Source organism: Mastigoproctus giganteus, chromosome 13, assembly GCF_048544385.1.
Source record: "Mastigoproctus giganteus isolate SK-2022 chromosome 13, ASM4854438v1, whole genome shotgun sequence".
In the NCBI taxonomy this organism is placed as follows: domain Eukaryota; kingdom Metazoa; phylum Arthropoda; class Arachnida; order Uropygi; family Thelyphonidae; genus Mastigoproctus; species Mastigoproctus giganteus.
In genome coordinates, this window is record NC_143587.1 from 78,301,979 (window position 1) to 78,446,157 (window position 144,179).

General features: G+C 37.1%; 1 protein-coding gene across 2 annotated transcripts; it reads left to right on the forward strand.

The window, feature by feature from the left end:
• Window positions 1–15,934: 15,934 nt before the first annotated feature.
• LOC150076202 (uncharacterized) lies at window positions 15,935–120,597 on the forward strand. Of its 2 annotated transcripts, none has more exons than XM_090388109.1 (9): window positions 15,935–16,256; window positions 40,010–40,247; window positions 59,040–59,203; window positions 68,734–68,931; window positions 78,145–78,335; window positions 83,430–83,582; window positions 89,810–89,897; window positions 109,778–109,924; window positions 120,391–120,597. In XM_090388109.1, the coding sequence occupies exons 2-9, from the start codon at window positions 40,031–40,033 to the stop codon at window positions 120,550–120,552; spliced, it is 1,320 nt and encodes a 439-aa protein (XP_090244235.1). In that variant the 5' UTR covers window positions 15,935–16,256; window positions 40,010–40,030; the 3' UTR covers window positions 120,553–120,597. The 2 variants fall into 2 exon arrangements, with proteins under 2 accessions (XP_090244235.1, XP_090244234.1); XM_090388108.1 differs by having other exon boundaries at window positions 15,936–16,042.
• Window positions 120,598–144,179: the final 23,582 nt, after the last annotated feature.

Consider the following 144,179-nt stretch of genomic DNA (forward strand, 5'->3'; position numbering starts at 1 on the left):
ATGAACAACAAATTTAATATATTAAACTAACTCCCAGGCTTATGAGAAAAATTACTTCTTGAGTATACAATTTAGTTACTAAAAATGAAATAAATAATTGGTTATTTCTTTAGGTATGTACTTATATGTGTTTTGCGTGTTTTCACTACTTCTTCAATTGTCGCAGAATTTTTAAGGAAGGGATGAAGAGAACATTGTATTCAAGAAAAATTCTGGCTGGTTTCTCCCTCCAACTCCCTCGTAGTTTAAAAAAATTGCGATATTTCGGAATAACAATAACATAAACCGTAACAAAACAGACAATATAACATTTATTCTCACAATATATTCTCTATAATTTGATCATAAACAAAATAAACGTACATTATAACAAAATGTTTGATTGTTTTCATTACACAAAGAATAACTACGTATAGGTTAACGCCGTAATATACATAGTAATGATCTAGAATTGTTTTATTTTTTCGCCTGAGACCATTGGTTGTTTTGGACATAACCATGAGGCTGAAGTCTATCTAGAGGTTCTGGATTATAATGCAACACCTACATGGTGGCAAGGCCATACCTGTATGAGTACAACCCTCTATGTACTGTAGGTTTTTTTGTACCTTCCTTTACCATGGAAATCCGATTTAGATTTTTAGGTGCCCTCACACCCCCAAGGCCCACTTTTTGCCACTTGACTGCTCTACACTTTATATCTCACTGAAGATTCTCGGGATCATGAGGGTAATTTCTTCACTTTCCCCTTAATCAGTTTCCAGGATTCTCTCACCAAACTGTGGGAGAGCAAATTTTAACTAGCCATCAAGGCGTGTGCTACTCAGAATAACAAAACTCGAAGCGGAAATAAAACATACATGAAATTTATTAAATACATACATACGGTATATACACAACATAATATACAACTGAACTAGATAGCATACAACCTTGACACACAAAATTAAATCAGAGATACTTTGCATATATTAGTCTTATTACAGTTACCGTTCACTGGTTAATCTGATTAGACATTTATATAAAAAACATGATTCATTCAACATGATTTTCTTTAATCCCGGATACAATACTGTTTCACACAGTAATATTCAAAATGCTACATTCATTATTCAACTCTTTATTCTCACTACCCTGTTACAATATACTTGTAGGCAAATCTTCAGTATCCTAACTTCCCTTCTTGTTACTAATCATTCAAATAAACTACTTTTACACAAATTTTCATCAATTAAAACACCATATTCAGATTTGTTCATATACCTTAATAACATAAACTATCATTTTAAAGTATATTCAGAACCTTTCTTTAAACATTTTACTTCTCTTCTAACATATTATACACTCACAACTCTCTCAATATTCCCCTATGCACAATGTTTCTATCACTTGCCCACTAATACATTTCTTAACCTAGTACCTATTCTATTCTCCGTCTCTTTAATCTTTTTTTTTTTTTTATCTGGACCATTTCTCTCTATTATTCATTCCTTCGTTTCCCTTACATTATACACTAATCTGTTTCTAACATAATAAACTCCGTTAGTATATCTACCTCAGAGATAATTTTTCTTTCACTTTACTTTCTAGTGCTACCCTTTTTCATTAATTTTCCTACTATTTTACTAAGAGTCCTTCTTGTTAACTTAGAATATACTTAATATTTTTCTCACTTACTTCTATATTCTTCTCTTCTTCTCCAGGGAGGTTTCAGGCTTTCATTTTAGGCTTTTCAGGCTATCAGCTAGGGCTTTCCTTTTTGGTTTCCTTCATTTGCTTTCTCCTGACTGCTTCAGATAATTTTCCGTAACTCTTGCTTAGCTGCTTAGGTCTGGCATTCTTGATCTCATGGACTTCCTGCTTTGGCACAACTCATCCTTTACTACGGATCCCTTAGATGTATTTTTCTCAAAGAGGTCGTTATCTTTCCAGGTTTACTTAGCCATCTTTCATAACCTTTTGCTTCTGATACTTTGCCTTCCCTTTTATTTGCTACTCTTAACTATTTTCCCCCTTACTGTCTCGGACCCTTTTGCACTCCTTGCATTTCTGCACTTTCTGACTTACTTTTCCACTCTGTCCCCACGATTCTTTTTCAGCCACCTCTTCCTTCCATTCCACACTGACAACCCCAGCTTTTTGTCCTGTGGGAGGAGGTTCAAACGTCGTTTGAAACTCCTCCCACAGGACTCTATACTAATCCAAAGAATTCACCTAACCATCCCCTCTTTTCTATTTGTTAAAAAATATTACCATAACTTTTTCCTCCAGTGTGCAAACCAAGCCTTTTTCCTGTAATTTTCTTGTTTATTTCCCAGGGCAGCATATCTGCCGATCGCCTCCAAAGATAGCCATTTTCGTGTCTTCACCTTTGCGAAATACAATGTATCAACTTACTAAAACGTTCGTCACAGTGGCGTGGTCTTTTTCGACACAAACGCCAGCCCTTTGGGACTTATGTCCAGATGCCGCATACATCAATACGCTTCTTAATCACCTGCATTTCACTCTCCCATTGTTTTGCTTCTAGTAAACCTTTCTCACCCATTCGCAAATGACCACTCCTTCCCTAGTACGGGCCACTGTCTTTGTTTACTCTCAATTCACCCCTTTAACACACATCTGCATTTACAGTATTTGTTACTTCTGTTCCATTTGACTTCTATTCAATTTACACATCTATAACCTCTTATTTCTAAATCCAGTATTCTTGCCATATAATGCATCTCTTAAATGTCAAAAATTCCCTTACCATATCAAAAAATAATATATTCCCTAATCTCAAAAATCTTCCCATAAATTCTAACTCCCCTATATTTGTAAGATTTTTATCTTACAGTACATTGAAAGAACAGAATTCATGGGTTACCTGGTTACTGGGCAACGCGACACTGTCGCCCCTCTCGCTAGTGGCCGAACCCACCGCTTGGTAGGTATATAGATACATTGGATCACTTGCATTCACGTAGATAGCAATTCGATGTCATTATGAATAAACGTTGTGAGGTAACCGACTTTGAAAGAGGGATGATAGTCGGTGCACGACGCATTGATCACTATATCGCGGAGGTGGTACAAAAATTGCACTATCCTCTTTAGATAGTATCAAGAGTGTATCGGGAATACGCCATTTCTGGATTAACATCTCATCGTGGACAGTGCTGTGGAGAAAGGTGCTGGATGAACATGGCCATCGACGGCTGTCTCGCATTGTTTTAGCCAACCGGAGAGCGACAGTGGCACAAATCACTGCCGACTTCGACGAGGTACGTTCCAGAGAAGTTTCCACCAAGACCATCAGGCGATCATTAGCCCCAATAGGTTATGGGAGCCGCGGACCCACCAGAGTCCTATTGCTAACACCACGACCTCTGTGCCTTAACTGGGCAAAAAAGAACATCGGCACTGGATCTTGGATGATTGGAGACGGGTCTCCTGGTCCGACGAGTCCTGTTTCCAGTTATTTTGAGCGGAAAGGAGGGTGCATATTTAGCGTAAATCGCACGAAGCTATGCATCCATCATGTCAACAAGGATCTGTTCAGACAGGTGGACGGTCGGTAGTGGTCTGGGGCGTGTTCAACTGACACACGTTGGGACCTCTGGTACGTCTAGACACATCTCTGAATTGCCCAGGTTACGTGTTCATGCTTGCAGACATTGCATCTCTTCATGGTCATTGTGAACTCACAGGGCAATGGACTCTTCCAGCTGGACATTGCGCCTTCCCACAGAGCCGTGGTGACTATAACATTGTTCAAACACATTCTGCAAATTTTACCATCATGGAATGGCTTCCCTGTTCATCGGAACCTTGTGGAGCATCTTTAGGATGGTGTGGAAGGGTCCGTTCAAGCTTTGGATTCTCCACCCAGGGAAAGTGATGGAATTATGGACAGCAGTGCAGCCAGCATGGTTAGAAATACATGTGGAACGCTTTCGTGAACTAATGGACTCAATGCCTCACCGTTTGATTGTCCTTATCAGGGTCCAAGGGTGGTCTACCCGTTGCTAGGTAGGTATCCCATGATTTCTGACGACTCAGTGTAGTCTCCACATAACTCTCATAGCAGTTAAGGCAAGCCAAGACAGATTACGAGAATGCTCTTGCGAAGAATGCAAAGAAAAGCAGCCAATACTTATTTAATTATGTAAACACTAGAGAGGAAGAGAATAAATAATTTTGAAAAGTTATAATAAATGTTGTGTTCACGATGCTAACAAACTGAATGGTTGTTGTATATATCTGCATTCACACATGAGGGAATTTCTAGGGATAGGAATGCCAGAATTGTATCAAATAGTAACAGAGGAGCAGAATGATTTCGTGGTAACTGAGAGGAAAGTGGAAGAGAAAATTGTTGAAGCTAAACGTAAAAAAAGGCACCTGGAGTTGATAGGACTATCCAATTGTATTTTTAAATGAAGCGGCAAGAGAGATAAGCAAAATGTAGCCATGAATATGAGAGTATCCTTGCATTCAGTAGAGGTCCCTGTGGAATGAAGCAGTGAAACGTATCAATTCACATGGGAGAATCAAAGAGTGACACCAGTAGGGTAGCTGCACTGAATTCCATAGAGATTTCTCTGATCACTTAATTCTGTTACTGCTAGTGAAATAACAGATTTCATTCAGCAGTCCATAATATGAAATACCCTATATTTGCCTTGTTGAAACGTGGTTACGCAATAACAGACAACTAAACATTCTCGCTAATCCGCTTGGATACAAATGTGTTGGCAATGGAAGAACTGAAAAACGGGGTGGAGGAACCTGTATAAAGATGAATATCAGTCTACAAAGGAACACGTCTCCAAATCAGATAATTTTGAAGCCACCTGTGCTACTTTTTTCAATGGGAAAATAAAATTACAAATCTGTCTTATATACCTGCCTCCTGAGCACACCAGAGATTCAAGAAATGAACTCCTTGCATGGCTTACCGTAAACCTCAATCCAGCTGTAGATACGATCCTGTTATATGTTAACATGCCGATTCCAAAACATACCGACGCCAAAAGAAATCTTGACTCTATTCTTGCACAACTAAATCTGAAACAGCAACTAGATGGAATCAACGGTTAGATGTTGTCTATTACAATACACTTAGCATTAGATTAGCAGACAACTTGTTTCGCTTTAAGTCAGACCACAATCCCATAGCTGTAGAGACCACACTCAATGTTGCTGGAACCAAACAGAGGAACGGCGGAAATTTTAATGGCATGCACATTCCTCCTGGTGCACTTCGTACCTGTATCCCAGAGTCAAGGGTGGCTCCTAGGCAAAAGCCCATCTCCACCTAGTTCATCTGTTTCGGCATAGAACTTCAACAAAAAATAGCCTAAAAACATGTGCGAGGTATTTTACCACCGCCAATATAAGACAGCTGTTGCCCGGAGTCCTTCTCTAGGCCCGGGTTTACGTTATGTATTTGTGCCGAATGCACAAGTCCCGCACCCACCGGATGTAGTGCAATACCAGTGGGTGTCAGAACGACCTTTTCTTTAAAATATATCAAGCCAAACATCATCCTCAAAGAACTTCGAGAATACAAATGGCAAGCACTAAACACGAAGCCGGCAGATGAAGCTCTCCGGTTACTGGCCTTAAAGCTCACAAAAATTGCCTGTGAAGGAGCATCGAGGGTCATAAGGATAACCGGGAAATCCAAAAGCTGGTTTAATCCACAGACAAAATATGTCTTTCGTAAAAAGCAAAGACTTTACAGGAAGTAGCTGAAGACGGGATATCCTAATGAGTACATTCTGTACAAAAAAGAGAGTGCTCACTTAATAAAGCTGAAAAGACAAGCACATTACGCAGCTGTATTATCAAAGCTCAAACAAGGAAAAAGGATCGTTGCTGATAACAGATAAAAGGGTCTCATAACTACCGAGGTCTTTACCGAATGGCCCAAGAAGAGATTTGGACAACCTCCCGCGCCCAGCCAATTAGCAACCGAAGAAAACAGGAAGAGAATAACTGACCTCCTTCACCGAATCGCAAAAAAAGAAGAATCCGTTTCAAACTTACGAAGAAAGACACCTCTAATAATCATCACAATTACCAAAGAAAACCTCATGAAAGCCATAAATGAACTTCCTAATAAAGCAACTGTTGGTCCTGATAACTTCCCTCTTTTCATGGCAAAAATCAGCGGCCCTTACATTATTGAGGTGTTGCATCACACTTTCAATGAAATCATTCAAGAGGATACTCTTCCCTGTGTATGGAAGAGCTATATAGTCAGGCCCAAAATAAAGAAACCAAAAAAAAAAAAATAAATAACTGCCAAAGACTATCTTGAAAATTTTTGAGAAGAGCCTTCTCTCAGCCAACACTGCTTCGGGCATTGTCCTCTGCACCTACACTCCATCTCATCTGGAAGATCAACCGTTACAAATATACTTGAGACCCTTTTCCGGATGCAGAACGCTCTCAACAATAAGGAACAGCTCGATATTATTTTCCTAGACATATCCGCAGCTTTTGACAATATCTCGATAACGGCTCTGGAACAAATTTTATTTTTCTACTTCAAAATACAAGGCAGACTGAAGGTTCTGAAAGTTCTGAAGATTTTATGTAACATTCTGAAGGAAAGATACCTCATAATCTGTAATGACGAATTTATTACTCCCCATTACTCCATTTCTCAGGGAGTGCCACAGGGAGGCGTTCTCTCCTCATTGTTATTTGCTGCAGTTCTGGAACCATTTTTTGCATCCCATAAAGACAACTTTATTACATATGCTGATGACATGAAATTGCTTGTCAAATCTAAAGATCTACAACAAGGTGAGCAAACAAATCAACAAGCCAATAACACAATAAATGAACTGGAGCATTACCTCCACTGTATTGGACTACGTTTAAACCCAAGCAAATCTGCCCAGATGACAATTACAAAGAAAAAGAGCAGGAACAATGTGTCTCTATGCTGGTAAGCGGATGCGAAGTTACAAAGGTTAAATCGCACGTAGACCTTGGCCTAAAATGGGATGAAGGACTATCATTCTCTGAGCACTTTGATTACATCAAAGCAAAAACATATGCAGCACTCTGGGCTGCCAAACAGGAGTTAATTGGCATTAGAAACCCAGATCTTGTTAAAAAGTATTTCTTGAAATGTATACTCCCCATCCCACTGTATGCTTCACAGATCTGGCTCTCCAACCGAGCAACCTGAAAGCTTTCCTAAGTATTGAATACTGGCTCTTGAGATGGCTGAACAGAATCTCGAATCACCCATTTACTATCTCTAGAGCCATCCTACTTTCCAATCTCAGCATTCTTCCCTGGAAACAGACAATTAACACAAGAAAGATTTTCACATTAGCCCAACTGCTAACAGGAAGATTAGACGCTCCCAGTATTGACGGCTTGTTTCACTGTCGTCGAGAAGCCACTAGGAATGCTGAAACAAGACATCCTCTTCAAAGCAACTTAAAAAACCTGGACAGCCTAAGTCGTTTTTTTCCCCAGCAAACACAATAGAACTCTTCAATCAACTAAGAATTGAACCGGAAAAGCTCTGTAAAGAAAAAGCCTACAGATTGCAAGTCTTTACCGTTTCGTGAAACTGTAGTGTACAGCCACTCGGATCAAAATCTACATTTAATTTCGATCCCTTTTAACTATATATTCTCTGTATTCTATATGTCAAGATAAGATGTGAAAAATTTAAATATTCTATGATGTTCAAAGATGCCAAAATTTTAAATATTCTATTATAAAATCATTATTACTCATATACTCCAAAAATCTGTATTCAATCTTTCAGGGTGATTGTCCCACGAAGTTAGTAACCTTTTGCTCATGGGTCCGCGTCACACCTTAGAATGTAACTCTCACCTTTCTAGCCAATGGCTGTCCCAGGGGTGGCTCTTCAACAGAGAAATAAATTAATAATAATAATAAAAAAAAACATCGCGAAAGTTACCCCATTCGACTTACCTTCCCAAGGTCAGAGTGACGGCTGAGGCAGGTAGTGGCACCATCTGGTGTCACTTGCGAGAACTAACTAAATAAATAAACCACTGGCCATAAGCTGAAGCTAAAACAAGTCCATCTCCATAGATGAATGATGTCGCAGATAAATATTATTGCGCCTCCGTAGCCAGGTGGGAAGGAGCAGCAGTGCGCAGCACACGCTTCTTGATTAGACCGGGGTTCGAGCCCGTCACCACCAAATACGGAGGATGCGGAAAGGTCAAGGAATAACCACCGCATATCCCGGAGCAATATGGCCTTAGTTGCTAATGCTCCTAAAAACCAACACACACACATAAATATTATTCGTGCTGCATCGAGTATGGCGCAGGATAAAGTCACTCGCGTTCAGGCCTTAGGCAGAGGGGTCGGTTCGAAAAGTTGGAGACAGTCGCCCGAGCAAGACAGTGGAGCAAGTGGCACTGCCCCCGTAAGGCTACCACAAGAGAAGGGCAAGACCATCCAGCCCCACCAACTGGTAGTGTTTCCTGCACAACTGCGCTAGTGACCACTCAGGAAGGAAGCAAACGCCAACGCATGAAGTGGTGCATTGAAATGAATAAATACATCAGCATACTATGAAATAACCAGGCCAGAGACCGATATGACAATGTATAAATCGCGACTACATACCAAGATTAAGATTGAAGATTAAAATACTATGCTGGCATCATCATGGTTGGCACTCCTTGGAAAGCTGACTCACAGAGAGTGCTTGGCCTTTGGCACTTGCACAGTGGCACCTGCCCCTGTGACTTTTGTCCCTCTCTCCATCCCCTATTTCTCCCTACTCGGGTGGACTGCCTTCTCTATCTGTCCACTTTAGTTTTTTCCTCACATTCAGACCCCCCCTCTTCTTGTTCCCCAGGCCTTCTCTTCTCTTCCTTTTTTTTTTTTTTTTTTTTTAACTTGATCTTCGTCCAGGACGCTCAGTCGACCCTGGCGGAGACCAGCCAGAGAATAAAGGGCAGCCTGGCTACCTCCTAGTGGTGTGTGCGGGCAACGTGAGGTCCCACCAGGGGCCCTGCGGTTAAATGCCAGGACACCCAACAGAACCTAACGCAATATCTCATATACAACAGACAACACTTTTCTGGCATTTACAGTAGTTCTGTATTTCTTCACAGCGTACATATGGCGCAGATGGTAGAAATCACAGGTGGCACCTGACCCCAACACTATGCACATACCAAGTGGTTGGCTATCCACACAGCCGTATTCTGTGCTGTCATAGCAGCCACTAGGATTAATGGAAAAGAAACGAGAGACCAGCAGCAGAAGAACCAAAAACAGAAGGAACCGCCATCTTGGGAAAGAAGACTTCGGTGGAAGATAGAAGAATTAAGAGTCAAGATAGGTCAGTTGACCCAGTACCAACAGGGTAATAGAAGTAAGAAATTGATTGGAAAGGTGAAGAGCATCCTCAAGAGAGACAGTGTCCACAGCAAACATGAGACTAGAAATCAGAGAATAGGAAAATACTTGGACACAATGAAGCAGAACCTCCTCGCACTCAGCAAGAGACTACACCGATACAAAGAGAGTTCCCAGAGGAAAATAAACAACCGAATCTTCGATAAGGACCAAAGAACCTTCTACAGGAAACTGGGTGAACATGAGAAAGCAGGAAACGGACCACCTGAGAAGAAGACGATCGAAGAGTTCTGGGGAAATATCTGGAGCAGTGAAGTAAGACATAACAGCAGAGCGCCCTAGATAGAAGTAGAACGGAAGAAAACGAAGGACTTACAAGAGATAAGAGAGTGGGTGATTCGAGAAGAAGTTAAACAGTCGATAAGGAACACCCACAACTGGCAAACCCTGGGAATTGATAACATCCACAACTACTGGTACAAGAAGCTCACTTTCACACACATAAACACCTAGCAGAGCAGTTCACTCGAATGATAAGCAATCCGGAGACAATCCCGAAGTTTCTCACTGAAGGAGTCACATATCTGACGCCTAAAGATGAAGATACAAGAAACCCGACGAAATACAAGCCAATCACATGAGGACGGAATTTTCAAGGTTATAAATGATACTAGAACTAGGGGACATAAATTCAAGTTATGGGGGGAAATGTTTAGATTGAAAGGCAGGAAGTTTTAGCCAACGAGTTATAAATTACTGTAATAAGTTGCCTACATGGGTGGTAGAGGCTGACAGTTTGGGGAAATTCAAAGGTCATCTGGATAATACCTTCGGGTCAGGGAAGCGCTTAGGATGATAGGTTAATTCTCTTTTCTTCTACTAATTATTATTATTTATTTATCTTATTTTATTTATTTATTATTTTTTTTTATCATTGTTTTATTCCTTTTTTTTTTTCTTTTGTCCGGTGCAGCATAATAAGCCATAGGCTTTCTTGCACCATGCGGCCATTACTAATACTACTACTAAATATTCCGAACGATGTACAAGATCCTGACTAGCTGCATAACTAAGAAGATATCAGACCACTTACAGAGTCAGAACATAATGGTGGAACAGCAGAAAGGATGCAAGCAGAGAAGCAAAGGATGCAAGGAGCAATTAACCATAGATGCCGCAGTTATGGAGCAAGAAGCACCGCAATCTATACACGGCCTGCATCGATTACCGCAAAGCCTTCGACGCGTACCTAATAGAGACTCTGAAGATCTACAAGGTCAATGAGATAGTGACAAACTTCCTATGATCAACAATGGGGAAATGGAGTACCACCATTAAATGCGAGAACATCACAACCCGGCCAATCCTTGTTAGAATAGGAATCTTTCAGGGAGATGCTCTGAGCCCACTGTAGTTCTGTTTAGCAGTCAACCCGCTATCCACGACGCTTAACGGCAGCAAGTATGGATATAACCTCAAAGAAGAAAGAAAGAACCTGTACACCCTCACCCACCTGATGTACATGGATGACATCAAGCTCTACGCGGCAACCGAGAAGCAACTCCCGCAACTACTCCGGATCACCGAAGGATTCAGCAAGGACATCAGTATGGAATTTGGTCTAGAAAAATGCAAGACCCACACACTGCACCAGGGAAAATTAGTTAGGCAAAACTACCAGCTGCTGGCTGGTAAAGAGATCGAAGCTATGACAGAAGGAGAGACCTACAAATACCTAGGGATGATGCAGGCTGAGCAGTTAGAGCAAATGGAAATCAAGAAGTGCCTGACCGAAAAATATCATCAGAGATTCAGAAGCCTGCTGAAAGCAAAATTGAACGGAGGGAACACAGTTAAAGCCATAAACACATATGCAGCTCCAGTACTAACATACACATTCGGGTCATAGATTGGACTAACACCGAGCTAGAAGATATCATGCGAAAGACAAGGACAATGATGACCAAGAGTCGCTAACACTACCCAAAATCAGCAGTGGAGAGAATAACAATACCTCGGAAAGAGGGAGGAAGGGGCCTGATAGAACAACAGAAAACAGCGACAGTTAACCTGAAGGATTACTTCGAGGACAACACAGCACCACTCCACCAGGCCATAAGGAAGATAGATAAGTGGTATACCCCACTCAACCTAAATGAAGAACCCCCATGCCACCCAGACGGTAGAAGAAACGAAATTAGAAAGATGGGCAAAGAAGACACTCCACGGCAGACACTACAATGACCTCCATCAAGATCACATCCACACCATTACTCCCAATGCATGGCTCACAAGCGGGATATTCTTCCCCTAGACTAAAGATTCATGCTGGCCATCCAAAACCAGGTAATTAACACCAGAAACTGTAGAAAATACATCGCAAAGGAGCCCGCAATGTCAGATGACACATGTCGACGATGCCACCTGGTCTCAGAAACGATCCAAAACATCACCGCGGGGTGCAACGTGATCACCCAGACTGAGTACATTCATAGACATGACCAGGTAGCCAAGATAATACATCAGAAGCTAGCGAGGAAATACCAGTTGACCAAAGAAAGTGTACTATACTACACAAAGAAAGTGTACTATACTACACAAAGAAAGTGTACTATACTACACAAAGAAAGTGTACTATACTACAAGCACGAACTGCAGGCAGTACTAGAGACCCGAATCCACAAGCTGTACTGGGATTGCGCCATAATAACGGATAAGACCATCCTGCACAACCGACCGGACGTCTCTAGTACTGCCTAGTACTTACTGTTGGTCGAGAAAATCTTTGATTATCCTACAGTTGTTCAGGATTGCGACTTTCTGTAGTTCCTTGTAGATGTTCTCTGGGAGACCTATTGCTGCTAGGCTGCTATGTAGGGTCTTTGGCACACACCGGTGGTTGAGACCATGATCGGGATGGTCGTTACTTCTTGCATATGCTACATCTCCTTGACCTCATGTCTCCGGTTCGTGCACTTCCTAATTTTTTCCTCATCGGTTTTCTGGACATTGCTAGTGTTGGGCATCGCTATATCAATGATATCCTCTAGCTCGGTGTAAGTCCAATCTATGACCCCAAAGGAGTATGTTATTACTGGAGCTGCATAGATATTTAAATCTTTAACTGGGTTCCCTCCATTCAAATTTTCTTTCAGCAGGCTTCTGCGTCTTCTATGAAATTTTTTTTTCAGAACTTCTTGATTTCAATGTGCTGTAACTGCTGAGCCTGCATCATCCCCACGTATTTAAAGGCCTCTCCCTCTGACATTCCCGGCTACTTTGCGATGTATTTTCTATAGTTTCTGATGTTGATTACCTGGTCTTGAATGGCCAGCATGAACCCTTCAGCTCGGTGAAGAGCGTCCCGCTTGTGAGCCACGCATTGGAAGCAATGTTATCTTGTGATGTGATCTTGATGGAGGTCATTGTAGTGTCTGCCATGGAGTGTCTTCTTTGCCCATCTTTCTAACTTCATTTCTTCTACCGTCTGGGTGGCATGGGTGTTCTTCACTAACGTTGAGTGGAGTATACCACTTATCTATCTTCCTTATGGCCTGGTGGAGTGGTGCTTGGTTGTTCTTGAAGTAACCCTTCAGGTTAACTACTGCTGTTTTCTGTTGCTCTATGGTTAAGGGGTCTATCAGGCCCCTTCCTCCCTCTTTCCGAGGTATTGTTAGTCTCCCCATTGTTGACTAAAAAGCCTAAAGCTTCCTTCCACCATATTGGTGCACCAGCCAAAAAAAAATTTTTTTTCAGTTACCCTGAGAGGGGATTGCTCTTTTGTCCTATTGCTCTTTTTCCATGAAACATGCGTTTTAACCCAAGCAAGTCGCTGCTTCCTCATTTGTTGGGTCAACAAAGGCTTCTTCTTAGGCCTGTAGGCATGGAGACCACATTCTGAAAGTCGTATGTGGATAGTTCGTGCACTTGTTTCAACGCCAGAGGCCATCTCAAAGTCCAATTTTAGATCAGGAGCACTAGCATGGCGATTACGGAGGCATAATCGTGCAAGTGCTCCTGAAATTAAAGGTGCTGAAATTAAAGGTTTCACGCTTTAATTTCAGCACCTGGGATACTGTTAACTGGCTGCCTATTTTATCAGCGATGCATACATAGAAAGCGTTTCCTGGGACAGAGCAACAGCTACACTTTTTTTCCTTGGTGTCAATTGAACATATGGAGCCATGCTTACACCTTCCCAACACAGGATACTAATGAGTGTGAATACTCTTCCAACGCTGTATTTATAGAAACGGATGATGCAATACCTTGCAATTACTGTCTGATGCAATAGAAGCGTTATCTGAAGCACTACATTTTCTTTGCGACAAACAAAATGACTGTAATCGAACAATATCTTATACATTTCACTACATATGTTAATTTTTTTAAGGATATGCAATGTTTTTGGCCATCACTGTAAGAATATTGTTAATAATTGTATACTGTACTGTACTATACCATGTTTATATACATGGTGGATTTGCCAGATTTTTTTGGCGAGGGGCTGCTTTACTCAATAAATGAAAATGAAAATGCCTAACCCTCTGTATAACCGGATGAATAAGGTTGGCTGTAACATTAAGGTGAGCTGCTCAGTGTTTGATGAATTTTGCAATTTAATTCCTTCTAGGGCAGTACCCTTTTTTTCAGGCTCTTAACTTCCTCTTGAAGTTTTTGCTCTTTCCGCACCTAGCATACAAAAGCTAAAAGCATAACTCCTCTCTGCCTCATTTACCTGACAATAATCACCATGGATAACTCTCGTCTGTGGGGCCAGCGCATCTCTGCTCATGGTGATCCCTCAGTACAACCAGGTATGAATGAGGTTGGGCTCTAAAGTTAAGGAAAGCTGCTGAGTGCTTGATGACCCTTTACTTCAGACACTCAGATTCATTCGAACCTCCCAACGTCTACTTAATTTTCCCACTCTCTGTCTCTCGCTCACTCACTCACACACGCACGCATGCACAGCCTATAAAAATCATCTCCTGTGGCATTGTATCCAGCTGCAAGGAGTTCTGCATACCTACTACACATAGTACATGCAATAAGACTATGTGTAATTCGTAGAAGAACCTCCATTAGCATTTTTATACTCCTGGGTCAATGCCTCCCCACTGTTCTGGGTCATAATTTCAGTTAAAAAAAAACAAACAAAAAAAAAAAAAAACAGGGAAACGGTAAACTGGAATACCTAATTATAAACACAGTAACACTACGTGATACGGTTGTACAATAGTAATAACACTGCACAGCAGCTACTTATAGCAATATATTCCCTCGTGGGTAGCATAGTTGATATGATCGCCGCCCTCCCCATACCGGGCGTAAAAGATCTGAGTTCGATTCTGGTCGACGACAGGAGCAATTTTTATGGCCTTTTTCGCAACGGATTTTGTTAGTTGGTCTCAGGCGATGAGAGCTTGATTTTTCCTCCCAGAAACTCACTCGGGTCTGTCGTCAAGCAAACAGCAAATCGACCTCGGAACATACACAATTTATTATTATTATTAGCATGTGGTGTAAGGAAGCTTGAGGCTTATGCTACACCAGCTAAAATTTTTTTTTTTTTCTGAATTACCCTGAGAGAGAGAGAGAGAGAGAGAGAGAGAGGGAGAGAGGAATCACTAAGAAAGAGAAGAATGGCTATATCCAGCTCAGGACCAATATACGCGTTCTTAGTTGCTAATGTTCCTAAAACATTGTAACCAGTGCCGGCGCGAGGCGGGTTCAGTGCGTTCCCCGGAACCGGGCCTCGCGATTTAGACGGCCCCGAGCTTTCTAAGACGTCGCGTTACAACTTACAAATACGCGTGCTTTTTCTGCTGCGGTACTTCCCCGATGTTTACGTGTCACTTAACTATTGGCAAAGCGAACCCCTACCATTCAACCTACTAGAAAATCACTTCGCAACAGTATGTCGTTACGTACGACGAGACGAACAAAATACTGTATTTTGTTCGTTATGTATTTAAAATGCATGACGTCATCACGACGCCATGTATTTAAAATTATAATAATATATTTTTTAGTTAATTATAATAAATAATTTATTTAGGTGTAATTTTTTTGGCCCCGCGCAAATTTTGAACCTGGTTCCGCAAAAGTTCACGCCGGTCCTGCCTGTAACAACAACAATGGCTATGTATGTATTATGCAAAGTTTTTAAAACACTGCGATATTAATTATATGCCCTAAAAAGTCGCAAAATATTAAAGAACTGAATTATAGTTAACCTCCAGTTCTGTTTACAAACTTATATCTACAAGTAGTTTCATTATGGTAAAGTTGGACGGAAAACTTTACTTTTATGTAAACTTAAAAATAAGCAAATTTGTGTATAATTAAGGCCATGTAAACTTAAAGATAAGCAAATTTGTGTAATTAAATTTGTGTGTTAAAAACTATCCATTTAGTATCAATTTCAGCGTTTGTTTAGCAAAAAAAAAAAAAAAAAAAAGCTTTTCAAATTTCACAAAAAATGCTTCAATGATTTTAGCAGCTTTTTAGGAAATTTTGTGAACTGGCCTAGCGGTTGTTCTTTTCAAAACGAAACTAAATGTTTCATCACTGTTTTTGATTGTTGATCATGCAGGTGTTTTGTATGTGCATGCGGATATGAATTTCTTTAGTTACAAAGTTCATACTGAGATAAATCTCAGTATGAATGGTATGTTTCGGGAATGATACTGTTTACATATTTTAAGTTGACCAATGCTTTGTAATTATTTTGTATTTACGGGTTTAGTATTCAGTTAGTTGGAGTTTCCAATTGACATAAAGACCAAAGGAATGCTATTGTAATGTTCTGCCTTTGATTTACCTTCTTTTAGGAGATATATATATATATATACACACACAACACTTTTTTTTCTTCTGAAAAGGTAAGTTTCTCTTAAAACTCTATGACGGTATAGAATTGTCCATGAATTTATATCATACTTGTGACTTGTTTACCAAAGTAGTAAACCCCTCTTCCTCCACCAAGAATACTGTAGTCTCACGGATAAGGAGGAGGTTGTCACCCACGATTTGGGGGGGGGATAAAGGTATTAAGCCGCCCCCTATGTTTTAAATATATTATTTGACCATATGTTTACTTCTCCCAATGACTAATAATAATTATGGAAAAAAAAAAAAATGCAAGTTCATCATTTATGACGCAATCGGATGGTCAGTAGTATGGTCTGAAGCGCGTTATTTTTTTGTGACAGCGGTGTTATTTTACAAGAAATAAAGCCAGGAGGACCAGAATTAAAAAAAAAAAAAAAAAATTACAAAAAACTGAATACTGGTTAATTATTTTTAATCAAGTGTGCATGACATTATAGGAGGGCTGTTCAGTAAAGAATGAACATAAAAAAAAAAAAAAAAAAACAAAAAACTGAATACTGGTTAATTATTTTTAATCAAGTGTGCATGACATTATACAAGGGCTGTTCAGTAAAGAATGAACATAAAAAAAAAAAAAAAAAATGCTGTATATTTGTGTTATTAAATACATTCACTGGGTTATACTGTATTTCTTTCTTGAATGAACATATATATATATATATTTTTTTTTTTTTTTTTTTCTTCCCAACATACCTTTATTATTATCGGAACTGGTTTCCATCTGTTGTGGAAGTAGATGGGTTGAATAAATTCAAGAGAGAACTAAACAGATTCTTGGATAGGTGAACTGTGTTTTTTTTTTTTTTTTTTTTAATCTGATGCTATATAAGTTGACTTTATTGCCTAATTTGCCTGCTACTGTTAATCATCCATATTTTGATGGTCCTTTTCAAAGTAGTCACCATTTGATGGACTGCACTTAATCCAATGTTTCTGCTATTCTTAAAAAACATGGTGGAAGCCATATTTTGACGTACATTGAGACTTGCCCACAGTGTCTCTACAACTTCTTCTGATGACTGGAAACGTTTTTCTCACAGCTCCTTTAAATAAATAAAAAAACAAATTGCAGTGTGCAAGGTCAGGGCTGTAGGGCAGATGGGGTACACATTTGACATTAATACTGGCTAAATACTCGATGACATTATGAGCAATGTGAAGCCTCGTATTGTCGTGATGCAGCATCCACCCATCTGCATGCAGGCGTGGCTATTTGTGATAAATGTGATCCCACAAAGTATGCAGTACAGTTCTATAGTAAAGTCCCTTAACAGTTGTATGACAGCACAACATGATGGCAAACTATTTCTTAAATGTCAAAAAGATGACCATAACCTTTCCTGCAAAAGCCACAACTATTTATTTTTTTCAGTGTTGGTGATAATATAGCCTTCCAAAGAGAGCTTTGTTGCTTACCCTCTGGGTTGAAATGTTGAAGCCATGCCTCACTGCCATTATCACCTTGTGCAGAACCCTCTCCATCTTCAGTAACCATTCATTGCAGCCCCTGACAAACCTTCATGCGAGCTTAGTTTTGCTCTGGTGTGAATAGTCTTGGAACTCAGTGTGCACAAACTTGTCACATGCAAATGGTCATGGAGAATACTCTGTGTGCTTTCTAATGATATTCTGGACATCTCTGCCAGTTGCCTTACTGTTATGTGACAATCTTTTTCTCACAATTATAGAAGCAGTGTTTATGGTTTTTCTGGTGACAGCACTTGTTGGAGCTCCATGACGACCGTTTTTGTGATTCATATGTTCATCTTTAAACATTCTAAACCACCTGTGAGATGTGCTATATGGTAGCATGGATTCACCACAAGCCTCTTTTAACATTTCATATGCTTCAGCTGATTTTTTTTTTGAGACAGAAATAAAATTTGAGAGCAGTATACTGTCATGTCCATTGTTATGCAGGCAAAACTGAACTAATGTAAACTTGACTGACCCCCAAGGTCACACCATGTGCATGACTTGCTATGTGCTTGCAGCTTGTTTGGTCTTAAATTCTGCAGCTCCGCTAGAAATAGCAAGCACTACTTCATGAAAAATTATAAGCATTCATAATTTTTCATAATTGTGAAATAATAATTCATAATTATGTTGTTCATGAAAAATTATGAGCAACCTTTATTGACAGCCCTTGTACATGCATATGACAAACCAGAATAACATTCCGGTATGCAGTTTATTCCAGTTCTTCAGTACAATGTTTATTAGTGCAGTCTATAATCCCCCCCCCCCCCAATGTGATGATGAACATATTTATAAATATAAAAAGTTTAGCAAAAGATCTGTGTAACACTCAAAATAGTGAATGCATGTCTGTATGAGCAAGTGGATTCTGCATGGCTTAAATTAAATTGCATATTACAAATCAGGTTGCATATTAGTATTAGTAATGGCCATATGGTGCAATTAAGCCTAAGGCTTATGCTGCACCAGCTAAAAATAAATAATAATAATAATGGAATTAAATAAAATAAATAATAATAAGAGAAAAGGAAATAGACAACCTGTCTGAATCTGGGAAAGCTTTCATCGTCCTCAGGCTGCTTTTAATAAGAAGCATGACCGCACCACCCCTTCTGTCTGCCCTATTCATAAATACATTGTACGTACCATACTGAAACTCATCATCCCCTATATCCGGTGGCACAACTTTTCCATAAGCCCTCTTATGTCAGTGTTACTTGTCCTAACCAGCAGTTCGAATTCATTTATTTTATTGATGACATTTCTGACATTACTGTATAAACAGTTAAGACTTGATGTTCTTGTATAGTTAACTACCCTGACACACCCCTTTAAGTTATTTAATTGCTTGCTCCCCCTGTTAGTTGTTACCCGCTCATTTGAAATGTTTTTGCCCTCAGAACATCATGCTAATATGATCTGTTGCAGTAAGAAACAAGACCTCTTGAGGTATGTGCAAGTGTTACTTTGACCAATATTATCAGATCAACACATATTTATATTAATTACCCTTGTCCCCCTAAACTAGCAGTTTTCCTGAACCTTTAAGATATCTCAATAATACTGGCAAAAACCCTTGCACCACCTTTGTTTAAATGTATCTTGTCTCCACAAAACAGGTTCCCTCTACCTATGAGTGCTGGCCAAGCTGATAAATATTTGTTCCAAAAGCCTTGCAGAGTCCTTCAAGTCTTGAGTTAATTCACAAGGCTTTCAGCATATAATCCCTCCTATTGTGTGTGTGGGCAAAATTGTAGACACATGGACATTCTGACTTACTCGCTGCATTTCTTCAGCATGGTCCTATATTTGTCCTATATTACTTGGATAACACTATGTATACACATGTACCTTTTGAAATTTACAGGTATAAATCTTCCATGAGTAGCTGAATGTTATTAATAGTGGAAAATGATGCAGGACAGCAAGGTTATGCAGTATGCTAAAATAAAATAAACTACTTCACATATCACCTGTACATCCCTTCCAATAGTTTGTCTAGTTTTTTCTTGAATTTATTCAAACTACCTACTTCCTCAGCAAGAGATGGAAGTTATTTGGACAATCAATTACCCCTGTCTGAAGGTAAATTTTGATGTATCTTGTCTATAATTCCTTCAGTTTGAATTTCTGCTCACTCATGTGTAATCTGAGCAAGAGGAAGACTCCTATCAGCATTGAGCTTACTCAATCCATTCAAAGCCTAAGCTCCTCAGTCAGATCTTGCAAGGTGCCTAGTTTCCACATGCTGCAGTTTGCAGAACAAAATTATTAAGTGGCACAACACCCACTGTGTTGTGCCACTTAATAATTTTGTTGCCCTTCTTTGCATCCAATCCAACAGATCTACATACTTCTTGAAATGAGGCCTCCAGACCTGTATGCAGTTCTCATGATGTGGCCTAACCATTGTTTAATGCAGTGGAATAATTATCTTCTTATCCCTGTTTGAAAAATTCCTGTACATTATTGACAGAATCCCATGAGCTGTCATGTCAGCCTGGCTGCACATCTCAGACTTCCCATTTAGAATTTGTACACAGTTTTCAAAATATTGACTATTTCAAAGTAATTGTCAAGCCACCTTTTTTAACCTCATTTTGTAAAGTGCCTTGATTGCATTTGTCACTGTTGCTTCCATGGAAAATCATCCCCTTTAATTAGTTCTTTGTTTTGGTGTGAAAATTAAAGCATGTGCAAGGCCAGATGAATATAGACAGTTACAGAGTGCCGAAGGTAGCAGAAATTATCATATTAGCAGGAACATTGTCTTCATGTAAAATTCAATTTTTATTTTCTTACAGATCAGATCTTTTCTTTTTGATTGAACCTTTCAAGTGTTTAATGATTCCCAAGTACATCATCTTATTAACTCTATAAATTTATAAGGAATTATCCCATTTTGGTCAAAAAATGATACAAGCATACTAGACTGTCTGTGTGTACAGAATTTTTTTCTACCTGGGAAACTTCAAATCAGGCCCTTCGATATTTTTACAAGTAATTACTCGTAAAAACTTGAAAAGCAAAATAATCACAGGTTAAAGCAGCAATACAGGATCATCTAGACAAGACTGCAGTTTTAGTTTAGACACAGCATGGGTTGTTAAGGGGAAATCTTGCCTTGCCAATTTAGCATTAGTAGAGGCATTTGATGCAAGAAAGCAAGCTTATGCAGCATCAGCCAAAAAAAAAAAAAAAAAATAAATAAATAAAAAATAACCACTTCCACTTTACCCCTCTGTTCGTTCGAAATACCTGTCCAGCTGAGCCTTAAACTTATTCAGGCTATTAACCTCCACGACAAGGGATGGAAGTCTTCCATCAACCAACCACCTGCTGGCTAAAGGCAAATTTCCTCACGTCTATCCTATATCTGTCTTTCCTCAATTTAAATTTATGCCCTCTCAGGTGATTATTCTGAGCAAGAGGAAGAATCCCATCAGCATTGAGCATGCTCAAACCATTCAAGGCGTTATACACCTCTATCAGATCACCTCGCTGGTGCCTAGTCTCCAGACACTGTAATTTGAAAAAACTTAAGCCTTTCTTCGTAAGAGCACCCCTTTGTTCCATTCACCAATCTTGTTGCCCTTCTCCGTACTCGTTCCAGCATCTCTACCTCCTTGAAATGAGGCCTCCAGACCAGTATACAGTACTCTAGGTGTGGCCTGATCGTTGCCTTATACAAGGGAATAATCACCTCCTTATCCCTGCTTGAAAAATTCCTATATATCATCGACAATACACCATGAGCTACTCTTGCAGCCCGTCTGAACTGCTCAGAAAACTTCATATCTGCCTGCACAACCACCCCCAGGTCCCTTTCATTCTCTACCACTGTCAGTGTAGTACCACAGAGTTGATACGTTGCTCTGGGGTTGCTGTTTCCCATATGTAGTACTTTACATTTGTCAATGTTAAACTTCATTTGCCACCTCTCAGCCCATCTGCTCAACCTTTCCAGATCCTGTTGCAGAAGCATAGTGTCAGTCGTGTCCTTGACAACCCTGCCAACCTTTGTATCGTCTGCAAACTTGGACAAATAAGCTATACCATCATCAATATCATTTATAAATACAGAAAACAATAATGGACCCAATACTGAACCCTGAGGGACTCCACTAATAACATTAGTCCACGATGAGCAGTGTCCGTTGATTACCACTCTCTTCTTCTCACCCTCAACCACCCCTTTATCCATAGCAGCAATTTGCCTCCAATGCCACACTGCTCCAATTTGTGCAGCAGTCTTCCATGTGCAACAGTATAAAAAGCCTTTCTAAGATCCAAGTATATAATATCAAAGTTATTCCCTGCATCCAGTTATTTTGTGACTGCATCATAGTATCCAATCAAATTGGTCAGGCAAGACTTCCCCTTAACAAAATCATGCTGTGTCTGAGCTATAACTGAAGTCTTGTCTAGATGATCCTGCAGTGCTTCTTTAACCAGTGCTTCCATTAATTTTCCTGAACAGAAGTTAAACTAGCAGGTCTATAATTACTTGTGTCACCCTTTGATCCTCCTTTGTGAATTGGGGTCACATTTGCACATCTCCAGTCCATGGGTACTTCCCCTGAGTCCAAGGAAGCTCTCATAATTATGGCTAAGGGTTTGCTTACTTCCTTTGCTGCCTCCTTTAATATAACTGGATAGATCCCATCCACCCCAGGTTCCTTTCTTGTATTTATCTTCAACAATTTCTCCTCCACTTTATTCTCAGTTATTACAAGATTCTCTAGCTTACTGCCAGAGTTGAATACACCTGTAGCATTCCCCTCGCTGAATAACTCCTCATGTGTGAATGTCGATGCAAAATATTCATTTAGTTTGTTAGCTATCTGAGCAGGATCATCAACAGTTGACCCATCGATATCAAGTGGACCAATCTGATTCATCCCCTTCCTTCAAGAGTTTACATAAGTAAAGAATTCTTTGCTGTTTTTCTTTGCATCCCTTGCCAAAGATTTCTCGTAATCTGCCTTTGCCTGCCTAACCTCCTTTGTAACTTGGTTACAGATCAACTTGTATCTATCATAGGCTTCTGTGTCACATGTTAATTTGTATGTATCCCATGCATTTTTCTTCTCTGCCATATGTCTCATTAGTTCATCTGACATCCACTTAGGCCTAAACCTTGAACAATATTTCTTAGTTGGTATGTAAATCCTAGTAGCTTCCAAGATAAGTTCTTTGAATGCTTCCCATTTTGAATTTGCTGTTGGTAACATCATCAGTTGGTCCAATTGTATAGAATTTAAATACTGTCTTAGACCACCGTAGTCACTTTTACGAAAGCAAAAACCCTTCCCTTTACCACTGATAGTAGTTACCTCTTTGAGTAAATTCCACTTCAGCACACTGTGATCACTGCCACCTAGTGGTTCATTTACCTGCAGATTCTTAATGCACGAAGAATCACTACTGATAATCAAATCAAGAGTATTACTCCCTCTAGTTGCCTCCCGAACATGCTGATGTAGAAAACAATCATCCAATAAATCCACAAAAGCCATGCTAGTGTGTGAGCGACCAGCCCCCAAATTCCAGTCAATATCTGGGAAATTAAAATCCCCCATTATAAGACTCTCTGATATACTGGCCCACTCTATTTCCCTGTACAATTTCTTATTATACTCATCAGAGTCATTAGGCCTATAGCATACTCCTACTCTCAATTTTGATCTCCCAATGGTTATGTCACACCAAACTGATTCGACACTGCACTGTCCAGCAATGTCCACTGGCTTCACTTCCTTGGATTTTATGTATTTCTTAACTAATAGCATAACCCATCCTCCCTTCCTATCCTGTCTATCTCTTCTGTAGACATTGTACTCCCCAAATTCCAGTTCTGCATTCCTTATATCTGTGTGACACCATGTCTCTGAAATCCCCACAATATCTGCCTTTGATGTTTTGAGCAATACCTCAAATTCATCAAATTTATTTACTAAACTCCTAGCATTGGTGTACACGCAAGTATATATGCACCTGTTCCTTTTCTTAGCTAACCTAACACAACCCATGTGTTTACTTGTACCCCAATGATTCCCAGCAGTCTCTGAAATATCCTACATCTTATTTTCATATTAATTTGATTGGATACTATGGTGTAGGCACAAGGGAGCTGGATGCAAAAAATTATTTTGATATCATATACTTGGATTTCAGGAAAGCTTTTGATACTGTTGCACATGGAAGACTACTGTACAAATGGAGCAGCATGGTATTAAGGGAAAGTTGCTGCTATGGATATAAGGATGGTTAAGTGGGAGAAGAGCAGAGATTGGTAGTAGTAGTAGTAGTGGCATGTGATGCAAGAAAGCATGTGTATGAGCTTATGCAGCATCAGTCAAAAAAAAAATCACACCATTCCCTCCAAATGCCTGATTCGCTCCAAATGCCTGTCCAGTTCCTCCTTAAATTTATTCAACCTATCAAATTCCACGACAGATGGAAGTTTGTTCCAGCAATTAACCACCCGCTGGCTAAAGGCAAATCATGGTAATCGATGGACACTGCTCATTGTGTACTGTTATTAATGGAGTCTCTCACGGTTTGATGTTGGGACCATTGTTGTTTTTTATATTTATCAATGATATTGGTGAAAGTCCAAGGCTTAATGTCCAAGTTTGCAGGTGACACAGAGGTTGGCAGGATTCTTAACGACAGTAACAATGATATGCTTATGCAGTAGGATCTAGAAAAGTTCGGTTGTATATTGACAAAAGCAAAGTACTGCATATGGATAGCAGTAACCTCACTATAGCATACAAACTGTGCAGTACTTCACTCAGGTTAGCAGAGAATGAAAAAGGACTGGGGGTATTAAGATTACTACTATATTTAATACCACTCTTACACCACGTGAAATTAATAATAATACACTCAGGTTAAAGGAGAATAGAAAAGACCTGGGGATATTAAGATTACTACTATATTTAATACCACTTATATCAAGTGATACTAATAATATAATTTATTAAGCTATTTGCCTGAACTGCTATACATTAAGTAAATCTTATGTAAATACAAAGAGGTTAAATTCTTACCTCTTGCTGATGCTCCCAGAAACCTGATGTGTGTTCAGGCAAGGTATGCTGCTGGCAGTTAATTTATAGGTGAGGGATTAATTCTAATAGCCAATAGAATTGGCTATTAAATTGTGCATTTGCTCTCATACCCTGCACATCAGGGTTGGTGTGCATGCTGGTTCTGGTGGTCTGAAAGGGATTGTACGTGGGCTACTTCTCCGGACAACTGGCCTATTTTCTTTCCTGGTTTTTTTCATTTCTTTTTCTATTTTCTTATCAAAAAGATGACAATATTTCTGGTTGCACTCAACCGGTGAAATACCACCGCTTTGCTTATTGGAGGCTTGAAGTGGTGAAACCCATGTTTAGTCTCTAGAGCAAAGTTTCCGGCATCCCCCTCTTCCCATACTTCTCCTTCAACCCATGCACGCTACTAAGTACTATAGGAGGTGCCTCCGTAGCCATGTGGGAAGGAGCAGCAGCAGTGCGTAGCACACTCTTCTTGATTAGACCGGGGTTCGAGCCCGTCACCACCAAATACGGAGGATGCGGAAAAGTCAGGGAATGACTACCGCATATCCTGGAGCAATATGGCCTTAGTTGCTAATGATCCTAAAAACCAAATAACAAACAAGTACTATTGGTTTCGATACCTTTCGTGTTTGGGGTTTTCATAAAAAAAAAAAAAAAAAAAAAAAATTCCCTGTCTTCTATTGATTGCTGAGGCTCCAAACATTTTTATATAAAAGGCTTCTTTGAATTTCCTTCTGTTCTAATGTCTGTCTGTAGAAAGGATTCTAGTGTTGTTGAAATCCCAAGCGTCACCACATGAAAAGCTTGGAGGGCTGTGTCGGACTTTAGAACTTTTCCATGTTATACGTCTTTTTTGTGCTCTTTGATTGTGCAGTGTTTTGTTTGTTTTGTTGTTTGGTTTTTAGGAGCATTAGCAACTAAGCCCATATTGCTCGGGAGATATGCGGTGGTCATTCCATGACCTTTCCACATCCTCCGTATTTGGTGGGCACAGGCTCGAACCCCGGTCTAATCAAGAAGGTGCTGCTGCTCCTGGCTACGGAGGTGCCGATTGTGCTGTGTAGGCACCTGTATGGCTCTCCTATATATATAGCCCCATACCTACAATGTATTTTATAGATAGGACCTCTAGCAGTGGCAGATTCAGAGTAGGGGTACCATGGCACATGCTCCCCCTGATATTTTTCAGAGAATATGCACCAATTGTTTAAATTCCCTTTAGCTACAAAAATTTTTTTTTTTTCATTTTTAACATAGGATTTTATCTATTTTTGCATTGTGGCTTGGCTATTTTCAACTGACTACAGTTGGCAATACTAATGCTGATGTGATCGCCATTCTAGTTCAAGGCATCACACAGTTTGGTCGTGCATAATGTTTACGTCTTTTTTGTGCTCTTTGATTCTGCAGTGTAGGCACCTTTATGGCTCTCCTAACCCACTTAACATCCTTCCCTAACTATATTAGATCTAGGTACGGACAAACCACAGTCCATTTCATCTCTGAATTTGAAATCTGAGCATTAAAATGTTGGCATAAATTTCTCGTTACATGTAGAAATGAAAAAATTACTCTAGCCAGCCATTAAAAATAACTTTTTGGAAAAAATTATTAATATCACATGTTTAAAATTGACAAATCAGACTAGACCTAGCTAAATTTACAGATACTTACAATAAAAACTTTGCAGTGTTAAAGACAAACCTTAATGAAAACAGTTTTTCAAACGATATCAAACAGAGATGCTATCCCTGTAAAGCACCGTACCTCCTGCAGTGTCTGGAGCAGTCCTGTTAGCCCTTGAAAGCCCGAGGGGGTGAGAGTGATTTTCGTGCCGGACTGTACCCATAACCGCAGCAGGTCTCCAATGTGAACAGCCTCTAGTCGATAGAATAATGCAGGTAAGGTAATTGGGTGTGAAAATTAAAGCATGTTGTGAAGGCCAGATGAATATAGAGTGCCGAAGGTAGCCAGAAATTATCATATGAGCAGGAGCATTGTCTTCATGTAAAATTCAATTTTAATCTCCATTTGATCCACCAAAACACATATAGATTTATCCAAGCATCTCAACTTAAAATTCTCTAGGCTTAAAACTCAAAATTTACTGCATAACAAACAATAATCATTTCTTCCCAAATAAATCTAACCTCATGAACGTGCACAATAGAATGATATCTCTTAACTACCCAGCCATATTGTCAGCCTAAGCTCGAAAACCCTGACTACGAGAAGTTAACATGCTGAACAAAGGCCTAAATTTTAAACCCGCATCTAGCCATATCTCCACTCTAGACTTCCTAGCCCACCTCCACAACGGTTTAAGGAACGTTCAGGACTATCAAGCCAAGGTTGCCATCAATATAACAGCCATGCAGTTACTACACAACACAGATTACAAGAGGATCTACAAGGAGAATAACAGTCTAACCACCTGTGAAAGAAAAGCCTTAAAAAACCTGAAGGAAGACAGAAATATCCATATGCTAAAAGCAGACAAAGGAAACACAATAGTCATAATCAACAAGAAAGATTACATGAAAAAAGTCCAAGAGCAAAAGTGGTTGACCGTAAACACATAGAAGAACTCCACAAAAAATTGAATAAAAGCACATAAACCAGGATTTCCCGCCAGGTCTATTATTAGTGGTAGACATCACCCCGACCAGAAGATATCCAAATGGTTGACTGAACTCCTCTCCCAGATAGTTACAATTAACCAGATATCATTGAAAAACAGCTAGGATTTAATCTCCATGCTTAAGAATGGGGAGAGCAATAATGACAATATCCAGGTGTTGTTCGATGTGGACTCCATGTAGTAGTAATAGTGGCATGTGATACAAGAAAGCAAGCATATGAGCTTATGCAGCATTAGCCAAAAAAAAAAAAAATTACACAACCATTCCCTCTAAAATGTTTGTCCAGTTCCTCCTTAAATTTATTTAACCTAACAACTTCCACAATGACAGGTGGAAGTTTGTTCTAGCAATTTAAACAAATTTTCTGTTTATACTCCGGCACGACAACCAAGTCAGTAGAGTTTACAATAAATCGGCAATACAAATATTTATCGTATTTAGTAGTCACGGGCTTGAACCTCGGTTCACTCAAGGAACACGTGCTATGCACTCTCGCTCCTGACCACTCGGCTACGTCAGGCCTTTTAACCACCTGCTGGCTAAAGGCAAATTTCCACACATCAATTCTACATCTGTCTTTCCTCAATTTGAATTTATGTCCCCTTAGGTTCGTATCTGAACAAGTGGAAGAATCCCATCAGAATTCATCGTGCTCAACCCATTCAAGGCCTTATACACCTCAATTAGGTCACCTCGTAGGTACCCACTCTCCAGCCGCTTCAATTTGCAGAACTTAAGCCTTTCTTGGTAAGAGGATCCTTTCATCTCCCTCACCAATCTTGTTGCCCTTCTCTGTACACGCTCAAGCAAATCTACATCCTTCCTAAAATGAGGCCTCCAGACCTGTACACAGTACTCAAGGCATGGCCTGACCATTACCTTATACAGAGGGACAATCACCTCCTTTTCTTTCCATGGGTATGTTCAACACCATACTCTTGGAAGAAGCCAAAACATGCCTCCTTCAAGCAATAGACAGCCATATCTTTCTGGGATACCCAAGACCTCTGCTTACTTTGGAAATAATAGACCTCATAGATATTTCTATAGGAAAGCCGTACTTCACATTTAATGAGAAATTCTATATGCAGATTTCTGGCCTCAGTATGGGAAATGCACTCTCTCCTCTCATAGCAGAGATATTTATGGCAAAATTTGAAGATTTCTTGGAAACCAACTGAATAAACCTAAATTCTGGAGCAGGTTTGCTGATGACATTATAGCTATCTGAAACCATGGTACAGAAAACATATGTATTCTTTGAGGTTCTCAACAGCTACCACCAAAAAATGAAATTCAAAATGATGAATTTCATTCAATAGAAAACGATGACAGCCTTCCTTTCTTGGACATCCTGTTCACAAGGAAACCCTCAGAGTTACATATGGAAGTTTACAAGAAGCCCATTGATACTGGAATCATATTAAACTACAAATTCTGCCATCCTTTCTCAACAAATATCGGCATTCTAAAGTCCTTCATCCTTAGAGTTTACAGAGTTTTTAAAAAAGATAATCTACAACAGCAACTAAAAACAATAATCAAGCTGGCCATGAAGAATGGATATCCTCTACACATTATCAACAGTCATAAAAGACACCTCCAGAACCCTAACCCCAGTAGGGACAGAAGAACCTCCATATGTATACTGTACATACCATCTGTCAGCAATAAATTAGCTCAAGAGCCAGGAAATTTTGTATCTTCACCTTTTTCAAAAGTTCAGCCTCCATCAAGCAGATTGGAAAAAAGAGAACCCCAACAATCCTAGAGGTCACTGGCAGATCCAGAAAAAAGTGACAGGGGGGACACCATCTTGTGCCTTGTTTGTGCACAAACATAATGTGACTAGCAGACCCAGGCACCCAGCTAAAATCTGAATTACTTTGAAGTAAACATTATGCATGACCAAACTGCGTGATGCCTTGAACTAGAATGGCAGTCACATCAGCATTAGTGTTGCCAACTGTAGTCAGTTGAAAATAGCTGAGCCACAATGCAAAAATAGATAAAATCCTATGTTAACAATGAAAAAAAAAATTTTTTTTTGTAGCTAAAGGGAATTTAAACAATTGGTGAATATTCTCTGAAAAATAACAGGGGGCACATGCCCTGCTACCCCTACCCTGAATCCACCACTGCTAGAGTTCCTATCTATAAAATAGACCCAGCCCTCCATGCTTTTCATGCGGTGACACTTGGGGTTTCAACAATACTAGAATAACATTAGAACAGGAGGAAATTGAAAGAAGCCTTTTATATAAAAATGTTCAGAGCCTCAGCAATCAATAGACGACAGGGAATCGAGTTCAACCCGCAATATTGTCATCTTTTTGATAAGAAAATAGGCCAGTTGTCCAGAGGAGTAGCCCGCATACAACCCCTTCCAGACCACCAGAACCAGCATGCACACCAACCATGATGTGCAGGGTATGAGAGCAAAGGTCACCTCAAACTTCCACTTCATAATAACCCTGGATCCAGGATAGATAATCTGCACAATTCTATTGGCTATTAGAATTAATCCCCCACCTATAAATTAACTGTTGGCAGCCTGTATGCAAATCAGGTTTCTGGGAGTGTCGGCAAGAGGAGTCTGTCAGCAGGCAAAAATTTACTAATCCACAGTTTTTTTTTTTACTATCCTTTCTGTACACACTGTTGTACATGCATATTCAAATTCTGTATCTCTTATATGTGTGACCATGTTTCTAATATCCCAACAATGTTCATTTGATGTATTGACCAGCACTTCAGATTCATCAAATTTATTTACTATGCTCCCAGCCCATAATAACCCCTAACGCAGCCCATGTATTTTATTTTTTCACAATCGCTCCCAGCAGTTCTTGAAATCTTCAGCACCTTCCTTTCAAGGCTGCTGCTCATTCCAAAGAAGCAGTGCAAGAATCACTTTTGCCTCTGCTATTATTAATCTATGCAACCACCCAAACTTGCAGTTTTCCAACCCACCTAGCACTGCCTTCATAGCATCAGTATTTAAATTTAAGTGTATCCCATCCATGTAGAACTGTCCTCCTGTTAACAAGCACAAACCATGCTGAGAAAAATTCTACCCCATGAGCCTTGCACAGTCTCAACAGAGCTGAATTGATTGACAAGGATCTCATCATATACAGGCAGTTCTCGCTTTACGAGTTCCCGGGTTTACAAGTTTTTTTTCAAAGTATCAAGCATCAACAAAATCGAAAATATGAACATTAATTGCAAAAAATGAATGATAAACATTCATAAATACCGCATTTCAAGCCACGAGCATATACAATACAGTGTACCCAGCTTTACGATATTAATCTGTTCCAGAGACACCATCCTATCATGAAAATATCGTAATGTGAACACAGTAACACATTGTTTTTTGGTAATTCATTCCAAACTTTGGAAGTTGAAATTTTTGCTATATAACTCTCAAAAAGGTCGTTTTTATAGTGAAAATTGTATTGGTTACCAATTCAAATCACTAAAATGCACCATGTTTCATCGTTTCATCAGGCTACGTTTCATCGTTATCATATGTTCTGTTATAAGAACCAATTTTGAATGGCTTTGTGACATTTTTCTAAGGCACATTTCTGGAGGTCATGACCATAAAACAATAAAAACAATTTGCATTTTCTGGTTTATTGGGCTTTTCTGTTACTGCAAGCAATTATAAACAGGTAGTAAACTCGATGTTATTGCATTTGCAAAAATACCGATAGCTGGAATTGTGTGGTTTTTTTGTGTTTTATTATTAATAGCCATATGGTGCAAGGAAGCTTGAGGCTTATGCTGCACCAGGAAAAAAAAAAAAAAAATTCCCGAGTTATCTGGAGAGAGAGAGAGAGAGAGAGAGAGAGAGAGTCAAAAGTAGAAAGGATCACCAAGAAAGCTGAAGAATGATGATATCCAGCTCAGGACCCTGGGTGTGCCAAGCCCATTGTAAGGACCCGTCCTTACATTAATTAATAAAAATGGTTAAATATTATGAGAATTTAACTGTAATACGAATAGTGGTTTTCTGGTAAAAACAACATAAGTTAAGTAGCACTGGAATTCAAAAAATACTTCCAGTCACTCCTTGTGTAGTTGTAGCTTGTTTGTATGGAAGTTCTTTGACGAGTCAGTGAAAGTAATATACCATGACAAATCCCCCATTAAGACAGAAGCAGATGCACCATAGTAAGGGCCAAGAGTGCTTAAGCTGACCCTCTTAAAGATTTCACGGTGAGACGCTATTAGAGGTGGGCGACGTCACCAGGTGTGCGCACGTGAGGTCACGGGAGGAGCTGTGACGCTTCTCAGTTGACCTGAACTTCCGCTTCTCTTTCTGGATTGTTCTGGTATGTTCGAGGTCCACGGAAGTTGGGGCAAAAAAAAAAAAAAAATAAAGAAGACCCGCCCACGGAAGAGGAGAGGAGACAAATGAGAACACAGGAAAAAGGATGGGCAGATCTCCTATTGGCCAGGAAGAAAGTGGTGGGAATTTTGAGAGGGAGATTCTGAAAAGGTTTTCGTGGGATTCTGGAAAAGTTTTCGTGAGATTCGGAAGAAGTTTTCGGAGCGGTCTGGAGGATGATTTGAATGAGTTGGAGAACGATACAAAGCAGAGCGGTAGTCTAATTTGGGTGATAGCTGCAGCCCTGAGGTAGATGGAAGCAGTGATAGAAATTCTGCGTATCCCGACAGCCCGTAGGAATGTTCACCTGTAAACATGGAAGCCGTAGTGAGGAAGAAGGAAGAATCACACCCTGAGAATTATATAGGCAAAGTCAGTCGAATGAGTGGTCGAACCATTGACCTACTCGAAAACCCCTCTATCCACGGAAGAAGAAATGCTGACCGGTAAAGAGTATGCGACACTGATTGATTCCAGCCGTGCAGTACCCGGTAGGGAAGCACCATAATCACCGAGGTCCCCAAATGAGCGCCCCCGCATTCCAGTACCTGAATAACCGATATGAAAGGAAGCCGAGCAGAGAGGGAAGTTCCAGGCCTAACACGTAAGTGCTAGAGAGTTTACCAACATAGGTGTACTTAATTTATTAAGGAGAGGACTTTAAGATAACTAGACATATATGGTTAAGGAGGGAGGTTTAAGTAATGAATATATGAATAAAAGTGTAATGTATTTAAGACGGACGTAGCCTATAATCTGAAGTGAAGCTCCTCATATTAATGCTTGCTGGAAGGAGAGGGTATAATAGATAACTAAGAATTGTTTAAAGTTGGGAAAGGTTTTTATAATATGTATGAAATTGAAGGTTGAAATTTCAATTTATTATGAGTTGATTTGTGGAGAGTATTTCTGATTTTGAGTAGGGGCTAATTAATAAGTGATATATATATAAAGGTATAGAGGGTTAACTGTTCAGAAGGGTAATGTTAAATTGAATTGATTAAAAATTCCTGTGGACCTGATTGCAGAAAGGGTGTCTGATTGAATAAATGCAATTTTCTTACAAATTGAGACACGAACTCTGAAAGTTTTTGTGAGCCAGTTCATTGGCTGGTAGTTGGTTTATTATACAGACTGTTCAGAAGAAGAGTGGGAAGAATCTATGTAAAGTGTATGACACGACCTATTGAAGTCCCTGTAAAGAACATGAAGAGACACCATGTCATAATGAATAATAATGTGTATTAGAATAGGATATCAGATGATGAAACAATTGAGTTTGAACAAGATATTTACACATATAAAGGTTAATGAATTAACAAGTCACCAGCCAAATATAGTTTGACCAAATACTATTGCTAATTTCTGTATGATATGTTAATAAACATTGTTTTATTTTACATTCATGTGTTGGAGTCTGTCATTCCGAAACTCAGCCAATCCTGTGGAGAAATACTTAAAATAATTAGGGTCCCCTACGAGTCAGGTAATCTTCTGAGAACAAACAAGTCAGATGCTAAAGTGGGAGGATTGGACTACGGGGATATACTTAAAAAAAAAAAAAAGGGGATAAATTATAATAATTAAAATATAAAGAAATTTAGGGCAACCAAGAAAAACAATAATACCCAAAACCCCCCACAATAAATACCCACCCCCCCACAATAAACAACACACCCCAACCCCCACAATTGGCGAGCGTAAGCCAGGATAATTCTGCACAACGGAAGGCTGAGTTCAGAACGACAGGAAAATATATTTACATGTATATATACATGCAATCCAGTTGCTGAAACTGATAGAAAAAATTCAGCTGGCGAGCCAGAAAGCGTAAGTTAGAATTATATATGTATTACTGAGTTGATTATTGTTGAATGAATTTTAGATGGAACAGGTAAATAACGGTGGATTTTAGAGACAAGTACTGATTTAGCGTTGAACTGGAAATTATTATTTATGTACAATTGAATTAATTAGTGAGACCGGACAGGGAAACCTCAAGGATAGATAGGTAAAAAAATTAATAAGTTTTATAATTATTGGGTGTTGAAATTTTACTAATTGATTATTGATCAAGCAGGTAAATGTTAATGGTAAATTGAATTAGATTATCTAATATAGTTAAAGAATTGTGGAAAGATTAATCGGCAGACATATTAATTAGTTAAAGTTGATAGCTAGAGATTAATAGATATAAAATAAAAATGCCAAGAAAGGGTAGGAAACGCGGCGAGGACTGCGAAAATTTTGGGGGCCACAGTGACGAACATGAAGGCCAAGAAAAACCAGAGGTGAGAATGATAAGCGGGGTAGCAAAGGGGTCAGGACAAATCAAATACAGCAAGTATTTGAAACCATTCAAGGGGGAATCAGGTGAAAGAGTGGAAAAATTTATTAATAAGTTAAAGCTAATTAAGGATAAGGAAGAGTTAAGCGATATGGATGTCATAACTATAGGGGAATTTAAACTAGAAGGACAGGCATTAGAAAAATACAGGCAGGCTACAGTGGCAGAAGAAATAGTAACGCTCCACAGATTCACTGAGACATTAAGAAAATTATTTGGGAAAAAGAATGACTTGCTAACAAGCGTAGGAAAATTGGGGGGATACACGCAAACCACTCGCGAAACAGTAAGCGAATTCCACCAGCGCCTCCTAAATTTAAAACTAAACACAGAAACATCGGAATCGGAGAAACAGGCATTCGAAAAAATACTAACTGGACAGTTCATCACAGGGCTCAGGCACAATTTTAAAAAAGAAGTACTAAGAAAAAATCCAGAAACATTAACAGACGCGTACACCCACTCATTAGAGGAAGAAAGGCTTGAGAACTTTAGCGAAAATACGGGGGCAAGGGAAATAAACGCAATGACCGACAGAAAGCAGCCTGAAACAGGAAAGGAATCGAGGGAATGGGGAAGCGAAATCGAAGGGTTAGCTAAACATTTAAATAGCATCGAAAGAAAGATGGAGTGGATGATGGAAAGGCTCTCTTTAAGCAATGATGCTAGAGAAAATCAGCAACAAACGGAAGTGAAACAAAGATTGGGCACAGTTTCACGAACATACGAGGGGGGAGACAAGGACGGCGGTCGAAAATGGTGTTATAAGTGCCAGAACTCAGACCATTGGACCCGCTACTGCAAAGTGAAACAGGGTGCTAAAGAAAGCTGGGAAAGGGAAGAGTATTGGGAACGAGACAGGTACCCACACGTAAAAAACCCCAGAAACATGGACAAGCACAGAGAGGAAAGGCATTGCGCAAAACAAGGGGGGTATCGGAATGAACGAGAGTGCATTAACAATGCCGTAGTCAAGAGACATGGATCTTTTAGACATGCCCGCTGCGGGAGGCCTTCATCACACTTAAAAACCGCCAAAGGAAAGGCCATATCTTCAGGTGCGGTAAGTGATTATAGCAGTAGAAACAACCTATTATATGTGAGAGGCAGCTTAGGAGGGGTACCAGGTAAGTTTCTGGTGGACACAGGAGCCTCGAGGTCTATTTTAATGTGGGACTACCTCATTAGATACTGCAAAAGGCCGAATAAGGGAGATATAAGATGTTGCCGCGATTTTCTTGTGGAGGGGGTAGGTGCTGAAGAAATTCACACCGATTATATTGTCAGAGACAAGGTAAGAATACAGGGGTGTGATAACTTGGTGGCCCATTCATATTTTGTGGCAAACAGAATAAACAGTCGTCGACACGGCGCAATACTAGCCACGGACCTCCTAAGGAAATTAAGAGCCAAGATAGATGTGAGAAATGGCCGCATTACCTTCGGCAGTAATACCCAGGCGAGTCCAAAGGTAGACAGGAGGCGAAAGGCAAGCGGCAGAGCCCAGTATGAGCCAGAGAAAGGGGAAACTCCAAAGGAAGCTAGTGGGAAAGAATTAGAAGGGTGTAAGGCAAGCACAGATAATAAAGTTCTGGTTACACAAAAGAAATGGGAATTAAATAAGAACACCAAAACAAATAGGAATAATGAGGGAAGGTGCCAAGAGAAGGGGAGGGTGTTACACGTAGGAATTTTGGAAACGAGAGAAAGGGTCGGTTTACATTCGGGAGAGAAAACACAGGAAGGGGGAGAGAATGGCTGTGATGAGAAGGATCGCAAATTAAATGGAGCAACAGAAACTGAAGGAATCGAAGGATTGGGAAATTACACAACTGAAGTTTCCAGTGAGGAGAAGGCACACAAACTGAAGGAAATAAACAGGATGCAGCAAATGTATCTAGGAGCAGTATTCGACGAAAATATGGGATGGGAGTAGTTAATGAAGCTTAATATAAGTTTAAGTAATGTCTGGTATATAAGTGTAATTAGAAAATATAGAAGGGCAATTAGAGGAGATGGGCTGTCGATAAAGTGGATCTGGGATAAGGTCATATCCGTCTGAGGACAGAAAAGAAAAAAAAAATTATATATGGAATATAAATTTTTTTAGGGGAAGAGGAATGCTATGTAAGGACCCGTCCTTACATTAATTAATAAAAATGGTTAAATATTATGAGAATTTAACTGTAATACGAATAGTGGTTTTCTGGTAAAAACAACATAAGTTAAGTAGCACTGGAATTCAAAAAATACTTCCAGTCACTCCTTGTGTAGTTGTAGCTTGTTTGTATGGAAGTTCTTTGACGAGTCAGTGAAAGTAATATACCATGACAAATCCCCCATTAAGACAGAAGCAGATGCACCATAGTAAGGGCCAAGAGTGCTTAAGCTGACCCTCTTAAAGATTTCACGGTGAGACGCTATTAGAGGTGGGCGACGTCACCAGGTGTGCGCACGTGAGGTCACGGGAGGAGCTGTGACGCTTCTCAGTTGACCTGAACTTCCGCCTCTCTTTCTGGATTGTTCTGGTATGTTCGAGGTCCACGGAAGTTGGGGCAAAAAAAAAAAAAAAAATAAAGAAGACCCGCCCACGGAAGAGGAGAGGAGACAAATGAGAACACAGGAAAAAGGATGGGCAGATCTCCTATTGGCCAGGAAGAAAGTGGAGGGAATTTTGAGAGGGAGATTCTGAAAAGGTTTTCGTGGGATTCTGGAAAAGTTTTCGTGAGATTCGGAAGAAGTTTTCGGAGCGGTCTGGAGGATGATTTGAATGAGTTGGAGAACGATACAAAGCAGAGCGGTAGTCTAATTTGGGTGATAGCTGCAGCCCTGAGGTAGATGGAAGCAGTGATAGAAATTCTGCGTATCCCGACAGCCCGTAGGAATGTTCACCTGTAAACATGGAAGCCGTAGTGAGGAAGAAGGAAGAATCACACCCTGAGAATTATATAGGCAAAGTCAGTCGAATGAGTGGTCGAACCATTGACCTACTCGAAAACCCCTCTATCCACGGAAGAAGAAATGCTGACCGGTAAAGAGTATGCGACACTGATTGATTCCAGCCGTGCAGTACCCGGTAGGGAAGCACCATAATCACCGAGGTCCCCAAATGAGCGCCCCCGCATTCCAGTACCTGAATAACCGATATGAAAGGAAGCCGAGCAGAGAGGGAAGTTCCAGGCCTAACACGTAAGTGCTAGAGAGTTTACCAACATAGGTGTACTTAATTTATTAAGGAGAGGACTTTAAGATAACTAGACATATATGGTTAAGGAGGGAGGTTTAAGTAATGAATATATGAATAAAAGTGTAATGTATTTAAGACGGACGTAGCCTATAATCTGAAGTGAAGCTCCTCATATTAATGCTTGCTGGAAGGAGAGGGTATAATAGATAACTAAGAATTGTTTAAAGTTGGGAAAGGTTTTTATAATATGTATGAAATTGAAGGTTGAAATTTCAATTTATTATGAGTTGATTTGTGGAGAGTATTTCTGATTTTGAGTAGGGGCTAATTAATAAGTGATATATATATAAAGATATAGAGGGTTAACTGTTCAGAAGGGTAATGTTAAATTGAATTGATTAAAAATTCCTGTGGACCTGATTGCAGAAAGGGTGTCTGATTGAATAAATGCAATTTTCTTACAAATTGAGACACGAACTCTGAAAGTTTTTGTGAGCCAGTTCATTGGCTGGTAGTTGGTTTATTATACAGACTGTTCAGAAGAAGAGTGGGAAGAATCTATGTAAAGTGTATGACACGACCTATTGAAGTCCCTGTAAAGAACATGAAGAGACACCATGTCATAATGAATAATAATGTGTATTAGAATAGGATATCAGATGATGAAACAATTGAGTTTGAACAAGATATTTACACATATAAAGGTTAATGAATTAACAAGTCACCAGCCAAATATAGTTTGACCAAATACTATTGCTAATTTCTGTATGATATGTTAATAAACATTGTTTTATTTTACATTCATGTGTTGGAGTCTGTCATTCCGAAACTCAGCCAATCCTGTGGAGAAATACTTAAAATAATTAGGGTCCCCTACGAGTCAGGTAATCTTCTGAGAACAAACAAGTCAGATGCTAAAGTGGGAGGATTGGACTACGGGGATATACTTAAAAAAAAAAAAAAGGGGATAAATTATAATAATTAAAATATAAAGAAATTTAGGGCAACCAAGAAAAACAATAATACCCAAAACCCCCCACAATAAATACCCACCCCCCCACAATAAACAACACACCCCAACCCCCACACCATACTCACCAGATATGAGCCCATGAAATGTGTTTCCCCTTTACTGAAATGTCCAATCATATTTTGACACTCCAACTAACTGAAATATTTCTGAAATGTTTTCTTTGTAAAATTGTTTTATTTTCACATATTATTCTTGTCCAGAGAAATAGGTATTTGTAAGACTTTGTAAGAAAATATACTGTATGTTCAAACCCTTTGCAATAAAGTTACAAGTCATTTATTATTATTACGGAAATCAAAGAATTATGCATATCGCAGATTCAATTTATAGCTGAAAATATTGGCTCGTTCACATGGAATTCAAAATGTGACCTTCGGTGACTAAAAAAACATGTTTAAACTGACAAAAAAAATTTGGAGCCATGCTTGCATCGCATTCTAATGAATTGTGTTTTAACAGATTTTAGCTGTATTGGACTGAAAAACCAATCACAACGTAACCAATGGTGAGAAACAAAAATAAGTAGAATATGCCGATCATTGTACCCATCTCAGAAGGTCACGTCCAACGATGGTTAGGGAGCTGCTGCATTTTGAACATTAAACAGATATCACCAACTTGTCAGATACATTAATCAACCCATCACTGCATTAGATTTCAAGTGGCCCTTATGCATTGAAAAATTATACTATAACAGATTAAAGCACTTTCAAGCCAAAACCAAACTACCTACTGACACAAAATAATTAGTATTAATGGTGGCAAATGACATAGGTACCTAGTCTCCAGATGCTGCAACTTGCAGAACTAAAGCAATCTTTCTTGGTAAGAACACCCCTTTGTTGTCTTCTCCAATCTTCTTGTGTTTCTCTGTACCCATTCCAACAGCTCTAAATCCTTCCTAAAATGAGCCCTCCAAATGTATATGCAGTATTCAAGATGTGGCCTGACTGTTGCCTTTATACAATGGAATAATCATCTTCTTATCCCTGCTAGCAAAATTCCTGTAAATTATTGACAAACCTCCTGAGCTGGCCTGGCCGCCTGTTTGCACTTCTCAGTGGACTTCATATCAGACTGCACAATTACCCCAATCCTTTTATTTTGCACAGTTGATAGATTACTGAGGGATTACTGCTAACCATATGCAATACATTGCATTTGTCAATGTAATGGACAATAATAATTTGTCAATAATGGTTAAATAAGAGCACATTTAAAAGAAATTGAACTGTAGGTGTCAGTTTAGTTTGAGATGTTCATTCGCACCTCAACTTAATACTAGGTGTATAACATTAAAATAAACTTCAACGAAATACATATAAAGAAAGAAAGAAAATTACTGATTTCTACCTTTTTCTGTTTTTCTTTTCTTTATTATTTATTTAGTTAAGTTTACACACACACACACACACACACACACACACACACACACACACATACATACTATTTTATTACTAAAAATATATTTCAGAATTTCACTTTATGCATCATTATTAACCAGAATGAAAAATTTATGTAAGATTTATTTCTTTGTATAGTTTAATTTTTATTTATTTAAAATTGTGCATTTGGTTTTTCAGTTTGCAAACAAATGTTGCTCCATGGCTTCTTTTAGTGATAGTACTGATAATGCTAAAAATGGTGATGAAGATGAAAGTTCTTTTGTTGTCCTTCCCCGGCCAGAGCTATCACCATTTCCCAGTAGTAGTATATTAGATGATATTCATATACCTGATATAGCTGATGGAAGTGGTTTGTCGTATAGTGAAGCATTAACATATATTCAGGACTTAGTTTATGGATATAAGAAAATAAAAGGTACTTGTTCTTTGAATGAATATTATTTTATTGCACTACCATAATAAAAGTATTATACATAGAAATTTCACTTCTACTTATAATTACAGTGTGAAAATTTGATTTGATCACAAATGCAGGGTATAGCTATTGTTCCTTAAGATATAAGAGAAATATAGTTATAAGCAAAACAAGTAGAAGTTAAAATCAGACTTTGAGATTTAAAACACATTTTTTTTAAAGGATGTGTTCAACTAATTATGCTCAATTTTGAAAAATATGCTTTAGTGTTATAGGTTTCTGTAGATTTCTGAGAGATAGAAATGAGTCTCAGTTTATGTTGATAATAAGAATATGACTATTTAGTACATTGTTGGAAATTTCACTAGTGAGACATAAAAAGATGAGTTGTGTCTATCATTTCTGTCAGTTTGAAATTATTGGTTGTTGCACTGCTTGATTCTTGCATTCATTCTACTACTCCAGAAGGATATCTTAGCATGTGGTTTACTCAATCCATTTAAAGCCTTAAATGCTTCAGCCAAGTCTCCTTGCAGATGCCCTTTTTTAAAAGTGTTGCAATTTGTAGATTTGACATCTTTCATGCTAAGAATACCCTTTTGTGTTCATGACTAGTAATAGCAATAATAATAGCATTTGCCATATAGCAAGAAAGCCACAGGCTTTTGCTGCGTGTAGATAAGAACATACAGATTATGCACTTCCATCCTCATACAGGTAACTATCCAGTTGACCTTTGAATTTATTCAAACTGTCAGCCTCAATTATCTGCAAGGACAACTTGTTCCAGCAATCAGCGACTTACTGGCTAAAAGAAAACTTCCTAAAGTCTTGTCTAAACCTCAACCCCTGTAATTTGAATTTATGGTCCCTAGTTCTGAAATTCTTTATAACAGTGAAAATTCTACTTTCATTCATTTTACTAATTTCTTTCAGTGCTTTATAAACCTCAATCAGGTCATCTCTGAGATGCCTGGTTGCCAAGCTCTGTAGCCCAAATAATCAAGTTTTCCATGTATGGTCATCCTTTTGCTAATCTTACCATTTGAGCTGCTTGTCATTGGACTTATTCAAGGAGTTCAGTGTCGTTTTCCAGATATCTCCATACTTGAACACAGTATTCCAAATGTAGTCTTACAGTTGCTTTATACAGTGGGATTATGACTTCCTATCTCTACAGGATAATGTTCGATAAATCATCAATAGGACACTATGGGCTTTCCTGGTTTCCTGTTTACACTGTTCAGAAAACATCATATCTGCCTGTATCGTAACTCCCAGATCCCTTTCTTCCTCTACTGTGTTTAATTCAATCTGACGACGTGTAGAATTTATTTTGGGGTTGCTCTTCCCCAAATGTAAGACCTTTCATTTTGCTGCATTAAAACTTAGCTGCCACTTTTCTGACCATTCCTGAAGCCTGCTCAAGTCATGTTGAAGGAGTGCTGCTTGGTACTGATCATTAATGACTCTACCGATCTTTATGTTGTCTGCAAATTTTGACATCACAGCTTCTATCCCTTTGTCAGTGCCATCAATGAAAATGAGAAACAACAGTGTTTCAAGAATCAATCCTTCAGCATCCTCACTCCTGATGTTATACCAATCTGAAGAATATCCATTAATCGCAACCCTTTGCCTTGTGCCCTACAGCCACCCAGAAATCATTCTTAGAATCTTACCAGTAATCCCAACCTATTAAAGCTTATACAGTAACTTCTCATGAGGGATTGAGTCAAATGCTTTGCTAAAATCCAAATAAACTATATCAAAATTGATCCATACATCCAGCTCATGAATAATCATGTCAAAATAGCCTACTAAATTAGTTAAACCTGATTTTCCCCTTAACAAAACCATGTTGTGTGTCCTAAAGAAGGTTTTAAGATGTGTTGCTCAAAAAGAAGTTATATTTTAGATAAAATAAGTGTTGGTGAATGATAGGCTAAGATTTGGGACCTAAAGGTTAATTTTTTTTGGGACCTAAAGGATTAATTCCCGACTGTGAACTTTTTTAAAATGGCTATCATTACTATTCTTGGATATAGGAAAACGTAGGAAATTTCAAGGTCATTAAATTTTTAAGGAACTATAATCAGTCACTGGGAATTATTAGCGGAATAGTTGTGCTGCTACCTGATAGCTTTGCAGTAGAAGTTTTCAGGATACCAAATTGTATGTAAAAATACTCACATGTTGCCGAGTTATTTATTACTGTTATTTTCAAGGTCACAGTCATTCTACCAAGTCAGCCATTTTCATGAGATAAAAGAACTACAGCAGTGCCACCTGCTTGTTCAATGGGATTAGAAATTTGGCATAAATTGCGTAAAATTATTAAATTGCGACATCACCATTGTACAAGAGCTACCACTTCTATATAGCTGCGTAAGGCTTGGCTGATCGGCAGCTTAAATCCCTAGCCCGGATAAATGGTGAGGGTTGACGTCAGGAAGGGCATCCGATCGTAAAAACTATGCTAAAACAAAAGGTGATTGATGGAAAGTAGATGTGTCAGGGCTACCGAGCAAAGGACGGGTCCGGTTAAAGAAGTTAGTTCAGCTAGAGATGAAGAAGGAGTTGAAAAGTGTTAGAATAGGAACATTAAACATTGAGACGATGAATGGATAGAGCAGAGAGATTGTGGGTTTGATGCAAAGAAGAAGAGTGAATATCCTATACCTACAAGAGACTAGGTGGAGGGGAAATAAGGCAAAAGTGCCGACCCCCTATGAACGTGGGAAGAAGGCGAGGACAAAGAAGAAGAAGAGGAGTTGTGTGTCCTTCAGAATGCCATATCTAAGTGTCCCTGGATTTCACTCAGTTATTGTCTCTAAGATTTTTCCTACCATTGAAGTCAGGCTGGCTGGTCTGTAGTTAACAACTTCACTCTTAGAACTACCTTTATGTATTGGCAATATATTAGCACTTCTTCAATCCAAAAGAATCTCTACTGAATCTAAAGATGCCCTCATAATTAACCTCAAACCCTGGCGGTCGCCCTCAAAACTACTGGGTATATCCCAACAACTGCGAGAGCTTTACTTACTTTTATGCTTCAAAGGTTTTTCTAATAAATAGTCATCTGTAATTGCAGAATTACTAATTTCATATGGCACTTGCACAGCCTCTTCTCACCATGAAGGGTCTTTTGTCAGTGAAGACCGATGCAAAGTATCTATTCAATTTACCTGCAACATCAGCTGAGTTATCTAAGAATATCCCACACCCAGTGCACATGGGTATAATTTAATTAGCTTTCTTCTTCATTGTATTCACATACGTGAAAAATTCCTTATCCCCATTCTTTGCTCTCTTAGCCAATGTTCTCATATGCAGTCTTGGCTTCCATAACCTTATTTGTGGTATTATTACAGATCAACTTATATCTGTTTTAGCCTTCAGTGCTTTTCATTGCTTTGTAACTATTCCATGCTATCTTTTTCTGTTATATTTGACTGGCCAGTTCCATAGTCATCAATTTTGGCATCCTACCCTGCAATGTTTTCTTAATAGTATGTAAGCTTTCTTGGTTTCTGTGATTTTTTTTCTTTAAAAGTATTCTATAATTCAAATGTATGTCTTCCCTCGGCAATATAATCACAATTCATAGATGCTATATAGTGCCTTAAACTGTCAAAGTTCCCTCTTCTGAAGTTAAACCTGTGCCTTTACCTTTAACTACTGCAACATCTTTCTTCATCTTTCAGCTGATGATTGCATGATCCCTTCCTGACAATGGTTCCTGTACTTTAAGCACTGTGATGTCATCTGATTCATTAGTAATAAAGAGGTCAGTAATATTCTCACCCCTACTACTTTCTCTAACATTCTAGTACAGTAATACCCCGACTTACGCGAACTCGGAGTTACGCGGTTCTTGATTTTTTCGCTTGGCACCGCTGCCGCCCACTACTTCAAGGTCGTTTTTCATATGTTATCGATATACGGTGCGACGGCGGAGAATGAGAGCGAAAGATGAACAAAATTCAACTTTGCTGCTTTTATGTTTTTTATATCAGTGAAGGGGAAACACATTTCACCATAATAACGTAAAAACCAACACAATTCCAGCTATCGGTATAATCGCAAATGCAATTAGATCGAGTTTACTACCAGTTTATAACAGATTTCACTAGCAGAAACGCAACTGGATTTTTATTGTTTTATGGTAGTAACCCCTAGAAATGTGAGGTGTTAATAGTGTATCTCTGCCTTTATGGTGTTGTTTATTCAGTTGCTACATGCGCGCAGCTTTGTTTATGTGTATCAAGCGTGCCTCCTCGTTTTGTAATTGTGCTTTATTCCCTAAAAATGAGTAAAATACTTAATTAAAAGGTGTGAAAAGGAAGCGTCCTGGTGAAGACACTGCAGATTCAGAGAGAAAAAGAAAAGCAATTATCGATAAACAGAGGCGAACTGGATCAAAAATTCTTACCCGGGAAAATTTGTAGTGGCCTCATACTATGGTTTATGGCCAAAATCACACTGGCCCACCGGGGTTTCCCCGGTAAGGCTTATGGCCAGTCCGCCTCTGTCGATAGAGAAAAAATATAAAATTGTGAAACGCTTTGAGCGAAATGAAAGACCATGTGATATTGCACGTGCTACAGGCCTAAACGAAGCAACGGCGAAAAGCACATGACAATTGCAAACTTGACAGGTTGAAAATTGAAAAGGGCTCAATTGTAAAGGGCTTAAAAATTTTAGAAAACATAGACTCCAACGAAGAACGCGTTATAGCTACAAAGCAAGGAATAAAAAAAATATTAGCTTGCTACGAAGAAATTCTGCGTGAAAAAAAGAACGCGCTGTGTCGTCAGACGAATTTGTTAGATTTTATGAAGCCATCGACATCAAAATAACTTTTTAACGTAAGTCATTTGTTTTTTAATACATATTTTGTATTAATATGTATAAAGAACTGCAATTTTATTAATATTTTTCTTCTAAACTAGTGTTTTTGTTAGTCCTTGGTCCCAATTAAGCAAAATTTATATGTATTTATATGCAAAGTTGTACCCCGACTTACGCGAATTCGACTTACGCGATTTTCGTCGGACCCACCTATCGCGTAACTTCGGGGTATTACTGTACAAATAATAATCATATAGTTTATTTAAAAAAAATTTTCCCCATGGTGAGTTTCCATCCCACTTATTCCAGTCAATCAGGGGCAGATTAGTCACTCATAATAAGACGTTCTTGCTTTATTTCCCATTCCGTGTGCATGTAGAATCTTGTCATACTCTTTACAATCTTCTGATCTGTACATTACTCCTATTCTCATTATATCTTTACTTCCAACTAACTCGCACCATACAGATTCGTGCTCAGGATGCTTTTGATAAGCAGCATAACCTCTCCATCTCTTGTATCTTCCCTACCTTTTCTAAATACATTATATATGCCATAGTGGAATTCTTCATCCCCAATTTCTGGGTGGCACCACGTTTTTGTTATCTCTATTATATCAGCATTGGTTGTTCTAGTCAGGAGTTCAAATTCAGCCATTTTATGGACAACACTCCTGACATTACAATACATTACTACAAACCAAAATTACCTGATGTTATTTTGGTTTGTATTCCAATCTTCTTCCTCATTTGAAATGCTGCTACCTTCAGATCATCTTATCAACATTGACTGTTGTGGCAACAGGAATTCTTGAGGTCAGTGCAAGCATTACTTTGACCCATATCATCAGATAAATGCGGATCTAATTTACCCTTCTTCCATCCAACTAACAGTTTCCCCAAACCCTTAAAGTGGCCTCGATGGTACTGGCAAAAATCCTTCTACCACCTTTGTTCAAATTCTTATTGCTTTTTCAAATTCTCAAATTTTTTATTCTTATTGCTTTCCTCTGCACCTGTTCCCACAGTTCCACACCCATATGAAAGTGTATCATCAGCAAACTGAGACAATAAGAGGTAGCAGAAAAATTGGACAGAATGGAATAAAGACATTTTAAGCCAGAAGAGATATGCTTACAGTACTACCTTTAAGAAATAATCAGAGCAACCAAGATGAGTGGTAGTTGAAGCAAATAATAATTGAGATTACATCAGAAAATAGTAAGTAGAGCTTGGCAGATTGTAGGTGGAAATGCACAAAAATTGAGATTGTAACTGAGATCACATATATTTGTGAGGTGAATGAGGAATTTTCTGGTAAATTGTGTACTAGAATCAGGGTGCGTTTGCCCTGGAGCAATGTTTGATGATGTTACCAACAGACCATGAGTTTTTTTTTTTTTGGGTGGGGGGGGTAAAGAGAGCATTCTTTTTCATGTGGGAACTAGTGATATTCAATATATACGACCTGAAAATTTGTTGGATAAATATAAATATAAGCCAATGCTGAAAATATGCCGTGAGTTAGGTCAGAATTTCTCTGCGTCTGCAGTTCTGTTCAAACACAGTAGAAGGGGATTATATGGTGAAAGCCTCTTGGATTAACTCGGTATTTGAGGAAGGTATTATAGATACATTTATCTGATGATAAGGCTAAAAGTAACGCTTTCCTACATCTTGTTTGTTGTCACAACATTTGATATTAGGAAGATGTGAGGGTGGGAACATTTCAAATGGATAGGAAACTGAAGCTAGGGAAACAAGGATAAATATCTCAAAGAAGTGTCTCACAGTAGTAAACTATAGAATAATACTTAGTTTTAACTGTGCTAACAGAAATGTGTTGTCACTTAGAAATTGGAGATGATGAGTTTCACTGTGAGTGTGTACAGTGTATGTAGAAAGGATAGAAGTGGTGGTATTGGGGTCATGTTTTCTATCAGAAGCATCCTGAGTGCAAAAAGAACTTTTCACACTTGGGCTGCTTTTGATAAGAAGCCTTCCAGAATAGAAACTGTCTGGTGTGAGTTAGTTGGAAGAAAAGGTATACAGAGTAACCTATTGATCATGTTGACGATTAAGCTTCACACCAGCCAGAAGATAAATAAATTCAACACTGTGACTAAAAACACTTAATTTACAATAAAATAAGTATAAAATAGATATATATTTACAATAAAAATATAAATAACACTGATAAAATATACTAAAAATAGAAATTAAAAGTGATAAAATTTGCTGTAGCTTTTGGAGGCAGCAGTCTCCTTCCTCAGCAGCATATGTTTACTGTGTGGTGGCACATCCTTAAATAGCAGTTCCACGTCACATGGTTCCACAGTTGGAATTTTCCATTTGCGCACCGGGACCGGAAATGGCTCGGGAGCACACTAGCTGAAACCATTCATCACGTCCAAGAACGCTCAAAGCCTTTCTATGAATAATACTAATTATTGGAGGAGACAGTGATTGTACATAACAATGGTAGTACTAATTTCATTTGTAATTTAAGTAGCAAGCGTGTTACTAGGGAACAGGAGGGGATTGAACTTGGGTACTAAATTTGCTTTGATGCCCAGTAAACCGCCGGTTGCTGAAATAGCCATGGGCATCGAGAGAGTCATTTATAAGTTACCAGTGACCCAGGCTAATGAAGTACGCATTAGAGTGGCGGCTATTTTGATTCAGGCCAAGCCGGCTCCCTCCAACTTTAGTATTATTCATAGAAAGGCTTTGAGGGAGCTCAAATAGGATGACGATATTATTATCCTACCAGCGGATAAAGGTAGGGCTACGGTTAATTTGGACAAAGAACAATATTATAGTAAAGCATTAGAATTATTACAGGATACTGCTATATACAAAGTTAATTCGTTGGTTAGTTGGGAACAACAAGTGAATAGCCTTTTACAATGTTGGCAAAAGTCAGGATGGATATCTAAGGAGGTCTATTGGTCATTACATGCTGCTGGATGTTGTTTACTCAGATTCTACAGGCTCCCAAAGATAGGGAGGCACCTCCGTAGCCAGGTGGGAAGGAGCAGCAGTGCGTAGCATATGCTTCTTGATTAGACCGGGGTTCGAGCCCGTCACCACCAAATACGGAGGATGCGGTAAGGTCAGGGAATGACCACCGCATATTCCCGGAGCAATGTGGCCTTAGTTGCTAATGCTCCTAAAAACCAAACATAGCCCAAAGATGCATAAAGTAGGCATACCGCTCAGACCTATTGTATCATTTATAAACGGTCCTACGTATGCTTTATCTAAGTACTTAGCTAAGCTAATTGCACCCATAGTAGGACTTTCCAGCTTTGTCATTTAAGAACAGTAAGGAATTTGTGGACTTTATAAAAGGGCAGACTATACGGGAAGATGAGATAATGATTTAATTTGATGTTACGTCATTGTTTACTTGTATTCCCATTAAGTTTGGCTTTCAGTGTGTTAGAATGGCCTTAGAAAAGGGTGTATTGGTAAGTACCAGGTCATCTCTAAGTATTGATGACATTTGTGAATGAGTGGAGTTTTGCTTATCTAGTACCGTTATGGTATTCCAAGATGTCATGTACAGGCAGGTCCATGGCACAGCCATGGGTTCAGTTAGTGCCATAGTGGCCAATTTACTATGGAAAAGTTAGAAGTCAGGATTTTTGGGGATTTGGAATTTCCCATGTGCAGGTGGAGGAGATATGTTGATGACACATTCTCCATTATACAAAGGGGGAGCAAGGACCAGGTACTTAATGTACTTAATAGTTGCCCCTTTTATCAAATTTACTTCGGAGGTGGAAGCAAAGGAAACCTTGCCATTCCTTGACGTGTTGGTTATTAGGGAAGGTGGCAGGCTTAAGTACAAGGTATTTAGAAAGCCGATGTGCTGGGTTAATATGCCCACTATACCTCGACACAGGCCAGCCAACACAAAAACAGTGTGGTCAAGGCTCTAATAGACAGGGTGTGGTTCCACTGCAGCACCTCAGAGGATAAAGATAATGAAATTGTTCGGGTCACAGCAGACCTCAAGAAGTGTGGCTACCCCCAGAAGGTGTTGGACAGAGCCATTAGAAGAGTAGAGTCCACCTGTAATGAGCAGTTTGCCCCTGTGAGCACTGCATACATTCCCTACTATCCAGTCCTTTCAGACCACATTGCATGTATAATTCGGGGGTGTCAGATACGCTGTGTGCAACTCCAAGGTCGGAGGTTGCACACAGCGATATCTCGAGTTAAAGACCCCATATCCAAAGAAGCCAGCAGTGGGGTGGTGTACGAAATTAAATGCCTGGATTGTGGGGTGTGTTATGTGGGTGAGACGGGGCGGCGATTGAAAGACCGGCTGGGGGAGCATGTAAACGCAATAAAGTCCGCAAATTATGGGAAGTCTGCTGTGGCAGAACATTTCTGGGAGAAGCAACATCAAATTTCCCCAGAGGATGCTGTCATCACAGATAATGCACAAGGGTTCTGGGACCGTAAATGGCTTGAGAGCTTACGTATTGGGGCAGCTAACAATACTATTAATAGGGATAGGGGTGTATCCCTATTAATAGTATTGCTATTAATAGGGATACACCCCCTCCTGGAAACTGTCATTCTTGGACGTTATGAACGGTTTCAGCTAGCGTGCTCCCGGTGTGCAAATGGAAAATTCCAACCATGGAACCATGTGATGTGGGCCGTGGATCTGCTATTTAAGGATGTGCTGCATCCTTAAATCTCCTTCCACAGCAGCACAGTAAACATGTGCTGCTGAGGAAGGAGACTGCTGCCTCCGAAAGCTATAGCAAATTTTATCGCTTTTAATTTCTATTTTTAGTATATTTTATCAGTGTTATTTATATTTTTATTGTAAATATATATCTATTTTATACTTATTTTATTGTAAATAAAGTGTTTTTAGTTACAGTATTGAATTTATTTATCTTCTGGCTCGTGTGAAGCTTAATTATCAACATGAATTGTCCCAGCCTTGTAGGCCTATTTAGATAACTTATTGATCGGGAGATTGTGAAGATTATGACAAGAGTCTCTTCATGCAGATGGAATGGGTGAGCAAGTATGAATGTCTTATTTCGAGTGATTTTAATTTGCTCCTAATTGATTGGAATAAGTGGGAGGGAAACTCACTATGGGATCAAAATTTTTAAATAAGCTAGATGATGATTATTTGTACTGGCATGTTAGAGAATATACTAGGAGTATTAATCAATATTTATTACTCACAAATCAATACAGGACCCATTGTCATACAGGACTTACAATACAGAATCCATTGTTGAGTAGTTATTATGCAGCTGTTAGTAGCAGTTAAAAGTAGAGGCATGGGTTTTAATTTCAGGAAAGGAGACTGACAGTTTAAGGTGCTAAGTGGTATATATCAATTAGGTGAATGGCAGGTGGAGGGTAAATACATTAGAATTATGGAATACCTTTAAAGCAGTAATCATAGGCGCCATTAATGCATACATTCCATTAAGAAAATATAGCATCAGGAGGTGAGATGGATGAATAAAAAGATTTGTGTCTAATAGAGCAGTAAAAAATATCATGGGAAAGTTACAGAGCAATGAAAAGTACTGAAACGAAAAACATCTAAAAGTTTATCTGTAATTGTACCACAGATGATGTTAGGGAGGCCAAGGCTGACTATGAGAAAGCACTGGCTAAGAGAGCAAAAAATGGCTACAAGGAATTTTTCATGTTTGCAAATACAAAGAAGAAGAAGAATATGAATCAGATTGAACTTTTGGGTTGAGAAAGTCTTGGATAACCTAGCTAATGTTGCTAGTGAATTTAATAAGTACTACTTCTCATGTCTTCGCTGTGGTGAGGAGAGGCTGTGCAAGTGAGACATGAAATTAGTGATTTTGAAATTCCAGATGACTGTTTATTAGAAAAACTTTTGATCCTAAAGACAAGTAAATCTTATTGAGTTGTTATTTGATTTCAGCTGTAGAGAAATCTTGAATGCAATGATTAAGAGTGACATTTAGTTATAAATGGCATTTTAAATGACACACTACATGATTTTGTTAAGATGAAATCCTGTTTAACTATCCTGGTAAGCTTTTTTGACATAGTTACTCATGTGCTGGATGTAGGGAACAATTTCAACATGCTTTATTTGTGTTTTATCAAGGCATTTGATTCAGTCCTTCATGAGGGGTTACTGTATACACTGGAACATGTTGTAATTACTGGTAAGATTCTAAGAGGGATTGCAGGGTAGAAGGCAGGGGGTTGTAGTTAATGGATATTCTTCAGATTGGTGTAATGTCAGAAGTGGGGGTCCCCCAGTGATCAGTTCTTGAACTACTGTTTCTGATTTTCATAAGTGACGTCGATGAAGGGACAGAGGGCATGACTTGGAGAGTCATTAATGCTCATTGCTAGGCAGCACTCCTGGATAACTTCAGTAGTCTTCAAGAATGGTCAAAAAAGTGGTACTACACTTTAATGCAACAAAATGAAAAGTCTAGCTTGCAGAATATCAGTCCCAAAATAACTTATATACATTTGTGGGGTTGGATTAAAACCAGTAGAGGAAGAAATTGATACATCTTCCATCAGTGAAACTAGACTTTCTTTTTTAATTTCGGCATTACTTTTCTTGTAACCAGCTGCTAATGTTGCATAAATAATAAACCTACCCACCCTGTAATATTGTTTTAACATTTGGGATACTCCAGCGCTTCCTTCTCTTATGATTTCGCTTCTTGAGACCCCCCCCCCCTTTTTTTAAAGAAAATAGTTGAGTTACTTAATGATCCCTCTTTTGCCCATTCCCTTTACTATCTGTCACAGCCATTGTTTTTGCTGCATGTTTTTCTAACGATATTTCCATGATTTCTGTTCTCCTGAATTATTACAAACAGTAAATCCATCACTTTCTTTTAAATCAGTTTAAATGCGTGCATCAACTAGTTAATTTTACATGCATCATCCATTGTATTTTCTGAAAATGTGAATCTGCCAATGTTCAAGTCCAGTGTTAACAGTTTGCAGTTATATTGTTCAATAAGCCAAGTGTCTTCTCATTGTAACTCACACGTGGTACCAGAGTACTGTAAACAGAGCACAATAGACCTGTTATAATCTTGTCCTTGACTTAAAAATCATGGCTGATAAGTGAGAAAGCTTTGATTTTTCATTAGTATTCATTCCTTCATTTTTAAATTTCTTCACAATTTTTCAGCAATAAATAAGTAATTGACATTGGAATAAGAGCTTTTCTTGACATGTTCAAAGCTCACCAATTGATTGAACACAAAGCTCATTGAACATTGTTATGTAGGTAAAAGATTTGAGCAAAGTAAAATATATACTTTATCTTTTTGTTATACTTCATTAAACGTCTTTCTTTATACTGCTGTGTGTGCACAACAGCACACGTACTCACAGTACAATAATAAAAATTAAAATTGAAAATGCATAAATTAAGACTATATCAGCAGAATGGTCAAGAGTTAAAAGTGAATACTAAGAAAACCAGCACTTTATTATAGCAACAAGAGAGGAAAACAGGGAGGGAGAAACTTGCTGACATGTTCTGGCAATGTGTTTTAGTATTGTTATATTTGTTACTTTTGGAAACACATGGTTATTAAAAAACACATGGAAGGCAACACAAGTATGGGTTGCATTGCAGCCCATACTTGTGTTACTTTCTTTTTTGCACTGTCATCCTTTATTTTTAATTTAAATATTATTTATTCAAGTTTTATTTTTCAGTGTATATTGCAGTGTGTGTAAATGTACATATACACATAAAATTCTTGTGTGAATATTATATATATACCTACATACATACAGGTAGCCCTTGATTAATGTCGGGGTTTCGAGCCCATGACCACCAAATACGGAGGATGCAGGAAGGTCAGGGAATGACCACTGCATAACCCCCCCCCCCCGGAGCAATATGGCCGTAGTTGCTAATGCTCCTAAAAACCAAACAAACAAACAATGTCAGGGTTAGGTTCCTGGGCTACAGGCGCAATTGGAACCCTTTATATAATGGAGTCAATCGGAAATTGTCAATGATATATAGGAATTTTGCTAGCAGGGAAAAGGAGGTGATTATCCCTCTGTATAAGGCAATGGTCAGGCCACGCCTTGAGTACTGCGTTGCAGGTCTAGAGGCCTCATTTTAGGAAGGATGTAGATTTACTTGAGCGTGTACAGAGAAGGGCAACAAGATTGTAGAGGGGAATGAAGGATCCTCTTAACAAGAGAGGCTTAAGTTCTGCAAATTGCAGTGGCTGGAGACTAGGCACCTGCATGGTGATCTGATCGAGGTATATAAGGCCTTGAATGGGTTGAGCACGCTGAATTCTGATGGGATCCTTCCACTTGTTCAGATTACGAACCTAAGGGGGCATAAATTCAAATTAAGAAAAGACAGATGTAGAATAGATGTGCAGAAATTTGCCTTTAGCCAGCGGGTGGTTAATTGCTGGAACAAACTTCCATCTGTCGTTGTGGAAGTTGATAGGTTGAATAAATTTAAGGAGGAACTGGACAGGCATTTGGAGGGAATGGTGTGATTTTTTTTTTTTTTTTTTTTGGCTGATGCTGCATAAGCTCATACATTTGCTTTCTTGCATCACATGCCACTACTACTACTACTACTACTACTAAATCACAGGGTTAGGTTCCGGGCACCAAAAATTTTACCTACCACTTTGCATCGATTGTTTTATTTTATTAACATTCTTCATAGTTGTAGTAATAGTCGATGAAGGCGTATTCGTAGCCCTACATACATTAAGGTGGCTTTAACCAGATTCCATCCTCCGAATATTTCACTAAGATTCAGTGAACTTCTTTTACTAGACATGGCATCTCTTTATTCTATTAAATTAAAAACTTTATAACATGGTTGGCAAAAACTGCACACGGATATCACTATTATTATTATTTAATTTATTAATAGCACAATTAATAAAAAATGTTAGTGTAATAATAACTTTCCAACACGTGTAAATAGCATAAACAACCAACTGAACGGTTCACCGCATGGACCTTTACTACCTGTATTCACGAGTGGTTACTTTGGGGGGCGGGAATCTTTCTCGTCTCTGATATGGATGTGCTAATTTCTGATTGCCTCAGATTGCCCTAAATCACGTGAACAGTGCATAGCATAGTATGATGCTGATAAATTTTGTCTGACGATTTTCAACTTTCAATTTATAAAAAATTTGCAAAAAAAAAAAATAAATAAATAAATCAAAAAAATAAAAATGGTGTTGTGGTTAGCGATCGGTGCTATTACAAATCAGCGCAAATCGGACCAGCACAAAACAAGGGCTACCTGTATATGCAAGGAAGCCTGAGGCTTATGCTACACCAGCCAAAGAAAAATTGAGTTACCCTGAGAGAGAGAGAGAGAGAGAGAGAGAGAGAGAGAGAGAGAGAGAGAGAGAGAGAGAGAGAGAGAGTGTCCATGAGCCCCTATTACTATTATCTATTCAATGGACAGAATTTTGTTTTGTATGTTTTTTTTTTTTCATGGTTTTTTATTTTTTATTTTTTTTATAAACCCAAGCATAAGAGGTATTAGAACCTATAATACTTAGTACTGTGCATGGGTTGAAGGTTGAGAAGATGAAAGAAGATATTTGTTGACATTAGACTGGAATTTCTGTAGATTATAACTTTCGGGAAATACTTATGAAGCGAATGTATTTCAGAAAGTAGAAGTTGAAGGAATAAAGAAGGAAGAAGAAAAGTTGGGTCTGTGAGTTCTAACTTAGGCAGTAAAAGGATGTTGCCTGGTTGTGGCACATATTTGGACTGGTTTGGAAAAGGCAGCAGGGATTGTAGAAGTCAATTCAGAAGAACAGCGCCCATGGAAGTATCTATAGAAAAGGCATGCAGCAGAAACATTAATTAACCTTAATGAGTCATTAATTAACTTAACTGCCCCCTTTTGAATGGAAGCCAGAAGCCTGAGAAAGGTTTTGGAGGCACCACCCCAGATGTGGGAACAATATTCCATGTCCAATTTGTACAGAGTGAACAGCTGCATTAGAAGAAAAGTAATAACAAGAGTGAATGGGAAACCCCAGATTTTTAGATGCAGAGAAAGCAATATTTGTGATGTGCTTATGCCAAGAGAGATTATAAGTCAGGGTTATTTCCAATAGAGATATGTGATCTTGTCTAGAAATCACTGTCATCAAAGATAAGCATAGGAGCAGAAGAATCCTTTTTGTGAGATATAAAACAGGACTTGAGTTTTAGGATTGAAGTCAAGTAAATAATCTTTGCCCCACTGGAGAATTGCCTGGAGATTAGTATTTAAGGAATTGGTAGTGGATATTTGAGAAGGTGGAATACAAGGTGCTATTGTCATCAAAACTATGGATAGGATTTCCAGTCAATGGAAGAAGGCCATTAATATACAAGAGGAAAAGAGTGGGAGAAAGACCTGAACTTTGGGAAATTCCTGCATTAGTGGGGAAGTTAGAAATTGGAGATCCATCTACCATCACCTGCAGTGAGTGGTCAAGGAGAATACTGCATACTCAATTACAAAAACAGTTTGCAAACCATAACATGGAAGCTTACTTAGAAGACCTTTATGCCAAACACGATTGAAACCCTTTGAACTGTCAAGAGCAACTGCTTGAGTTTTACCAAATTTTTGTGTTAAATTTGTCCATAGATGGGTAACATAAGCCAGTATATCACCAGTGTATCGATACTGATGCAATCCATACTGGTGGTTATCGATCAAATGGATGGTTTCTAGATAGTTTGAGTTTGGTGGTTAACTGATTTCTCCATTACTTTAGAAAGAAAGAATAGAAGTAAGTGCAATGAAATGATAATTGGATAGGAGTGATTTGTCAACCTTTTTTAGCAACTGGCTGGATATTGAGCAAATTTCCAAGCAGAAGGAGAAACATCTATGGAATAAGAGTGAAAAAAGGCAATACACAACAAAAGTAAGCTCATGAGTGCAGGTTTTGAGAACAAGTGGAGAAATACCATCAGGAACTGGAGCTTTCTTATTATCAAGATTGTCTAAAAACCTTCTGACATCCTTTTTACAGAAGACCGCAGGAAGCATTGAATGAAGTATAGTGGGAATGGTAGGAAGTGGTTTACCAAGATCATCAATACACGAGATAGAAGAAAAGTAGGATGCTAGCAGGTCAGCTTTATCTCTGGATGAAGTGGCAGTACAACCATCTGGTTTTGATAGAGGTGGGAACAGAGATGGGCAAAGGTTGTGGCCAATAGTTTTGGCAAGAGACCAGAATGCTCGACTACCATTTGGACAAGAAGCAAGTTTCCTACTCTTAGCTTGTTCAAAATTTAGTTTGGGCTGTTTAATAACTACTTTGCAATTGTTGTTCATTTGTTGCCTACACCAAAGCTCAAAGGAGCTTTGGTGTAGGCAACAAATGGTTAGATAAAGGATAAGTTTATAAACTATGGTTAGATAAAGGATAAGATTTTAAGGTGGAATGTGGAATAAAGGATTTCATTCCTACAAGAAAAATTTCACTGACACGATCTGAACAACATCAGGAGATTTGAAACAGTAATTTACTAAGTAAAAGAAGAAAATAAATTTTCTAGATTATCCAATTTTGCATTCTTGTAATGCCAAACAACATCAGCTTAAGATTGGCTGCAAGAGAAAGGCTCCATTGGAGAAGAGACCACCAAGTTGTGATCTGAAGTGCCTAGAGGACATCTCATCTTGACCTTGTACTTAGAAGGGTTGTTTGTGAGGATTTTCTCGTATTCTGATAGGTAAATGAACAGTCTGTGTGAGATCATTAGTAATTGCAAAATTCCCAGCATCTCGACCAGCTGGTTCTGTGTGACTATAAAATGGAAGCCAGCTGGAGTTGTGAACACCAAGAGAGAAATAGAGGTAGCAGTGTGATAGAGAGAGACTTTTTGACCCAATGTAGAGATTTTAAGCCAGAGAAGATCGAAATTACTAAGTCTCTGACAGGGAATATCGGAGCAAATATACACAAGTTTATCCTTTGAAGTGAAAGGAATCATAGAACGAATAATTCAGACAGTTGAGATGAGCAATGGTTTAATCAACTGATAATTGGCATTCTGTCAGAAAAAGTACATGGAGTTTGGCAGACTGTAAGTAGAAATGGATGTCCTTGAGATTGAAACTGAGACCACATATATTTGTGAAATGAACATGGAAGTGTTTAGGTGGTTCAGATCTTGTTTCAGATAAATTTGTTCAATTATTTTGACAATTCATGATGTATTTAGTAGTAAGAAAATGTGGGGAGGCCATACTGTATGAAGAAATGACATTTTTGGATATGATGTACCTATACACATGGCAAGAATATACCCAGCTCCTTGACATAATGGCATTGACAATGTCCCCCTGCATAAAACACTACTCAGACTCCCTCCAGTCACTATGTAGTAGAGTAGAGGCAGCAGAATTATACACAACTGATCCAGAAGCCTAGAAAGAAGCCCTTGGGAGCTACCAATAGATTTGGTCCAGTGGACTGTCTAGCCGCTGACCTGCAAACACCTTTTCAGAGCTCTTCCCTCAAAATGTAAGGAAGGTTGGCTCTCACTATGATGTCCATCATAACCTCAGAAGACATCAATCATACTGCATGATGGAAGAGATGCAGGTGGGGTGGATTGCCAGAACTTTGCTCTGGAAACTAAACATGGGTTCAACCACTACTTCAAGCATCTTTCAAGCAAAGTGGTGGTATTTCACTGGTTGATGAGAGTCATCTGCCATCTAGTATTGCCTGGTAGCATGGAGGGGCTGTTTTTTCCATGTGGTGTGAGCGTCACTTTGACCCCTGCTTAAGTTACTTCGCACCTGGATGGTCACCTCCAGTATACTGGGTTTTGTGTTTCAGGACTTGCACATGGGGGGGTGAGTATATCCAGAGTTACTAACAGTCCCACCATCATGAAGGTGCAAGCAGAGGATTTGGCAGTCACAGACCGACTGGACTTCATCAAAATTAGAACCACTTGTCTTGAGTGTCAAGGAATATCAGTTCCATCAGTGTTTTAGGACTTCCAGGTAGTGATCCCAGCTTGACATACCTGAGAGAATGTCTGTGACAGTCTCAAGAACCATGTGTGGTGATAAGTATGCAAGTGTAAAACAATTAGTAGTAGTAGTACTACTACTACTACTACTACTAATTAATGGTATGAGTAAGTGTGGTTTCCTCTTGTGGAGGAAATGTCTAATTTTTTGTATGCCAAGTGCACTTTGCACTTCCTCAATGTTCTGATCAGGTGCTATTTGTAAATTCCAGTTGAGGGTTTTAAACTTAAAAAAAAGTAAAATATTTTAAATAAATGAAATATTTATTATGCTACTCCTTAACAGTTGTTCCCCTTCACAGTATTCTCTCTTTAATATCTTAATTAAAGGTTGATGTCTGTTGACATTAGCTACCTCTTTGACATTACTAATTTAAATTCAGTATTATCTTCATAGTTAGTTTTTATTTAAATTTTGTGTAGTGCTAAACATTGCAGAGTGATTTTTAATCTCAAAATCACTGTGTAATATGATAATAATGTATAGATCTTTCTAAATATATATTTTTATAAAATAATTTTTATAAAATATTTTTATAAAAAATTTTTATAAATAATTTTTATAAAATATATATTTTTATAAAATAATGTAATGTATCATAAAAGAGAAAAAGAAAGCTTGTTTTTAAAAGCTTTGTTTATATTTAGAAAACAAAATTGCTATTTAAAATTAAAGCATTTTTAAAATTTTAATGTTAAATTAGGTTTTAAGAGTAAATTTCACTCAGATAACTGGGCTTTGATATTCAGATCTTATATAAAATTTCATGTATGCATGCTTATCTGTTAGCGTGATTAATGTAATTATTGTTTGTTCAGTGTGTATAATGTTAATATTTCATTGATATTTTAGTTCTTCTCCAAAATCATAATGATGTAATTACACAGCGATGTGAAGAAATATGCAAATGGAAAGAAAACATTGAAGAAGAATACCGTTCTTGCAGAAATACATTGGCATCAAACCAAGTTTATACATCAGAATTGGAAAAACAGAGATTGGAACTAAAGAAAAAAGTTAGCTTGAATGATTGAAATACTATTTTTATTAATTGCATTTTTAAAAAATACCTTTTAAAAATTATTTCATAAATGAAGATGTGAGAATTAAGTGAATTATGAGTTGTGGTTACCAGTGCATTATCAATGCTGATATAGCAAAATAGTAATAATACAAGGACTGTTCAAAAAAGTAATAAGACTGAACGGAACTACCGTGGATACTTGAGTATAAATTGAGAAATTTTGTATATTTTCAGAATTAAAAAAGTACAGGATTGCCTTAAAAGTGGCATGTCGGGTTTATACATATGGAGAAAAATTAATGTCAATAGTCTAAAATAATTTGTAATGTTACTAGGAAAAATTTATCTTGTTCTCAGTTCTTTATAGGGTGAGTGCAACACATAGATCGTTGCATATATTCTTGCTAACTTGCTGCACAGTTATTCAGATTGCTTACTCATTTCATATTAAGCAACTTACATTACTGATGGACTTCCATCCATCTGTAAGGTAAATAATAAACAGTATCTTTGATTTTATAAAATACATTAATATAAATATTCCATTCATTTACTATAAAAAAAAAAAAAAAAAAAGATTTTGCACTTCACCCATTTTGTTATGCTGAAATATACAAAATCAGGCAGCATGGGCTATTCCCTCAAAGCACATTTTCTGACTTCCCAGGGCCCAAATTTAGGAGTCAACTTATACTCGAGTACTTACTGTAATTACTTAGAGAAAAATGGCAGCTTAGCAAAGAACATACAGAATACTGGCAACATCCTTAGATTAGGAGGTTTGCACTGACCTTGAATGATCAGTTATCACTAAATTGTTTCACTCCTAGTTAGAATTTGCTGTACTTTTGACATTTCCATCCCTAAACACTTCTGCACATGTGAATGTAGATGCAGAGTATTTGTTGAGTTTGTTAGCAACCTATATGGGATCATTAGTGTTAGTACTGGCAATATGATGCAAGGGAGTAAAGCTTATATAGCACCAGTGGGGGTAGGGGGAACACTTCATTTGCTTGTTTCTGCCAGTAATTGGCCCAAACCTTTTTTACTCTTAGTTTAAACAGTTTCTCTTACACCCTCCTTTCTGTTATTATGAAATCATTTAACTCCCAATCTATATTAGATAAACTTTTGCTAATCCTCTTTCTAAAAACTTCTTTTTCTTTTAAGTGTGAATGTAGATGATTAATGTATGTAGGTTGAGTTTATCAGCAATCTGCACAGTATCATTAATAGTTATACCATTTATATCCAGTGGAGAAAAATGATTCATCCCTTTTATTCTAGTGTCATATCAAAGAAGGAATGAATGAATGAGCAGTATGGAGGAAGTGCAGAAATGTTTATGCACAAACCTAAGGTGTTAAGTTCGTGCATAAAATTTGTTACTTTTTGCTTGTGTTTTTTTTTTTTTTTTTTTTTATAAGTTGTGTATTATTACTATTTGCTAATGCACACTCCACACATTAACTATTGTATCTTCTCTCCCACTAAGTTTATCCATTCCTGAACATCCATTTAGGTCTAAATCTTGAACAGTATTTCTCAGTTGGCATAAAAATGTGTATTGGCCTCTGATTACCTCTCTAAACACGCACTTCCAATTTATCATTTACACTCTTTAACTTTTGGTCCCACTGAAAGGAGTTTAAAAAATATTTGATCCTATTATAATCAACTTTGCTGAAACAAAATCCTTCCCTCTTGGATAGTAGATATTTCCTTGAAAAGATCCTACACCATTATGTGTGATTACTGACTCCTAGTGTTCCTTTATTCTTAATAAATAATGAATCATTGCTGATAACTAGATCAAGAATATTGCTTTCTCTTGTTGCTTCTCTAGCATGTTGGTATAGAAATCTACTCTTGAGTTCCAGTTGATATCTGGAAAATTAGAATAACCTATGATAGTTTTGGTTCAGTATATTTTATACTCTTTACAGTCATTTGGTCTATAAAAAGCCTCATGTTTATTTTACTAGCATTGTCTCACTAGAGTGACTCATCATTTCACTGACCTGTGTTTGTTGGTTATACTGTTTGAGAAACTGTTTGCTTTTTAACCAAAAGCAACCCCCCCCTACTCCTGACAACTGTTCTTTCTGTACATATTACAGAAAGGACAGATGACAGGAGTACGGGGGGGAGGGGTTCTTCTTGTTCATCTTGTTCAAATAAATTCTGCTTCCCCACTATCAGTTTGACCCTGAATTTCTGCTTACCTACAATTTATTTATTGTGCTGCTAGCATTAGAGTATAAACAAGTAAATATCTGCCTTTCTGGGCCCACGTAATTGCTAGTCCTATGTGAACTTCTTAGCAGGCTTAAGTGCCCCTTCCTCCCTCCTGCTTTTCAGGATTGCACAATGGAAGCAATGAAGAATCAATTTGACTTCTGTTTAAGGCCACCATCATTAGTCTGCGTTTCTGCCCATCCCGCAGTTAGCAGTTTTCTCGACCTAATACTGCCTTGATAGCATCAGAAATATCCTTGCACCCTTTCTCTTCACTCTATAAAAACAGTCCCTTATGGTAACAAGCTCTGGCCAGGCTGAGAAAAATTCTACCCCGTGAACCTAACTCAGCCTTTCCAGGGCTGAATCATTTTCAAGGATCTCATCGTATACTTCCTCCTATTATGTCTTGCTGAAATTCCAGACACTTTCAAATTCACTTATGACTTTTTTTGAACAAAACTTCATACTTGTAAGTAAAGCCTTAGATTGGCAATATTTAACTCCATTAGTATGTTATATTTATAACAATATCATCTTTTGTGCTCTTTGGTGATAATTTTAAAGTACTGATTTTTCCAGAAAAATGCCAAATTTCCGTTTCCTTCTCCCTCTGTACATAGCACTCACAGAGGCAACTCCTGCATCATTTTATGTCCAGCTACAATCATACTTACATTCATATTACATGCAGTGAAATGCATTATTTTTTTTTTATACATCAGATAGAAACATCAATCTCTTATTCTCTTCCATTTTCCAGTTTAAAAGACCATTAAGACCTTTTAAACCTTAAAAAACCTTAACAGTTTTTTAAAGATTGCACAAAATTAAAAAATTTCATGTGCACACATATTTTTGCTTATTAAGTACATAGTGGCCATAACTACAATGTCTGGAGACTAGGCACTGGCTAGGTGATCTGATAGAGGTGTATAAAGCCTTGAATGGTTTGAGCATGCTCAATGCTGATGGGATTCTTCCTCTTCCTCAGAATAATCACCTGAGAAGGCATAAATTCAAATTGAGGAAAGACAGATGTAGGATAGATGTGCGGAAATTTGCCTTTAGCCAGCGGGTAGTTGGTTGGTGGAACAGACTTCCATCCCTTGTTGTGGAAGTTGATAGCCTAAATAAAATTTAAGGCTTAGCTGGACAGGTATTTCGAATGAACAGATGGGTGAAATGGGAGTGGTTTTTTTTTTTTTGGTTGCTGCTGAATAAGCTTGCTTTCTTACCAACAAGTAAATAACTAAGACAAACCTTAAATGAAATTACAAATTTTTATTTGTGCTCTTTGCAAAAAAAACAAAGAAACTGAACTAAACTGCCAGCGGAAATGGTTTCACAGTTCCAAACTCACTCACAGTTTACTCCTGATGGTTGCTGATAACTGAGTTGGTTTTCGATGTGATTACCATTGTTCTGGACCAGAAATTGCATTTGATGCACAGTGTGATCGATTGCAGAATGCAACATCTCTAGAGTAATGTTCCGCACACGCTGCGTTACGTTGTCCTTTAAGAAAGCCAGGTTAGGGACACTTCCTCGATAGGCATTGGCCTTGAGGTGATTCCACAGCCAGAAATCTTATGGTGTAAGGTCAGGCAAATGTGGTGGCCATGCAATGGGAAACAAATGATTAATGACTCTTTCTACAGTAAAGTGATGCTGGAGAAGCTGCTGTACTGGTCGTGCGATATAAGGAAAAGCCACATCTTGTATAAAAATTGTCTCATCCAGGCATCCTCTTTGCTGCAGTTGAGGAATAATGAAACTGCTCAGCATGTGATGATATCTTTGTGCTGTAATTGAACAGGTGGCTGCTCCTGCTGGGTGCAATTCCTCAAAAAAGTATGGCCCTAGGATGAAATTTGAAGTCACACCAGACGGTGATTTTCGGTGAGTGCAATATGATTTGCTGAATAACATGCGGTGCTTTTTCCAGAAAGCCCATATTTGGCAGTTTTGAGCGTTGATAGTCCCATCAAGATAAAAATGGGCCTCATCTCCCTAAAGAATGTTCCATGTCCAGGCATCGTCCACTTCCATTCTGGCCAAAAATGTTAGAGCAAATGTCATTTGTTTTTCAGGATCATCTATTTGCAGCTGCTACTGGCAACTGATCTTGTATGGATAATAGTGGATTAGTTTCCGAAGAATTTTCCACACAGTGGAATATGGGACATCGAATTGCCTTGCTACTCTCCGTGCACTGCTACTAGTTCCAGTAGTCCATCCATGGATCAGTCAACGATAGCCGTTGCAACTTCCTCTGCTACCTGAGGTGAAACAGGCTTCCTTCCTCTTGCAGGCTTAACAACAAAGGACCCAGTTTCCTCAAATTTGTTATTCATCCTTCTAACTGCTGCAGCTGATAAAGAGCCTTGAAGTAAGTTCTTACAGTATCTAAATTCACGTAGAGTGGCTGCTGCATTGCATCCATTAATGTAGAGGAAGAACTTCGCAATTAAAGCGCAATCAGGCAAAGTGAGATGCATTGTTAACAGTAAACTTACAGAATATGCTTTCTATGTTCGCATTGTGCCTTTATAGCTGGAAAAATTGAATTAACTCAGATTTATGCAAATTTTTTGCTCTCTTAGGTGTCTTATTATTTAGTTTTGATTTAAAACTTTAGCACAATTCAATTTCTTTCTGTTTTTTTGCAAAGAGCACAAATAAAAATTTGTAATTTCATTAAGGTTTGTCTTAGTTATTTATTTGTTGGTACTTTGTCATGTCTTTCCTGTTGTACAGCGCCATATTATCCCCTATTGGCAGATTTTGGAACTAAACTTTTTTTAATGGGATCTTTCTCCCTATGCCTTGAATAGTGTACTTACTAATTTTCTACTGTGTCTTCCATGAAAATTTACTAATTTTCATGGAAGACACAGTAGTCTTCCATGTGGTAGCATTCCTGTTATTACTTAGTACAGTGAGCTCTGAATAGGGATACTTTAATAATGGCCACCCTGTATATAAATGTCAAAAAAAACCATATACATATAAATGCCATAAAAACATAAACATAAAAAACAAAAAAAAACAAAAACTGTAGAGCGAATATTTTCGCTCTACAGTTTTTGCCATACTACTGGCTTATGTTTTATTTTATTTAATTTAAAATATATTTCGGCTTCATATGGAGGAATTGTGAGTCGCTGCCTCTAATGAATGCTTAATTAATTATTTATTTATTTATTTTATTATAATTTAACTTTTGTCAATATATATATATATATATATATACTACAATTTAATGGTAGTATATATATATATATATATATATATATATTAATAGTGATAAAAGGAAAGAAAGTTAAAAGACAATAACTAATATTTATGGGTTAATGCAGTTGCAAGCAATCATGCAATACACCCATAATGTCTATAGAATATTATTAGAAAAAGTAAATCAATCCAATAATAAGAACACCATCAGGGACTTAAGAAAACGCAAAAAAAAAAAAAAAAAAAAAAAATATTATTATCGCTTTTTACCGACAATCTAGATGACTTCAACTGGGGCCAACCACCCAGAATGAAGGCAAAAAACGACAAGAAGTTCTCTGTTTCTGTGATGATCAATATATGCTAAGTAATTTAAATCTAAACCAAATATAAACCAGTATAGGCCGAATATAAATCGAATATAAATAAATCGAATGAAGATAATTAATTAAGAAAAAATTTTGAAATATTAGAATCAAAGGTAAGAAATATAAGTAAAATATAAATGTAAGCATATATTAATCATCGTTGACCCGACAGAGAACGTAATTTAATGATTAAAATAAGAGTAAATATATAATACATACTACATTTGACCGTATCTAGGACATAATGTAATAGTCGTCAAAATAATATGTGGTACCCCCTATGTGATGGATACGGTAAAAATAAATAAATAATTAAATTAACGCAAAGAGAAACATGCAGATAGTAAGAAGAAAAACTAAAGGAGTAGGAAAAATAGAACCTGAACTCCACAAAGGCGAAAAATAGTGGTATAGATAAGAAATAGTTTCTCCTACGTCCTCGGATTGCCCTAATAATTTCGGAGAAATAAAAATAAAGAGTGTAGGACAGCTTAAAGGCATTACAAGATATAAGTTGTGGCTCGGGTATGCCCGGGATCGCAAACCCGTTCCTATAGTAGGACCCTGAGCTGAATTTGCATGTTATCTCAGCGTGAATTTAAGTAAATTTAAATGAATTTAACTATATGTATTAAAAAAAAAAAAATATATATATATATATATACACTGTAATTTGCAAGCCGGTGGGTACAAGTTTTCTACGCCGTAAGACACCAAGAATGCAAAGTGTATCCTATTTACATATATACATGGCACTAAATATAACGATTTTATTGAAAATTATATTGAAACGATAGGTTCAGAAAACAAATTTTTGAAATTAATTATGCTTATTGCTTTCCTGAAGTGATATTTCAGGTAAGCGATAGGGAAATTATTATTAATCAACTTGCCGTACAACGCTGTTAAGCCTGTTGAACAATTTTTATTACTATTGCAGATATAAGCAATCCTTAAACATTGCGATAAAATTATATTAGCATGCACTGATTTTGATACATTAGATTTCCAGTTTGTAAGGCTGACTACGTTAAAATTAAATGCATCTCTTTTATTATATACGTTTACGTCTATTTTATTATTATGGAATATTTCTATATGAAGATCCAAGTAATTTGCTATAGTATCGGAACTATTAGTTTTTTCCAATACAAGTTCTACTGGATATAATTTACTGTAATCCTGGACAAAATGTGGACAATTAAAAACACATATATCATCTACGTATCTGTATGTAAGTAGGTTATCTTGGAATTCTCTTTCTGTATACTACAGATAAAGGTTTGCGATTATGCTTGATGCTGGACTTCCCATAGGGGTGCCAGTCACTTGTAAGTATAACGAAGTTCCGTCATATACATAATTATTAAAGATGCATAATTTTATTAGAGAATCCCAATAGGTTAAGTCAACCTTTATAGCATTTTTATTTTCTAAATATAGTTTCTGGAGGACGACTTTTAAATTATCAAGATTAATACTCGTAAATAGACTGTTAAAGTCAAATGTTTGTATTTGATGAATATTGTTATTTTTTATAGCATTTATAATCGGTAAGTTATTATTTATTTTAATAGTTTTATTTAAGTTATTTAATATAATTTTAAGTAACTTTTCTAACGTTTCGTTAGAAATATTCTTCTAACGAAATATTTGGAAGAATATTTGGGAAATATTCTTCCAATTTTCACGTATCATTTAATTATGTTAATTGGTAAGGCAATAAAGTGTAAATCTGTGCTGTATATCTTTATTCTTATAGCCTGTGGATAATATTCCTCCTATTTTCGCTTATTAGAATCTCTGTTAAATAGAATTAAAATTCAATTCATAAACGTGATCACAATGACTGGCGCTTACTACATATTGTATAGTGAACAGTATTTTACTTTGGAGAGTCCATCGTAAAGTGATTTGATCATAGAGTAAATTAAATTATGTATCATATTTAGATTCAATTAGTTTCGAATAAATACTATACTCTACATTATTATTCACTGTATGTTTTTTCAGTCTCATTTAACTCTGTTACAAATCGTAAAATGCTGTACATGATGAAGTTTGTTGGGGGTTATAATCTCGGTGCATTGTACTGTAATGTACATGTATTTTGTATCTACAAGACCGAGGTTGGACTTGCGTACATGAAAAAAAAAACAGATTAAGTACGTAAGTTGAGGGGTGCCTGTACTGAGTAACTGTACATGCAGTTAAATATACTCTACTATTTAAAGCATATTTTTGGTGAAATTAAGCTTGAAATTAATACTCTTAAGCTTGTGATAAAAGTGCAGATTTCCAATATTTCCTGGTAAATAAAAGTGACATCTGTTTAGAATAGTTTACTTAATTTGTTGCCCCTGAAAACGTTTTCTGTATTTTCTGAATTCATTCATATTTCCAGTGATAAATAATCAGATTTTTGACAATTTTATTACAGTCTGTTAGGTTAATCACACTGAAGTATAAGTTGTAGAAGGAGACTGAAAGTTAATTGGTTGTAAATAGTTAAAAAAGTGTTATTTTGGTGATTGTTTATCTCTTTAAATTGTACAGTAATAACCATTCTTTATAACAGCTACAGAGCCATTGTACAAAAAATGCTCTTGTGTAGTAGTATACTTCATTAATTTAGGGAGTGTACTTCCTTATTGGATTGCAGTAAATAGCCTCTTTATTGCTATCCACCTCTGCTGTATATTGCAATAAAGATATTATTATTTTAAAATCTTATTGTTAAAAAAAAGTTTTTAACTTTGTTGTTAGGATGTCTTGCATAAATCTTATGGTTATAACGTTTGTCATTTTGTTGGAAGTGATTTTTTTCAAATTCATCCTTTTATTATATCATTGTATCTATGGGAAAATTGCTCCTGATTTATGAATTTTTGTTTTATGAGAAATTTTTCAGGAATATGTTCTATTCATATATCAGAGTTACTGTATTCTGTTTATTGATAAAACCACTAAGGTAGAAGTTTGCTTTGTCACTAAACTATATATAGTAAATAACTGTTGCACAGTTTTCCAAATATTGATGAAGTGAACTGCAAGTGACACTGTCTTTTTTGTTAATATCAGTCAGGGATTGTTGTACCTGCATTTTGTACGGATATAGTTTTAAGTCTTGCTGAACAATGCCCAATGTGGATGTTGTTTTAAACCTAGTTCTTGTGCGAATCATTTCACAGGTTTATTGGGGCTATGAATAGTTGCTTCCTGTGTATAGGCTATATTTTCAACATCCTTATAGACTTCTCCATACTAACAGTGGCCTTTTTTGTCTGTCCCAGAACTGGAATGTTCAGACTTCTTTACTAACCTCAAAATTGTTGATCTTTCTAGACATTTTCTGCAACCAAATCTCAATTTAAACTTGTGTTGCCTTATAACATTGCCTTAAAAAATTGCCAGTTTGATAAAACCTTTACATAGAAAAAACATGCTGCCCTGTATTGTACTCTATCTTGCCTATGGAATACAGTATTCCTGCAAAAGTATATCATTAACTGATAAAAAAAAAAATTTCCCATTGCCTGTGTTTAATGAAACTAAACTCACCAGTGCATGTGAGCTGAATATATCAAAAAATATTGGCATTCAGATGTTTCATATTTTCTTGATGACCCTGTGTATTGTTTACTTATAAATATAATTCAATAACTATTTGTTTTAGTTACAGGAATTGGAGAAGACAAATGAAAAATATTTGGACATGAAGTTTCAGAGTGAACTGAAGGAAATGGGTGCTCGAAAATTGAAAGAAGCCTTAAAGGACATGGAAAGTACTGTGAAAACTCAGGAGGAACAAATAAAAACCTTAGAGTTAAAATGTAAAGCACTTAGTTCAGAAAATACCAGACTTCTTGAAAAGGTAACAAAATTACAGTGTCATTTTTCATTTAAATGCTTATTTATTTCCTCTTCCACATAAACATTTCTAATCGGTATATCCATTTCTTAAAAAATATTGAAGTGCAGATGCAGAGAGTTTTTGATATAACTATTTTGTGGCTGCCATAGCCAAAGAGAAGCTTAATGCTTAAAAAACTAGGATCTATTCTGGGAATGAAATAGTTGCTTCATCATGACAAATGTGTAGCTGCACTTCTCATCCTGTGTATTGTCGCACATAGGTTTGCCCTGGTTTAATGGAATGGCTCTATACATGCCGAATGGCTCAAAGGTTGACAGCATACAGTTTAATACCTAAGTGCATCTTATCAAAGTATTAATCAGTTTCTGTACATAGTGTTAAACACATTCTGTTAATATAGTTTTTATAGTAATAATTTCAAGTATCCCTCACTTAGTTAATTTATTGAAACATGACCAACAAAATGGCAGCTAGTAAATTCCATTTTTCTCATAGACACAATTTCATAAATCATATATATTAATCAATCCAGTTGCATTCCAAGAGACTAAAAATTAGTTACTCTTCATCAGGTATTTTGGCATATCTCATCATATTTTGCTATCAGATCAACCAGCAAATTAACTCTCCCCTCATTGTACAGAAATGCATTGAATATGCTGTAGGGTTCACCAAAAATAGTCAAGAAGTTCCACTCAGGTGACCTCTTAATAGAACTCTCACAACCAGAATATTCTGAACTAATAGTAGAGCTCTCATTGGCAGGCTTCCAATAAAAATTATTCCACTAAACACTTCAAAGGGAGTAAAGCAGAATAGAATCTATTAACTGTCCTAGAAGAGGAAAGTGATCCTGGCCAATAGAATCATTAGCATGATGTAAGAAAGCAAGCTTATACAGCATCAGCCAAAAAAAAAAAAAAAAAAAAAAAAAAAAACTTTCCCATTTCACCCATTCATTTGTTCCAAATGTTTGTCTAGTTCTGCCTTGAATTTATTTAAGCTATCAACTTCCACAACGGCAGGTGAAAGTTTATTCCAGCAATCAACTACCCACTGGCCAAAGGAAAATTTCTGCACATCTATTCGACAACTGTCTTTCCTCAATTTCAGCTTATGTCCTCTCAGGTTTGTAATCTGAACAAGAGGAAGAAACCCATCAGCATTGAGGGGTTTCATTCCATTCAAGGCCTTATACACCTTAATCAGATAACCTCGCAGGTGCCTAGTCTCCAGATGCTGCAATTTGCAGAACTTAACCTTTTCTTCATAAGAGCACCCCTTTGATCCCCTCACCAGTCTTGTTGCCCTTCTCTTTACTCATTCTAGCAACTCTACATCCTTCATAAAATCACTTCCTTATCCCTGCTCGCAAAATTCCTGTATATCATTGACAAGACCCCATGACCTACTCTGGCAGCCTGTCTGCACTGCTCAGAAAACTTCATATTTGACTGCACAATTACCCCGAGGTTCTTTTCATTCTCCACCACCCTGAATGTAATGCCACCCAGTTGATATATTACTCTAGGGTTACTGCTAGCCATATACAATACTTTACATTTGCCACCTCCCGGCCCAACTTTTCCAGATCCTTTTGCACCAGCATACTGTCATTACTGTTATTAATAATCCTTCCAACCTTTGTATCATCTGCGAATTTTGACATTAAGCTTGATATACCTTCGTCAGTATCATTGATAAATATACAAAACAGCAATGGGCCCAACACTGATAACCCTAATAACATTAGTCCATGAAGAGCAGCATCCATTGATTATCACTCTCTGTCTTCTCTCGCTTAACCATCCTTTTATCCATTGTAGCAACTTGCCCTTAATGCCATACTGCTCCAATTTGTGCAGTAGTCTTCCATGTGCAACAGTATCAAAAGCTTTCCTAAAATCCAAGTATATGATATTAAAATTAAATTTTGCATCCAGTTACTTTGTGACCACGTCATAGTATACAATCAAATTGGTCAGACAAGACTTCCCCTTAACAAACCCATGCTGTGTCTGAATTATTTCTGCTGTCTTGTCTTGTCTGGAAAGGATGTAATTTGATGCCACCATGGAACATTATGTTAACTTATAGTTCTCTAAATTTTCTGACATGGTGAAAGCCAACTATTTAAATTATTGTTTTGGACCATGCATCTTGAACCCCATCAGGCATCACATATCCCAGAAATATGGCCCCTCCCAGACAGAATGTCAAAGTGAATCATACCATGTGTGATTGTGCTGCAACATTTCACTTCTTTGTTGCAAGGGAGAAGATCACCTTGTGTACTCTGAAGCATATGAAATGTGGAAATAATAATAAAAATGCACTTTCAATTAGTAATTACTGATACGGATGTTCATGACTCCAGGTACATCCATTGCTAGCTTGGCACACTCTGTTCTGGGATATGTGCAATTGACTTCATCAGTAAAGCATCTGATGAAGTCAATAGCACATCATCACAGTTCCAGCTAATGGTCTTTCAATGATATCTAAAGTAAAAGTGATGTAAACCTCCAAATCAAAGCCATCCTTTTCTGAAATGGATGTAGATGAACAGTCTCTTCCAGGTGAAGCGAAAATTTTTTGGCAGTCTCTTTCTCCCAGTTGAATGTAGCATTTACACAACAGAATTACATGCAATCAGATAGCTGAATCATTTGCTAAACTAAGCTATCAACTGTCGCTGCATAAAACCAGTCTTTAAACCAATCAAAGCATATACACAATGCCATAAAATCATTTTCCATATAGCTGTATCCCTTATAACCAGTCATCCATATCAACAGAACCACTGGAATCATTGATTGAAACACCTAATAGTGCTTGAGAGGATGAAATCTTTTATATCATAATTAAAAAGTTAAATGAAAAATCACAGATGTTGTTGTTTTCTTTCTCTGATTGGATCTTTCTTAACAATACTTTACCCCTAGTGTCAGTCAGTTGTATTAGCTTTCCTGAAGCCAGGAAAGGATCTTTCTCTCCCACATAATTGTAGGCAATTTAACTTACCAGCTACATAGGCAGAATCTTGGAGAAAATGGTTCATAGATGAATTATGCAGTTCTTGAAAACAAGAAATTTAACAAAGTACAATCAGTATGTGTGTCTTGAAAACCACATTACATCTGATGATTAAAGCAGAGCAAACATCCACAATGCTTTCATAAGGCAATGTCTGATCATGATTAATTTAGATATAGAAACAGTCTTTGATACTTCTTAACAACATAGTGTCCTTCATGAACATCATTCTTTTGGTTTGTGGAGTCAGATTACTCCAGGTTCATGACAAAAACTTCCTGAAAATACCAGAATGATTTATCAGTGATCGAACTTCTATTTTGGCAATTGCAAGTTGCCTCCAATGATTCTCTCTCTCTCTCGGAGAGAGAGAGAGAGAGAGAGAGAGAGAGAGAGAGAGAGAGAGAGAGAGAGAGAGAGAGAGAGAGAGAATCAACAGCATACTTATGATTGGTCCAAGAAGAGTGCATTCCATAGAGGTCTCTACTAAGTGCATTGTCACCTCTTATAAGAATAAATATCATAACAAATGAAATTCCAACCACATGAAACATATATCATACACTGTGCTGCCACTTTATTAGGTACACCCCTGCTGTGCACACAAATGGTTCGCCCTGCAACGTTGCAAGTCACATGACCACAGTTGTGGATATAAATGCAGCAGAACAACCTTTCTAGTATCAGTTAATCATACAAACCCTAGCAAGAATGGGGGAAAAGGAGTGATCTAATGGACTTTGAATGTGGCATGGTAGTAGGTGCAAGATGTGCTAGACAGCATCTCTGAAACGGCAGTTCTCCTGAACTTTTCAAGATTCTCGATACACCCTTGAAACTGTACCACAGTTTCAAGGGTGTATCGAGAATGGTGCAATGAACAGAAAACATTCTCTCAACAGCATTCCTATGAAAGAAAAGCGCTTGTTGATAAGAGTGGTCACAGGAGGATGACTAGATTTGTGCAAGCAAACAGACAGGCCACAATGTTGCACATCACGTCAGAATACAACCTTGGTGCGCAGAACAAAATATCAATGAACTACTAGTCGCACTTTGTCACGAATGGGCTACAACAGCCGATGGCCACATCACATACCTTTTGTTATCAATGAAGAACAAGAGAGCACGCCTCCTGTGGGCACAGCAACACCAGCACTGGACTATTGAGGATTGGAAAGCAGTTGCTTGGTCTGACGAGTCAAAGTTCCTGGTGCATCATGTTGATGGAAGGCTCAGAATTTGGCAAAAACAACACGAATCCACGGACCCGTCATGTCTGACGACTACTGTGCAAGGTGGTGGGGGGGCAGTGTTATGGTATGGGGAATGTTTTCTTGGCACACATTGGGTCCATATTACCCATAGATTCACGTCTGAATGCCACATTGTACCTAAACATCGTTGCTGACCAAGTGCATCCATTCGTGTCGATAGTTTAACCTCAGTCAGATGATTACTTCCAGCAGGATAATGCGCCGGTGCACAAAGCCCAAATCACTATGGAATGGTTCCAGGAACATGAAAATTACCTTTCTTTGCTGTAGTGGCCCACTCAGTCCGTGGATCTCAATCCTATTGAACATCTTTGGGATGAGCAGGAAAGGGCTGTTTGCTGCAGGCCTACACCTCCGTCAAATCTCAAAGAACTGCGTGACACACTCGTGTCTACATGGTACTCCATTTCTGCACAATGTTTTCAGCATCTTGTTCAATCCATGCCTAGACAAATTCAGGCTGTTTTTGAAGGCTAAAGGAGACTCAACACACTACTAGGTAGGTGTACCTAATAAAGTGGCAGCATAGTGTATGTGTCATCGTATGTATGCTGTTCATCTCATTCTCTCTTGTCATTTATTGAAGGTGACTTGCAATTACCAAAATAGAAGTTTGTTTACTAAGGAATGGCTATTGCATATTGGAATAGAAGTTTTAATCCATCTATTTCTGTAAAAAAATTTCAAATTCATCCCAATCCAGAAATATATTTAAAAAACAGATTCTACTTGCAAACTGTTTGTACATTGAGCTTATTACTGAATAATCATCTTAACTTTACAACACACAGGTTACCTTTGGTTATGTCACAAGAAATTAAATATTTTAAGAGCAATCTCTCCTAAGTCCTGGGGTGCTGAGAGAAATTTCCTGTTGCATGTGTATAGAGCTTTAATTTGGTCTCACATAGATCTCACACCACCGTGCAGAACAATCTGACTTCTTGGCAGTTTACACAGACGGCTTGAAATCAGAACCGTTTGTGGAATCTGCTGCTGTTTTTCAGTTAATACTATATCAGAGCAGATACCCCTTGACTGCAGCATATATACTGTAGAGCTGCATGCTATAGAGTTAGCTTAGATCACATAAGAAATCACTGATTCCAATGGTGTGTTATATATGCCGATTGAGTGAGTGCACTACAAGCTTTATCAGTGATGGCACTCACTAATCCTCCAACCCTATCCCGAATTCAGCAGATGATATACACTCTCTATGCAGGTGGATTCAATATCTGTTTCTGCCAGATCCTCAGTCACATTGGAATTAGAGGAAATGATTTGGTTGATACTGCAGCCAAATCGGCAGCCCTGACGAATAAACTTGACCTGTTAGTCCCCCAATACAGACTACAGGCAAGTAATATGCAGTAAGTTACATTCTCGTGGCAAGATTTGTGGCATCACCAGCTTACAAACAAGCTATATCAGATTAAGCCTGTGATCCATCTTTAGCAGTCTAGTCTATGCAGGGATCATAAAGAGGAAGTTGTTCTTGCTCTGCTCTGCATAGGACACAGCCATCTGACATATTCCTTTCTACTGAATGCTGATGACCCTCCTATGTGTGAGCAATGTGACACCGTTTTATCCATTCAACATATTTTATCTGACTGTACCAGTTTTAGAAATGTTTGTTTTACCCATCTGAATGAGTCATATACACTCAGTCATTTTTTAACTGACAATGACAGTGTGTCAGCACTTTTTAAATTTTTAAAATCGATTAATATACACTTTTATGAAATATAGGTTTTTTTTTTGTTTTTTTTTTACCTTTATACTGATTTTTTTTTTTTTTTTTTTTTTTTTACCTTTATAGTGACTTTTTTTTTTTATTGATTTGTTTTCATATTGTGAACTTTGACAAGGTAACCTTTTCAAATGTTACTAAACTCATCTTTTTGAATTTCGAATTTTATCTTTTTCATGCCACGTTATAACCTTGTTGTTTTTGTTCCACAAAAATCAAATCAAATCAAACGAAACATAGATCATGGATTACCCATGACTATCAGGGAAAGCCCTTTGCTACTTCTTAATACTATCTAATACAGTTCCCTTCAGAACATCTCCAGTCAATATCTTGTGTATAGAAGTCCCTATGAATTATTTTGGCATTTTGTGGTCTATACAACATACAAATTGACCCATGAATGCACATTTGTACAGACATAATATGTAATGGTGTAGTATGGTCAAAGTTGCTGATGTGCTCAAAACCCTGCAAAGCCAACTACAACAACAGTATACAGAAGAAAATAAAACTTCCTTTACTTTGGGAGAAAAATGCTACTATTTAACTGTGAGCAAAATAAAATGGCTTCCTTCTTACCCAACTCGTGTAAGAAGGGAGACATTTGATGATGTACAATGTTCTATGCTATTTGACAGTAAATCTAATGAAAACTGTCCTGTAGGACTTCAAGTACTCTTACACAACTGAAATGTTAACCTTCAATGTATCTTCCAAGACATCGTTACTCAAGGCCTTCCCCCCATTGAAATGTAGCATATATGGCAGAATTATGTGCAGTCAGGTTAGCTGTTGGCAATATATGCAATTGCCATTTTGTAAAATCTCTAATATATGCAGACTTCTTTTTTCTAATATATGCAGACTTCTTCTATGGTTTCAGCTAACAAACTAATTTCTCATCTTTTTTTGAAAACAAACCAATCTAGGTTATATCACTTGAAAATGTGCACAGACAGTCATTTTTTCTGTGGATACTGAGGCAGAATGAACATTCAGATCGTGCCACTTTAAAGTTAGCAATTCTTCCTGTATTCAAGAAAGATAACTAAGCAGATTATAAAAATATAAAAGTAGCATTCAATGATCACTGGTGTCAGTTATGGTGAGCTCAAGTTAATAGCAAACTCCTACAGATTAAAAATTAACTACACCTATGAGTATCAATCTTCAGATGTAATAGACAAGATGGGACGATACTGGCAAGATGCTGCATTGATCTATTTAATAATTTTACTTATGGAGGGGGGGAGAGTCGTTAGTGCTCCCACTGTCAGATTCAGCTAAGAGTTAAGGATATCCTCATTGATTACCCCCTTTATTCCAGTATCTAGAAAGCAAATTTAGAATGCTGTCTGACCTAAAGGAACTTTTTATTCTATCATGTCAGAATCAATCATCATTTCTAAGGAAATATCCTTAGAAATGATGATCTTGGGAGCTTTTAAGGGCATCCAACTATATGAATATATGAATGAATACCTAAAGTGCATCCAGTTGCATGAATATATTTAACTATATTTTGGACAAAAAAAAGTAATAAATAAATCATTAATAGGCATGATTTTTTGGCCCAAGAGGCGCTCATGCCAGCCAAATACAGTATATTCAGAAACTTGAATTTTCTGCTTTCATGTTTCCACGGAGAGTAGTTAGCTGAAAGTAAACAACTTACAGAAACTGTTTTTATTTATTTATTATGTTATAGTCTGAACCTTCATGTATGAGAGGGAGTGCCAGGAGCTTTTTTTTTTTTTTTTTTTTGAAAAATTAAAATTGATTACTTGTAGTATATTACAAAGAATTAGTTAACTATTGCAGTTATGAATATATTTTTGTTTTTACAATACACTATAATACTGCTGGCATTTGTGAAAAAAACATTATTACAACTATTCAGAAACAGCTATGTTATAAACATCAGGAGAATTTTGTTCTTATTAGATTTTTATAAAAAAAAAAATAAATAAATAACTACTGAAGTTACAAATATGACATTTCACTTTCCTAAAGCTTATATTATTACTGATATTACTAAACAGTAAGAAAAAAGTCAATTGAAAAGCATATACTAATCTTGCTATCACTGAAAAACTACTATTTTAGATATAAACCTAAAGGTTTATATCTAAATATATGAGGGTCATTGAAAAGGTTTTTCATCTTGGTATTTAAAGAAACAACATAGCCTAATTGTTTTCCCTTGTCAGTATATATATCAATACATGTCCTCCATTTTGAAGGCAAAGAGGAAATACCTATAAAAAATGAAAAGGCTTTGTTCTGGTCTCTGAAAAAAAAGCTGTAAATGGCTTCCTGGAGTCGTCATCATTACTTGAAAATTGATGCCTATGCAGCTATTTTTTAACAGTTCTGGAGAGGAAGTAATCACTAGTGGGGACCAGATTTAGACTGTAGAGTGAGTGGACTAGGTTTAGACTGTACAGTGACAACAGTTGCTTTATGGGACTTCTGTGCAGAAGTATTATTATGAAAAAAGCAAGTGTCTGATGCTAAATTCCCTCTTCTCTGTTTTATGGTTCCTCTCAAATGTTTCAGAATAGCAATAGGCATCTCAGGCATATAAATCTGTCAAAATAATCCCTTCCATATCCCAAAAACTGGTGGCTGCGATCTTCTCAGCAGAGGATTGAATCCTGAATTTTTGGTTTGTGGTGGCCCACCAACCAAAGAAAAGAAAGAAAACATCCAAGTTTTTTTTTTTTTCCATTGGTCATGCACTGATGAATCCATGTTTCACTGCTAGTTACAATTTTTAAAAGAAACCTTTTTGGATGTGTTTGAATCCAGTCAGTACAAAATTTTAGGCTTTCATCCAGTAAAGTTACCATAGGGTATATGTAGGGTTTACAGACAAATTAAACTGACATCTCATGGCATTAGTTTTGTCATAAAAAACAAGCTGATAAAAAAATAAAAAAAATACAAGAACTTCAATTTGGGAAATTGAAGATATGGGAACTAGCCGCTCGGTTAATTTGTAAGTAATTTCTACTTTTTTAGGCGATTAAGCTTAACTATTTACCTGTTTATATATTTTTTAAGCAAGTGTTGTACTTTTATTTATGTGTTGTACTTTTATTCTCATCAGGATTTATTTTTCACATTTTTCATCAGGATTTATCACATGACTGTTCAAAGAGAAAAGATGCAGGAAACTGTGATATTATTGGAACAGTTCCTATGGAAAGTGATATGCAAGGCATTTTCTTACCACCTGATGGACAGAATCCATTGTCAAAGGTTTTTCAACCTTCAGGTTTTATGTCAGATGCAGTTATTGAAGATTTAGTGGTGAAAAATAGTGGGCAAGTGTTAAAATATTTCTGCTAGTCCATTAATTATTAGCTTCTTATGTTTACATGTGTGTATATATATATATATATATATATATATATTTTTTTTTTTTTTTTGTTTGATTTTTTATTATACAGGCATACCTCGAATAACGAATAGGATGCGTTCCACGAAATTACTTCGTTAAGCGAAATTTCGTTTTCAGAGGTAAAAATACTATGGCCGGAATAGGGATACGTTCCTACGTAAAGAAAATGAAAAGCTTTTTTTTCGAACAAAGAAAAGTTTTATTAAATAAACAGTCAACTTACATACAAAGTGAAATCACATTTTAAAATATGAGTCTAAAGTTGATTGCTTATGCTTTTTTTCTCTTTCATTTAACAATTGCCTATATGGAGTTATTGCATTTAACACTGATCGCTTAACAATAAAACTTCTTCCTAAATCAGGATCATTTTCACTAAAAAAATTTAAAACGTTTTCAATGTCATTTAAGCACCTTTTTAAATCTTTGGTTAACACTTTTTCGGCAGGAACTTCTTTAACTTCGTCTTCATTATCTTTGTCTTCGTTGCTAACAAGGTTTTCTAAATCTTCCACTGAAAAACCATCATCTTCTGCATTCAATAAATTTCTAACATCCTCTTCATCGACATTTTCGAAACCTATTGATTGAACCATCTGGATAACTTCATTTCTTCTTGGATGTTATTTTCTTCTTCTAATACAACTTCTGGCCATATTTTTTTGTTGGTAGCCGTTTCCAGAACAAGCCGCTTTCGTCAACACTGAACACCAAATTTGGTGGAAATTTTTCACGTTCAATTATTTCCTTTAGTTTTTCTGGAAACTTATTTGCAGCTTCTGTTAATTTTACACTATGAATCCTGGCCCGTTTTTTAAATTTCTCGAACCAACCACGAGAAGCCCCAAAGGTTTCCGTAATTTCTTCAGTTTGTTTAGATTTCAGGTGATTAAACTGGAATGTTTTTTTTTTTATGTTAAAAGGGGCTTGAAATTGCGGACTTCGTTATATCGAAGCTTCGTTATCAGAGGTAACGTTAACCGAGGTATGCCTGTATATATTTTTAATTAACTCAGTAGTTAACTTTTCAGTATTCTGGATTGCACTTTTTATTGACTGTTCTTCTACTTCCTGTTGGGAATACTATTAATTTGATAATTTCTCTAACTGAGCAGAAGGAATCTCTTCTCTCCCAAAACATGGAAAGCAACAGGAAGCTATCATGACTTGATTATATATATCCCTTGTGTATGATGGCAGACAACTCAGAAGTTATGGAACCCTGATGATGGCAGGGTTGCCAGACCTGGCAGGGAAAGAAATGACACTTTCCGCATTGTCCAACAAGTTGAATCCTCATTGCCACAAAGCTATAAGAAGTAAAATTAGGATGGCAACATGAAATGGAAATATATTGGGGAAAAAGGGAAATTGGAAAACTTGAGAAGGGTGATGGATGGGGGGAACTGGAGGGAGTGAGACAAAGTGGGAGGGGGAGAGGGGACTTTAGAAGTTAAGATTCAACAGTATTGGAGAAAAGAGAAGAAATGGTATTGCATTAGTATTGAAACTTGTCAATGATATACAGGAATTTTGCTAGCAGGGATAAGGAGGTGACTATCCCCTTGTATAAGGCAATGGTCAGGCCACACCTTGAGTACTTCATATAGGTCTGGAAGGATGTAGAGTTGCAAGAATGAGTACAAAGAAGGGCGAAAAGACTGGTGAGGGGTGCCCTTACAAAGAAAGGCTTAAGTTCTGCAAATTGCAGTGTATGGAGACTAGGCACCTGTGAGGTGTATCTGATTGAGGTGTACAAGGCCTTGAATGGACAGCAGGCTCAATGTTGATGGGATTCTTCCTCTTGCTCAGATTTCAAGACTGATCGGTCATAAACAGACATTACTGTATGTTGTATGGCATAAATATGTGTGTTGTTAATTAGTCTGTGAATTGAAATTGTGTTGTTAAAGTCTGTGAATTTGGCCCATGCTGAATTCACAGACTTTAACAACACACTTATTAATTCTGCACAACAAACAGTAATCAACTGGAACATGCTTACACACAAACCTCACACCTCTTGGTCATCTTCAGTCATTAATCTCTCTCTCTTAAAAAATGTTTTCTCCTACAGAGTTGTCTGTCCTTGGGTACAGGTTTAATTTTGCTGTTAATAGTAATTAATACCCCATTAAAGATAGCATAGTCGAGTTATATATAAAATTAGAGAACCACCCTGATAAATACTGGATAATGCATGAGACAAATGCTATCATCAACTCCTGCATAACATAAGCAAACAGCAATTAGCAAATTTATATAAACTACGGAGGAATACAAATATTGTTGTCCAAAAGGCTGACCATGACACCATCATAATTTTAGATAAAAGTACATATTTTGAGAAAATCCATCAGGTTCTTTCGGACAGTGAAACTTACAAATTAGATAACACATACACAGATTCATGGTTAAAGAACCGACTGAACACCAGAACATCATTCTTAGGTGACTTAGAGCAAGTAAAGAGGTAAACTTACATACACTGCAAAATATTGGCATTAGAAACAACATTCTTTCACATATGTTTGGCATTCTAAAGTTGTACAAAAAAAGGTATCTGTTACGACCCATTGTTTCATTTAACAAAACGGCGCCTCCGTAGCCAGGTGGGCAGGAGCAGCAATGCGTAGCACACGCTTCTTGATTAGACCGGGGTTCGAGCCCGTGACCACCAAATACAGAGGATGCAGAGAGGTCAGGAAATGACCACCGCATATCCCCAGAGCAATATGGCCTTAGTTGCTAATGCTCCTAAAAAAAAAAAAAAATCATTTAACAAATCGGCTTTCGCAAACTTGTCGTTCTTGGTCAAAATAATATCACCTTTAATGAAATTTTCAGAATTCAGGGTACATAATACAAACCAAGATTTTGAATGCATTAACACTGTCGCACAACATCGTTTCCCTCTATACTAACGTTAATATATAGACTACACATTACAAAAATTACGGGAATTACTAACAAAGGACAACACACTTTCAATGTCTACTTCCCTCGGTATTAGCAGCATTTTAGATGGGACGGAAACTCAGTATGAGAAACATAATTTTTAAGTAGATAATTATTATTTGTACCAGCCCATTAGAAAAAATACTAGGGGTACGAATATTCTTGGCATCAACAGGCTTAAAGTATAGAAACAATACACAGGTTGTGGTCACACAGTTTGTTTGAAGTTGAAGAAAGTGTTGCAGTAGTTAAAGGTGAGAGCATGGGTTTAAATTCAGAAAAGAGGACTATGACAGGTTAAGGCACTACATAGCATCTGTGGATTGGGTGAATTCCAGAGGGAGAGCGAAAACATTACATATCATGGGATACCTTTAAAGCAATAATCACAGAAGCCATGAAAGCATATGTACAATTAAGAAAGTAGTAATAATATTTACTATATAGTGCAAGGAAGCCACAGGCTTGTGCTGCACCGGCAAAAAAAAAAAATAAAATAAATAATAAAATAAAATAACCCCCACCAAGTAGATAAGAACATGCAAACAGTGAAAATTCCACTTTCATTTTACTAATCCTTCTGAGTGCCTTAAGGCGGAAACACACTATTATCACATCACAGGACTCTCATCATGTCACTGTTTAGTGTAAACTGTGAAATCAGTTGGAGAAGAAGCATCATTGTACTGTAGAGTGACCAGATTAAAATTTGATCTCGGGTTATTCATGCTTATGTTTAGGGTATTCATTTCTTGTTTTTGAAGTACTGGAATTATACTGTATCTTAAAAAAAAATGAATACAATAAATGTGTACAATTTTAATAGCAAATTTTGTTAATTTTTACAAGTTCGTAGAATGCAAAATTAAAGAAATTATAATAAAACTAACCGAATTATAGCCTGTGCTTTAATTCGTTTAATTCAGAAAATTTTATTGCAAGAGTTATAAACACTAAAGGAAACTTTTTATAAATATTAACATCAAATGTTTTGCATAATTGTTTACAATACATATTCAATAAACCTGTAAATTATCAATAAACAATAAAAATTTACAATACATATTCAATAAATATTTGCCATGTACCTAACTGCAAACTTGCCATTGTTAGAATTTATATTTTATTGTAGATATGTTACATATTGTATGTTACGGAGCTTTTGATAAATTCATTATGCTCAAAAAGTTATTTTTATTAAAAAAAAAAATTAACTGTTAACATGTTCACTGCGACCAGTATTTGAGGGAGCACATTCAGTGTGCTGTAAGTTTTGGAATGTTGAGAAATAATAACATTCCCAAAATTCATAAATAGTAGTTGAAAAGTAAAAGTCTCTGGAATTCATAACCAGAAGTGAACACTTACTTTTGGATTGAGCTGTAAATCAGAACAAAACTGAAAATTTTATCAGAAATTTATTCTATGTACATAAATTAACCCAACACAAACAAAAATTAATAATAATGAATAAAAATGTGTATAAAGCTGTGAACAAAAATGAATCATTGATGCTAAATAGTTGTGTTCATTTGGCTGCTTAAGAATGCCCACCTATATGAGAAATGGCACATTGGATGCTGTGCCAGTACCAGTGTTCTCCGCAAGCCCTATCGAATGGACGCACTGCCTGGTGAATTTAACTGACACTCAGCTAAAATTTAAGCGATCCTTGCAGTACCGTATGGTACTGCTCACTGATCTCGATCAGTATTAATTTGAACATACTATGCGAAGTATTACACTTCCCCACCTACTTCATATTGCTACCCGGCTGGCAAAATTTTCTGGGGAGAACACTGAATACACTTGTATGCATTATATCTCAGCACTTAGGGTAATGCTTATATAATGTTGAATGCTTATACACATTGACACAGTAAACAAAACATGTTAAACGGAGTTTGCAGCAACACTGTTATTATTACTCAAGGGGGATTCAAAAGAAGAATAAAAGAGTTTGAAACTACTGGTATATGCATGTGCCCCTATAGGTTTTCATTTTTAAAATTTGTTTAAAGGTTTTAATTTTTTATTATTTTATTATATTTATTATTAGGTTATGTGATATGACCAAGATGATGGGAAATTATCGTGAAAGGCTGAAGAACATAAAAAGTAACAGTGAAATATTTAGACAAATATATGAGAACATGATTAGTGTATTACAGAAAGAACTTCAAGATATGCAAGCTGCCAAGGAAAAAGAAAGGTAACAGACCAGGGAAATCAACTCTATTACTTAATTTTAATAGGGAGGTAAATTTGTATTTCTACAAGCTGTAATTGATAATGAGTAAACTAGAACTTTTATTATTTTGTTTATTATTATGTATTTATTTAAATTTTTTTTTTTTTTTTTTAATTTGAGATTTATAATTTTCTGTTTATGCTTCAATGTGACCAGATAGGTCAGAGTTGCTTAGACTAATCATTTTGAAAATAAGTACAACCATTAAATGTATTTACCAGTCATCATGTGGACATGAACCGTCAACTCGTGTGTGTGTTTCTGCACTCTCATATTGACCACTCAGCTACATCAGTTTTTATTTGTTTCAAATTATTTTCGTACAGTAGTGGTGTTCAACATGTGCCACTTCTGCCAAACTTGTGACATCTTGGCTCAAAAATGTTAACTCAAAAAATATTTGCTCAGGTTATCCGGGATCGACCGCAATTTTCCATCCATGTTTAGTAACGGCCCTGGTCCAGGGCTGTTACTAACATGGATGGAAAATTGCGGTCCCGGATAACCTGAGAACCAGCTTTATATTCTTCAATCATATACTGTTTACTGTCCTTCAACTAAAATGAGCTGTTAGTGTAATATGAGAACAGGAGTGTCTATTACTATCCTAATTACCTTCCCAGTTTTTGCCTCCTTTTTAGTTAAACAGCCAGACAATGACTTTTAACCATAATACACATTTCATAAAAAATAAATATATATATATATATATATATATAATTACTAGCTCTATCAATGCAGCCAGTTGCAAGATAGGCGAGTAGTTTCATATAAATTACTTATACAAAAATCTCACAAATAAACAAAAAAATAAAATAAATATATATACACTACTTCCTTTGTGACTGACAAGTATAGATGTGTTTAGACATGTTGAGACCTGCAAGTCAGGTAGCTGTATAAATGTGAAGTGTTTTTTACACATTCAATTTTTAGTGCAGTTTTGCTTACTAGTATTTACCTTCTAATGTGATTTTCATTCTTTGATAGTGGCAACTGCTGATTATGTCAATCTAAATATATTTTGTTAATATTATTTTGTTTTGGCAGGATATAATATCATATGTCTAAAATGTATATGCTGCATATTTTGAAATTAAATTAGGCAGCCAAGATAAAAGTTGGTCCCCTCCCCATAAAGTATATTGTACATGTGTGGAGTGCTTGTTTTTTTTTTTTTTTTTTTTTTTTTTGATTTGGTAGTTGTTGGCGCATCGGCTTCTGTGGCCATAATGCACCTCCCAAGGTTTTTGCAGTACTTTGATCCAAGCCCTAGGCGGGAATCGAACCCGCGACCTTTGGGTTGCCGGGCAGGTACTTTACCCACTCGGCTAGCCCGGTCGGCTGTGGAGTGCTTGTGACTGTGGAAATGCAGTAAAAGAAAGCTATAATGTTTGCCATGGTGTGGAGGGAGCCGTGACATCATATTAGTGATTAATACTTTTGTCTGTAAATGTAGCAAGTTATGATGCAAAGAACAAGCAGAGCATTAGGTACCCTAATAACATTACTTCAGCTATACCCCATGGACATGAAATACCTGAACCACCTCCTTGAACATATACCATCAGATCCCAAATCTGACGTTTGTGATCTAGAGATGATATGAACTGTTTTGGTGAAGAAATTTACAACTAGAACTGGACCACAGCTATTTTAGACAAGTGCACTCTTAGCAAATCCAAGGATCTGCTGGCCTCAGGAACAGTCTTTTTCATGGCATACATTGGGAAAAAAATAATTGGTTCTCCATTTTTTAGAGAAGTTTCAATGATATATTGCAACAACATTCCTACATTTATGAACTTTTTTTGGAATTTTCTACCAATGTAGTGGAGTTTATTTATGGACTCATTGAAGCAGACCCTCACAGGAATTCTCTTTCATAATGGAAATAAGCATGCATCCATTCCTGTAGCCCATTCAGCCTGTAAAGGAAAATTATTTTTTCCTTTACGTTAAGCTATGTTTAGCTTATTTTGGAAAAAAATTCAGTTTAAGGATCATGGTTGGCCGGTGTGTGAAGATTTTAAAGTTGTTGGTCTGCTGCTTGGCTAACAGCTTGGGTATACATGAAAATTCCTTCCTTTTTGTGTGAGCAGGATAGTCGAGCAAGAAATGAACATTGGGAAAGACTAAGTCAGTCTTTGATGCAAGGTTCAAAGAAAATTAAACACTTGCCACTAGTAATTTGAAACAAGGTACAGGAACTCCCTGACTTACGTAATATTCAATTTATGGAAATTAAACCTTATGTAAGTTTTTGCTGGCTGGTGCAAACTTAAAAAAATCGTGGAAACATATTCTGCATCCCATAGGAATAAATGGAGGTATCGTGAAAATATCGTAATGTGAACCCAATAACAGGTTTTTTTTTTTTCTTTTTGGTAATTTGTTCCAAGACCTTGGAAGTTGATATATTCGCTATTTCTCTCTCTAAAAGGTAATTTTTATAATGAAAATTGCACTGCCCTTTCATCGTTATCACATATTCAATTATAAGAATCAATTCTGAATACCTTTGTGATATTTTTCTAAAACACATTTCAGGAGGTCACTACCATAAAACAATAAAAACGGCTTGCACTCTCTGGTTTATTGGGCTTTTCTCTTAGCGCATCTAATTATAAACAGGTAGTAAACTCTATCTTATTGCATTTGCAATAATTCCAATAATTATAATTGTGTGGATTTTTACGATATTATGGTGAAATGTGTTCCTCCTTCACTGAAATCTTCAATCATATAAAATCATAAATGAAATTTCAGAATCTTCTTTTCATTCCTATTTACTTATTACAATGGTGAAGGGAAAGGGACCAATGGAAAGTGCAAGTGCTGGCAATGTTAGGAAACGAAACAAAAATGATTTAAGAAATACAAAGCAGGACAAAGTTTGTCATCTATTGCACAGAATTAGGTCTCGCTGCTTCAACAGTGAATACTATTTTAAGGGACAGTGCGCATATAAAATGTCATCGTTTCATCGTTATCACATATTCAATTATAAGAATCAATTCTGAATACCTTTGTGATATTTTTCTAAAACACATTTCAGGAGGTCACTACCATAAAACAATAAAAACGGCTTGCACTCTCTGGTTTATTGGGCTTTTCTCTTAGCGCATCTAATTATAAACAGGTAGTAAACTCTATCTTATTGCATTTGCAATAATTCCAATAATTATAATTGTGTGGATTTTTACGATATTATGGTGAAATGTGTTCCTCCTTCACTGAAATCTTCAATCATATAAAATCATAAATGAAATTTCAGAATCTTCTTTTCATTCCTATTTACTTATTACAATGGTGAAGGGAAAGGGACCAATGGAAAGTGCAAGTGCTGGCAATGTTAGGAAACGAAACAAAAATGATTTAAGAAATACAAAGCAGGACAAAGTTTGTCATCTATTGCACAGAATTAGGTCTCGCTGCTTCAACAGTGAATACTATTTTAAGGGACAGTGCGCATATAAAATGTCATCGTTTCATCGTTATCACATATTCAATTATAAGAATCAATTCTGAATACCTTTGTGATATTTTTCTAAAACACATTTCAGGAGGTCACTACCATAAAACAATAAAAACGGCTTGCACTCTCTGGTTTATTGGGCTTTTCTCTTAGCGCATCTAATTATAAACAGGTAGTAAACTCTATCTTATTGCATTTGCAATAATTCCAATAATTATAATTGTGTGGATTTTTACGATATTATGGTGAAATGTGTTCCTCCTTCACTGAAATCTTCAATCATATAAAATCATAAATGAAATTTCAGAATCTTCTTTTCATTCCTATTTACTTATTACAATGGTGAAGGGAAAGGGACCAATGGAAAGTGCAAGTGCTGGCAATGTTAGGAAACGAAACAAAAATGATTTAAGAAATACAAAGCAGGACAAAGTTTGTCATCTATTGCACAGAATTAGGTCTCGCTGCTTCAACAGTGAATACTATTTTAAGGGACAGTGCGCATATAAAAGAACATATTAAAGGGTCAACGTATTTCACACTGGGGCCAGTCTGCCCCAACAGTGATCACAAAACAGCATTCAGGTGCTATATCCGAAGATGGAAAAGCTATTAATAACATGGATGGAAAATCAGATTCAGAAGCAAGTGCCACTGAATCTAATGGCCATTCAAGCAAGAAGTATTTATGAAGATAACCATAAGTGTGACAAACTACAAGCCAACTTTGTGGCAAGCAATGGGTGGTTCAAGGTTCAAGTATTGCGCTGGTTTCCAAAACATTCAAGTATGCGGTGAAGTCACCACTGCTGATTCTGTAGCTGCAGAGAAATTTTGTGATGTGTTGGAAAAAAACCCCTTCTAAATCTCCACAGCCCTCAACTTCCGTAGCAGCGTGGTAATCAGCTGGAGAGTTAATTATGGCAACGATGCTCGAAAGGTAAAACTTGTTGATGTTATGCCTGTATCCTCTCTCTTTTTGTAATTTTATAATTTTGAAATTTTTGTAATTTTGTACACTTCTGTAATATTTCCTGCGCATGAGATAAAAAAAAAAATTGAATAATTCTATTTACATGTTTGTCGAACATTTCTTTTTTTGCTTCTATCAAATTCAGTGCCCATAGTTGTGAGTGCTAAATTTTCCTAAATGCTTATTTAGGGAAATTCTGCTTGCGCAGTGTTCTGCGGAACACAACCCTTACATTAATCGGGGAGTGGCTGTACTGTTACTTCCTCTGCTTGTGTGAAGCTAGGTTTAATGAAACAGTTTGTCTAAGCTCTGAATAAAGAAGGAAATTGTTTCAACTATGTGTGCACTAAATTCCCATCACTTACATATGAAAAAATCAAAGCAGGAATTTTTTGTTGGACCTCAAATCTGTAAGTGGCTGCTAGACTGTATTTGAAGAATTCATGAGTCAAATTGGACTTGGACTGACTTTAAAAATGTACTATGCAGTTTTTTTTTGGGAAACAATAAACACCCAGGTTATGAGCGAAAAGGTACTAATGGGGAAGGAATGTCATTATCCCCTTCCTTTTAGGAAGGATGTAGAGTTGCTTGAGCATGTACAGAGAAGGGCAACAAGATTGGTGAGGGGAACGAAGGGGTCCACTTACCAAGAAAGGCTTAAGTTGTATAAAGCCTTGAATGGGTTGTGCACGCTGAATTCTGATGGGATTCTTCTGCTTGCTCAGATTACAAACCTGAGGGGTCATAAATTCAAATTGAGGAAAGATAGTTGTGGAAATTTGTGGAAATTTGCCTTTAGCCAGCGGGTGATTAATTGCTGGAACAAACTTCCATCTGTCGTTGTGGAAGTTGATAGCTTAAATAAATTCAAGGAGGAACTGGACAAACTTTTAGAGGGAATGGTTGTGTGAAATTGTTTTTTTTTTTTTGCTGATGCTACATAAGCTCATACGCTTACTTTCTTGCATCGCATGCCTCTATTACTACTGCTAAAAGAAGGAACAGCCACTGAAACCTGGTGCCAGAGGAAGTAAAAAAGAAAAAAAAAAAGCACAAGTTTAACCAAGTATAGTGTATAAGAAATCCAGTTAAAAATAAACAAGCCCCACCACTAGTATTTCCTTTTTTTTTATTTGTAAAAAATTCTGACGTGAGAGAACACATTTCAAGTAACTTATGAAATTTCCATTAAAAATTTAGTTCAGATTACTTATCATAGCAAAACATCAGAGAACTTTTCTAAAAATGCAGCCTAGTGTTTATAAGTTACGAATGAGGCAAAATAGAAATGACATTTCTGGTTAAAATTTAAAAAAATAATTCTTTAAAATTCTTTAGCATTAGAATCTAGTGATTTAAATATGCTGGGATATAAGCAAAGGTTCACTGATGTAGGGATCACTATTGAATCCTCCTTTTCATTACACAGTAAAAATAGGAATTCTTTTCATTGTGTACTGGAATAGAGACCATCACCTTGCCTGAGCATCAGGCACAGTGATCTCTACTAATGATCTGAATCAAATGATACCTTTGATTTTTCGTGAAAGATTTGGCAAATTCACACGGCCATCTGATGTTATATTAAAATTTAAGCACATATTAATTATGTATTATTTTACATTTCATTTTAAGTTTTTTTTTTTTTTTTTTCATTTCTTTTTTATTATTAGGTAATAACAGTGCTTTATAATTTTGTTAACAGTGATGCTGATGATATTGTGTTTATTTCAGTTACCACCTGAAAGAAGTAACAGAACAACTTAAATTGCACCAAGATAAGCTAAAACAACTGGAATATTGTGAAAATGCAGTGAAAGAAGTAAGCTAATTGATAATTAAGTAAATGTTACAATTTTCTTTGGAGGTTGTTATTTCCATACTGAAATCAGATAAGCCATTTTCCTCATATAGTTGTAAACAGCAGCAGAACTGAAGAAAATGCTGTTTCTTGCAGCAAATTTTAAATTTTTGACCCAGTTGTGAACTATTTTTTTTTTTTTAAATAATGGATATTTGAAATGTCATAAATGAAAGAGAAATGACAATGATTTTTATAGTGAGATAGCAGTTTAAAATGCATATCTAGAGAAGAAAATAAATTGTAATTTATTTTTATGTGCTGTAATTTAAAAGTTATTTTCATATCATCTGTAGGAAACGTTTTTACTTTGAGGATGTTTTATTTATTTAGCAAGATGAAGGCGAAGTTTTATAATTTTTACTCTTTCAGGATCTGAACTCCTGATTATTTTTTCTTAACCTTTTGCATTCACAGAATGCAAAAGGTTAAGAAAATGGTTAAATGTGCTGGTGCATATTTTAATTTTGCATGCTTTCAGTTATTCTGAGAACATAAAAGGTTCCAAGTTCATTATAAGGAATTTTCAATTCACTGCAGGATGAAGGCCTTTCCAGCAACTTTGAAGTTCCTTCTGTTGTGTGCAATGGATATCCATTTACTACCACGAACCCATGAATTTCATTTGTCCATCTCAGTCATTGTCTTCCAGGTTTTCTTCTAGTTCCTCTTGGGTACCATTCTGTTATTTTCTTAGTCCATCTGTCATAATGTGTTCGAGCTGTGTCATGCCAAAGACCTTTTTAGTTCTTCAGTTTTGATAAGAATGTCCTTTACTTGAGTTTGCCGCCTAATCCATGTGTTTCTATTCTTATATAACAGTCTGATTCCTAATATAATTCTCTCCATTCTTCGTTGTGTAGTTTCAGCTTCTCTTCCATTATTTTGGTGAGTGCCCAAGTTTCACTTCCATAAGTCGTGTGGAGTATACATTGGTTCATTATTTTATGTTTTACACAAATTGGGATATTGCTCCTCAGTATGTGACTATTTCCTGAATGCTATCCATCCAAAATTTATTCTTCTTTTGTCTTCCAGCCGTTTATTATTATTACAGTTAATGACTTGTCCCAGATAAGTATATGAATCCTTTTCAATTACTGCTCCTTCAATGACTACATCCCTTTCTGTGGCATACGTGTTACTTTTGTTTTAGCCATATTCATCTTTTAGTCCGAAATCCTTACTAACTCTGCATAACTGATTAAGATTTTCCTTCAATTCTTTGGGATCATGGCTTATGATTACAATGTCATCTGCAAATCGTAAATGGTTTAGGTACTCTCCATTCACATTGACTCCTTTCTGCGACCAGTCTAATCTTCTGAAAGCTTCCTGAAGGGCAGCAGCAGTAAACAACTTCAGAGATATTTTGTCTCCTTGTCGAACTCCTTTCTCAACTTTAAATTTGCTTTCTCAACTTTAAATTTTCTTCAACGCATGTTATACCTCATCAGGATGGATATCGGATATGTCGTATGTGTTACTAATTTGTGCTCCATCTTCCCCACTGCTAGCATCATTTCCTCGCAGAATAAGTACACCATCTCCATTCCTCAGTTTCAGTATCATTTGTTTTTCAGTATTATTGCTCATAGCTGCTGATTTGAGTCCTCCTTTGTTTTCCTTTAATGCTTGTTCTACTTTCTTGTGTTAAATCTTCTTATGTCCTCTCTGTGTCTCTTTCTGATGGCTTTGCATAACTCAGTACAGTAAACCCCCGCTATTTGCGGGGGTTACGTTCCTGAGAAATGTCGCGAATACCGAAAACGCGAATACTGAGTTATGGCTCCCATAGTAATAAAGGGGTTCCGTTCCAAAGTATGAAATATATAAGAAAAACTAGTCTAAAATTTTGTCTATATGTATTATATGTACCTTCATAATATGACTATGTACATAGACAGTACACAGTCAAATGCAAGCATATGGCATCGAAATGAAAATAAGAAACAATTTAATATTAAATGTAATATTTATTAGAAATTTCAAACAAATCTTTCAAACCAGCAGCGCCTTTGCTAGCAAAAAAACTTATCCCGCCAGTGCTATCACCAGTTTCGCTAAAGTGTTGATAAAGGAGTTTTGCCTTTTCACGAATGATGAGTGAACTTAACGGAATTTTATTTTGAGTTCGGTCTTCTATCCACAGATTTATAGCTTTTTCCATTTTTTCTAATTTAACATCACGAGTTACAGAGCAAATTTTTGAAGCAATTAGCGAGTTTTCACGGACACTACGGCGGATTTTTTCTTCTGATTTTTTGATTGATCGTACCGTTGACTCATTGATTTTATAATGTTTTGCCACTGAGGAGACACTTTCACCATTAGAAATTTTGTCTAATAACTCAATTTTTTCGCTAATGTCATCACCTTCTTTGATATTTTCACATTTCTCTTTTAGAGAAATGTAGGGGTTAGAAAGAACTTGTCCACAATAAAGTCACTTTCTTCCGTTAACACACTCGAAAAAGTCTGTTTTACACTGCAAAACGGTAGATTTATCATTTTTGTAAGCATTAAATTTATAAATTGATAAATTTATTCAATTTATAAACATATAAATTAAAAGCAAACGACGAAACCTTCCATGACAAACGCATAACACATACTGAACAAGGATTAGCGAGAAACATCCACGCTCGCGATTTTGTCACCCCCTCTTCCCCCACTCACTGAGCGCTGTTTTGACCGGGAAAGATAATTTTAGCCACGCCCATGTTTTTTATGGCGGAAAATATTCACGGCGCTTTAAAATTCACATTTTTTTAGGTTTCATTTTATATTAAATCGGCGATCGCGAATACGCGAAACCGCGAATACAGATACCGCAAATAGCGGGGGTTTACTGTATACTCAATTTTGTCGTTGTCAGTGTTTATCTTGCTTTTCATTTGTCATCTTCGGTTCATCATGACAAGCATTTCTTGATTAATTTTTCTTCTTTGTATTTCTTTTTACCTATAGGTTTCTTGCACTCTATCACTTTCAGAAAGTTATAGTATTCCTCGTCAATATCTTGGTCCTGAACAGTCTGCAGAAGCTCAAACTTGTTCTTAAGTTCCATACTTTTTCTCCTCTTGTTATCTCAAAGACCTTCGTATTATTTACTCAAGTCAGTTTTTTCTTTCTTTTCTCACATTTACATCAAGTGCGCATCTTGCCATTCTGTGATCACTTCAATCATTCATGATATATCTTCTGTTAGTGAGGATGAAATCGATTTCATTAGTTGTTAATCCATTTGGGCTCTTCCATGTTCATTTTCTGTTCACTGTTTTCTAAAAAAAGTGTTCATTACTGACATTCCTTGAGATTCTGCAAATTCCACAAGTCTTTCACCTCTTTCATTTCTTTCACCAATTCCAAAATTTTCTATAGTTCCTCTTTCTGTGCTGTTTTGTCTCTTTCCAACCTTAGCATTGAAGTCCCCCATAATGATAGTGTAGTGGATTTTTTGCTCATCTAGAAGACTCAATTTCAGTGTACATTTCTTCAGCCCCTTCATCATCATGGCTCAACATTGGTTCATAAATCATTATAATCTTTAGCTTGTACCTCTTGGAGATCCTGAGTAGTAGTCTTGACACCCTTGGTGATGTATTTTTGAATTCCAAAATGTTGTGTGTTATATCTTTATGGACCAGAAAGCCAACTCCACCTTCGCTCCTTTCACTGTTTCCATTGGTGTACAGCAGATTTCCACTTGATAAACGTATAAGTGATTCATTTCTTCTTCTTGTTTCTGCCAAACCGATAATATTCCAATTCACATTTTCTAATTCCTTTTCCAGTTCTAATATCCTATCTTCACCAATGAGCAATGGTTGAATAGTAGCTAGTTTTGATCCCCAAGTGGTTATTTTTGAGAATTTCTTTTCTTTTTTCTCTCTTGGTTAATAATATTATAAGTACTGTAAAAGGAAAATGTATATTTCAAAATAAGTTTTTTGATTTCAGAAATTTATTCTGACAAAACCAGTAAAGATAACTGTAACTGAAAAGTAAGTTATAATTACATAGTCAAAGTGAAAAGTATGTTTCAAGCTAATAAAATTTACTACGTGCTCCATATGTGGCTCTGCAGACATCAGTATTGTATTTAATTTCTTTTCATACAGTTGTAATATATTGCACTGTGGTGTAATATATTATATTATAATATATTGCATTGTGGTGGAACATAAATTGCAATTTTAACTTATCCCCAAAGGAAAAAACCAAGAAGATAAGGCATAGACCCATTTCTTGCCCAGTCCAGTGATCATAAGGGAATATTCTGGTTTATAATCCAGAAAGACTACCAGTTCAGAGGAGTTTACAGTAAATTATCAATGCAATTGCCAGCTGTATTTAGCAGTCATGCAGGCTTAAACCATGGTCCATTCAATGAGCATGTGCTGTTGCACTTTGGCTCTTAAACACTGGGCTATGTCAAAAGGTTTCTTCACTCATGTAAACACTAGGAGGTAAGGAATAAATCACATTGGTCCACTAATGAATGGTTTAACTGTTGATGATTAGTTCCCAAAAAATTGAATAGATATTTTTATTTATCAAAATGCACAATATCCTGTAGAGATGGGAGGTCATAATCACACTGCATAGAGCAATTGTAAAGCTGCATTTGGATTATTGTGTTCTGAGTATAGAAACCTCATCTGAAAAAAAAACATTGGGCTTTTTTGAAACAGTCAAAAGGTAGGCAGCTCCTCATGGTGAGATCTGTAAAAGGGCGACCATAAGAGGAAAGAATTTTAATTATGTGGGCTACAGAGCTTGGCAACTAGGCACCTGAGAGAGGATCTGGAGTTTATAAGACTCTGAGAGGGGTTATTAAAATGAATGAAGGCAGAATTTTCACTATTATAAAGAATTCCAGAATTAGGGGTTGATAAATTCAAATTGCAGGGAAGAAGAGGTTTAGACTAGATTGTTGGAAGTTTTCTTTTAGCAAGTTCCTGATACTGGAACAAGTTTTCTTGTGCTATATGGCTAATACTAGACTGGTAGAACACTGACAACCTTTTCAAAGTCTGTTTAAAGCAGTGATCAGAAAAGCGATATTAGTACTTTTCAGAGTAACCAGATTGAAAAGTCCAACAAGCAATTATTAGTCAGCAGCTTTGATTCCTATCAAATCCAATTCATGATCCAAAAGTTGTTTCAGAAGAAGGAAGGAGGATCCAAGAAAAAGAACGGAATTGCAGTTTTCCGATGAATGCAATCCTAAACAGGCCAAGCTAGCTGATAACTCAGGCAGGTAATCCCTACTCGTGCAGAGTTTGTTCATGTTCGCTCCTTCTGGTTTGAATAAAGCAGTTTTGCTTGTTTCTTTTAAATGATACCAATGTTTAAAAATCTGAACATAGCTCTTCAATCCAGCTTACCTCAGTACATGGATGTACTGAGGTCATTGCTCCTAGATATGGTGAAGAATGCTGTGTTAATGTTAAGTTAAATTTATAATACTGAGAGTTTTCTAATTTTCCATTTTGAAAATTGATTATATATCAGATTAAACTAGAAGGATGATTCTGATTTAGTCATAGTCATGTGTACACTGTTAAGGTAGTGGAGATTCTAAAACAAGAAAAGATTCTGTTCTTTTTTTCAATGCGGAAGTCCGTTATTGTCATATATAACTACTTGGTGTACACATTCCCATTAAAAAATAATGTTCTTATGAAGACCAAGATAGCACAAGTTTCATCAGGTGGCAGTGCATCATTTTCAAATTTGAAATTTTTTGTGGACAAGTTTCCACTACATCTAATTCATTAAAGTTAAAGAAATGGATGAAGCAATAGATGTTTTGCAGCATTGGTTCTGCCAGTTTCATTGGGTTAACTGATCATATGCTAGTATGAAATGAGAAATAATTGATTTGCAGTAACTGGATACTGAGAAGTGCACAACAAAGCTTGAAATATAAAGTATTTTAATAGTTGTTCATAGCAATGCTGAGTGTGAGAGAATATCCAGCCAGGTTAGAAAAACAAACACTGACTTCAGGCCTTTTCTGGCAAAGCTTTGGAAATGCTCATGACAGCCATGTCTAGATAGCAGCACTATTGTTATGAACAATACTTTGATTCAACATTTCTGTCTAAAAGAATATCCAAACAGAAATCCACTTACAGAAAAATCATAGGTATGCTAATGTTAGTCAAATGATGATACTTGTGGCTTGTCACAATATCTTCACACATCACTCATTTCCGTGCAACCAACCCTTTACATTAATAGAACTTAAAGAATCATTAAACAGATCTTCCAGTAGTACCACAGGCCCCAGATGGTGTTCATTATGTTATGCTGAAGAATTTACTTGAAGAGGACTTATGTACCCTGTTAATTTTATATCATCAGATCATCTCTGAAATCCTTCTTCTTAGTGCCATTCTTTTATTATTGCCTTACCAAAATCAGGAAAAGATCCTTCCTTCCTTCCTTTGTTTAAAATTACAGGCCTGTATCTCTTACGAACTGCATGGATAAAATTTTCAAAAGGATGGGTCATACTGTGCTTGTATTTTTGAATCACAGAATTTCCTGCCTGGTTATCAGTATGGCTTTCGGAAGAACAAATCAACCCTAAACGTGCTCATCAAAGCTGAATCTCATATCTGCAATGCCTTTGTCATGAAACGACACCTAGTCATGTCCAACTTAGATCTTAAAAAAGCATTTGACGTTACCTGGTGTCATGGTATTATTATGGATCTTTACCATCTACGGCTAAGAGATCATTTGCCTGAAATAATTCAGAATTTCCTGCAACTACATTCTTTTCAGGTCCAATATAAAAACACGCTCTCTACATTTCACATTCAGGAAGAAGTCCTGCACATCTAGGGTTGATCTGTTCAACATATTTACAATCTGAGTGAGCAACATGACACAAGATATCTCAAAAACTGTTGAAACTTATATGTATGCAGATGTCCTTACCATTTCCTGTCAGTCTCCAAGTATGAACCATTCAGTGGGGGCTCCAACTTGTCAAAACCAAAATAGGATCCCACACTTCACAGAAGTTATCAACAATTAGAAAAGAAATGAATTGCAAATAAACAATACTCTAATCCCACTTGTTAACACCATTATTGTTTTTTGGATTGATACTAGACAGCAAGCTAATTTCCAAGCTCACGTCACTCATCTAAGAAATATTTGTCTAAAGCATTTGGATATACTTCAGTCAGTCTCATCCATGTCATGGGGAGTTGATCAGTATACTTTGCTGCATCTTTGCAGAAATTTAATCCATTCATGCCTAGATTATGGTTGTCCAGTATATGACTCTGCCATATGAGTGCTAAATGCCATCCAACACAGTGCTCTGTGGACTGGGCTGGTATATTGAAGTGCATGATTCACCATTACATCTTTGTAGAAAACCATTACTGCTCTCCACTACACTGCTAAGATCCAGGTTCTTTCATCACACCCCAGTTGGGAGTATCTTTATAATACTCAGTGGGATTTCTTCTATGAGTGTAAGCCAAATGAAAATTGACCTGCCTCACTCAGGATTAAAGAGCTTGCTTAGAGTTGGAATGTTGATTTAGCTGATATTTTTTAGAACACAACTGCATTTGTTCAGCCTTCGACATACACCGATGAGCCAAAACATTATGACCAGTGAGTCGTTATGCAAATTGAAGCAACTGCAGGTGAACTACGGCATGTGAGTGGGTCGGGAGACACACTCACATGCTGTAGGGCTCCGTTAATCAGTGTTACTCTTGTTCTTCAGATGGGAAAGGAAGCAAGTTTGACAAAAGCCAAATTGTAATGGTCAGACGACTGGGTCAGAGCATATCCGAAACGCCACGGCTGGTGAGGTGCTCATGGTCAGCCGTGATTAAGTACTAATGTACCTACCAAAAGTGGTCTGAGGAGGGGAACCCATGAATCACCAGCGAGGTGTTGGACGACCACGACTCATTGATGCTCGAGGTGAGCAAAGGCTCTCCTGGATGGTATGTGACAACAGAAGGGCAATTGTGGCGCAACTCACCGTTAATTGGAATGCTGGTGACAGAAGTAATGTGTCATAACACACAGTACATTGAACTCTGCTGAAAATGGGGCTGCGTAGCCACAGGCCGCTCAGAGTTCCCATGCTAACCACGGTTCACCGGTGATAGCGCCTACAATGGGCAAGCAAGCATCGAAACTGGACCTTGAGTGATTGGAAGAAGGTCGTCTGGTCTGATGAATCAATCACATTTCCTGTTGTACCATGTGGACAGCTGGGTACGCATGCATCATTTACCTGGGGAAGTGATGGCACCTGGATGCACCGTGGGATGAAAACAAGCCAGTGGCGGCGGTGTCATGTTTTGGGTGATGTTCTGCTGGGATACCCTGGGTCCAGTCATCCATGTGCCGGGCACGCTGACGTCTACCACCTACCTAAACATCATGAAGACGCCATTGACAGGTCAGACGCACAGTTTTGGTGCTCCACTATTTGTTGTGATTTTAGTAGTTTAAAGTGTACATTTTGCTCTATTTTGTGTCCATCAAGTTTCTCTTCTCGAGATGTGTCCATAGACATCAACTTCATGAAGATCGGCCAAGGTAAACGAAAATTATGGTCACTTTTCATTAGCATTGATCTCGCTGGGTTTACGTGACAACTTTCCATTGTATATTAAGATAAATTTTGTTAAAGCTATTGGTACCGCAAATATCGCCTAAATGATGATGATAGCAACTATCGGGAATTGTAAATGAACAGCTTTATAGCCACATATGTTTTTCATGATGAATATCAGATATTTTACTGGTTTTCTATTTAATTTTAATATGGTGCTTGATAAACAAAGACAGTTGTTCTCAGTGTACACCACGCTGTCGAGCCCTGATTGGTCGGACATTGTCTGAGTGACCGTTATTAGTGTGAGTTATTTGCCACGTACTTTAAGACATCTATACTTTGAACATTTAGGGGCAAATATATTTGATCTAATACAAGGTTAATAAAAGTTATTTAATGTCACTATATTTATGATATTGAGAATATATATAACAATACATTCTCAATGTCCCATGCGGGCAATAAGCCCTGATTGGTCGGACCTTGTCTGAGTGACCGTTAGTGCGAGTTACTTGCTACTTCAAGACATCTATATCCAAAACATTTTAGGGGTACTAAATATATTTAACACAGGATTAATAAAAGTCAGGTAATGTCACTATATCATGATATTGAGAATATATATAATAATGTGCACAGTGCTGTCCTCCCAGAATGAATAATAAACTAAGCACAACATCCAGGTATTTTGGTAATTAGGGTTGAGACCTCTTCCCCCACCCGGCAAGCTCTGGGTCAACAAGCATAAAACAGAATCTGCACTAAGCATTGCACTCCTGCAGCTAAGCAATTCAGTAGCTGCCCTTCAGAACTCTTCATCCAGGGAAAATATGGAACCGATAAACCAAAACAATCCCGATAATCCGGACCTGGCCGTAAAATCGAAAAATCCAAGTATGCCTCTGAAAAAGGCTTTGAATAACGATGACTCAATACTTATAGAGAATAACGAAGATTTGGACAGTACTCTAACAGCATCCACAGCTCCCAGATCAGAGATAGAAACCCGCTCCAAAAGCGAGAACAAAGACCAAACGGAGCAGACTATCTCCCAACAAGAAAATGTGACAGAAAAAGGGCAGAAAAAACAAGAATCCCCACTGGACCCCAGACTGCCTGAAAGCACTGCACTGGAGCAGTCTCTTATTCTAAGGACTACCCTGGAAAGCCTATTTAAAGATCAACATAACAGGATTACGACTGCACTCCGGGGGGAAATAGTGGGATTATGGATGAAAATGGAGACAATCCTAGTCCAGACCAAATTGGAAAAAGAGGTTGCTTTTACCAAACTTCAAGTCTATCAAAACAGTAGGGCAAAGGAAATGCTACAGCGCGTCCCTACCTCTCAAGCGCTGAGGACCAACCTAAACAAGCCAAATGAAAGCACCATTACAAACCGAACCACAACAGCCCAGAGAAAAACCCTCATACCTAAACAGCACCTAGTTGTACTAAAGCCAGCCTCTACAGAAACACACAAGACCAGTGAAGAAGTAAAACAAACAATAGTAGAAAAGCTGAAGGGTGACTTCAAGCATACTAAGATTAGATCTATTCGGAAAACAAGAAACGTAGGGGTGTTAATTGAAACTGAAACTGCGGAGGACATAAAAGGTATAATCAGCAACCACAAAATTTCACTGCTGGGACTCCTAGCAGAGCCTCCTAGACGGAAAGGGCCAAGCATCATTGTATTTGATGTAGACAAAGAGACAACAGCAGAAGAATTAACAGAGGAAATATACTGCAAAAACTTAAAGCAGACACTAATGGAGGAAGATTCAGGGCAACACATTATGCCGAAACATAAAACTAAATTCAGAAACGGAAATGTCATAAATTGGATCATAGAGCCCTCAGCAGCGGCCTGGAAATCTTTGAGCCAACAATCAAGAATCTATATAAACTGGGGCAGCCGCCGTTTTCGTGAGCACATGGCTGTTCCCAAATGCTACAGGTGCTGCCACTTTGGTCACACGACCCACACCTGTAAGCAAACACAGCCTACCTGTGGCCATTGTGCGGACATTGGACATGAATTCGCATTCTGCCCCAGGAAAGCAGAACCTGCAATTTGTGTGAATTGTAAAGAAACGAAGCTACCATTTGATAGCTCACTACGATAGCTCACCACCATCACTCACTATGGGATAATAAGTGTCCAATCTACATAAAGGCTAAGAGTGCACAACAAAACAGAACCGACTGTGGAGAATAACAGGAATCACTATAATCAAACAAAGATTAAATTTGCACAACACAATGCTCAGAGATCTAAGGCTGTTGCCGCACAAATGGCTAAAAAAAAGCCACGGAAGAAAATTATGACATACTAATGCTACAGGAGCCCTACACCTACAACAAAGAAGTAAAAGGCTACCCCATACATTACAAGATCGTACAAGTCGATGGAGACAACCCGTGGGCTGCCATCACTGTCTGGAATCCTGACCTCACGATAACCAAGATCTCAGACCTATGTACAAACTGGGCCGTATGTGCCCATATAGCCTCACCGTTAGGGGAATTTTATGTCACCTCTATATATGCCCGTCCAGGAGAAGATATATTGCCCGTGACAAGATATTTGCAAAATATCCAACTACAAATGCAGAATGCCAAACTCATAGTAGGAATGGACGCCAACTGCAGATCCCCTGCTTGGCACAGTGAAAGATCAGACTGTGTGGGGGTGCAAGAAATGGTCAGCGCCTGGAGGATTACATCTCCAACAGTAATCTAGCAGTTCTGAACAGACCTAATCAACCATCAACTTTCTCCAGCACACTTTGGGAGGCAAATACAGTAATACCCCGAAGTTACGCGATAGGTGGGTCCGACGAAAATCGCGTAAGTCGAATTCGAGTAAGTCGGGGTACAACTTTGCATATAAATACATATAAATTTTGCTTAATTGGGACCAAGGACTAACAAAAACACTAGTTTAGAAGAAAAATATTAATAAAATTGCAGTTCTTTATACATATTAATACAAAATATGTATTAAAAAAACAAATGACTTACGTTAAAAAGTTATTTCGATGTCGATGGCTTCATAAAATCTAACAAATTCGCCTGACGACACAGCGCCTTCTTTTTTTCACGCAGAATTTCTTCGTAGCAAGCTAATAATTTTTTTATTCCTTGCTTTGTAGCTATAATGCGTTCTTCGTTGGAGTCTATGTTTTCTAAAATTTTTAAGCCCTTTACAATTGAGCCCTTTTCAATTTTCAACCTGTCAAGTTTGCAATTGTCATGTGCTTTTCGCCGTTGCTTCATTTAGGCCTGTAGCACGTGCAATATCACATGGTCTTTCATTTCGCTCAAAGCGTTTCACAATTTCATATTTTTTCCTCTATCGACAGAGGCGGACTGGCCATAAGCCTTACCGGGGCCAGTGTAACCCCGGTGGGCCAGTGTGATTTTGGCCATAAACCATAGTATGAGGCCACTATAAATTTTCCAGGGTAAGAATTTTTGACCCAGTCCGCCTCTGTTTATCGATAATTGCTTTTCTTTTTCTCTCTGAATCTGCAGTGTCTTCACCAGGACGCTTCCTTTTCACACCTTTTAATTAAGTATTTTACTCATTTTTAGGGAATAAAGCGCAATTACAAAACGAGGAGGCACGCTTGATACGCATAAACAAAGCTGCGCGCATGTAGCAACTGAATAAACAACACCATAAAGGCAGAGATACACTATTAACACCCCACATTTCTAGGGGTTACTACCATAAAACAATAAAAATCCAGTTGCGTTTCTGCTAGTGAAATCTGTTATAAACTGGTAGTAAACTCGATCTAATTGCATTTGCGATTATACTGATAGCTGGAATTGTGTTGGTTTTTACGTTATTATGGTGAAATGTGTTTTTCCCTTCACTGATATAAAAAACATAAAAGCAGCAAAGTTGAATTTTGTTCATCTTTCGCTCTCATTCTCCGCCGTCGCACCGTATATCGATAACATATGAAAAACGACCTTGAAGGTAGTGGGCGGCAGCGTTGCCAAACGAAAAAATCAAGAACCGCGTAACTCCGAGTTCGCGTAAGTCGGGGTATTACTGTATAGATGTAACTCTGGCCACTTGGTTGATTGTTGGGCATCTCTCCTCCTGGGTGGTACAAGAATACTGAACTACCTCAGACCACAGAGTCCTAACCTTTGACCTCCACCACTCCCTCGTAGCACAGTATCCACCTAGATTCCTCTCGCCAAGATACACCATCCAAAAGCAGACTGGAACTTATTCCAACAAACATTGATGGAAAAAGCCAGGAATTTCGACCCAAAATATCTCAATCCAGACCAACACCAACAAAATGTAATGCAGCTTATAACTGAAGCAGCAAACATGGCCATCAGGAAGAAGAAGCAAAGCGGTCCACTGGTGGTCACCGGAACTCCAGGCAATAAGACAGCGAGTGAATGATGCCCAAAAAAAGGTTCCAAAGGGCACACAGATCTTGGCCCTAAGCAGAGGTTGACATACTCAGACAGCAATACCGGGAGGTCAGGAAACAATATATGGCTCAATGCAGACCCCTGGGGAGTGGTATATAAAATCACCACCAGTAAATTCCGCAGGGGAGAAGTCGTTGCTGCCACCTTAACACCTCAAGGGAGATTGTGCGCTGTGGGCTGCTACACCAACATTCAAAAGGAAGAACCACAACTTATCTAGGCTGCACAACAGATCCACAGAAAAGCAAATCCTCAGAAAATAAGAGGTTAACGGAACACCTGCAATCTATCTGGCAAAATAGATGGAATCTTACCACAAAAGGGCAAGTCACCAAAAAATTTATACCCGATGTCAGTAGGGTATATCCTATTTCCCCGTCCTGGTTTTCCCCTGGCTTGCACACCACCTTCCTTCTTATGGGACATGGCTCCTTCAGAGGAAAACTCCACGAGCTGGGAATCTCCAACAACCCGAGCTGTAACTGCGGTCAGGAGGAAACCTGGGAACATCTTATCCATGACTGTGACAACTATGAGGACCTCAGATGTCAGCTATATACACGTATCAACTCATTGCTAAGAAACCGAGAAGAAATAATATTGCAAGAAGATAATTACCGGGCTTTCACCGTCTTTGCCCGCAAACTCTTTGAAAGACAAAGATCCCTGCCATATCATCACTAAACTATGAAAACACAGACGTAACTACCTGAGATGACTGCGAAATTCTGAACTAGTGACCACCTGAAGCAGATACAACACATGAACGTAACAAACTGGACCTGACTTCTGGACTTGGACCTCCATCGGACTAATGCAAAGACGAAGATTGCAACTTGGACTCGGATCTCGACGATTGCATCTTATGATGCCATACAGCCATATAGTGCCCTAACTGTTTAGCCTGGTTTTTACTCCTCTTTCCCTAGCAGAGGGAGAGGAGACGGCCTGCTGTCTCCTCCCCCTCCTGCCACCCCTCTTTCTCCTCTGGTGGGGCATGGGCATGCCCCACTATTTCAACAGGGGTCATCTTCCCTATAGACCCCTTACTTCCAATTTCCACCTCCCCTCCCATCTCCTTCCCCTTACAACAGCGCCTGCCCCACACATACAAATTTAAAACACCAAAATTCATGCCTGACCTATTAGGAAATCTTATCACCTCCAGCGCTTATCCCTTATAGCTCCTCTAAGCAGCGTATAATGTACCATCTGTGCCCAAAAGAAAAGAAGAATTTTTATTTTAATTATTTTTTATTTATTTTTATTTATTTATTTTATTTTATTTTTTTTTAGATCCTAGCCACTGAAATCTCAGGAAAATAGGTGGTAGGACCTGCCAGAGCAAACTTTAAGGGAACACCTGGCTGGCCTCCACGTGGCGGAATACATAAACGACAGGTCTCAACTGTGGCTTGGCGGCTAACAAGCCAGAGGAACAAGGGGCACAACACATGACCCACACACTTTTAAACCTCTGGCCTTGACAACGTACTGTCCTCGATACAAAGAACATACGCGGAGATGGGTTAAATCCCTGGTGCCGTTAGACCCAAAAATACTCTGTACCTAAACATCATTGCTGACCAGGTACACCCTTTCATGACAACGGTCTTCCCCTCTGGAGATGCCGTCTTTCAGCAGGATAATGCGCCATCCCACACCTCCTGGATTGTTCGAGACTGGTTCACGGAACATGAGGAAGACTTCCAGGTATTTCCCTGGCCTCCAAATTCCCCAGACATCAATCCCATCGAGCATCTGTGATTTGTGTTGGAACAGCAACTCCCATCTGCAGCATCTCCACCACAGACCTTACTGGAATTAAAGGATCTGCTGGTTACGTGTTTGTACCGTATACCACAAGACACATTTAGAAATCTTGTAGCATCCATACCTCATCGGGTACGAGCTGTTTTGCCTGCACGTGGAGGACTAACATCATATTAGGTAGGTGGTCATAATGTTTTGGCTTTGTTTCTGCCTCTTACAATATACATTTTCTCCATTGGGGGAAGAATGTCATACCTCCTGCAGTATCAGGCAGTTGCACTCAGCTCACTCTACTCTGAACTTCCATGCCTGTATAATATATACTGGTGGATTGAAGACTGACAGTATGGTAGCTGCTGTGTCAGTTTTTCCATCACTTGCATTACAGCTTTACTGCCATTAGCATGCAGCGCCTTCACTGCTGAATTATATGCCATAAAGTTAGCACATAGTGAGATTGTTGAGCTTTCCATCTCATCTGCCATAATGTACACCAAATCCCTCAGTGCTGTCTCTACTATAAGGAAGAATTTCTCATTTCATCTTACCTTGAAATGAATTCATTCCCAGCTATTCTCCTTCATCATGTTCAATGAGTCAATCAGTTTTTGCTGAATTTTCCCTGCCATTCTGGAAGGGAAACGAAAGTTCTGACCTTGCCACTAAACATCCTCAACCCACTCTCTCATAACATCCTCAGGTTCCTTACACTGATTATAAGCCCACCATTTGCAAAGCATGCTATGACAATGACAACTGGTTACAGATCTGGAAAAGTAACACTAACAATAAACTTTACTAGATAAAATATTATCCAAAGCTGTGGCTCTCTGGCTTCTGATGAAACAGACGAGAGGAAGTGGTATTAGCAAAACTGAGGCTCGGAAACATCTCTTCCTGTTGGGAGAAAGCCCACCCCATTGCTCATCCTGTCACAATCAACTTACCCTGTGATTTTTGGTTGATTGTCCCTTATATATATATATATATATATATGTTCTTGTTTATACTCCGGCACGACCACCAGGTCAGTGAAGTTTACAATAAATCAATCAATACAAATGTTAATCGTATTTAGTAGTCACAGGCTTGAACCCCGGTCCACTCAAAGGGCATGTACTACTGCACTCATGCTCCTGACCACTCCGCTACGTCAAGCTTACTGGGTTCAGCCATGCAGTCAAACACTTTTCAATCACTCTCCACATTGAACAACTCGTGATTTATCTCACTTCTTGGGAAATTAAGCAAATATAGAAGAAGTTTTAATCTATTTAAAACATATTGATCTGTACAGGAGCATATAATTTAACATCTATAATGATATTCTGCGTGCAAATAAACTATGAACAGAGACAGTTTCGCCTCAGTAGTCCTTGTGTCATTAAACTCAATACTAACAACACAGGTTACTGAAAAATTGTGGGTATTACAAAATAATGGCTTCTTTCAAAGGTGCTTGGACTAACCAGCACTGTGCATTGATGATTTCTGACTGTATTTTACTGCATAGTGATAGATAAAGAGATGTATTAATATTATTATAATTATAATTGAAAGTACTTAGGCTATAATCAGGCTTTGTTTCTTTGTTTTCAAATTCTCTGAGAACCCTTGCAGATTGATGTTTCCCTCTTCTCTTACTGCACTTTCCATTGGATTAAACTGACATTGTCTATCTACAGAAAGAATTAATGTACAATAGTCCTTAGTTAGAGAACTGAGAAATACACAAGGAGCTTGAAATATAACACCATAAATTCAAAAGGAGCCTATCTACTGCAATTGTGGGTGTCAGAACTTATACATTTAGGAATCATATAAGTGCTCTTTTTTGTAATTTTGTATTTGGGAATTATATAGCAGACTGATATAAGAATTAAAGGCATTTCAAAGATGTAGAGTATGGGAGGATGAAAAAGTCTGTCTCTGCCTTCCTTTCTTTTACAGTGTATTCTGACAATGGTTTTAAGTCTGCTGCTGTCCTCTCTTCTGATTTGTCTTGTAACAGATGGGCTTAAATAATAGTTTTTTTTTATAAAATTCTTCTCAAAAGCCATTATAGAAAAAAAATAATAAGTAAAAAGCAAAGTATTATCAATAGTAGAGGCATATGATTCAAGAAAGCAAGCTTACACAAGCATCAGCCAATAAAAAAAAAAAAAAAAAAAAAAACTGTCCCATTTCACCTATCCATTCACTCCTCCTTTGTGACTACATCATAGTATCCAATCAAATTAGTAAGACAAGACTTCCCCTTAACAAACTCATGCTGTGTCTGAGCTATAATTCAAGTCTTGTCTAGATGATCCTGCAATGCTTCTTTAACCAGTGCATCCATTAATTTCCATGTAACGGAAGTTAAACTAACAGGTCTGTAATTATCTGTCTCCCCCTTTGATCCTCCTTTGTGGATTGGGGTCACATTTGCACATCTCCAGTCCATGGGTACCTCCCCTGAGTTCAGGGAAGCTCTCATAATTATGGCTAAAGGTTTGCTTACTTCCTTTGCCACCTCCTTTAATATAACTGGATTCCATCCACCCCAGGTGCCTTTCTTATGTTTATCTTCAACAATTTCTCCTCCACTTAGTTATTACAAGATTAGTTATTACAGTTATTACAAGATTATCTAGCTTACTGCCAGAGTTGAATACACCTCTGGCATTCCCCTCCCTGAATAAATCCTCATGTGTGAATGTAGATGCAAAATATTCATTTAGTTCGTTAGCTACCTGAGCAAAATCATCAACAGTTGAGCCATCGATATCAAGTGGACCAATCTGATTCATCCCCTTCCTTCTAGAGTTTACATAAGTAAAGAACTCTTTGCTGTTTTTCTTTGCATCCTTTGCCAAAGGATGCAAAGAAAAACAGTCCAGCTTGTATCTTGGTTACAGACCAACTTATATCTATCATAGGCTTCTGTGTCACATGTTAATTTATATGTATCCCATGCAAATTTTTCTTCTCTGTCAAGTCTAATTAGTTCATCTGACATCAATTTAGGCCTAAATCTTGAACAATATTTCTTTATTGGTATGAAAAGCCTAGTAGCTTCCAGGATTAATTCTTTGAATGCTTCCCATTTTGAATTTGCTGTTGGTAAAATCATCAGTTGGTCCCACGGTATGGAATTTAAATACTGTCTCAGTCCATCGTAGTCGCCTTTATGTAAGCAATAACCCTTCCCATTACCCCTAATGGTAGTTACCTCTTTGAGTAAATCCCACTTCAGCACACTGTGCTCACTGCCACCTAGTGGTTCATTAATCTGCAGATTCTTAATGCATGAAGAATCACTACTGATAATCAAATCAAGAGTATTACTCCCTCTAGTTGCCTCCCGAACATGCTGCTGTAGAAAACAGTCATCCAATAAATCCACAAAAGCCTTGCTAGTGTGTGAGTGACCAACCCACAAATTCCAGTCAATATCTGGGAAATTAAAATCCCCCATTATATAAGACGCTCTGATTTACTGGCCCACACTATTTCTCTGCACAATTGATCATTATACTCATCAGATTCGTTTGGCCTATAACACACACCTACTCTCATTTTTCCTTTCCCAGTGCTTATGTCACACCAAACACTCAACATTGCATTTCCACCAACATCAATTAGATGCACTTCCTTAGATTTTATGTGTTTCTTAACTAACAGCATAACCCCTTCTCCCTTTCTGTCCTGTCTATCCTTTTGTGCACATTGTACTCCCCAAATTCCAGTTCTGCACTGCTTATGTCTGTGTGACACCATGTCTCTGATATCCCAACAATATCTGCCTTTGATGTCTTGACTAGCACTTCAAGCTCATCGAATTTATTAACTATACTCCTAGCATTGGTGTACTTGCAAGTATACATGCACCTGTTTCTACTCTTAGTTACCCTAACACAGCCCATGTATTTACTTGTTCCATTATGACTCCCAGCAGTCCTGGAAATCCCCATTATCTTGCTTTCCAGGCTGCTTCTCAATTGAATTTCAATAGAAGTAGTGCAAGAATCACTTTTACCTCTGCCAGTGGCTACTGTTAATCTGTTAGTCTGTGTACCCCCCCAAGCTAGCAGTTTTCTGACCCACCTAACTCTGCCTCGATAGCATCATCAAATATTCTTGCACCCTTTCTATTTAAGTGTATCCCATCCCTGTAGAAGCAGTCTCTCCTGTTAACAAGCATAGACCAGGCTGAGAAAAATTCTACCCCTTGAGCCTTGCACAATCTCTCCATGGCCGGATTGATCGAGAAAGCTCTCATCATATACCCTCCTGTCGTGTCTGGGCAGAATTGCAGAAACTTTCAAATTCAACCCTAACTCACGGCTTTTTTTCAGCATTGACTTGTACTTGTTAAGTATTTCCGCCGGTCTCCTACTCTTAATATCATTAGTATTTCTGTATTACTTAGTTCATAATAAATTAATTAGATAAAGATGGTGTTTAAGTGTTTTTTTTATCATATTATTAAAATTTATTCTTTTATAACTTCATATAATGCTTATGTTTAATTTTGTATTTTAAGAAATCATATTGTTATTTTATGTTGTTTGTTTTGCAACAGATAATTATAGAAATTTTGTTTAACCAGGCTGTTAAACCAGGCTTTGTAATAAACCAGGCTGAATTGCTCAATATTTAGCAAGTGGTCTATTTCAGCTGTAATTATCTTAAAATTTTGAAACCAGTAATATCCAAAAAAAGTAATGTAATATTTCATTTTTATTTTTTAATTAAGTATTCAAATATGTATTTAAGCCACACTCATTTTTAGTTATTGTTGCAATTTATTTTGAAATTTCAGTGTTTTTACTTTTAATGAAATTATTAATTTCAGGCTGTGCCTTTTTTCCAAAATCACCTCCCTCCTGTCTTGCTGTTTTAGGCAGATTTTTCTTTGTGCTACATGTCTTTAGATAAATATATCCTAATGTATTGTTTACTGCTTTTCTGCTCTTTACATTTTACTTTTATCTTTCAGTTAAATTCAGAAAAAGAGCATCTGAAGTTTCAGAATAATGAATTACTAGAAGAAAACCAAAAATTGATAGCAGAGCAATGTCAGCTTAGGGAATTACTTCTTGATCTGAGAGAAAAGGCTGATATGTCAGCAGTTTATGAAACACAGGTATATTTTACAATTTCTTTGGGATAATTATTCCTTCCTCCCATGTCTAATGATATATAATTAATTAAATGTAAAACTTATCAAATTAAAAACTGCTTTTGTAAAACTACTTTCTTGCCTAATTCAGGAAGTTGCTATTTTATCATATTATTCCAGTATACAATGTTTTAAAAAAATATATAGTCGGCTCTTGATTATCAGGGATAATGATGAGAAGAGAAGACACGTATAATCAAAAATGATGGAATTATTTTTAACTTACACATGCATGTAATTTTTTTTCCCTTTTAACTACAGATAAAACATAATATGAACCATGCCTATCAATAAAGCATATGTGGATAACAAGTGTTAAATTTAGCTTTCAGTTTTACAAAGTATAAATTAAGCAAATTAAACGGGCATTCTAATGCTATAGTTTCTTAGAATTTTATTGCACATTTAATTAATAAATTAATCAAAATCAAGAATTTTTTTGATAATAAAATAGTATCAAAAATAAACTATTTTTGATAATATAAATTCTTCATGTGCACAACGGTGCAAGCACTCTATTTTGGTTATGGAAATCAGTATTTATTCTCTTCTGAACACAGAAAGTAGAAGCACTGATTAAAAAAAAAAGTGTATGTTATGTTTTATAGATGTACCTCTAAACTGATTCCTCAGAGTGTGCTGTAATTAGAGTTGTAAGAAGTTAGTACAGAGTGTGGAAAATATTCATAATTTAAAGCTTAACAACAATAAACTTAATAAAGATAAATTAACATTCATAAACTAAAAATTTTTTTGAAAAAATAGCTATCTGTAAAATTTAGGCAAAAGAATGGGAAATAATAAAAGTAGTTACAGCTGCACCAAGAATTAAATTAAAAGAGCTGAGTTAATTGTGTAAATTGAGAATCCAGTTGTAACTGGAAGTTTATTGGAGAAGCTTGTTGGAGTTTGTTGTGGTATTTTACGTTTGTTTTTCATTTCCTATTCTTTTGGCCAAATTCAATATTACTGCCATGTTAAGACAGCTTTACTGATTTGTCTTTATTAAATTTTTGTCTTTGTGAAATTTTCGGTTAAGAATATTTTCTGCTGTTTGTACTAACTTTTATCCCTGAGGCTTGTCATAGACATTCTTCTAGGTATGCCAGGCTAGCCTTTGCTACCTGGGAGTCTAAAACATTGGTGGAACTGATATACAAATTCCATTTGGTTGAATTTTGATGAAGTCCAGTATTCTGCAAAAAACAGATCTTTTGCGTTCATGATGATGGGACTATACCCTCTGCTATATTCTCCACTTTCAAGGCATGAAACACTAAACCTAGTATATATGTTCCCTCCGTGTCACCAGAAATTACTAGGTGGTAGATGTAGATGACTCTCATCATCTAATACACCACCACCACTTTGTTTATTTTATTTTATTGTTTTATCATGTGATGTGAGCAATACACGAAGGAACCAGTTTTTTCCTTCTTTCTTTGTGTATCATGGCCGTGAGGTCCAACAGGAGAGTATGGCACCATCGTCATATCCAAGCCCAAGGCGGGATTTGAACCCACAACCTTTGAGTTGCCATGCAGGCACTTTACCCACCCGGCTAACCCAGTTAGCACTTTGTTTATTGGTGGCTTTAAATGGTGACATCCATATTTAGTTTCCAGAACAAAGCTCTAACAACTCACATTACTTCTGTTATGCAGTATAAGTGATAGCTTTTGAACTTTTGATGGTCATCGTGATGAGATACAATATGCTTTAAATTTCAAAGGGAACAGCCCTAAAATGGTGTTTACAGGCCAGCCAGTAGATAGTACACCACACTGAACCTCTTGGTAACTCTCTGGGAGGCATCTGGATCAGCTAGTGTATAACTGACTACCTCTACTCTACTCTGCTCGCTAGTGACAGGAGGGAGTCTGAGTAGTGAATGAGGACAGGGCATTGTTGAGGCTGCATTACATTAGGGATTGCCCTAACTTCTCTAATACAAGCACATCATAAATATTGCATTCTGTGCACCAAAAGAAAAGAAAAGAAAAAAAAAAAACTGTTTTCTTTTTGTTCATGTCATTAATTTTCTTTTAAGCAACTATTTAACTCTGTACAAATCCACCCTATCATGGAATGCAGGAGAAACATATTCTTATTTCTCCTGCATCCCTTTTCTGTAGTTACTTCCACGGTCACTGTTCTTCTGAATTGGATATCCCTCATTCTTTTCCGAGCCAGTCCATACACCTGCCCCAAGTAGTCAGCATCAATCACTGCCCAACTCCAAACTCACAGAACCAACTCTTTTTATTCCTCATTTATTCCTTCTCTCTAGGAGGCTTCCGGATCAGCTAGTGTATAATCTTGTTACCTCTACTCTGCCAGATACTGACTGGAGGGAGTCCGAGTAGTGTGTATGCGGGGAACATTGTCGAGGCCACGTTATGTCAAGGATCTGGGTATATTCTTACCCTATGTACGCCATATTCAAAAATTTCATTACTTCATACAGCATGTCCCACCCACTTTTTCTTACTATTCAATACACCATGAATTGTGAAACTAATAGAGCAAGCTTATCTGTGAAAAGATCTAAACCTCCCAAGCACTTCCTAATTCATTTCACAAATATATGTGGACTCAGTTCTAATCTCAACGATGTCCATTTCCACTTGCAGTCTGCCAAACCCCATGTACTTTTTCTGACAGAATCTCAGTTATCGGTTGATTCAACTACTGCTCATCTCAGAAGCCCAAATTATTTGTTGTGTGATTTCTTTCGCCTCAAAGGTGGTACTTGTGCATATGTCCATTCTGATATTCCCTGTCAGAGACTTCGCAATTTGGAATCTCCTCTCTTTGATCTTCTCTGGCTTAAAATCTCCCTACCTCACTGCGTCAAATTCATCTGTTGTCTCTACTGTTCACCCAATTCCACTAATCACTTGGAGCTCTTTGACTCCCTCTCTTTGCAACTTGACTTTCTGCAGTCCAACTTTCCTAACAGTGAGGTAATTTTCCTTGGTGATTTTAATGTTCACAACTCCAGCTGGCTTCCGTTTTCTAGTCACACCGACCCAGCTGGTCGAGATGCTGAGGCTTTTGCAATTACTAATCACCTTGCACAGATTGTTTATTTACCTACAAGAATACCGGATAATCCTAATCATACAGCCAATATGCTTGATCTTTTTCTCACAAACAACCCTTCTAAGTACACGGTCGAAGTGAGAGGTCCTTTAGGCTCTTCAGATCACAACTTGTTGATTGTCTCTTCTGCAATGGAACCTTTATCTCATGGCTATTCCCAACCTCGTGTTGTTTGCCATTACAAGAATGCAAAATGGGATGACCTGCGAGACTTCTTTTCTTCTTTTCCTTGGTCAGATTACTGTTTCAAAACTTCTGATGTCAACATTTGCTCAGATTGTGTCAGTGAAATTATTCTTGTAAGAATGGAATCCTTTATCCTACACTCCACTTTAAAATCTCGTCCTTTAACTAAACCTTGGTTTTCCAATAAATGTGCTAAGGCTGTTCAAGAGAAGAATGTTGCATATCCTAATTGGCTTGTTTCTAATTCTCCAGTTTCATTTTCTGCCTACACCAAAGCTTGCAACAATTGTAAAGCAGTTATTAATCAGTCCAAACTAGAGTTTGAACAGGCTAAGAGGAGAAAACTTTCTTCTTGCCCTAATGGTAGCCGAGCATTCTGGTCTCTAGCCAAAGTTATTGGCCGCAATTTTTGCCCATCTCTGCTCCCACCTCTGTCCAAACCAGATGGTTCTATTGCCACTTCAGCCAAGGATAAAGCTGACCTGCTAGCATCCCATTTTTCTTCCAACTCGTGTATTAATGATCTTGGTAACACACCTCTCACCATTCCCAACATGCCCCATTCAATGCCTCCTGTGGTCTTCCGTCAAAAGTTGTCAGAAGGATTTTGACGAATCTTGATGCTAAGAAAGCTCCAGGTCCCGATGGTATTTCTCCACTTGTTCTCAAAACCTGTGTTCCTGAACTTACTCCTATTCTTTGCCGCCTTTTTTCCCTTGCTTATTCCAAAGATGGTTTTCCTTCTGCTTGGAAATTTGCTCATATCCAGCCAGTTCCTAAAAAGGGTGACAAATCCTTCCTATCCAGTTATCGTCCCATTGCAATTACTTATACTCTTTCTGAAGTAATGGAGAAATCAATTAACCGCCAACTCTTAAACTACCTAGAAACCTTCCGTCTGATCAACGATCGCCAGTATGGATTCAATCAGTGTCGATCCACTGGTGATATTCTTGCTTATGTTACCCATTTATGGACTAATTCAGTGGAAAGGTTCGGGGAAACACAAGTAGTTGCTCTTGACATCTCAAAGGCTTTCGATCGTGTTTGGCATAAAGGTCTTCTAAACAAGCTTCCATCTTATGGTTTGCCAACTGTTTTTAGTAATTTGTTATCCAGTTTTCTCTGTGATCGCTCACTGAGGGTGATGGTAGATGGCTCTCTGTCTTCTAACTTCTCCACTAATCCTGGTGTCCCCAAAGGTTTAGTTCTTTCCCCCACTCTTTTCCTCTTGTATATTAATGACCTTCTTCCATTGACTGGAAATCCTATCCATAGTTTTGCTGATGATAGCACATTGCATTCCACTTTCCATTTTGAGAAACCTTGTTCTGCTCCAAATAGCTTCAATTTCTTGTAAATCTGCTACCAATTCCTTAAATGCCAATCTTCAGGTAATTCTCCAGTGGGGCAAAGACAACTTAGTTGATTTCAACCCTTCTAAAACTCAGTCTTGTCTTATATCTCGCCAAAAGGATTCTTCTGCTCCTATGCTTATCTTTAGTGACATTCGATTTCTAGGAAAAATTATATATCTCTTTTGGGGATTACCCCGACTTCTGATCTCTCTTGGCACAAGCACATTACAAATATCGCTTCCTCCGCATCTAAAAAACTTGGTTTTCTCTTTTGCTCTCGGCATTACTTTTCTTCCAAACAGCTGCTCACTCTGTATAAATTGCAAATCTGCCCTGCCATGGAATATTGTTCCCACATCTGGGGTGGTGCCCCCAAAACCTCTCTCAGGCTTCTTGATTCCATTCAGAAGAGGGCAGTTAGGTTAATTAATGATTCATCTCTAACAGAATCTCTCCACTTGCTCTCTCATAGACGTACTGTTTCTGCTGCATGCCTCTTCTACAGATACTTCCATGGGCACTGTTCTTCTGAATTGGCTTCTATAATTCCCACTCTCTCTTTCAAAACGGTTCAAACACGTGCCGCCACCATCCAACATCCATTTACTGTCCAACTTCAAACTCGCAGAACCAACTTTTCATCTTCCTCGTTTATTAATTCAACTGCCGTTTTCTGGAACAACCTTCCTTCATACGTATTTCCTGAAAATTACAGTCTGCAGAAGTTCAAGTCCAACGTCAACAAATATCTTCTTTCGTCTTCTCAACCTCCAACCCAAGCACGGTACTAAGTACTATAGGCTCTAATACCTCTCGTGTTTGGGGTTTACATAAAAAAAATAACAAAAAAAACCCAACAATTTACAAGAATTGAACTGAACAGTTTTGTATGTGACTGGATATTCAAAAGATTCTAGTTCATTTCTTAGCTCTAGGTTGAGTGAATGAAGAATCTGTTGACACCTGGCACTTCTTTTTCTTGATGTAGGTAGAAGAGAAAAAGAATTCATTCCCATCTACTGGAAGGAGGCATCTCTTGTGTTCTGTATTAAAGTAAACGATTTAATCAATGCATTAGGTTTATGATTTTTTTTTTGTGGTTTTGTTTATGATTCATCAGAATGAAGATTCTTCATTCACTGCAATCAGAACTGTTAGGCTCAGTTATGAGTTTGACAGTTCTGATACAGTGGGAACATACTATCATCAATTCTGGTCACCCATTTTGTTCACTTAAAAGAATGTACGGCAGCCTAAAATTCTTGTTAGCAAAGGAAAAGAATTACAAAGTTTCACTCATTATTGCAATAATGAATGGATACTTTATGATTTTAAGACACCAACTCTTGGACAACAGTTAGCGTTACAAGAAATTCAGCAAGCTGCTATAAGGCAATAATTTCATGACTTCTGTGTCCCAGAAAGAAGTGGAAGCTTTATTAGCATTCAAGAATGTGGAAGATTTTATTAGTCTTTAATAATAATAGTATTATTAAAGCATGTACACTAATGCTAGAAGTATAGTAAATAAAATTGAGGAATTTGAAGTGCTGATCAAGATATCAAAGACAGATATTGTTGGGATATCAGAGACTCAGTGTCACACAGATATAAGCAGTGCAGAATTGGAATTTGGGGAGTACAATGTGTACAGACAGGGTAGGAAGGGAAGAGGGGTTATGCTGATAGTTAAGAAACACAATATCTAAGGAAGTGCATCCAGTTGACACGGGTGGAAAGTGCAATGTTAAATCTGTTTGTTGTGACGTAAACACAGGGAAAGAGAAAATGGAGAGTAGCAGTATGTTATAGGCTTAATGACTCTGATTAGTACAATGAACAGTTGTGCAGAGAAATAGAATGGGCCAGTAAATCAGAATGTCTTGTAATGGGGGATTTTAACTTTCCAGATATTGACTGGAACTTGTGGGTTGGTCACTCGCACACTAGCAAGATTTTTGTGGATTCATTGGAGGCTTGTTTTCTATAGCAACATCTTTGAACAGTAACCAGAGGGAGTAATACCCTTGATCTGATTATCAGCGGTGATTAGCAAAGGAACCACTAGTTACAGTGATCACAGTGTACTGATGTGGGATTTACTTAATGATGTAACTACCATCAAGGGTAAAGAGAAGGGTTTTTGTTTTTTTAAAGGTGGCTACAATGGTCTCAGACAGTTTTTAAATTCTATACAGTGGGATCAACTGATGATGTTCACAATGGTGAATTCTAAATGGGAAGCCTTCAGGGACTTAATCTTGGAGGCTACTAGGCTTTTCATACCAACTAAGAAACATCTGCCTAAATGGATACCGTATGAATTAATGAGGCTCGTCGCAGAGAAGAAAAATGCATAGGATGCATATAAATTATCAGGCGACACAAGACGCCATGGCAGATATAAGCTGGTCTGTAATCAAGTCACAAAGGAGGTTAGGCAGGTGAAGATGGATTACGAGATATCTCTGGTAAAGGACACAAAGAAAAACAGCAAAGAGTTCTTTACTTATGTAAATTCTAGAAGGAAGGGGATGAATTAGATTGGTCGACTTAACATAGATGGTTTGACTATTGATGATCCTGCTCAAGTAGCTGATAAACTGAATGAGTATTTTGTATCTGCATTCACACATGAGGAGTTATTCAAGGAGGGGAATGCCAGAAGTTTATCAACCTCTAACAGGGAGCGAATTGATTTTGTAATAACTGAGAGCAAAGTGGAGGAGAAATTGTTGAAGTTAAATATAAAAAAGGAACCTGGGGCAGATGCAATCTATCCTGTTATAATGGAGGCAGCAAGGGAAGTAAGCAAACCCTTATCCATAATTATGAAAGCATCCTTAGAGTCAGGGGCGGTCCCCATGGACTGGAGATCTTCAAATGTATCCCCAGTTTACAAAGGAGATTCAAAGGGTGACACAAATAATTATAGACCTGTTAGTTTAACTTCTGTTCCTGGGAAAATAATGGAGTCACTGGTTAAAGAAGTGATACAGGATCACCTAGACAAGACAGCAGTAATAGTTCAGACACAGCATGGATTTGTTAAGAGGAAGTCTTGTCTGACCAATTCGATTGGATACTACGATGTGGTTACAAAGGAACTGGATGCAAAAAATAATTTTGATATCATATACTTGGATTTCAGGAAAGCTTTTGATGCTGTTGTACATGGAAGACTGCTGTACAAATTGGAGCGGTATGGCATTAAGGGCAAGTTACTGCAATGGATAAAGGGATGGTTCAGTGGGAGACAGCAGAGAGTGGTAATAAATGGACATTGCTGTACGTGGACTAATGTTATTAGTGGAGTATCCCAGGGTTCGGTGCTGGGCCCATTGTTGTTTTGTGTATTTATCAATGATATCGATGAAGGTATATCAATCTTAATGTTCAAGTTTGCAGATGATACAAAGGTTAGCAGAGTTGTTAATGATAGTAAAGATAGTAACATACTGTCTTTACTGTAGAAAAAATTTAGGCAAAAAGGTTGAGAAGTAGCAACTGAAGTTTAACATTGACAAATGTAAAGTACTCCATATGGGTAGTAGTAACCCAAGAGAAATGTACCAACTGTGTGGTACTACCCTCAGGGAGGTTGGAGAATGATAATGACCTGGGGGTAATTGTGCAGTCAGATATAAAGTTCTCTGATTAGTGCAGATGGCCTGCCAGAGCAGGTCATGGAGTTTTGTCAGTGATATATAGGAATTTTGCTAACAGATACAAGGAGGTGATTATCCCTTTGTATAAGGCAATGGTCAGTTGTTGTTGTTATTTAGTTTTTAGGAGCATTAGCAACTAAGGCCATATTGCTCCGGGGATATGCGGTGGTCATTTCCTGACCTTTCCACATCCTCCATATTTGGTGGTCACGGGCTCCAACCCCGGTCTGATCAAGAAATGTGTGCTACGCACTGCTGCTCGTGCCCACCTGGCTACGGATGGTCAGACCAAACATTGAGTACTGTATTCAGGTCTGGAGGCCTCATTTTAGGAAGGATGTTGAGTTGCTAGAATGAGTACAGAGAAGGGCAACAAGATTGGTGAGAGGAACAAAGGGGTGGGCTTATGAAGAAAGGCTTTAGTTCTGCAAATTGCAGCATCTGGAGACTGGCACCTGCGAGGTGATCTGATTGAGGTGTATAAGGCCTTGAATGGATTGAGCAGGCTCAGTGCTGATGGGTTTCTTCCTCTTGTTCAGGTTACAAACCTGAAGGGACATAAGCTGAAATTGAGGAAAGACAGTTGTCGAATAGATATGCGGAAATTTTTCTTTGGCCAGAGCGGGTAGTTGATTGCTGGAACAAACTTCCATCTGCTATTGTGGATTTACAAATAGCTTAAATAAATTTAAGGCTGATTCTGTTATAATAGCTTAAATAAATTTAAGGCTGAACTAGACAAACATTTGGAGTGACCTGATGGGTGAAATCGGAAGGGTTTTTTTTTTTTTTTTTTTGGTTTGGCTGATTCTATTATAAGCTTGCTTTCTTGCATCATATGCCACAACAAATGCTAATAGTAATAGGCATTAATAGATTTTTTTTTTCCACATGGGAGTCTTAAGATTCATTTTCTGAACAACCAACTTGTATACTTTCCAGAGAATGTTGGTACAGCGAGTGAAGAGCAGAGTGAAAAGTTTTGCTAAGATATCAAGACAATGGAAAAAGGGGTATCAGGCAGTGATTTCAGATTATTTTTTGTTTTAAAATAATTAAAAAACTGTGCTATACCACAGAATTAACTATTCATTTAGTGAGGTGACTGGTGGCTTTAATTTAAAAATGTATACATTACCATTTGTTCTTAATACCCTGTAAAACTGGCTATGGAATGTTGCAAGTACATATGGTTTGCTATGGGCAGTGCATTTTTTTATTTTTCATATTGTGTAAAAATTGTGCAATAGAGCAAATTTAATTACAGATTTGGAAACTAAAAATTGTACAAGTTCACCTTGTGTGAGCATGTTAGAGAAAATACTGGAGGTATGAATATTCCACACCTGATTGTTTTAATGAAATAAGCATAAAATGGAACACAAAATATTTAATCTCTGCCAGATTAAGTTTTTGCTGGCATTAATTGCATAAAACTCTGGCATTACTGCAATACAACACATTAAGCCAATATTTACAGAAAACATGTTTTGAAATTATCATTTAAATGAACATAAAACCCAATTTTTTATTAATTTTGCTTGTGTGTTTCTGACAAATATTATAAACATTAAATCTTTTTTTCCTTTTTGCCAAGATTCTTGTGACATTCACTACAAAAATTCTTTATCGCTGAAATATAAAAACACTGAAATTCATCACTTCATATACCCATTTTTTATTTGGTTTATTTTTCAATATAAGCAGCCTTCTTTGTATATTACCATCAACCAGTGCATACTGTTCTGGATAATATCATAAATAACACACAATTCATCTAACTATGTCAGCTTCCGTTTCATAGAATTATAAAATGTGATGGTGTGTCTGTTTTTTTTTTTTTTTTTTTTTGTTTTTTTTTGAGACATCAATTTAGGTGAAATTTTCACTGTTATATATGATTCTAGACCATAAATTAAAATTATGAGGCAAGAGGCTTAGACTGGATTTCAAGTTTTCCTTTTAGCCAGTGAGTTGTTAGTTCTTCCATGGTTACTATATAATTAAAACATATTAAATGCTTTATTTGATTTAAAAACTAATAATTTTATTCCTACATTTTTATACTGTATTTTTGAGTGGATAGTTAAGATAATAATTTTTTTTATTTCAGTTTGAGATCTTCAAGGAAGATTATGTTGCAGAAGTCAAATCACGTATAGATACAGAAAGGAATTCACATCTGGCAATTGAGGAACTTGTACAGTTAAAACAGAAAATGTCAGAAATACAAGACAGAATAAGTCATTGTTATTCTTGTAGTCAGTATTGTTAAAAGACATAAATGTGATATGTAATATAAAATGGGCTTTGAACTTCACTTTAGTACATTTATAAGTGATATTTTCTGTGTTTTGTATATTTTTTTCCTGTGGTAGAAATTGCAGCACACTATAAGTTGAATAGACCAGAGAGAATGAGATGAATTTGATGAAAAGAACACACTACAGTGCATTGTAAGATCATAATTTAACTGCCTTTAATCATGCTTTTAAATGGTTACTTGTTTTCATGGGTTAGATCCATCAGTTGAAAGTGATGGATCTAACCCATGAAAAAATAGAACAGGTTTATTTTTGGTATTATTTTGCAGAACTTTTCCAATTCCTTGTTCACATGCACTGATACTTCATACATGGTAAAGAACAAAAATACAGCTGACTGGGCTAGTCAGGTGGGTAAAGTGCCTGCCTGGCAACGCAAAGGTCGCGGGTTCGAATCCCGCCTCAGGCTTGGATCACAGTATAATGCAAAAACCTTGGGAGGTGCATTGTGGCCACAGAAGCCGATGCGCCAACAACTAAAAAAAAAAAATACAATATTTATATATTTCAGCAGATATATTACCTGTATATATTTGCAGATACTGATACTGATGTTATACCAAATACACCAGTTGTTACTTTCTGTTGACACAAATATTTGTTCTATAGGAACTGCCCATGTAAAATGATTACAACTGGTTCTTTAATAGTCCAATCCAAATCTTGCTATCTCTACCATTATTTCTATTTTTTGTTTGTGATTATTAAATTTTCAGATATAAATGATGTTTTTTTTTTTCTTTTGATGAAATTTCTTTCATTCCCCACAATAGTGAAATATTTTTATTAAAGGACTTTTTACAAATTGTATATATGAATATAATGCGTATATTTGCAAAAAAAGTCCTTTAATAAAAATAATTTCATTGTCATCATAGAAAATGAAAGGGGTATTATCAAAACAAAAACAAGGGCATTGTCATTAGAAAATTTAATAATTGGATAGTAAATAGAAACAACAGTGAAGATATTGAAGATATTTGGGTTGGACTACTCAGACCAATTGTAATCATTTTGCATGTGCAGTCTGTATAGGCTAAATATTTGTGTAACCACAGAGTGGCAGTTGGATTATTTAGTGTGATGTCAGTACCTGTTGAAATGTGTATAGGCTTATTATTGTATGGATAATTGACATTCTCTTGATAAGTTAACTGATTTCATAAATTTAGCATATACATTAAATAACCAGGATACATGGTTGACTAGGTTATGGTGAGAGAATGAAATGGGTTAGAGATAGTAAGTGCATATGACCTAACAGTAGCAAACACCTTTATCAGAAATAAATAGTAGCACTTAATAACATTCAAGAGTGAGTTAAATGCAGCACAGATAGACTTGATGTTGAGGGAAAACGAATTTGGGTAGCTGCAAGAAGTGTAAAATGATCCCTGGGGAGAATGTAACAACACAGTGTAGACTGCTTTACCTTAAGGACAAGAAGAGACAGAAAGAATTAATGCCCATAATATAAATGGCAAAAACTGACTGGGGAAAGGAAGATGTTCAGGGAGAAGATATTGGAAAAAGGAAATTAAGACTGCAATGAAGGTGTTAATGCAATGTGGATACAAATGGCTGAATGCATAAAATCAGTGTCTAAAGATTTAGTTGGGGGAGGGGGGTAATCCAAATAGGAAAAACATGCATAGAGTGAGATTCGTGGTTTGAGGAGGTGCAAAAATGGACTGGTGAGAAGAGGTGATTTTAAAGATTGGCCAAGATCAAAGGAGGTGGAGTATTTGGAGAGGAGAGGTGTAGAAGATCAAAAAGAAAGTGGTGAGTGAAGTGGAGTATGAAGCATATGATGACTTGTATAATAAGTTGGAGAAGGCGAAGCAGATATACAAACTTACAAACACAAAAGAAAGGAAAACTAGGGCTTAGGGACACATTAGGCATATCGAGGATGAGAACCAAAGAATTAGTGAATAGGGAGGATATAAAGTATAGGTGGAAGAATTACTTCCAGCAATTGTTGAATGAGAAGGCAACACAAGAACCAATAAGAAAAGTATTATTGAATGTGGGTTTGAGCAAGTTTGAATCAAGAAGTTAAAGAGGCAGTGGCAAAGATATAGGCAGAAAAAGCTGTAGGTCTGTATGGTATAACAGGTAAGTATGGATAGTAGGGTGAAAAATGAATTGGTTGGCTAGTTAGGCTGTTTAATAAAATATTGAATACAGGGAAGAATAACAAGTTATTGAATATAGGAAAAATGCCCAATAAATAAGATTACAATGATTCCTATTTACCAAAACAAAGTGGGTGTCCAGAGTTGTACCAACTGATGGAGAATTAAACTTGTGTCACACAGTGAAATTGTAGGAAGGAAGGAATTGTAGAGTGACAGTTGAGGCAGGCTTCAGGAAATCTCAAGAAAGCCGGCTTCATTTTGTATCAAGAAGATTGACTATTGAGACAATTTCTATACTGCAATAATTGATGAAGTATAAAGAGAGGAGGAGATTGATATGCATGTGATCTTTATTGATTTAGAGATGGCCAGTTAGTCCTAAGAGAAGTGATATGAAGGGCACTGGGAAAAAAGAAGATCCCATATAGCTATGTATGGTTATTTGGAATATGTATGAATGGGCTGTTATGAGTGTAAGAAGTGTCAGCAGGGAAACAAGAACATTTCTAATAAGAGTAGGCATGTGCCACATCAAGTCATACCTGTTATGATTTTGAAGGAGTAAGATATGGGAACTCCTGTAATGTTTGATATTTGCTGACAAATTACGGATCATCAGGAGTGAAGAGGAAATAAACATAGTAGGCTAATGGTTTGAAGATTAGTAGCATAAAGACAGAGTACATGACATATAGTTCAGTGGAAATGGAGCATAGAGGAGAGTGGAGTGTGATGAGAATAGCAGATTAGTATGTGACACAGAAGAATAAATTTTGGTATATAGGGTCAGTGGTATAACTAGGTGAAGAGATCGATGAAGAATATAATAAGTAAAATAGGTGCAGAATGGATCAAGTGTAGGCAAGCAAGTGGAGTGCTCTTTGATTGGCAAGTACCAATTAAGGTATAAAAGAAAATTTTATAGGCCAGTGGTGAGATCAGCACTGATATATGGTTGAAAATTGAAGATCGTCAACAACTAATAAACTTCTGTTGAATTCCAGCACATTCAGGCATTAAAGGAAATGAACTGGCTGATATTTCTGCTAAAAATCCATCAACTTCAGGCTTAACGTCTGTCTTTATTCCAGCCTCTGATTATAATATCATAATTCAAGCAGTATACCATGCACGGTGGACAAGGCTATGGCATAACCAAACAAATAATAAACTTTTCCAATTGAAACAAGGCCCAAAATTTTGGCATTCAAGCATTCAGACAGTTTGGCAAGAAGTGGTACTTGCACGGATTAGAATAGAGCATACTCATCTGGCTCACCTCCATCTACTCACAGGCGATGATCCTTCTCAATGTCCACACTGCTCAGAACATCAAACTTCAATATTTCATTCTCTGGCTAACCTCTTAGAACTGATGACATTAAATCATATCATTGGAGAGGAGGCAAATATTAATGAACGTTTCTGTTTTTTGAAACAAATTGGAATTTATGAATGAATATGATTAGTTTCTGAGCTGAAATGAAATTGAACTGGCTTCGTATTAATTATTTTTTAACATTCCTGTGAATAAGTGCACTATAGCGACAGCAGCTTGTACGCCATTCAACACCCATACCACACAACACACTGATATATGGACCAAAGTATTGACCAGTAAAGAGACAACAGGAACAAGTGACAGATGAGAATGCTCAGGTGAATGTGTGGTTTTTAGAAGTAGAGATGTTAATGGTTCCACTTATATCTGTATAAGTGTATTAAGGGCTGTGTGTGCACACTGCTCAATTTGCATGTTGTGCAGGCAGAAAAACCCAGAATAACTCAATCAGGAAAACCATACTCATTCTGCTGGAGATTGGCTAACTACAGCCCCCCCCCCCCCCAATTCAGAACTTTAGAAATTCCTCCGGTCATTGATAGGAATCAAACCCAGCTCTCACTAAAGAAGTGAAGAGAGAGAGAGAGAGAGAGTCTAGGTGTGAAATTGTTTGAATAAAAAAAGCAGAAAAGTTGGTTTGGCCATGTGAAGCGGTAGTCACAGGCAGCCCAGTGAATAAAGTAATAGAGATGCTAGTGGAAGTGGGATAAGAAGAGGAAACCCAAAGAAGACATGATGGGAGATGGTGAGGTTAGGCTTAGTAAAAGACAGTGACAAAATAACCATGCCTTTCAAAGGGCTATGTTCTCCTCTTCTGTGGTAAAAAAAAAATGAAACAATATAACTATGGCAGAACTTGGCTATACAGCTCATTAGTCTTCTGATCCCTACCATACCTCACACTCAAAATCACTTGCAGTTATTAATAGAATTCAGTAGATTCACTTTCAGAATGATGACATGTTGGTCAGCTTCAATATCAAATCAATGTTCATCAACATCCTTCTAGAAAACTCTCATCAACAAAATCAGTTTGCCCAATTCAGCTAATACACCTTAGCCCTTTGCTGGTATGACATTAATGAAGTCTTGGAGCTTACCATATGCCAACCTTATTTTAAATTTGAATGCTAGTTCTGTGCTCAGAAAAGAGGCCCAACATGAGGGGAACCCTCCTTCCTTTTGCCCCTGCTGGTTGAATCTTACATGTCAGATTTTGACCAAGGAGCAATTGCTTCTTCTCCATCTCCACTGCACAAATTATAGTTCTGATTTCATTGATAATATTTTTATGGGTTAGGGTTATGGTGAAGGAGCCCTTTCTGCCTTCTGTAACCACATAAATGCTGTTACCATTAATGTTAGTATTCTCTACAGACGTTGATATGAATAATGATTTTGATGTCCCCCTTCCTGGACTCACCACCTTAGTTTTTACAGGAAACCCAAATAGTGAGTTCAATTTTTACAGAACGCTGACCAAAACCCTGTCGATCTTAAATTTCTAGCACAATCATCTACTGATACTACTATTAATCATTTACTCATCATCTAATTACAATTAAAATTTGTATTATTAAGGGTATTATTGTTGTTATTAAGGTGTATTATTATTATATTCTAAGTGCCCCCAGAGCACTTGGGAATGCTATTTTCTGATGTCCTGGGTTAAGAACTTAAAAGAGAACTATTCTTAAAAATAATTTATAGCTAGAGAGACTGGTTAATAGGGTAGTAAATAAACCATGTTAACCTATGGTAATAGATAACACCATTACTAATTTTTGCAGTTCTCATCTCCCAATTCCCCCCCTGCACCACTAAACTCATTTTATTTTCTGATTTCAGCAATGCATTGGTAATGCCAGTAACAGAATAGCAAAATGGCAGTGTTTAAGTCTATTTCATGGGGTATAAAAACAACCTGAAACAACTCCTCCACACTTCTGATCCACCCTCCTAAGACAAGTACTGTGTAGGCCAGACTGCAGAAAAGGTTAGATGAACATGTCCACCAGTGACAATGAAACGAAGAGTGACCATGAAACAAAGGGACATAGCCTACCATTCCATTACTGAGAACTGTGAGTTTAATCTTATTGAGAGGCTGTGGTTTTTAATATGACCAATCACCATAAAAGAAGGGACTCAATGGAGATGTGTTTGCATATGGGTAAAATGTAAATACCGTCAACAGAAACATACTCAAAGAAATGTAGCTGATAGCCCAAGGAAGGAGTGATAAACATTGCCTCTTAAGAAGACAGTTTTTCACACATTAAGAACAAAAGAACTGAACTGAACTCTAATGCTTGTTGTTGGTTTTTTTTTTTTTTTTGTTTGGTTTTTAGGAGCATTAGCAACTAAGGCCATATTGCTCCGGAGATATGCGGTGGTTATTCCCTGACCTTCCCGCATCCTCCGTATTTTGGTGGTCACGGGCTTGAACCCCGGTCTAATCAAGAAGCGTGTGCTACGCACTGCTGCTCCTGCCCACCTGGCTACGGAGGCGCCTCTCTAATGCTTCTCATATGGTTTGGGTTTCCAAGATCCCACACGTTTCCTATTTTTTGTGTTATCTTTAGAGATATATGTAACAGCTATATGCCATGATTATATTTTTTAATGTTTTTGGTTTTTGCCATAGAAGAAGAAGGCACAGTACTCTGAAATGTATGCTGATATAATGTAATTTTTAAATTTAAATTACAGTAGAGCGTCGAAAATCTGAACATCAGTAATTCGAAACGTCAATAATGCAAACAAGCCAGCATTTTTTTTTTTTTTTTTTTTTTTTTATGCTGGTGCCATAAAATAATTACAGTAAGCACTGGTTATTGTGATCTCGTTTGCGAATTGAATTTTGATTCTAGTAAATAGCAATTCTAATAAGCGAAAATCGTAGGAAAATTATCCACATGCTATAAAAATGAAGATATAAAGCACAAATTTGCACTTTTATTCCCTTACCAATTAACAAAATTAAATAATACATGAAAATCAACAAACCGAATGCTATCCAACTCTCAACTATTGCCAAAAAGAGAGAGATTTAGCAGAAAAGAAAAGAAATTCAAAAATGGTGCAGCAAAAAATAAGTAATTATTTTTGTTAAAGGCCTGTAGATATGTTATTGTGGCTGAAAATTCCATTTGTTTTGTTACCCATGAATAAAAATACTTTAAGTACAACTTAGTGTTTTTATTTCTAGACTTACTAAACTTTTTTTTTTTTAGTCTTCAGAACATTATTTTTGATAAGTTCGAAAATCAGAACAAATTGGAAGGCCAAATTACCCCTGGTCCCAATTAGTTTGGATTACTGAAGCTCTACTGCCGTTAAACGATGAGTTTACTGCACAGATGTAGTCTGTTATTAAATCAAATTTGTTATTTCTTGAATTAGTCCTATCTTTGAACTTCTACATTTCAGAGATGAATATGGAGACCTCCCACCCCATACTATTGTGTTTTGTTGAATATTCAGAGAGAAAGAGAGAGAGATGCATAATGGTGACAGGATTACAGACTTAATTTTCTGTCCGAAGTTTTATTTTGTTTTGAGGAAAGCTTAATCTCTTAATTTGGTCTCATTCACTAAATTAGCAAATGAGAACTTCATATTGACTGTTTTGACATCATCCAACCATACTAGTGTGTTGCTAAGTGCATACATCATGACAATATATATAAATTGCATATAAGAAAATTTTATTTAAAATAATTCTGCAGGTGAAAACAAAATATGCATTATTTTGAAAATGCAGTTTACAGTCTTTCCTTGTATATAAATTTTAGAACATTTTAACACTTCTCGGCATATAGCATATGTTGAGAAATGTTAATTAAATTTATGAAATACAGTAAACCCCCGCTATTCACGGTATCTGTATTCGCGGTCGCTGATTTAATATAAAATGAAACCTAAAAATATGTGAATTTTAAAGCACCGTGAACATTTTCCACCATAAAAAAACACAGGCGTGGCTAAAATTATCTTTCCCAGTCAAAACAGCGTTCAGTGGGTGGGGGGAGAGGGGTGACAAAATTGCAAGCGTGGATGTTTCTCGCTAATCCTTGTTCAGTATATGTTATGCGCTTGCCATGGAAGGTTTCGTCGTTTGCTTTTAATTTATATGTTTATAAATTGAATAAATTTATCAATTTATAAATTGATATGCTTACAAAAGTGATAAATCTACCGTTTCGCAGTGCAAAACAGACTTTTTCGAGTTGAAAAGGTGATGACATTAGCAAATAAAATTGAGTTATTGGACAATTTCTAATGGTGAAAGTGTCTTCTCAGTGGCAAAACATTATAAAATCAATGAGTCAACGGTACGATCAATCAAAAAATCGGAAGAAAAAATCTGCCGTAGTGTCCATGAAAATGCGCTAACTGCTTCAAAAATTTGCTCCGTAACTCATGATGTTAAATTAGAAAAAATGGAAGAGCTTTAAATCTGTGGATAGAGGACCGAACTCAAAATAAAATAACGTTAAGTTCACTCATCCGTGAAAAGGCAAAACTCCTTTATCAACACTTTAGTGAAACTGGTGATAGCACTGGCGGGATAAGAGTTTTAGCTAACAAAGGCACTGGTTTGAAAGATTTGTTTGAAATATCTAATAAATATTACATTTAATATTAAATTGTTTCTTATTTTCATTTCGATGCCATATGCTTGCATTTCACTATGTACATAGTCATATTATGAAGGTACATATAATACATACATAGACAAAATTCTAGTTTTTCTTATATATTTCATACTTTGGAATGGAACCCCTTTATTACTATGGGAGCCATAACTCAGTATTCGCGGCATTTCTCAGGAACGTAACCCCCGCTATTCGCGGGGGTTACGTTCCTGTTTACTGTACCACTCTTTCCATTTATTTATTTTTTTTTTGTATATGTGTAAATATGAATAATAAAAGTATTAATTTATAAGCAGCTAGTTAATGCTTTATTATTTATAGTGTACATTAATTTAACTGTAAAAAAAATAAAATTAAAAGTGCAATAAAAAAAGAAGACAATTTTACAAATAGAAAAGTTACAAAATTTGAAATCTAGCAAGGAACAGGTCTGATCTGAATCAGGATTTTCTTAGTCCACTGAGGAGAGTCTTGTTGAATTAATAAAGAAAAAATTGCCTTACAGCAGCTTTTCTGTTGTCTTTTTTAGTATCTGCCACTGAGGCTTGAGTGTCTAATCTCTTCCACGTCTTCAGCATTCCTGATTGCATTAAATAAGTTATTTTCCTTAAGAACTCTTTAAGAGTGGAGCATTTTCACCTTCCATTGCTTTGACCGAAAAAATTGCATGTCAAATAAATCAACTCTAAAAGTGGTAGTAATGTCAAGATCCTTGAATTGCAGCAGTAGCTGTATTTGGAGTGTGGAAATACAGATGTTGCTGTGAATACCCATCCATCTTTTAAGGGAGATCTGATTATTAAGAATCATTATTGAGAATTAAGTGGGTATTCAGTTTTGAATTCAGTCATAGCTGGAACAAAATGGTGCATAAAACTAAGTTTCATGCATCATTATCCTGCCAGGTATTATAGCTATGTTAAAGTTTCTGACAAACCTTCGCAACTCTTCAAGGTCACAATTATGGCCTTGAAGAGTTGTGGAATGTTCTTAGCTCAGAGTGAAAATAAAAAATAACCAGTGCTCTAAAACATCTCTTTTGCTGGTTTCAATCCAAACACTGTACCTTTTTTTGGAGATGAATGTCCTTGTTGGCATTAGTTGCCAAAATTAGCCCATTTCATTAACACATTCGCTACCACCTTAATGTCAAAAGAACTAGTTCAATGTGCTGTAATTTTTGAAATGTTGGAAAAAATCATCCCAACATCCTCAGCATTCTAAAAATTGGTACATAATGGTTGAAAATTAAAGGTGTGGAATTCATTGTTAAAAGTGAACACTTTCTGCTGAATTGAAAATCAGAACAAATTTATAAAATTATATAAAAAGTTTGTTCATGTATATTAACTAACATCAACACAAAGCAAAAAACAAATAATTGTGTGCCAAGTTTTTACAAAAGCCAAGTATTACTGCAAATAATTCAATCAGTGTGTTAATACTGAGTAGTTAATTTAATGTGCCTTTAGGTTTACGGCATTTGGTTGACTGCTTATAAATGATAATTGTATGCTCAACAACACAATGCTTAAGTGCATTTTGAACTCAGATATGGGTTGCAGTGGTCTTTACACTTCCATGGCCTTTATGCATAAAGTTAAGATTGAAAACTTGATAAGAGTAACTAGTTCTCTTTTTTGATGATTGTAGAAACTCAGTGAGGAAATGTTCTCTTCTTCGATGATTGTATCTAGCTAATTATAAAAATGACTGCTGCTATAATTTGCATTTGAAGGCTCGACAGTCAATTTTTCATGTGGAAGTTCAATTTCTTTTTGAGTTTGCATTAAACATTTAAGATTGTTGACTTACTCTTATTTGCTCTTTGTTTTCAATTTTTTTTTTTTATATATGACTTATTAGGTGCAACACAATTTTTTTCCTCCTTTCTTTGTTTCTTGAATCATGACTTGGTGTCATAAACTCTAAATAGATCATGACCTATGAGAGTTGTTCAAGTAAAGATTAATATTCACCTAGAAAGAACAACTGAAGAAACAGGCTTTAGAAACATTGTATGTATTGAAATTTGCCAACCATCCAGATAACTTTCTAAAGCCTAACTTTGAGATTAAGCAATTAAACATTTGTTTCTTTAAGCTATGTTTCTTCTGACAGATATTTTCTTTTTCTGATACTGAAATGAAAAATGTTGTGCATTACAGCAGATCTTTTATAGAAAACAAAACATATAGTAAATTCAAGAACATATTACAGTGTCACAAGCAATAAAAGAAGTAATACATTTTTAAGTAATTTTCATATAAAAACTAATAAAACATTTAGAGAAAAATTTTAAAGAAGCATCTGTTTTTCCACTATGCAGCCTTTTTACAGTCTTAAGTACAGCCCTACTCAGCACTACTTCTATCAATGACAGAGCTAAAGTAAAGACAGTCTTTAAACAAAATTGTTTTAAACAGTTTCCTTATAAAAATCAACTGCTAATGATATGAATGTTGAAAATTGCACACTTCCTTTGGTTAATTCCACAGACACATTACTATGGTATGTATATTGTATTGAAATGTCTGAACATGTGAACTGTTTGCTTAAAACTTTAAATTGAAGTTTTAAGCAAACAGCTGTGCCCTTCAGTGCTTCAGCAGTAAACAAAATATGTGGACCATGTCTAAGCAAGTTATGGTTTCTTTCAAATGACTTTTCTTCACATGTTATTGTTCTGACAGATCTAGAGATCAGATTTTATAATCATATACATTCTAGAAATTAGTATTAGTAATGGCCATATGGTGCAAGGAAGCCTAGGGCTTATGCTGCACCAGCTAAAAAAAAAAAAAAAATAGGAAAGAAAGGGGAAAAAAAAAAGAATAAAATAAAAAAGAAAAGGAAATAGACAACCTATGCATTTCCCTCCTCCCATCCAGCTGACCTTTGAATTTCCACAAACTGTCAAGCCTCTACTACCCATGTAGGTAACTTATTCCAGTAATTTATAGCTCATTTATTAAAATAAAACTTCCTGCAATCCAGTCTAAACATCTCTCCCTGTAACTTAAATTTATGGCCCCTAGTTCTAGAATCATTTATAACCATAAAAAAAATTTCATACTCATTCATTTTACTTTTGCCTCTCAGAGCCTTAAACACTTCAAGTCTCTTCTAAGGTGCCTTGTTTCCAAGCTGTGCAAACAACATTCAAAGTCAACATATTCAACATATTCTTTACTCATATCATAGAAGTGTTCTGGGTATGGTTGAATCGCTTTATAGAGATTTTCTTTATAACATCCAAGCATGTTAAAAATCAGCTGGGACCTACGTGGTAGTTCCCAGCTGATTTTTCATATACCATAAAATATAAATGCTATTTTGTTTGTTATATTGGCGTTGAAAAAATAATGAATTCTTTACAATGACCCAAAACTTTCCACCTATTAATTTTATTACAATATTTACATTTTAAATGATATAATGATAATTTATTAAAACTAAGGATGAGCTTGCAGGCTGACTGTGAGAAATCACTTGGCATAATGAAATTAACTTCTAGTTGAAATGAAAAACAACATAGTCTGAGTTCATTTTATCATGGTGTAATAAAATCTACTAGGCTTGATGTTAATCAATATGCGAGTTGCAGACAAAATTTTAATTTGTAAAGAAAAAGCATACGAAGTATGGTCTCTTGCAGAAATGAGTCATCCACACTTTCAGTAACTTTTACCTGTCTCTGTTTGTAGTAGGTACAAGTGAGTCCTAGTGTAAATCAAGGTGTTAAAAAAAAGGTCACTTTATGCTTGTTCATAAGTATGGCCCTGATGATAGCTGCTCTACATCATCAATTTTAAGGGCACAAAAAGTGATATTATTGTACACGGCACCAATGACATTAATAGGAGATCTGCAGATTTATTTAACAAGTACAGGTCAATGTTGCAAAAAAGTCGTGAGTCAGGGTTAAATTTGAAAGTGTGCAACTCTGCCCAGACACGATAGGAGGGAATACACGATGAGAGGCTTGTCAATCAATTCGGCTCTGGAAAGATTGTGAAAGGCTCAAGGGTTAGAATTCTTTTTCAGTGTGGTCTGTGCTTGTTGACAGGAGAGACTGCTTCTACAGGGAAGGGATACACTTAAATAGAAAGGGTTCAAGAATATTTGCTGATGGTGTTAGGTGGGTCGGAAAACTGCTAGCTTGGGGGATTCACAGACTAAAAGGTTAAAAGTAGCCGCAGGCAGAGGTTAAGGTGATTCTAGCACAACTGCTATTAGAATAAGTAGCAACCTGGAGCGAGGGGTGCTGAGGGTTTCAGGGACTGATGGCAGTCATCGTGAAACAGGTGGGTATATGGGATGTATTAGGGTAACTAAGAATAAGAATAGGTGCATGTATACCAGTGCTAGAAGTATAGTAAATAAATTTGATGAATTTGAAGTGCTGGTTAAGACATCAAAGGCGGATATTGTTGGGACAGCAGAGACGTGGTGTCACACAGATATAAGGAATGCAGAACTGGAATTTGGGGAGTACAATGTGTACAGAAAAGATAGGAAGGGAGGAGGTGTTATGCTGTTAATTAAGAAAAACAAAATCAAAATAAGTGCATCCAGTTGATATAGATGAACAGTGCACTGTTGAGTCAGTTTTGTGTAACATAAGCACTGTGAAAGCAAAAATAAGAGTAGGAGTGTGTTATAGGCCTAATGACTCGAATGAGCACAATGAACAATTGTACAGAGAAATAGAGTGGGCTGGTAAATCGGAATGTCTTATAATGGGGGATTTTAACTTCCCAGATATTGACTGGAACTTGTGGGTTGGTCACTCACACACTAGTAAGACTTTTTGATTTATTGGATGATTGTTTTCTGCAGCAGCATGTTCGAGAGGCAACCTGAGAAAGTAATACTCTTGATCTGGTTACCAGCAGTGATAATTCGTGTATTAAGAATTTGCAGATAAAGGAACTGCTAGGTGGCAGTGATCACAGTGTACTGATGTAGGATTTACTTAAAGATATAATTACCATCAGGGGTAAAGGTAAGGGTTTTTGCTTCCGTAAAGGTGAGTACAGTGGTCTGAGAGTTTTTAAATTCTGTACAGTGGGATCAACTGACAATGTTACCAACAGTAAATTCTAAGTGGGAAGCATTCAAGGAATTAATCGTGGATGCTACAAAAAGCTTCATACCTATTAAGAAATATTGTTCAAGGTTAAAGCCTAAATGGTTATCAAATGAAATAATGAGACTCGTGACAGAGAAAAAAATACATGGGATGCATATAAATTATCAAGCGATTCAGAAGCCTGTGGCAGATATAAGCTAGTCTGTAATCAGGTCACAAAGGAGGTTAGGCAGGCGAAGGCCTGCCTAACCTCCCTTATGAGAAATCTTTGAAATCTCAAAGATTATGAGAAATCTTTGGCAAAAGATGCTAAGAAAAACAGCAAGGATTTCTTTACTTATATAAACTCTAAAAGGAAGGGGATGAATCTGATTGGTCCACTTCATATCGATGGTTCCACTGTTGATCCTGCTCAGATAGCAAACAAACTGAGTGAGTATTTTGCATCAAACAAACAAACTGAGTGAGTATTTTGCATCTACATTCACACATGAGGAGTTATTAAGGTTTGAAAATGGCAGAAGGTTATCAAATTTAGCAGGGTGCTTAATGATTTTGTAATAACAGAGCAAAGTGGAGGAGAAATTGTTGAAGTTAAACATAAGAAAGGCACCTGGGGCGGATGGGATTTATCCAGTTATATTAAAGGTGGCAAAGCAACTAAGCAAACCCTTAGTCATAATTATGAGAGCATCCTTGGACTCAGAGGAGGTCCCCACGGACTGGAGATGGGCAAATGTATCCCCAATTCACAAAGCGGGATCGAAGGGTGACACGAGTAATTACAGACCAGTTAGTTTAACTTCTGTTTCTGGTAAAATAAATGGAGTCACTGGTTAAAGATGCACTGCAGGATCATCTAGACAAGACTGCAGCAATAATTCAGACACAGCATGATTTTGTTAAGGGCAAGTCTTGTCTGACGAATTTGATAGGATATTAGGATGTGGTTAAAAAGGAACTGGATGCAAAATATAATTTTGATATCATATATTTGGATTTCTGGAAAGCTTTTGACACTGTTGCGCATGAAAGACTTGTACAAATTGGATCAGAATGGTATTAAGGTTAAGTTGCTACAATGGATAAAAGGATGGTTGAGTGGGAGAAGACAGAGGGTGGTAATTAATGGGTGCTGTTCTTCGTGGACTAATGTTATTAGTAGAATCCCACAGGGTTCGGTGTTGGGTCCTCTGTTGTTTTGTATATTGATGAAGGTATATCAGGCTTAGTGTCGAAGTTGCAGATGATACAAAGTTGGCAGGATTGTTAATGACAGTAATGGCAGTGTGCTACTGCAACAGGATCTAGATAATTTGGGCAGATGGGCTAAGAAGTGGCAAATGAAGTTTAACCTTGACAAATGCAAAGTATTGCATATGGGTAGAAATAACCCAAGAGAAACGTACCAACTGTGTGGTACTACACTTAAGGTGGTAAAAAATGAAAAAGACCTGGGAGTAATTGTGCAGTCAGATATGAAGTTTTCTGAGCAAAGCAGACAGGCTGCCAGGGCAGGTCATGGGGTTTTGTCAATGAGATATAGGAATTTTACTAGCAGGGAGAAGGAGGTGATTGTCCCTCTGTATAAGGCAATGGTCTGGCCACGTCTTGAGTACTGCATACAGGTCTGGAAGCCACATTTTAGGAAGGATGTAGATTTGATGTGTACAGAGAAGGGTAACAAGATTGGTGAGGGGAATGAAGTGATCCCCTTACCAAGAGAGGCTTAAGTTCTACAAATTGCAATGGCTGGAGACTAGGCACCTGCGCGGTGATCTGATTGGGGTGTATAAGGCCTTGAATGGGTTGAACACGCTGAATTCTGATGGGATCCGTCCACTTGTTCAGATTACGAACCTAAGGGGGCATAAATTCAAATTAAGAAAAGACAGATGTAGACGGAAATTTGCCTTTAGCCAGCGGGTTGTTAATTGCTGGAACAAACTTCCATCTGTCATTGTGGAAGTTGATAGGTTAAATAAATTTAAGGAGGAACGGGACAAGCATTTGTAGGGAATGGTGTGATTTTTTTTTTTTTTTTTTTTTTTTTGGCTGATGCTGCATAAGCTCATACACTTTCTTGTGATGGATGAAATTCTACTTATATTGGCTCGACCCAAAATTCACTTTCAGTAAGGATACAGCAGCATTTGGCATCAGTTAGAGCAGGATGGGTGCATCTGAGCTTGCATTTCATGCAATCACTAATGGACATGTGTTTCTTTTTAATAAATCCAAGGTTCTTAATAAACAATATTAATATTTTAAATTATTAATTTCCGAAACATTAGAAATGAGATTAAATGTTAATTCTATTAATGTACGCAGTCCTTATAATATTTCGGACTCGTGGACTCTTACGCGCATACATGAATAGCAATTCATACATTGGTTTTTATAAATAATCTCATGTCAGGTGTCGTTTATTTGATATAAAACAGGGGAGATCGCATTCGCGAATCACTTTTGTACTTCTTATAAACATGGTAACAATATCGAATAAGGTGGTCTCTTAAAAGAAGTTAATAACGATTTTAAAGTTTAACTTTCGTGTGAATTAATTTAATAGTGTCGTCGTTTTTAGAATTTCGTGACAATTGTTTTTCAATTCTCGTGATGGCTTGTGGTGTTGGTTGATTTTTTGGGGGTTGGTGACTGCCGTCTTTCTGATTCTCTTGTCGTGATTTGAGAGTTGAATACATGCTTATTTTAATTAATAGTTATTTTAACATGATTCATTTATGAGAATACACGGGGGGTTAATTCATATTATAATCATTCGCGATTGAATGTTGAAAAATTAACAGTCCTACTCAAAGGTATGAGGTTTTCACCTACAATTTAAGATTATTATAAAATCATGTGTATACTTTGATGTACAGAGCGTTAAATATATAAAAATATATAAAATCATGCGTATACTTTGATGTACAGAGCGTTAAATTTATGTAAATATATAAAATCATGTATATTCTTTGATGTAAATAATCTTGAGAATGTGTATTGTGTGAAATTAATAAATGAAATGTAAAAGAATGAATATTCTTTCTCACAGTGGTATCGTCACCGTCCTCCCAATACTGGGTGGAAAAGGCCCTGGTTCGAATCCCGTCAATGATGTGAGGAACTTTAATGTGATTATTTCACTTCGTGGCTAAGTTAGTCGGTCTCAGGCGTAGATAGCAAGGTTTTTCCCCCCAAATAGTGAGGTTTTTTGGGCCAGCAAAACAGGCAAATAGATCAGAGAACACGCAAATTACAAACACAAAATATGGGTTAATGTAATCAATTATGGGTAACCTTATATAATAATAATAATAATATTCTTTCTAACACCCTTTCCTCAACATCAGGTGTTATGCTTCTGGGTCTACAGGCTCGTACTCCATGTGCAAAGCGGCCATGTTCTCTAAGGCGTTGATATACTCAATGAATGTGTGCCTGTTGGGCATTTGGGAAATATTTCTTGGTACAAACATGGAGCCTCGAGTGCACTGCCGTTGGCTTTACCATATATGAAGTGTATGTCCGCATACTCTTCATTGCTGTAACCTCTTTCCATGTTGACTATCCTTTGACAAATACTAGTATTCCTGCTACATCTAGTATTCATGCATTGAGAGAGGAAAAGAGAGAATGAGGATAACGAAGTCAGTGGTGGATCCCAACTAGAAATTTGCAATATCTCGAAAACGATTCACTTAAGGACCCATGTTTACTAGGTTTTTTTTGCATATTGTAATTTGCACAGTTCACCTTTAAATTATTGACCATCACTTTTGAAACACCTTGTATATATAAACAATTTCAAAGATTTATTCCAATAAATTAAAATATTGGAAGGGATTGATGCATTGCGGATCCAAGTAGATATATAGGCACTATAAACGTTCATTGACTCCTACCCCAGAAAATATGAACAGAGATGCAACATGTAGGCACTATAAACTCCATTGACCCGGAGCCTCCTCCCAACAGAAAATATGAACAGAGATCCATCAACGTCCATTGACCCCGAGTCTCCTCCCGACAGAAAATATGAACAGAGTTGCATCAACCTCCATTGACCCTGAACCTCCTCCCAACAGCAAATGCATCACGTCTTGCTAGACTCCATGTGTTTTATTTTAGCAGCTGACTTCGAGTGCCATCCCTACTATGGCATCGGAGACCTTGGTGTGTGTAAACTTCAGTGAAACTATAAACTGGTGTGTGTCTTCAGAGGAGGTGTAGTTATATGTGTAAACCGTCAGCGGTCCTTCTCGAGACATGTCCAAATTCATAGTGTGTAACCCTTTTTTATATTGTACCTATCAAACTTGCATGTGTCTTCTCCTTCACAGGAGTTGCAGTAGTGTACTCCACGTGTTGTTATATGTGTAAACCATCAGAGGTCTATCTCGAGACATGTATGTCTTTTGTTTTTTTATTATCGATTGGAAGTACTCCAAGTGTCCAAACTCATAGTGTGTAAGCTTTTTTTTTTATTATTGACTCTTTGTGTTTGTAGTGAAAAATAAGTATATCTTTGTTCGTAATTACAGTGCAACATGTGTTATCTTAGAAAAAATAACAAAAACCAAAGAAAATTCCTGCTTTTTAATGAACAATTTTAAAGGTACATTTACAAAAAAAGAGTAACATTTTCAGATGTATTGAAGGACTCCATCCTCCAGACTTCATGTGGCTGCTTCGAAATAATAATCACTATCACGAGTCTCCATTCTATCCTTTCCTGTGGAGAGATAAATAAAGCAATGTTAGCAGACTATTATAATTCTAAAGTAATAGGTAGTTTCAGTTCTATTGATGCTCTTCAAAAACATATTAAATTGCCTAGACATGTTGTGAGCAATTTCCAAATTAGTTAACCTTATGCAGGACATCAACTGCAATGAATTAATTTTCAGAGGAACCAAATTATAGTTCCCGGACTTAATCATATTTTCCAATGCGACCTGGGTGAATTTTTAGCTCTTGCCGTCTCAAACAATGGATATCGTTACCTTCTGGTTTGTGTGGATTGCTTCTCACAGTTTTCTAGGGTCAGAAAACTGAAAAGCAAAAAAATCTAATGAGATGGTACAGACACTCAAATCTATTTTTAAAGATCGACCAAGGAAAAGAATTTATTAATGCTCATCTCCGGGCATTATTCAAATCCCTTAGTATCAATTTCTACGCAACAAGATCAGAAAGGAAGGATGCTATTGCTGAACGATTCATTTGAACACTGAAAGAAAAAAATTATAAGTGGATTTCATATGTTCCAATATATATTCATATATTCCAAAAGTCAGAAATATATTCACGTACTCGACGATATTGTGGGTATGTATAATCGTACACCCCACTGTTCTATCGGTATGGCCCTGTCAAACGTTACTCGTCTTAACGAAGAAGAGGTATATATGAGACTACTCCAGCCGAACCAAAGTCCAGAATTTGAAATTTAAAATCGAAAATAGAGTTGTTTTGAGGAGTGGCTCTTAGCTTTTCTGCAAAGGTTACTGGGGGAACTGGACAAGAGAAGTGTTTACTGTTCCTCGAGTTTTGAAGCTTAACCATGTTGTTTACAGTGTGACAGGCTGTGATGGTGAGCAAATCAAAGGAACATTTTGTGACGCGCATTTACAGAAAGTAAACTTCGATGATAATCTTACCCCTGACGTCTACCTGAAAAGGTACTTAAACAAATGACAGTTAGAGGAAAACATCAGTTTTTAGTCAAATGGTTAGGCTACCCCCAAAGCTTCAGCAGTTAGGTAAGTGCACGAGATGTTTTTTCTTAGGCACCCCAGTAATGCCAGTATGGATCTGCATCCCAGAAATTCCCTGTCACAATCACAGTGGAACTGCCTAATGTTGCTCTCTCTTGGGCAAATGGGAAGTAGCCCTCACTGAAATACATTTCTCCAATTCGTGGGATAATATCTCTGATGGGTGGAACTTATTCTCACTGTACCCTAAAAAGTAAAGAGAAGTCGGAGCGATGACAGTTTTGAAAGAAAAGTATAGCAATTCCTCAAAACGTATTGATGATATCGATTCTGTCGAGGGTAACATTCAACTTAGAGTGAAAACAGATGGAACGAAAGAGCAGTTCACATTACGGGGGAAGAACAATGGTGTGGTGAAAATCCATAAAGATTTACTCGGGTTATAGGTCTTGAAAAAACATTTAGCAAGGATCAAGGAGGGTTACATATTTTCAGAGGTCATCTCATTGGCGAGTGGGTTTCTAAGAAGGAAATTACACTGTCTAAAGAAGCATCCAATAAAATGATCACATATCAGAAAATGAAGAGAGAAACTGTTCAGATCTGTAAACTACCACGAGGCAACTACAAAAGTATAGTCCAGCTGCTCAACGCCATGATGAAATTGGCTCCCCTACTCGACGTAAAAGTGAGCTCCATAGATATATTGTCTATCGAAATTGATAGACACTACACCTGTTTTGTCTATTGTAACTTGATCGAAGACCAGGTTGTAGGCGATACAAAAGCTCCACTTTTCCATGTCATGTCATTTTCCAATAACAAAGAGTTCTCGCATTTAGATTATTATCCCCTCCAGTTAAACATTCCACTTTGTTTCCATTCAAGTGCATACAGATAGCGGCGAATTCGTGCCATTCAGCGACGGAAAGACTACAATTAAATCCACTTCTGCGAACGATGAATGCTTATGCCCATTGCTACACTATGCAAGCAGGGGGGGGAGCCCCTACTTTATCGGGCCATCTATCCAAAGAGGTTAGAGTTTAGGAAGCATCTTCCAAACAACATTCCATTTTCTCACACTGATACTCAAACCGGTAGCAGCATTCATTGGTCAGCAAATACTGCTGGCAGAACGTAATATTGTCGACGACGTTATATCAGGCGTTCCACCTAAACGCTCGTTTTTAAATCGTGTATCTATTTTACGTACGTACCTTTTTACGTATCCATTTTACTTATTACGTACCTTTTCTTTAATGGCCTGCATCCACAGGCCATTAAAGAAAAGGTACGTAATCAAAGAGGTGGTAAACGTAGACGCCACGATATATTCGATAGAAGTCATGATGTCTGAACTAGATCTATTTAGTAAACCTGTCACTAATATGTGTGTCATACATTATCTTCCTTCCTCTAGCCTCTGTAGACAGTATAGGGCCGATCGAATTCTATATTCTGGAGAATTCAGAAGAATATCTAGACTTTAGGAAAAGTTAAATGCGGCTGAAAGTTCGAATCAATAGAAGCGACGAAAAAGATCTGGAAGAAAATGACAACGTAGGAGTCGCTAACAATTTCTTTCACTCTATATTCAGTCAAGTCGATCTCTTTGTGCGAAACAGGGTTGGTTAACCCATCGTCGAATACGCACCTTTATCGTGCCTATCTAGAAACACTTCTAAACTATGGACAGGAAGCCATGAATTAACAACTGACAACTGAAATGTACAACAGAGATCAGTATCTCGATGTTAAACAGATGTTCTAGAACAGGGTTGGGCAACAAGTCGATCGCGACAAATTTTAAATATATATAAAAAGTAGATTAGTCAAAATCTAAATATCATTATTATGCGCCCCATTGCACACGCTTATTACAAATCCATTGCACACGCTTATTACAAATCCATTGCACACGCTTATTACAAATCCATTGCACCACGTGACTACTCTAGTCGTCGTGCAACCGCTACGTTGTCCAGGGAAAATGCATGCAGTTACGTTGTGGAGAGCAGTGTATGTGCCGAATTCTTATTTAGTTTTCTTAATATTAATGACTAGACAATACTTGTATGTTAATTTAATAACATTTGATTTAAAATGAAAACTAAGAAAAAGAGCAAAACGTATCATTTTCATCAAGAATAGGAACTAGAATACGTTTTTGTAATGATAAAAGAAAAATGTTGGTTGATTTGCAATGCTTCCGTGGCTATACCCAAGGAGGAAATTTATAAAGGCACTTCAACGCACTGATTACTGGTATTTCTGCATATACGTAAATATCAATTTTTGGCAATGGCTAAGGATCTCAAAGAAAAAAAAATCGGATCATTTGCAAAAATATTATCCTGTTTTTGAATTTAATAGTGAGAAATGTGTTTCTGAAATTGAGAAAGTTGTGGATGATTTTGAAACCAGATTCAGTGAATTTAAAGCAAATGAAGATATCGTTCAATATATTTCTTATCCATTTAATGTCGACTTAGATACGAAACAAATTGCAGAAAAAATCGCTGAGATTTTTCACATGGAGAAAATATTCCTTGTAAATGAAATTATTACATTGTGAAACGATAACTTCCTAAAAGCCAGATCATTAGAAAAAGACTTGGAAATATGTTTGGCCAGAAAAGTAACCAAATGTAAAAAAATGCAGTGAACTTTTAAATTCCTGTTTTGGTTCCACATATCTATGTGAATCGGCATTCTCGTATTAGAAACAAAGACAAAGAATTGCTCAACTCTTACGGACTTGCATACAGAAGATTCTTTATGGTTGGCCTTATCACAGTACATTCCCAATTTTGAAAGCTTGGCAGATGACATGAACACACAAACTTCACATAAATTAAAAATTTAAATACGTATGAATTTAAAATAAGAATTCTGAATTGTATTTAATTTTAAAATTTATAAACATTTTTCAATATGTGTTGGTTAACTTTTTTAACTATGTGCAATGAAATTCTCGAGATGGTAGACTGTGGCACATTTTGAAGAAAAAAAAGTAGATTGCATCACAAATTAGGTTGGCCACTCCTGTTCTAGGAGAGAGACAGTGGTATGCACAGCGATTGAAGTCATTCTCAAAATCGAAAACGGTGGAAACGTTTGGAAGACTTCGACTCGATTTGTGCCACCAGCCTAAATACACAGTGAATAATGTTTCCCTCCATTTATGACTGGTAAGAAGTTCCCCCAAATTTTGAAAATCGGCATTCTCGATTTTGCTTTCCAATGATTTGTCGACTGCAAAGTTGAATATTATGGAAGCAATGAAATTCGTGCGTAAAGTGAAACTGAATCCTCAGATCCAGCCTGCTCACATCAGCGTTTTAGAGAAGAACCCTTGATTACCCTATCAATCACGTGAACGTGATGTACTTTTTGGTTCCCAAAGGAATGGTGGGTTCCACTCAAGATAATATATTCTTAGGACAAATTCTATCGCATGCGATTGTTGATTTGGTGTCGAGCGAAGATTTAAATGGATCGTACTCTTGAAATCCTTTTAATTTCTCACACTTCAACCTGTATTATTTACAAGTGACGGCCGACGGTGTTCGTTACCTGCCAATACCTGTAACACCTGACTTTAAGGCAGAATAGTATATGAAATATACATGTATATATATACCCGATTGCGCGGCCTCCTCTAGTAATATGCAGGACCACAGACGTAATTGTTCTGGTGTATCTTGGCAAAAGTCCAGTAATAAATATGAGAACGGTTTTCCTGTGGCATCCTTAAAAATAACGATGAACATACTGGAACAAAGGGAAAATACTTGCGATGCTAAGTGAAAAATTTGTTGGGAATCTCTGTGATTTTTAAAACCGATTAAATAGTGAAAATTAAGGCTGATGGTTCGATATTGACTGCCCTGATAGAAAAAAAATTGGGAGAGAAGGCAGATGCTTATGTTCCTGTGATGGCTCCCTTTTTATGAATATTTCAGCGATTTCGGAACTGTTTTTCGCCTCGTATATGAGATCATTGAACATAATTAGATTTCTGACAACCCAGTCAACTTCGCGAAATTTCAAATCTTTTACGAATTCCAGATGCAGAAATTTAAAAACCGGTCTTGCTCTTCCGAGTAGCATAGATTGTTCTCTCTCTCTCTGGAGATGGTGAAATTAGCTGTTCACTGTACTTAATAAGGGACAGAATGCATGTGGTTTTGCCACTTTTTGTGCCGCCAACTGAGAGACAAGTGAAGTGTTTGATAAAAGTGCTCATAGTGACAGAAATATACAGGACGATTCACTTTTGACTGTGATTTTCACGGAAGTAACCAAAAGGCAAAGTACGGCTGTCCTCTCCAACTACACGCTGCTTAAACGTGACACAAAATCATCTAGTTAGTGATGTATCAAGTAGCTTGCACTGCCATTTGTTACGCTTTATGCTGAACGTAATGGTACTCTTACTTTGACTGATTTGCCTGTCGCAGTTGAATGCATTACATCTAAGTTTACGAGTTAACTGTTCTTGTTTAGGGTAATACCTTTACATTTTGTCACTGATTTTCCTGCTCGAGTTCTGTAAGAATAAGATTTGGGCCCCGAAGTCGCGAATTCTACAATAATATCTCCGTTGAATT

Coding starts and splice junctions, on each gene's coding strand:
- LOC150076202 (XM_090388108.1), top strand. Junction 59,204..68,733: donor GATTGGAACTAAAGAAAAAA/GTTAGCTTGAAT, acceptor TATTTGTTTTAG/TTACAGGAATTGGAGAAGAC. Junction 89,898..109,777: donor GTGAAAATGCAGTGAAAGAA/GTAAGCTAATTG, acceptor TTTATCTTTCAG/TTAAATTCAGAAAAAGAGCA.